The sequence below is a fragment of the Oncorhynchus kisutch genome, unplaced genomic scaffold, assembly GCF_002021735.2.
Source record: "Oncorhynchus kisutch isolate 150728-3 unplaced genomic scaffold, Okis_V2 scaffold3489, whole genome shotgun sequence".
Classification (NCBI taxonomy): domain Eukaryota; kingdom Metazoa; phylum Chordata; class Actinopteri; order Salmoniformes; family Salmonidae; genus Oncorhynchus; species Oncorhynchus kisutch.
The window spans coordinates 1801-145979 of NW_022265434.1; the positions used below are offsets into that span (position 1 = coordinate 1801).

General features: G+C 42.6%; 3 protein-coding genes and 1 long non-coding RNA gene across 4 annotated transcripts in view; all 4 read right to left on the reverse strand.

The window, feature by feature from the left end:
* Positions 1 to 2867: 2867 nt before the first annotated feature.
* LOC109876334 (NACHT, LRR and PYD domains-containing protein 12-like) lies at positions 2868 to 114755 on the reverse strand. Its single transcript, XM_031820556.1, has 12 exons — positions 114631 to 114755; positions 111781 to 111897; positions 110905 to 110989; positions 68508 to 68730; positions 66300 to 68091; positions 65936 to 66109; positions 63420 to 63593; positions 60825 to 60998; positions 57062 to 57235; positions 7693 to 7866; positions 3196 to 3369; positions 2868 to 2985 (listed from the first exon to the last, which is right to left on the reverse strand). Exons 1-12 carry the CDS (start codon positions 114711 to 114713, stop codon positions 2928 to 2930), a joined length of 3402 nt encoding a protein of 1133 aa, XP_031676416.1. The 5' UTR covers positions 114714 to 114755; the 3' UTR covers positions 2868 to 2927.
* LOC116371664 (NLR family CARD domain-containing protein 3-like) lies at positions 8127 to 48382 on the reverse strand. The gene is made up of 6 exons (XM_031820559.1): positions 48271 to 48382; positions 46632 to 47000; positions 11326 to 11442; positions 11075 to 11159; positions 10717 to 10945; positions 8127 to 9922 (listed from the first exon to the last, which is right to left on the reverse strand). Exons 2-6 carry the CDS (start codon positions 46982 to 46984, stop codon positions 8127 to 8129), a joined length of 2580 nt encoding a protein of 859 aa, XP_031676419.1. The 5' UTR covers positions 46985 to 47000; positions 48271 to 48382.
* Positions 97855 to 102378, reverse strand: LOC116371665 (uncharacterized). The gene is made up of 2 exons (XR_004208975.1): positions 102331 to 102378; positions 97855 to 101434 (listed from the first exon to the last, which is right to left on the reverse strand). It is a non-coding gene; the product is annotated as an uncharacterized LOC116371665 (long non-coding RNA).
* Positions 114756 to 135133: 20378 nt separating the features above from the next.
* The window catches only part of LOC116371663 (NLR family CARD domain-containing protein 3-like), a 10638-nt gene continuing 1592 nt past the window's right edge, over positions 135134 to 144179 (reverse strand). The window contains exons 2-9 of the mRNA XM_031820558.1: positions 144065 to 144179; positions 143745 to 143829; positions 143390 to 143615; positions 141213 to 142998; positions 140769 to 140942; positions 136448 to 136621; positions 136255 to 136301; positions 135134 to 135809 (exon numbers count right to left, since the gene is read on the reverse strand). The exon at positions 144065 to 144179 is cut by the window's right edge and continues 2 nt beyond it. Coding sequence (XP_031676418.1) covers positions 135253 to 135809; positions 136255 to 136301; positions 136448 to 136621; positions 140769 to 140942; positions 141213 to 142998; positions 143390 to 143615; positions 143745 to 143829; positions 144065 to 144179 — 3164 coding nt within the window. The 3' untranslated portion in view covers positions 135134 to 135252. The remainder of the gene's footprint in view (positions 135810 to 136254; positions 136302 to 136447; positions 136622 to 140768; positions 140943 to 141212; positions 142999 to 143389; positions 143616 to 143744; positions 143830 to 144064) is intronic.

The following is a 144179-nucleotide window of genomic DNA, read 5'->3' on the forward strand; positions in this document are numbered from 1 at the left end:
GGAGGAGGAGTGTCCTCCTGCACCAGTTGTGGTTGACAAGGGTGCTGGAGGAACTCGTCTGGGAGTCGGGAGGGCAGGCGGAGCACTGCTCGATCACCCCAGGTGAGTAAGCACCAGACTCACCCAGAGCTTCCTGTCGGTCATGTGTATGTGTTGACTTCTTTCCCTGGGTTTTTTCCCTCTCTACAGCATAAGGCGCTAGTCGATTCAGGCGCAGCTGGGAATTTCATGGATCGTGGACTTGCGTTAAGGCTGGGGATTCCCCTTGTGTCATTAGACCTACCTTTCCCCATGCACTCCTTAGATAGCCGACCATTAGGGTCAGGAGTAATTAGGGAGGCTACGGTGCCGTTGGACATGGTAACGCAGGGGGATCATAAGGAGCAGATTAGTCTGTTCCTTATAGATTCACCTGCGTTTCCAGTGGTGTTGGGGGTTCCCTGGTTAGCTCAACACAACCCGGTGATTTCCTGGCGACAGGGGGCTCTTAAGGGGTGGTCAGAGGAGTGTTCAGGTAGGTGTATATGAGTTGCCGTTGGTGCGACTACGGTGGAGAGTCCAGACCAAGTTTCCACCGTGCGCATTCCCTCTGAATATGCTGATTTGGCTATCGCCTTCAGTAAAAAGAGGGCGACCCAATTACCACCTCATCGTCGAGAGGATTGCGCGATAAACCTTCTGGAGAACGCTGCACTTCCTAGGAGTCACGTGTATCCATTGTCCCAGGAGGAGACGGTAGCGATGGAAACATATGTTGCTGAATCGCTGGGACAGGGGTACATTCAGCCCTCCGCATCACCCGTCTCCTCGAGCTTCTTTTTTGTGAAGAAGAAGGATGGAGGTCTGCGTCCGTGCATTGATTATAGAGGTCTAAATTCCATCACAGTGGGGTTTAGTTACCCACTACCTCTCATCGCTACGGTGGTGGAATCATTTCACGGGGCGCGCTTCTTCACAAAACTGGACCTGAGGAGCGCGTATAATCTGGTGCATATCTGGGGAGGAGATGAGTGGAAAACCGCATTTAGTACTACATCTGGTCATTATGAGTACCGCGTCATGCCATACGGGTTGAAGAATGCTCCAGCCGTCTTCCAATCCTTCGTAGATGAGATTCTCCGAGACCTGCTCGGGCAGGGAGTGGTAGTGTACATCGATGACATCTTGATCTATTCTGCCACACGCGCGGCGCATGTGTCTCTGGTGCGTAATGTACTTGGGCGACTGCTGGAGCATGACCTGTATTGCAAGGCGGAGAAATGTGAGTTTTTCAAACAGTCCGTTTCCTTCCTGGGGTATCGTATTTCCACCTCCGGGGTGGTGATGGAGGATGACCGCGTTACATCCGTGCGTAATTGGCCGACTCCGACCACGGTGAAAGAAGTGCAGCGGTTTTTAGGGTTTGCCAATTACTACCGGAGGTTTATCCGGGGTTTTGGTCAGGTGGAGGCTCCCATCACCTCACTGCTGAAGGGAGGACCGGTGCGCTTGCGCTGGTCAGCAGAGGCGGGCAGAGCCTTCAGTCGTTTGAAGGAGCTGTTCACCAATGCGCCCGTGTTGGCGCATCCGGACCCCTCTTTAGCGTTCATAGTGGAGGTGGATGCGTCCAAGGCTGGGGTCGGAGCCGTGCTGTCCCAACGCTCGGGCGTGCCACCCAAGCTCCGCCCGTGTGCTTTCTTTTTGAGACGCCGGGTGGGGGGCCTACAGTACCTCGTGGACTGGGAGGGGTACGGTCCGGAGGAGAGATGCTGGGTTCCGGTGGTGGGAGACATTTTGGACCCTTCTCTCCTGAGAGATTTCCACCGCCTCCACCCGGATCGCCCAGCACCTCGTCCTCCGGGTCGTCCTCGAGGACAGTGGCGGCGCGCTGCGGGGGCCGCGCGTCAGAGGGGGGGTACTGTCACGACTTCTCGGCGGTCGTAGTCACCGTCCTACTAGCCACTACCGATCCCTTTTTCGTTTGTCTGTTGGTTTTGTCTTATTAGGTTCACCTGTGTGTATTTTAGTTTAATTAACGTCCTTATATGTAGTAGGTTGTCCCGGCCTTGTTTTGTGCGGGATTGTTTTTGTATTCATGTCATTTGGTGTAGTACTTGTGTTTTATTCTCCGGTCTATTTTGATCCTGTGTTGGATTATTTCACCCTGTGTGTTGGGTTGACCGTGTTTTTTGTGCACCGGAGAATAAACTGTTCCAATCACTGAAACCTGCTCTCTGCGCCTGATTCCACCCACCTTGATAAAACATGACATATACTGACTGGTTTTCTGATCCACTCACCCAACATTTTTTAAAGGTATCTGTGACCAATAGATATCTGGTTTTCCAGTCATGCGACATCCATAAATGATGGCATTATTTATTTCAGACTGATTTCCTCATATGAACTGTAACTCAGTAAAATCTTTGAAATTGTTGCATGTTGCATGTATATTTTTGTTCAGTATAAAAGTATCTATAACATACAGTGTATCAATCTTTATCAGTGTATAAACCACCACCCCAAAAGGTACTTAGTGAGGGCAAAGGGGCAGGTGCTGGGGAACAGATAGACCTCAATCTGTGCAACTGCCTGCACACACACACACATTTCTAATGTAACACAAACATTCCACACACATACATTAGAAATGTGTGTGTGTGTGTGTGTGTGTGTATGTGTGCCATGTGTGTGTTACATTAGAAATGTGTGTGTGTGTAACACAAACATGCCACACACACACACACACATTTCTAATGGAACACAAACATGCCACCCACATACACAGAAACACACATTGTCAAAGCAACTCTTTGTAAACTTTGGTGTCCCTGATTTCTGCTTCTGTAGAACTACAGATTATATTTAATATGACCAAGTAAGTAATGATGGTGGTCTTTGACTAAACTTGAATTAAGAATTATTCTTAGTCATATTCTTCACAGCAGTCAACACTCACATTTTCTAAGTCCAGGCTTCATTGTGTACTCTCCACCATGTTCCACACTGTAGCGGTAAGCAGAAGAACAGACAGTCATTGAGTGACACACACACACACACACACACACACACACACACACACACACACACACACACACACACACACACACACAGTCTGCATATAACTTTGTCCAAGTGGTTGAAGAATGTTTGTCTTAACTAGCCTGATAACTCAAACATGTCTGATAAGAACATTGACATAAACCCTCTACATACCTGAGTTTCTCCAGTCTACAGTGTGGATCCTCCAGTCTAGCAGAGAGCAGTCTGACTCCTGAGTCTCCTGGGTGATTGTAGCTCAGGTCCAGCTCTCTCAGGTGTGAGGGGTTTGACCTCAGAGCTGAGACCAGGGAAGCACAGCCTTCCTCTGTGACTTGACATCGGGACAGCCTGCAAAGGGTGCTATTCTTTAGTGGTGAAAATACAGTGGCAGTATATTTGATCAACATATTCAGATATATCAGTGTCCTGAAACCTGCCATATATATTCATAAATGAACGTATCATTATTAGATAGAAACATGTATAGTACAAGTATTTAGAAAGACTGACCAGACCAGTTTAAAAAGCAGTATCAGTCAAAAGACAGACAGTGAGGTATCAGATTTAGATTGTATTGAGTATACAGTTCACACCATATCTATTTAGACAGTGAGGTATCAGATTTAGATTGTATTGAGTATACAGTTCACACCATATCTATTTAGACAGTGAGGTATCAGATTTAGATTGTATTGAGTATACAGTCCACACCATATCTATTTAGACAGTGAGGTATCAGATTTAGATTGTATTGAGTATACAGTTCACACCATATCTATTTAGACAGTGAGGTATCAGATTTAGATTGTATTGAGTATACAGTTCACACCATATCTATTTAGACAGTGAGGTATCAGATGTAGATTGTATTGAGTATACAGTTCACACCATATCTATTTAGACAGTGAGGTATCAGATTGTATTGAGTATACAGTTCACACCATATCTATTTAGACAGTGAGGTATCAGATTTAGATTGTATTGAGTATACAGTCCACACCATATCTATTTAGACAGTGAGGTATCAGATGTAGATTGTATTGAGTATACAGTTCACACCATATCTATTTAGACAGTGAGGTATCAGATGTAGATTGTATTGAGTATACAGTTCACACCATATCTATTTAGACAGTGAGGTATCAGATTGTATTGAGTATACAGTTCACACCATATCTAGTTTGACAGTGAGGTATCAGATTTAGATTGTATTGAGTATACAGTTCACACCATATCTATTTAGACAGTGAGGTATCAGATTTAGATTGTATTGAGTATACAGTTCACACCATATCTATTTAGACAGTGAGGTATCAGATTTAGATTGTATTGAGTATACAGTTCACACCATATCTATTTAGACAGTGAGGTATCAGATTTAGATTGTATTGAGTATACAGTCCACACCATATCTATTTAGACAGTGAGGTATCAGATTTAGATTGTATTGAGTATACAGTTCACACCATATCTAGTTTGACAGTGAGGCTAACATTTTCAAAGTTGCTGTACAGTCGTGGCCAAAAGTTTTGAGAATGACACAAATATTAATTTCCACAAAGTTTGCTGCTTCAGTGTCTTTAGATATTTTTGTCAGATGTTACTATGGAATACTGAAGTATAATTACAAGCATTTCATAAGTGTCAAAGGCTTTTATTGACAATTACATGAAGTTGATGCAAAGACTCAATATTTGCAGTGTTGACCCTTGTTTTTCAAGACCTCTGCATCCGCCCTGGCATGCTGTCAATTAACTTCTGGGCCACATCCTGGCCCAGACTGATAGCAGCCCATTCTTGCATAATCAATTCTTGGAGTTTGTCAGAATTTGTGGGTTTTTGTTTGTCCACCCGCCTCTTGAGGATTGACCACAAGTTCTCAATGGGACTAAGGTCTGGGGAATTTCCTGGCCATGGACCCAAAATATCTATGTTTTGTTCCACGAGCCACTTAGTTATCACTTTTGCCTTATGGCAATTTACTCCATCATGCTGGAAAAGGCATTGTTCATCACCAAACTGTTCCTGGATGGTTGGGAGAAGTTGCTCTCGGAGGATGTATTGGTACCATTCTTTATTCATGGCTGTGTTCTTAGGCAAATTTGTGAGTGAGCCCACTCCCTTGGCTGAGAAGCAACCCCACACATAAATGGTCTCAGGATGCTTTACTGTTGACATGACACAGGACTGATGGTAGCACTCACCTTTTTTCCGGATGCCCCAAACAATCGGAAAGGGGATTCATCAGAGAAAATGACTTTACCCCGGTCCTCAGCAGTCCAATCCCTGTATCCCAATCCCTTTTGCAGAATATCAGTCTGTCCCTGATGTTTTTCCTGGAGAGAAGTGGCTTCTTTATTGCCCTTCTTGACACCAGGCCATCCTCCAAAAGTCTTCGCCTCACTGTGTGTGCAGATGCACTCACACCTGCCTGCTGCCATTCCTGAGCATACTATGTACTGGTGGTTCCCCGATCCCGCAGCTGAATCAACTTTAGGAGACGGTCCTGGTGCTTGCTGGACTTTCTTGGGCGCCCTAAAGCCTTCTGCAGAAATGCAGTGGAAATGTTTTTGGGGGGATTCAGTTCATTTGCATGGCAAAGAGGGATTTTGCAGTTAATTGCAATTCATCTGATCACTCTTCATAACATTCTGGAGTATATGCAAATTGCCATCATACATACTGAGGCAGCAGACTTTGTGAAAATGTATATTTGTGTCATTCTCAAAACTTTTGGCCACGACTGTATTTGGTTCCAAACACAAATTTGCATTAACTTGTGTTATGTTTTGCCCAATAGTTTTTTACCTTTATTTACAGTGCCTTGCGAAAGTATTCGGCCCCCTTGAACTTTGCGACCTTTTGCCACATTTCAGGCTTCAAACATAAAGATATAAAACTGTATTTTTTTGTGAAGAATCAACAACAAGTGGGACACAATCATGAAGTGGAACGACATTTATTGGATATTCCAAACTTTTTTAACAAATCAAAAACTGAAAAATTGGGCGTGCAAAATTATTCAGCCCCTTTACTTTCAGTGCAGCAAACTCTCTCCAGAAGTTCAGTGAGGATCTCTGAATGATCCAATGTTGACCTAAATGACTAATGATGATAAATACAATCCACCTGTGTGTAATCAAGTCTCTGTATAAATGCACCTGCACTGTGATAGTCTCAGAGGTCCGTTAAAAGCGCAGAGAGCATCATGAAGAACAAGGAACACACCAGGCAGGTCCGAGATACTGTTGTGAAGAAGTTTGAAGCCGGATTTGGATACAAAAATATTTCCCAATCTTTAAACATCACAAGGAGCACTGTGCGAGCGATAATATTGAAATGGAAGGAGTATCAGACCACTGCAAATCTACCAGACCTGGCCGTCCCTCTAAACTTTCAGCTCATACAAGGAGAAGACTGATCAGAGATGCAGCCAAGAGGCCCATGATCACTCTGGAGGAACTGCAGAGATCTACAGCTGAGGTGGGAGACTCTGTCCATAGGACAAAAATCAGTCGTATATTGCACAAATCTGGCTTTTATGGAAGAGTGGCAAGAAGAAAGCCATTTCTTAAAGATATCCATAAAAAGTGTCGTTTAAAGTTTGCCACAAGCCACCTGGGAGACACACCAAACATGTGTAAGAAGGTGCTCTGCTCAGATGAAACCAAAATTGAACTTTTTGGCAACAATGCAAAACGTTATGTTTGGCGTAAAAGCAACACAGCTCATCACCCTGAACACATCATCCCCACTGTCAAACATGGTGGTGGCAGCATCATGGTTTGGGCCTGCTTTTCTTCAGCAGGGACAGGGAAGATGGTTAAAATTGATGGGAAGATGGATGGAGCCAAATACAGGACCATTCTGGAAGAAAACCTGATGGAGTCTGCAAAAGACCTGAGACTGGGACGGAGATTTGTCTTCCAACAAGACAATGATCCAAAACATAAAGCAAAATCTACAATGGAATGGTTAAAAAAAATAAACATATCCAGGTGTTAGAATGGCCAAGTCAAAGTCCAGACCTGAATCCAATCGAGAATCTGTGGAAAGAACTGAAAACTGCTGTTCACAAATGCTCTCCATCCAACCTCACTGAGCTCAAGCTGTTTTGCAAGGAGGAATGGGAAAACATTTCAGTCTCTCGATGAGCAAAACTGATAGAGACATACCCCAAGCGACTTACAGCTGTAATCGCAGCAAAAGGTGGCGCTACAAAGTATTAACTTAAGGGGGCTGAATAATTTTGCACGCCCAATTTTTCAGTTTTTGATTTGTTAAAAAAGTTTGAAATATCCAATAAATGTCGTTCCACTTCATGATTGTGTCCCACTTGTTGTTGATTCTTCACAAAAAAATACAGTTTTATATCTTTATGTTTGAAGCCTGAAATGTGGCAAAAGGTCGCAAAGTTCAAGGGGGCCGAATACTTTCGCAAGGCACTGTAACTAGGCAAGTGAGTTAAGAACAAATTCTTATTTTCAATGATGGATTACTGTCACCTAATATGAAACATTCCATATCAAATCATAAATGCTGGAGCATAACACCACATTTAAAACAGAAAACACTGTCCAAACACATATGATTTGGACTATGTGTGTCTGGTAAACACATGTGGATCTGGTGAACAGTTATCACTTGTTGACCAACTACAGGAATACTGACCTCAGAGTCTCCAGTTTACAGTGGGGATTCCCCAGTCCAGCAAAGAGCAGCTTCACTCCTGAATCCTTCAGGTCATTGTTAGTCAGATCCAGCTCTCTCAGATGTGAGGGGTTTGACTTCAGAGCTGAGACCAGAGAAGCACAGCTTTTCTCTGTGACTCCACAGCCTGACAGCCTGATAAAGAGATCATCATGATTTCACAAACACACTGTTAATTTAACACCAGGATTGTAGAAGGACAATGGCAGATGCATTTAGTTTATTCTCTCAAACAACATATAGATTCACCTTCCGTCTCCTAGAATTGTATGGTCATATTGTTATACTAATGTGAACATCAATGCACTGATTCAATACGTTTTTCAATAATAAATATTTTCTCTGAACTGTATATTTCTTTCTGATGATTTGCACTTAAATGTTGTTTGATGTACTCACAGAGCAGCTCTGGAGACTTTGACCACTGGCAGCAGCCTCAGAAGACCTTCCTCTGATCTGGAGTATTTCTTCAGGTCAAACACATCCAGCTCCTTTTCTGAAGTCAGCAACACAAAGACCAGAGCTGACCACTGTGCATGTGACAGTTTGGCTTCTGAGAGACTTCCTGAGCTCAGGTAGGTTTGGATCTCCTCCACTAGAGAATGGTCATTCAGTTCATTCAGACAGTGGAACAGATTGATGCACCTCTCTGGAGAAGGATTCTCCCTGATCTTCTCCTTGATGTACTTGACTGTTTCTTCATGGCTCTGTGAACTGCTTCTTGTCTTTGTCAGTAGACCTCGTAAGTGCTTCTGATTGGACTCCAGTGAGAGGCCCAGAAGGAAGCGGAGGAAAAGGTCCAGGTTTCCCGTCTCACTTTGTAAGGCTTTATCCACAGCACTCTTGTAGAAAGTAACTTCAGGCTTGTCTCTGACCAGTGCAAAAATGTTCCTGGACGTTGATTGCTGATTGGCCATTAGATTCTCATTGTTGTTGCTGAATGAGAGGAACACATATACAGCAGCCAGAAACTCCTGAATGCTCAGATGCACGAAGCAGTACACCTTGTCCTGGTACAATCCACATTCCTCTTTAAAGAGCTGTGTGCACAATCCTGAGTACAATGAGGCTTCATTGACATCAATTCCAGCCTCTTTCAGGTCTTCTTCATAGAAAATCAGATTGCCCTTGACAAGCTGCTGAAAAGCCAGTTTTCCCAGTGACAGAATGCTTACTTTATTCCAGTGTGGACCTGTCTCTTCTATCCCAAGATACTTTTCATTCTTCTGTTTGGTGTGAAACACCACAAGGTGTGTGTACATCTCAGTCAGAGTCTTGGGCACCTCTTCTCCCTTATGTTTCAACATGTGTTCAAGGACTGTTGCAGAAATCCAACAAAAGACTGGAATGTGGCACATGATGTGGAGGCTCCTTGATGTCTTTATGTGTGAGATGATTCTGCTGGCCAGGTCCTCATCACTGAATCTCTTCCTGAAGTACTCCTCCTTCTGTGGGTCATTGAACCCTCGTACCTCTGTCACCTGGTCAACACACTCAGGGGGGATCTGATTGGCTGCTGCAGGTCGGGTAGTTATCCAGAGGAGAGCAGAGGGAAGCAGATTTCCCTTGATGAGATTTGTCAGCAGAACATCCACTGAGGTTGACTCTGTGACGTCACAACAGATCTTGTTCTTCTGGAAGTCTAGGGGCAGTCGGCACTCATCCAGACCATCAAAGATGAACAGAACTTTGTATTTGTCGTAGTTGGAGATTCTTGATGCTTTGGTTTCCACTGAGAAGTGATTGAGAAGTTCAATCAAAGTGTGTTTTTCCCCTTTCATCATATTCAGCTCCCGAAAAGGGAATGAAAATACAAACTGGACATCCTGATTTGCTTTTCCTTCAGCCCAGTCCAGAATGAACTTCTGCACAGAGACTGTTTTTCCAATGCCAGCGACTCCCTTTGTCAGCACAGTTCTGATAAGTTTGTCTTGTCCAGTTAAGGGTTTGAAGATGTCGTTACATTTGATTGCAGTCTCTGGTCTTGCTTGTTTCCTGGTTGTTGTCTCAATCTGTCTCAGCTCATGTTCATTATTGACCTCTCCTGTTCCACCCTCTGTGATGTAGAGCTCTGTGTAGATCTTATTGAGAAGTGTTGGGTTTCCTTGTTTAGCGATCCCCTCAAATACACATTGAAACTTCTTCTTTAGATTAGATTTGAGTTCACGTTGGCAAATCACAGCAAGTTCATCTGAATGAAGAAATAACACAGAGGATATTAATGTTGTCTGTTTTAATACTGTAGGACTGTGTTATTAGGTGTACATTATAGGAGGATATTAATATTACATCTGATTGAATGTTATAAAGTGTCAAACAGTTTTCGATTATATTAATGTATTCTCTTAACTCTGTATAAATGTGTACATGTTTTCATAATGCATTACACACTGGAGTGACTGATGATATTGTTATTGGTATTTTTGATGGTATTATTATCTCTCTCTTTCTCTCCTCTCTGTCTCTCCTCTTCTCTCTGTATGTCACGCCCTTACCATAGAGAGCCTTTTTTATTCTCTATTTTGGGTAGGTCGGGGTGTGACTAGAGGGGGTGTTCCTTCTAGGTTGTATATTTCTATGTTGGCCTGGTATGGTTCCCAATAAGAGGCAACCGTTTATCGTTGTCTCTGATTGGGGATCATATTTAGGCAGCCATTTCCCCACTGGTTTAGGTGGGATCTTGTTTCTGTGTAGTTGCTGCTCGTTTATTCTTTGTTTGTTTTTTGTTCGGTTCTCTTATAATAAAAAGATGTCTAACCGATTCCACGCTGCGCTTTGGTCTGAGTCTGATTACAACGACGATCGTGACACTGTATAAATGAATCAACACAACACATCGCTGCTGCTACTTGATGAGGTCACTAGGTGTTGTGTTAAGGCTTCTACAATATAATTGTGTTACACGGCTACTTTAGCTGTACTTTAGCTACAGATTTTAAATATTTGTTATCAAACATCATTCAACATGAGGCAGACAGCTCTTACTTTTCTCCAGTGTGTCAGCAAGCTCCTTCTGGTTCATTTTCCTCAGGACGTGCAGTGTGATCTTCAGAGCCCCCTCTCTGGCACTGCTCTCATGCTTCTCATCTTCAGCATCCACCACTTCCTCATCCTGCTTCTGACTCTCAAAGCCTTGTGGGAGTTCTGGACTAAGAATTGTCTTGAACCTCTTCAGCTCGTTGTTCACAAATGTCATAAAATTCTCTTCAAGCAACTGAAATAAATAAAGTAAATAATTTAAGCAAGAGAAGAAATGCTTTCTCATTAACACATTAATGAATGATTGACAGGTCAACTTTACTTGAGGTAAACAAAAACAAATGTACATAACAGGACCACATACACTGAATATAGAGGTCAGGTCTGGTTGATGACTTAGTGAAGACTGACCACTGAGAATCTCTGACTCTGATCTCTCCTGTTGGTCTCTGTGGACAAAACATCCAAGGAGTGCACACACACACACACACACACACACACACACACACACACAAAATACATTTAAAAAATTAAGAAATGGGAAAATGGGAGAGGAGAAATGACTAGAGACAGTGTTGTTTAACTCACTGACCAGGACCCATGAGTTCTTCTTACCTTTGTTCAGTAGAAAAGTCTCCCTCTCTGAACGCTATAGGTATCTCCATAGACTGGTGACTCTTCATGGACACACAGCTGGGAACAGGGGAGGCTGGTCTCTCCTGCTGGATTGGTCTTCAACACAACAGAGACAAACATTACATCTCTCATCTACTCTGAGCTCAGATGGGGAAACATAATAATAGTTTCATTCCAAAACACAACATTTTTTGGAAATGTATGTAAACGCGATTTTCTTGTTTCAAGCAATTACGAGAGCAACAAAATATTAACAAGGGAAGGACTGGATGAACATGTATCTGCTACCTGTACATATTACAATTCATATACACAGACACAGCAGACAATATTATTAACAACTAACTATGAAGAACAATATACACATGTCACATAACTCATTTTGTGAACACACACCATCCCATAAGTCCAGAAAGATGTTATTGAGTCCAGCTGTTGGATGGGCAGAGATGTTGCTCTCTGTCACTGCTTGAGGGAGACTGAGAATATTGTGTAACCTGCAGAGTCAAGATGGTGGGCAGATGTCCGGCCCCCTAGCAACCTCCCTAGCAACCACCATAGCAACCACCCTAGCAACCACCCTAGCAACCCCCCTAGCAACCCCCCTAGCAACCTTTCAGGGCACATTTTGAGAAGCTGGTTTATCGTTCCCCTAGACTCTCAGGCTCTTGGGGGGTTGGGAGTGGTGCTGATAACAGTTACCACAGGGAATTCGTAACAGAGCTGTTTCCCAAAACCATCGTTATTAATGTTTTACTTGAAAACGCTCTTAATCTAACGCCTGCCTCACACCACTCGTAGAACAGCTCAGTGCTGAGCTGTTGTCACTTTAAACACAGAAGATCTCTGCTAAACATAGATTCACATGGTTTATTCCTCTCTCTGGGACCACCGATAACTTCAGAACAAAGTTGACTACAAATACAAAGTTGCCAAAGATGTCTTTGCAATTGATACAAACAAGCGACGTATAAAATGATGCTTCAAATGAAAACTGAGATGACGGGATTAAAATATAAAACAGTAGGCTACAGACGCTTTTCATTCATATTGAAATACATTTCATGTTCAATCAATTCAGTTTTATTTGCTACTTTTAAACTGCTGTCTGTAATTTGTCTCAATTTATTTCATGATGTTTAGACTGGAAAGAGGTGGAGCTCAACCAGTGTGAGTCGAGGTCCAACCCCAGAATTCTATCTGCATTGAAAAGGAAAATACGCAACCATCGCTCACCATTTACTTTCATCAGAATAACCATACAAAGACAATGGACAAGTTCATGTAGGGCAGGGGTGTCAAACTCATTCCATGGAGGGCCTAGTGTCTGCTGCTTCTTGGTTTTTCCTTTCGATTAAGACCTAGACAACCAGGTGAGGGGAGTTCCTTAGTAATTAGTGACCTTAATTAATCAAACAAGTACAAAGAAGGAGTGAAAACCTGCAGACACTCTGCCCTCTGTGGAGTCTGACACGTGATATAGAGCAGGGGAAGACACTTAGGGAGAAAACTCTCTTCAGCTGGTGGTGCTAATGAGAGAAGGTGTGGTAGACTATACAGGTTGGTCCTCAGGGTGAATAGCTACTGTTGTCAATGTCTCCCCCTAGTGGTCAAATACATAAATGGAACCAGTAAAAGCCACCTGACACCTGACTCAAGTGGATGTTCATATTACCCATAAAAACACAGAAATGGGTGCATAGTTTCTTCCTCCATAATGTTTCACATGGTGAAATCTATTAAAGTTTGGGCCTTTCGGCCGTTTTCGGCAACAGCTCAGAGATGGCACCTACAAAGGTTCTAACGATGAACTGAGCCTCAAGATGATTTTGGAAAACAGGGCCCTGGATAAAAACATCTGCTAAATTAAAAAAATAAATGTTTACATACGTATCTCATATTACTGTACATATATATATATTTTTGTACATTTTATAATATTGATGTCACAAACAAATCATTTGTACAGTTCTTTATTAAAACCAGTACCACAATCAGTACTACTGACTTCTCTGAGAGTGACATTTGACTGGGTAAAACCAGTACCACAATCAGTACTACTGACTTCTCTGAGAGTGACATTTGACTGGGTAAAACCAGTACCACAATCAGTACTACTGACTTCTCTGAGAGTGACATTTGACTGGGTAAAACCAGTACCACAATCAGTACTACTGACTTCTCTGAGAGTGACATTTGACTGGGTAAAACCAGTACCACAATCAGTACTACTGACTTCTCTGAGAGTGACATTTGACTGGGTGAAACCAGTACCACAATCAGTACTACTGACTTCTCTGAGAGTGACATTTGACTAGGTAAAACCAGTACCACAATCAGTACTACTGATTTCTCTGAGAGTGACATTTGACTGGGTAAAACCAGTACCACAATCAGTACTACTGATTTCTCTGAGAGTGACATTTGACTGGGTAAAACCAGTACCACAATCAGTACTACTGACTTCTCTGAGAGTGACATTTGACTGGGTAAAACCAGTACCACAATCAGTACTACTGACTTCTCTGAGAGTGACATTTGACTGGGTAAAACCAGTACCACAATCAGTACTACTGATTTCTCTGAGAGTGACATTTGACTGGGTAAAACCAGTACCACAATCAGTACTACTGATTTCTCTGAGAGTGACATTTGACTGGGTAAAACCAGTACCACAATCAGTACTACTGACTTCTCTGAGAGTGACATTTGACTGGGTAAAACCAGTACCACAATCAGTACTACTGATTTCTCTGAGAGTGACATTTGACTGGGTAAAACCAGTACCACAATCAGTACTACTGACTTCTCTGAGAGTGACATTTGACTGGGTAAAACCAGTACCACAATCAGTACTACTGACTTCTCTGAGAGTGACATTTGACTGGGTAAAACCAGTACCACAATCAGTACTACTGACTTCTCTGAGAGTGACATTTGACTGGGTAAAACCAGTACCACAATCAGTACTACTGATTTCTCTGAGAGTGACATTTGACTGGGTAAAACCAGTACCACAATCAGTACTACTGACTTCTCTGAGAGTGACATTTGACTGGGTAAAACCAGTACCACAATCAGTACTACTGACTTCTCTGAGAGTGACATTTGACTGGGTAAAACCAGTACCACAATCAGTACTACTGACTTCTCTGAGAGTGACATTTGACTGGGTAAAACCAGTACCACAATCAGTACTACTGACTTCTCTGAGAGTGACATTTGACTGGGTAAAACCAGTACCACAATCAGTACTACTGATTTCTCTGAGAGTGACATTTGACTGGGTAAAACCAGTACCACAATCAGTACTACTGACTTCTCTGAGAGTGACATTTGACTGGGTAAAACCAGTACTACTGATTTCTCTGAGAGTGAGGCAGATGTATAGCAGCATTTTGCATACAGAAAAAACCCGTGATGATTTGTCTTTCTTAAATGAAACCATCAAGTGATAGATTTTAATACCCCATTTAATACCCCAAGTGAAAACAGATTTTTTGTCTTTTTTGCTAATTTATTTAAAAAAAAGATTAAATACTTTATTTACATCAGTATTCAGACCATTTGCTATGAACCTCTAAATTGTGTTCAGGTGCATCCTGTTTTCCATTGATCATCCTTAAGATGTTTCTACAACTTGATTAGAGTCCACCTGTGGTAAATTCAATTGATTGGACATGATTTGGAAAGCCACACACCTTTCTATATAAGGTCCCACAGTTCCGAGACAGGATTGTGTTGAGGGTACAAAACCATTTCTGCTGCATTGAAGGTCCCAAAGAACACAGTGGCCTCCATCATTCTTAAATGGAAGAGGTTTGGAACCACCAGGACTCTTGCTAGAAGCATGGTGGTGGCAGCATCATGCTGTGGGGGTGTCAGAGGCAGGGACCCTTTCAGAATAAGGCTGTAACGTACCAAAATGAGGAAAAAGTCAAGGGGTCTGAATACTTTCCGAATGCACTGTCACTGTTCTGTGATTGGTCTGAGGCAGGAGTTAGATTACGAGTGTTTTCAAATGCGATTTTAATAAGGATGAACTTAGCATAACTGGGCCCTGATCAGTTCACATAACATTATAGGCCTACCAGTAGCAGGACAGAGAATGTAGCCAATGCCAGATATTTTTCACAACATTTCCTACAGAGACCATCAGGTCAGTCAGCATGATAAGTGACTACAGCTCAAACCTACTCTGACTATATAATGTCTGACAATTACCTAACTTTATGTGCCCCCTCTTTATTCAGCCAGCTTTATTCTGACTTTAACTAGGCTAGTACTGATAGAGAGATAAGACCTGGGTTCTGTCAGGTGGTCTATATATATACTGGCAGTAGGAGTGGCTAGTACTGATAGAGAGATAAGACCTGGGTTCTGGCAGGTGGTCTATATACATACTGGCAGTAGTAGTGGCTAGTACTGATAGAGAGATAAGACCTGGGTTCTGTCAGGTGGTCTATATATATACTGGCAGTAGGAGTGGCTAGTACTGATAGAGAGATAAGACCTGGGTTCTGTCAGGTGGTCTATATATATACTGGCAGTAGGAGTGGCTAGTACTGATAGAGAGATAAGGCCTGGGTTCTTTCAGGTGGTCTATATACATACTGGCAGTAGGAGTGGCTAGTACTGATAGAGAGATAAGACCTGGGTTCTATCAGGTGGTCTATATATATACTGGCAGTAGGAGTGGCTAGTACTGATAGAGAGATAAGACCTGGGTTCTATCAGGTGGTCTATATATATACTGGCAGTAGGAGTGGCTAGTACTGATAGAGAGATAAGACCTGGGTTCTATCAGGTGGTCTATATATATACTGGCAGTAGGAGTGGCTAGTACTGATAGAGAGATAAGACCTGGGTTCTATCAGGTGGGCCATACTGTATATACACACTGGCAGTAGGAGTGGCTAGTACTGATAGAGAGATAAGACCTGGGTTCTGTCAGGTGGTCTATATACATACTGGCAGTAGGAGTGGCTAGTACTAATAGAGAGATAAGACCTGGGTTCTGTCAGGTGGTCTATATATATACTGGCAGTAGGAGTGGCTAGTACTGATAGAGAGATAAGACCTGGGTTCTGTCAGGTGGTCTATATATATACTGGCCGTAGGAGTGGCTAGCACTGATAGAGAGATAAGACCTGGGTTCTGTCAGGTGGTCTATATACATACTGGCAGTAGGAGTGGCTAGTACTGATAGAGAGATAAGACCTGGGTTCTATCAGGTGGGCCATATTGAATATACATACTGGCAGTAGGAGTGGCTAGTACTGATAGTGAAATAAGACCTGGGTTCAATCAGGTGGTCTATATATATACTGGCAGTAGGAGTGGCTAGTACTGATAGAGAGATAAGACCTGGGTTCAATCAGGTGGTCTATATATATACTGGAAGTAGGAGTGGCTAGTACTGATAGAGAGATAAGACCTGGGTTCTATCAGGTGGGCCATACTGTATATACATACTGGCAATAGGAGTGGCTAGTACTGATAGTGAAATAAGACCTGGGTTCTATCAGGTGGTCTATATATACTGGCAGTAGGAGTGGCTAGTACTGATAGAGAGATAAGACCTGGGTTCTATCAGGTGGTCTATATATATACTGGCAGTAGGAGTGGCTAGTACTGATAGAGAGATAAGACCTGGGTTCTGTCAGGTGGTCTATATATATACTGGCAGTAGGAGTGGCTAGTACTGATAGAGAGATAAGACCTGGGTTCTGTCAGGTGGTCTATATATATACTGGCCGTAGGAGTGGCTAGTACTGATAGAGAGATAAGACCTGGGTTCTGTCAGGTGGTCTATATACATACTGGCAGTAGGAGTTGCTAGTACTGATAGAGAGATAAGACCTGGGTTCTGTCAGGTGGTCTATATACATACTGGCAGTAGGAGTGGCTAGTACTGATAGAGAGATAAGACCTGGGTTCTATCAGGTGAGCCATATTGAATATACATACTGGCAGTAGGAGTGGCTAGTACTGTTAGTGAAATAAGACCTGGGTTCAATCAGGTGGTCTATATATATATACTGGCAGTAGGAGTGGCTAGTACTGATAGAGAGATAAGACCTGGGTTCAATCAGGTGGTCTATATATATACTGGCAGTAGGAGTGGCTAGTACTGATAGAGAGATAAGACCTGGGTTCTATCAGGTGGGCCATACTGTATATACATACTGGCAATGGGAGTGGCTAGTACTGATAGTGAAATAAGACCTGGGTTCTATCAGGTGGTCTATATATATACTGGCAGTAGGAGTGGCTAGTACAGATAGAGAGATAAGACCTGGGTTCTATCAGGTGGTCTATATATATACTGGCAGTAGGAGTGGCTAGTACTGATAGAGAGATAAGACCTGGGTTCTATCAGGTGGTCTATATATATACTGGCAGTAGGAGTGGCTAGTACTGATAGAGAGATAAGACCTGGGTTCTATCAGGTGGTCTATATATATACTGGCAGTAGGAGTGGCTAGTACTGATAGAGAGATAAGACCTGGGTTCTATCAGGTGGTCTATATATATACTGGCAGTAGGAGTGGCTAGTACTGATAGAGAGATAAGACCTGGGTTCTATCAGGTGGGCCATACTGTATATACATACTGGCAATGGGAGTGGCTAGTACTGATAGTGAAATAAGACCTGGGTTCTATCAGGTGGTCTATATATATACTGGCAGTAGGAGTGGCTAGTACAGATAGAGAGATAAGACCTGGGTTCTATCAGGTGGTCTATATATATACTGGCAGTAGGAGTGGCTAGTACTGATAGAGAGATAAGACCTGGGTTCTATCAGGTGGTCTATATATATACTGGCAGTAGGAGTGGCTAGTACTGATAGAGAGATAAGACCTGGGTTCTGTCAGGTGGTCTATATATATACTGGCAGTAGGAGTGGCTAGTACTGATAGAGAGATAAGACCTGGGTTCTATCAGGTGGGCCATACTGTATATACATACTGGCAGTAGGAGTGGCTAGTACTGATAGAGAGATAAGACCTGGGTTCTGTCAGGTGGTCTATATACATACTGGCAGTAGGAGTGGCTAGTACTGATAGAGAGATAAGACCTGGGTTCTATCAGGTGGTCTATATATATACTGGCAGTAGGAGTGGCTAGTACTGATAGAGAGATAAGACCTGGGTTCTGTCAGGTGGTCTATATATATACTGGCAGTAGGAGTGGCTAGTACTGATAGAGAGATAAGGCCTGGGTTCTTTCAGGTGGTCTATATACATACTGGCAGTAGGAGTGGCTAGTACTGATAGAGAGATAAGACCTGGGTTCTATCAGGTGGGCCATACTGTATATACATACTGGCAATGGGAGTGGCTAGTACTGATAGTGAAATAAGACCTGGGTTCTATCAGGTGGGCCATACTGTATATACATACTGGCAATGGGAGTGGCTAGTACTGATAGTGAAATAAGACCTGGGTTCTATCAGGTGGTCTATATATATACTGGCAGTAGGAGTGGCTAGTACAGATAGAGAGATAAGACCTGGGTTCTATCAGGTGATCTATATATATACTGGCAGTAGGAGTGGCTAGTACTGATAGAGAGATAAGACCTGGGTTCTATCAGGTGGTCTATATATATACTGGCAGTAGGAGTGGCTAGTACTGATAGAGAGATAAGACCTGGGTTCTATCAGGTGGTCTATATATATACTGGCAGTAGGAGTGGCTAGTACTGATAGAGAGATAAGACCTGGGTTCTATCAGGTGGTCTATATATATACTGGCAGTAGGAGTGGCTAGTACTGATAGAGAGATAAGACCTGGGTTCTATCAGGTGGTCTATATATATACTGGCAGTAGGAGTGGCTAGTACTGATAGAGAGATAAGACCTGGGTTCTATCAGGTGGTCTATATATATACTGGCAGTAGGAGTGGCTAGTACTGATAGAGAGATAAGACCTGGGTTCTATCAGGTGGTCTATATATATACTGGCAGTAGGAGTGGCTAGTACTGATAGAGAGATAAGACCTGGGTTCTATCAGGTGGGCCATACTGTATATACATACTGGCAGTAGGAGTGGCTAGTACTGATAGAGAGATAAGACCTGGGTTCTGTCAGGTGGTCTATATACATACTGGCAGTAGGAGTGGCTAGTACTGATAGAGAGATAAGACCTGGGTTCTATCAGGTGGTCTATATATATACTGGCAGTAGGAGTGGCTAGTACTGATAGAGAGATAAGACCTGGGTTCTGTCAGGTGGTCTATATATATACTGGCAGTAGGAGTGGCTAGTACTGATAGAGAGATAAGGCCTGGGTTCTTTCAGGTGGTCTATATACATACTGGCAGTAGGAGTGGCTAGTACTGATAGAGAGATAAGACCTGGGTTCTATCAGGTGGGCCATACTGTATATACATACTGGCAATGGGAGTGGCTAGTACTGATAGTGAAATAAGACCTGGGTTCTATCAGGTGGTCTATATATATACTGGCAGTAGGAGTGGCTAGTACAGATAGAGAGATAAGACCTGGGTTCTATCAGGTGATCTATATATATACTGGCAGTAGGAGTGGCTAGTACTGATAGAGAGATAAGACCTGGGTTCTATCAGGTGGTCTATATATATACTGGCAGTAGGAGTGGCTAGTACTGATAGAGAGATAAGACCTGGGTTCTATCAGGTGGTCTATATATATACTGGCAGTAGGAGTGGCTAGTACTGATAGAGAGATAAGACCTGGGTTCTATCAGGTGGTCTATATATATACTGGCAGTAGGAGTGGCTAGTACTGATAGAGAGATAAGACCTGGGTTCTATCAGGTGGTCTATATATATACTGGCAGTAGGAGTGGCTAGTACTGATAGAGAGATAAGACCTGGGTTCTATCAGGTGGGCCATACTGTATATACATACTGGCAATGGGAGTGGCTAGTACTGATAGTGAAATAAGACCTGGGTTCTATCAGGTGGTCTATATATATACTGGCAGTAGGAGTGGCTAGTACAGATAGAGAGATAAGACCTGGGTTCTATCAGGTGGTCTATATATACTGGCAGTAGGAGTGGCTAGTACTGATAGAGAGATAAGACCTGGGTTCTATCAGGTGGTCTATATATATACTGGCAGTAGGAGTGGCTAGTACTGATAGAGAGATAAGACCTGGGTTCTGTCAGGTGGTCTATATATATACTGGCAGTAGGAGTGGCTAGTACTGATAGAGAGATAAGACCTGGGTTCTATCAGGTGGGCCATACTGTATATACATACTGGCAGTAGGAGTGGCTAGTACTGATAGAGAGATAAGACCTGGGTTCTGTCAGGTGGTCTATATACATACTGGCAGTAGGAGTGGCTAGTACTGATAGAGAGATAAGACCTGGGTTCTATCAGGTGGTCTATATATATACTGGCAGTAGGAGTGGCTAGTACTGAAAGAGAGATAAGACCTGGGTTCTGTCAGGTGGTCTATATATATACTGGCAGTAGGAGTGGCTAGTACTGATAGAGAGATAAGGCCTGGGTTCTTTCAGGTGGTCTATATACATACTGGCAGTAGGAGTGGCTAGTACTGATAGAGAGATAAGACCTGGGTTCTATCAGGTGGGCCATACTGTATATACATACTGGCAATGGGAGTGGCTAGTACTGATAGTGAAATAAGACCTGGGTTCTATCAGGTGGGCCATACTGTATATACATACTGGCAATGGGAGTGGCTAGTACTGATAGTGAAATAAGACCTGGGTTCTATCAGGTGGTCTATATATATACTGGCAGTAGGAGTGGCTAGTACAGATAGAGAGATAAGACCTGGGTTCTATCAGGTGATCTATATATATACTGGCAGTAGGAGTGGCTAGTACTGATAGAGAGATAAGACCTGGGTTCTATCAGGTGGTCTATATATATACTGGCAGTAGGAGTGGCTAGTACTGATAGAGAGATAAGACCTGGGTTCTATCAGGTGGTCTATATATATACTGGCAGTAGGAGTGGCTAGTACTGATAGAGAGATAAGACCTGGGTTCTATCAGGTGGTCTATATATATACTGGCAGTAGGAGTGGCTAGTACTGATAGAGAGATAAGACCTGGGTTCTATCAGGTGGTCTATATATATACTGGCAGTAGGAGTGGCTAGTACTGATAGAGAGATAAGACCTGGGTTCTATCAGGTGGTCTATATATATACTGGCAGTAGGAGTGGCTAGTACTGATAGAGAGATTAGACCTGGGTTCTATCAGGTGGTCTATATATATACTGGCAGTAGGAGTGGCTAGTACTGATAGAGAGATAAGACCTGGGTTCTATCAGGTGGGCCATACTGTATATACATACTGGCAGTAGGAGTGGCTAGTACTGATAGAGAGATAAGACCTGGGTTCTGTCAGGTGGTCTATATACATACTGGCAGTAGGAGTGGCTAGTACTGATAGAGAGATAAGACCTGGGTTCTATCAGGTGGTCTATATATATACTGGCAGTAGGAGTGGCTAGTACTGATAGAGAGATAAGACCTGGGTTCTGTCAGGTGGTCTATATATATACTGGCAGTAGGAGTGGCTAATACTGATAGAGAGATAAGGCCTGGGTTCTTTCAGGTGGTCTATATACATACTGGCAGTAGGAGTGGCTAGTACTGATAGAGAGATAAGACCTGGGTTCTATCAGGTGGGCCATACTGTATATACATACTGGCAATGGGAGTGGCTAGTACTGATAGTGAAATAAGACCTGGGTTCTATCAGGTGGTCTATATATATACTGGCAGTAGGAGTGGCTAGTACAGATAGAGAGATAAGACCTGGGTTCTATCAGGTGATCTATATATATACTGGCAGTAGGAGTGGCTAGTACTGATAGAGAGATAAGACCTGGGTTCTATCAGGTGGTCTATATATATACTGGCAGTAGGAGTGGCTAGTACTGATAGAGAGATAAGACCTGGGTTCTATCAGGTGGTCTATATATATACTGGCAGTAGGAGTGGCTAGTACTGATAGAGAGATAAGACCTGGGTTCTATCAGGTGGTCTATATATATACTGGCAGTAGGAGTGGCTAGTACTGATAGAGAGATAAGACCTGGGTTCTATCAGGTGGTCTATATATATACTGGCAGTAGGAGTGGCTAGTACTGATAGAGAGATAAGACCTGGGTTCTATCAGGTGGTCTATATATATACTGGCAGTAGGAGTGGCTAGTACTGATAGAGAGATAAGACCTGGGTTCTATCAGGTGGTCTATATATACTGGCAGTAGGAGTGGCTAGTACTGATAGAGAGATAAGACCTGGGTTCTATCAGGTGGGCCATACTGTATATACATACTGGCAGTAGGAGTGGCTAGTACTGATAGAGAGATAAGACCTGGGTTCTGTCAGGTGGTCTATATACATACTGGCAGTAGGAGTGGCTAGTACTGATAGAGAGATAAGACCTGGGTTCTATCAGGTGGTCTATATATATACTGGCAGTAGGAGTGGCTAGTACTGATAGAGAGATAAGACCTGGGTTCTGTCAGGTGGTCTATATATATACTGGCAGTAGGAGTGGCTAGTACTGATAGAGAGATAAGGCCTGGGTTCTTTCAGGTGGTCTATATACATACTGGCAGTAGGAGTGGCTAGTACTGATAGAGAGATAAGACCTGGGTTCTGTCAGGTGGTCTATATACATACTGGCAGTAGGAGTGGCTAGTACTGATAGAGAGATAAGACCTGGGTTCTATCAGGTGGGCCATACTGTATATACATACTGGCAATGGGAGTGGCTAGTACTGATAGTGAAATAAGACCTGGGTTCTATCAGGTGGTCTATATATATACTGGCAGTAGGAGTGGCTAGTACTGATAGAGAGATAAGACCTGGGTTCTATCAGGTGGTCTATATATATACTGGCAGTAGGAGTGGCTAGTACTGATAGAGAGATAAGACCTGGGTTCTATCAGGTGGTCTATATATATACTGGCAGTAGGAGTGGCTAGTACTGATAGAGAGATAAGACCTGGGTTCTGTCAGGTGGTCTATATATATACTGGCAGTAGGAGTGGCTAGTACTGATAGAGAGATAAGGCCTGGGTTCTTTCAGGTGGTCTATATACATACTGGCAGTAGGAGTGGCTAGTACTGATAGAGAGATAAGACCTGGGTTCTGTCAGGTGGTCTATATACATATTGGCAGTAGGAGTGGCTAGTACTGATAGAGAGATAAGACCTGGGTTCTATCAGGTGGGCCATACTGTATATACATACTGGCAATGGGAGTGGCTAGTACTGATAGTGAAATAAGACCTGGGTTCTATCAGGTGGTCTATATATATACTGGCAGTAGGAGTGGCTAGTACTGATAGAGAGATAAGACCTGGGTTCTATCAGGTGGTCTATATATATACTGGCAGTAGGAGTGGCTAGTACTGATAGAGAGATAAGACCTGGGTTCTATCAGGTGGTCTATATATATACTGGCAGTAGGAGTGGCTAGTACTGATAGAGAGATAAGACCTGGGTTCTATCAGGTGGTCTATATATATACTGGCAGTAGGAGTGGCTAGTACTGATAGAGAGATAAGACCTGGGTTCTATCAGGTGGTCTATATACATACTGGCAGTAGGAGTGGCTAGTACTGATAGAGAGATAAGACCTGGGTTCTATCAGGTGGGCCATACTGTATATACATACTGGCAGTAGGAGTGGCTAGTACTGATAGAGAGATAAGACCTGGGTTCTATCAGGTGGTCTATATATATACTGGCAGTAGGAGTGGCTAGTACTGATAGAGAGATAAGACCTGGGTTCTATCAGGTGGTCTATATATATACTGGCAGTAGGAGTGGCTAGTACTGATAGAGAGATAAGACCTGGGTTCTGTCAGGTGGTCTATATACATACTGGCAGTAGGAGTGGCTAGTACTGATAGAGAGATAAGACCTGGGTTCTATCAGGTGGTCTATATACATACTGGCAGTAGGAGTGGCTAGTACTGATAGAGAGATAAGACCTGGGTTCTATCAGGTGGTCTATATATATACTGGCAGTAGGAGTGGCTAGTACTGATAGAGAGATAAGACCTGGGTTCTATCAGGTGGTCTATATATATACTGGCAGTAGGAGTGGCTAGTACTGATAGAGAGATAAGACCTGGGTTCTATCAGGTGGTCTATATATATACTGGCAGTAGGAGTGGCTAGTACTGATAGAGAGATAAGACCTGGGTTCTATCAGGTGGTCTATATATATACTGGCAGTAGGAGTGGCTAGTACTGATAGAGAGATAAGACCTGGGTTCTATCAGGTGGTCTATATATATACTGGCAGTAGGAGTGGCTAGTACTGATAGAGAGATAAGACCTGGGTTCTATCAGGTGGTCTATATATATACTGGCAGTAGGAGTGGCTAGTACTGATAGAGAGATAAGACCTGGGTTCTATCAGGTGGTCTATATATATACTGGCAGTAGGAGTGGCTAGTACTGATAGAGAGATAAGACCTGGGTTCTATCAGGTGGTCTATATATATACTGGCAGTAGGAGTGGCTAGTACTGATAGAGAGATAAGACCTGGGTTCTATCAGGTGGTCTATATATATACTGGCAGTAGGAGTGGCTAGTACTGATAGAGAGATAAGACCTGGGTTCTATCAGGTGGTCTATATATATACTGGCAGTAGGAGTGGCTAGTACTGATAGAGAGATAAGACCTGGGTTCTATCAGGTGGTCTATATATATACTGGCAGTAGGAGTGGCTAGTACTGATAGAGAGATAAGACCTGGGTTCTATCAGGTGGTCTATATATATACTGGCAGTAGGAGTGGCTAGTACTGATAGAGAGATAAGACCTGGGTTCTATCAGGTGGTCTATATATATACTGGCAGTAGGAGTGGCTAGTACTGATAGAGAGATAAGACCTGGGTTCTATCAGGTGGTCTATATATATACTGGCAGTAGGAGTGGCTAGTACTGATAGAGAGATAAGACCTGGGTTCTATCAGGTGGTCTATATATATACTGGCAGTAGGAGTGGCTAGTACTGATAGAGAGATAAGACCTGGGTTCTATCAGGTGGTCTATATATATACTGGCAGTAGGAGTGGCTAGTACTGATAGAGAGATAAGACCTGGGTTCTATCAGGTGGTCTATATATATACTGGCAGTAGGAGTGGCTAGTACTGATAGAGAGATAAGACCTGGGTTCTATCAGGTGGTCTATATATATACTGGCAGTAGGAGTGGCTAGTACTGATAGAGAGATAAGACCTGGGTTCTATCAGGTGGTCTATATATATACTGGCAGTAGGAGTGGCTAGTACTGATAGAGAGATAAGACCTGGGTTCTATCAGGTGGTCTATATATATACTGGCAGTAGGAGTGGCTAGTACTGATAGAGAGATAAGACCTGGGTTCTATCAGGTGGTCTATATATATACTGGCAGTAGGAGTGGCTAGTACTGATAGAGAGATAAGACCTGGGTTCTATCAGGTGGTCTATATATATACTGGCAGTAGGAGTGGCTAGTACTGATAGAGAGATAAGACCTGGGTTCTATCAGGTGGTCTATATATATACTGGCAGTAGGAGTGGCTAGTACTGATAGAGAGATAAGACCTGGGTTCTATCAGGTGGTCTATATATATACTGGCAGTAGGAGTGGCTAGTACTGATAGAGAGATAAGACCTGGGTTCTATCAGGTGGTCTATATATATACTGGCAGTAGGAGTGGCTAGTACTGATAGAGAGATAAGACCTGGGTTCTATCAGGTGGTCTATATATATACTGGCAGTAGGAGTGGCTAGTACTGATAGAGAGATAAGACCTGGGTTCTATCAGGTGGTCTATATATATACTGGCAGTAGGAGTGGCTAGTACTGATAGAGAGATAAGACCTGGGTTCTATCAGGTGGTCTATATATATACTGGCAGTAGGAGTGGCTAGTACTGATAGAGAGATAAGACCTGGGTTCTATCAGGTGGTCTATATATATACTGGCAGTAGGAGTGGCTAGTACTGATAGAGAGATAAGACCTGGGTTCTATCAGGTGGTCTATATATATACTGGCAGTAGGAGTGGCTAGTACTGATAGAGAGATAAGACCTGGGTTCTATCAGGTGGTCTATATATATACTGGCAGTAGGAGTGGCTAGTACTGATAGAGAGATAAGACCTGGGTTCTATCAGGTGGTCTATATATATACTGGCAGTAGGAGTGGCTAGTACTGATAGAGAGATAAGACCTGGGTTCTATCAGGTGGTCTATATATATACTGGCAGTAGGAGTGGCTAGTACTGATAGAGAGATAAGACCTGGGTTCTATCAGGTGGTCTATATATATACTGGCAGTAGGAGTGGCTAGTACTGATAGAGAGATAAGACCTGGGTTCTGTCAGGTGGTCTATATATATACTGGCAGTAGGAGTGGCTAGTACTGATAGAGAGATAAGACCTGGGTTCTATCAGGTGGTCTATATATATACTGGCAGTAGGAGTGGCTAGTACTGATAGAGAGATAAGACCTGGGTTCTGTCAGGTGGTCTATATATATACTGGCAGTAGGAGTGGCTAGTACTGATAGAGAGATAAGACCTGGGTTCTATCAGGTGGTCTATATACATACTGGCAGTAGGAGTGGCTAGTACTGATAGAGAGATAAGACCTGGGTTCTATCAGGTGGTCTATATATATACTGGCAGTAGGAGTGGCTAGTACTGATAGAGAGATAAGACCTGGGTTCTATCAGGTGGTCTATATATATACTGGCAGTAGGAGTGGCTAGTACTGATAGAGAGATAAGACCTGGGTTCTATCAGGTGGTCTATATATATACTGGCAGTAGGAGTGGCTAGTACTGATAGAGAGATAAGACCTGGGTTCTATCAGGTGGTCTATATATATACTGGCAGTAGGAGTGGCTAGTACTGATAGAGAGATAAGACCTGGGTTCTATCAGGTGGTCTATATATATACTGGCAGTAGGAGTGGCTAGTACTGATAGAGAGATAAGACCTGGGTTCTATCAGGTGGTCTATATATATACTGGCAGTAGGAGTGGCTAGTACTGATAGAGAGATAAGACCTGGGTTCTATCAGGTGGTCTATATATATACTGGCAGTAGGAGTGGCTAGTACTGATAGAGAGATAAGACCTGGGTTCTATCAGGTGGTCTATATATATACTGGCAGTAGGAGTGGCTAGTACTGATAGAGAGATAAGACCTGGGTTCTATCAGGTGGTCTATATATATACTGGCAGTAGGAGTGGCTAGTACTGATAGAGAGATAAGACCTGGGTTCTATCAGGTGGTCTATATATATACTGGCAGTAGGAGTGGCTAGTACTGATAGAGAGATAAGACCTGGGTTCTATCAGGTGGTCTATATATATACTGGCAGTAGGAGTGGCTAGTACTGATAGAGAGATAAGACCTGGGTTCTATCAGGTGGTCTATATATATACTGGCAGTAGGAGTGGCTAGTACTGATAGAGAGATAAGACCTGGGTTCTATCAGGTGGTCTATATATATACTGGCAGTAGGAGTGGCTAGTACTGATAGAGAGATAAGACCTGGGTTCTATCAGGTGGTCTATATATATACTGGCAGTAGGAGTGGCTAGTACTGATAGAGAGATAAGACCTGGGTTCTATCAGGTGGTCTATATATATACTGGCAGTAGGAGTGGCTAGTACTGATAGAGAGATAAGACCTGGGTTCTATCAGGTGGTCTATATATATACTGGCAGTAGGAGTGGCTAGTACTGATAGAGAGATAAGACCTGGGTTCTATCAGGTGGTCTATATATATACTGGCAGTAGGAGTGGCTAGTACTGATAGAGAGATAAGACCTGGGTTCTATCAGGTGGTCTATATATATACTGGCAGTAGGAGTGGCTAGTACTGATAGAGAGATAAGACCTGGGTTCTATCAGGTGGTCTATATATATACTGGCAGTAGGAGTGGCTAGTACTGATAGAGAGATAAGACCTGGGTTCTATCAGGTGGTCTATATATATACTGGCAGTAGGAGTGGCTAGTACTGATAGAGAGATAAGACCTGGGTTCTATCAGGTGGTCTATATATATACTGGCAGTAGGAGTGGCTAGTACTGATAGAGAGATAAGACCTGGGTTCTATCAGGTGGTCTATATATATACTGGCAGTAGGAGTGGCTAGTACTGATAGAGAGATAAGACCTGGGTTCTATCAGGTGGTCTATATATATACTGGCAGTAGGAGTGGCTAGTACTGATAGAGAGATAAGACCTGGGTTCTATCAGGTGGTCTATATATATACTGGCAGTAGGAGTGGCTAGTACTGATAGAGAGATAAGACCTGGGTTCTATCAGGTGGTCTATATATATACTGGCAGTAGGAGTGGCTAGTACTGATAGAGAGATAAGACCTGGGTTCTATCAGGTGGTCTATATATATACTGGCAGTAGGAGTGGCTAGTACTGATAGAGAGATAAGACCTGGGTTCTATCAGGTGGTCTATATATATACTGGCAGTAGGAGTGGCTAGTACTGATAGAGAGATAAGACCTGGGTTCTATCAGGTGGTCTATATATATACTGGCAGTAGGAGTGGCTAGTACTGATAGAGAGATAAGACCTGGGTTCTATCAGGTGGTCTATATATATACTGGCAGTAGGAGTGGCTAGTACTGATAGAGAGATAAGACCTGGGTTCTATCAGGTGGTCTATATATATACTGGCAGTAGGAGTGGCTAGTACTGATAGAGAGATAAGACCTGGGTTCTATCAGGTGGTCTATATATATACTGGCAGTAGGAGTGGCTAGTACTGATAGAGAGATAAGACCTGGGTTCTGTCAGGTGGTCTATATATATACTGGCAGTAGGAGTGGCTAGTACTGATAGAGAGATAAGACCTGGGTTCTATCAGGTGGTCTATATATATACTGGCAGTAGGAGTGGCTAGTACTGATAGAGAGATAAGACCTGGGTTCTATCAGGTGGTCTATATATATACTGGCAGTAGGAGTGGCTAGTACTGATAGAGAGATAAGACCTGGGTTCTATCAGGTGGTCTATATATATACTGGCAGTAGGAGTGGCTAGTACTGATAGAGAGATAAGACCTGGGTTCTATCAGGTGGTCTATATATATACTGGCAGTAGGAGTGGCTAGTACTGATAGAGAGATAAGACCTGGGTTCTATCAGGTGGTCTATATATATACTGGCAGTAGGAGTGGCTAGTACTGATAGAGAGATAAGACCTGGGTTCTATCAGGTGGTCTATATATATACTGGCAGTAGGAGTGGCTAGTACTGATAGAGAGATAAGACCTGGGTTCTATCAGGTGGTCTATATATATACTGGCAGTAGGAGTGGCTAGTACTGATAGAGAGATAAGACCTGGGTTCTATCAGGTGGTCTATATATATACTGGCAGTAGGAGTGGCTAGTACTGATAGAGAGATAAGACCTGGGTTCTATCAGGTGGTCTATATATATACTGGCAGTAGGAGTGGCTAGTACTGATAGAGAGATAAGACCTGGGTTCTATCAGGTGGTCTATATATATACTGGCAGTAGGAGTGGCTAGTACTGATAGAGAGATAAGACCTGGGTTCTATCAGGTGGTCTATATATATACTGGCAGTAGGAGTGGCTAGTACTGATAGAGAGATAAGACCTGGGTTCTATCAGGTGGTCTATATATATACTGGCAGTAGGAGTGGCTAGTACTGATAGAGAGATAAGACCTGGGTTCTATCAGGTGGTCTATATATATACTGGCAGTAGGAGTGGCTAGTACTGATAGAGAGATAAGACCTGGGTTCTATCAGGTGGTCTATATATATACTGGCAGTAGGAGTGGCTAGTACTGATAGAGAGATAAGACCTGGGTTCTATCAGGTGGTCTATATATATACTGGCAGTAGGAGTGGCTAGTACTGATAGAGAGATAAGACCTGGGTTCTATCAGGTGGTCTATATATATACTGGCAGTAGGAGTGGCTAGTACTGATAGAGAGATAAGACCTGGGTTCTATCAGGTGGTCTATATATATACTGGCAGTAGGAGTGGCTAGTACTGATAGAGAGATAAGACCTGGGTTCTATCAGGTGGTCTATATATATACTGGCAGTAGGAGTGGCTAGTACTGATAGAGAGATAAGACCTGGGTTCTATCAGGTGGTCTATATATATACTGGCAGTAGGAGTGGCTAGTACTGATAGAGAGATAAGACCTGGGTTCTATCAGGTGGTCTATATATATACTGGCAGTAGGAGTGGCTAGTACTGATAGAGAGATAAGACCTGGGTTCTATCAGGTGGTCTATATATATACTGGCAGTAGGAGTGGCTAGTACTGATAGAGAGATAAGACCTGGGTTCTATCAGGTGGTCTATATATATACTGGCAGTAGGAGTGGCTAGTACTGATAGAGAGATAAGACCTGGGTTCTGTCAGGTGGTCTATATATATACTGGCAGTAGGAGTGGCTAGTACTGATAGAGAGATAAGACCTGGGTTCTATCAGGTGGTCTATATATATACTGGCAGTAGGAGTGGCTAGTACTGATAGAGAGATAAGACCTGGGTTCTATCAGGTGGTCTATATATATACTGGCAGTAGGAGTGGCTAGTACTGATAGAGAGATAAGACCTGGGTTCTATCAGGTGGTCTATATATATACTGGCAGTAGGAGTGGCTAGTACTGATAGAGAGATAAGACCTGGGTTCTATCAGGTGGTCTATATATATACTGGCAGTAGGAGTGGCTAGTACTGATAGAGAGATAAGACCTGGGTTCTATCAGGTGGTCTATATATATACTGGCAGTAGGAGTGGCTAGTACTGATAGAGAGATAAGACCTGGGTTCTATCAGGTGGTCTATATATATACTGGCAGTAGGAGTGGCTAGTACTGATAGAGAGATAAGACCTGGGTTCTGTCAGGTGGTCTATATATATACTGGCAGTAGGAGTGGCTAGTACTGATAGAGAGATAAGACCTGGGTTCTATCAGGTGGTCTATATATATACTGGCAGTAGGAGTGGCTAGTACTGATAGAGAGATAAGACCTGGGTTCTATCAGGTGGTCTATATATATACTGGCAGTAGGAGTGGCTAGTACTGATAGAGAGATAAGACCTGGGTTCTATCAGGTGGTCTATATATATACTGGCAGTAGGAGTGGCTAGTACTGATAGAGAGATAAGACCTGGGTTCTATCAGGTGGTCTATATATATACTGGCAGTAGGAGTGGCTAGTACTGATAGAGAGATAAGACCTGGGTTCTATCAGGTGGTCTATATATATACTGGCAGTAGGAGTGGCTAGTACTGATAGAGAGATAAGACCTGGGTTCTATCAGGTGGTCTATATATATACTGGCAGTAGGAGTGGCTAGTACTGATAGAGAGATAAGACCTGGGTTCTGTCAGGTGGTCTATATATATACTGGCAGTAGGAGTGGCTAGTACTGATAGAGAGATAAGACCTGGGTTCTATCAGGTGGTCTATATATATACTGGCAGTAGGAGTGGCTAGTACTGATAGAGAGATAAGACCTGGGTTCTATCAGGTGGTCTATATATATACTGGCAGTAGGAGTGGCTAGTACTGATAGAGAGATAAGACCTGGGTTCTATCAGGTGGTCTATATATATACTGGCAGTAGGAGTGGCTAGTACTGATAGAGAGATAAGACCTGGGTTCTATCAGGTGGTCTATATATATACTGGCAGTAGGAGTGGCTAGTACTGATAGAGAGATAAGACCTGGGTTCTATCAGGTGGTCTATATATATACTGGCAGTAGGAGTGGCTAGTACTGATAGAGAGATAAGACCTGGGTTCTATCAGGTGGTCTATATATATACTGGCAGTAGGAGTGGCTAGTACTGATAGAGAGATAAGACCTGGGTTCTATCAGGTGGTCTATATATATACTGGCAGTAGGAGTGGCTAGTACTGATAGAGAGATAAGACCTGGGTTCTATCAGGTGGTCTATATATATACTGGCAGTAGGAGTGGCTAGTACTGATAGAGAGATAAGACCTGGGTTCTATCAGGTGGTCTATATATATACTGGCAGTAGGAGTGGCTAGTACTGATAGAGAGATAAGACCTGGGTTCTATCAGGTGGTCTATATATATACTGGCAGTAGGAGTGGCTAGTACTGATAGAGAGATAAGACCTGGGTTCTATCAGGTGGTCTATATATATACTGGCAGTAGGAGTGGCTAGTACTGATAGAGAGATAAGACCTGGGTTCTATCAGGTGGTCTATATATATACTGGCAGTAGGAGTGGCTAGTACTGATAGAGAGATAAGACCTGGGTTCTATCAGGTGGTCTATATATATACTGGCAGTAGGAGTGGCTAGTACTGATAGAGAGATAAGACCTGGGTTCTATCAGGTGGTCTATATATATACTGGCAGTAGGAGTGGCTAGTACTGATAGAGAGATAAGACCTGGGTTCTATCAGGTGGTCTATATATATACTGGCAGTAGGAGTGGCTAGTACTGATAGAGAGATAAGACCTGGGTTCTATCAGGTGGTCTATATATATACTGGCAGTAGGAGTGGCTAGTACTGATAGAGAGATAAGACCTGGGTTCTATCAGGTGGTCTATATATATACTGGCAGTAGGAGTGGCTAGTACTGATAGAGAGATAAGACCTGGGTTCTATCAGGTGGTCTATATATATACTGGCAGTAGGAGTGGCTAGTACTGATAGAGAGATAAGACCTGGGTTCTATCAGGTGGTCTATATATATACTGGCAGTAGGAGTGGCTAGTACTGATAGAGAGATAAGACCTGGGTTCTGTCAGGTGGTCTATATATATACTGGCAGTAGGAGTGGCTAGTACTGATAGAGAGATAAGACCTGGGTTCTGTCAGGTGGTCTATATATATACTGGCAGTAGGAGTGGCTAGTACTGATAGAGAGATAAGACCTGGGTTCTGTCAGGTGGTCTATATATATACTGGCAGTAGGAGTGGCTAGTACTGATAGAGAGATAAGACCTGGGTTCTGTCAGGTGGTCTATATATATACTGGCAGTAGGAGTGGCTAGTACTGATAGAGAGATAAGACCTGGGTTCTATCAGGTGGTCTATATATATACTGGCAGTAGGAGTGGCTAGTACTGATAGAGAGATAAGACCTGGGTTCTATCAGGTGGTCTATATATATACTGGCAGTAGGAGTGGCTAGTACTGATAGAGAGATAAGACCTGGGTTCTATCAGGTGGTCTATATATATACTGGCAGTAGGAGTGGCTAGTACTGATAGAGAGATAAGACCTGGGTTCTATCAGGTGGTCTATATATATACTGGCAGTAGGAGTGGCTAGTACTGATAGAGAGATAAGACCTGGGTTCTATCAGGTGGTCTATATATACTGGCAGTAGGAGTGGCTAGTACTGATAGAGAGATAAGACCTGGGTTCTATCAGGTGGTCTATATATATACTGGCAGTAGGAGTGGCTAGTACTGATAGAGAGATAAGACCTGGGTTCTATCAGGTGGTCTATATATATACTGGCAGTAGGAGTGGCTAGTACTGATAGAGAGATAAGACCTGGGTTCTGTCAGGTGGTCTATATATATACTGGCAGTAGGAGTGGCTAGTACTGATAGAGAGATAGACCTGGGTTCTGTCAGGTGGTCTATATATATACTGGCAGTAGGAGTGGCTAGTACTGATAGAGAGATAGACCTGGGTTCTGTCAGGTGGTCTATATATATACTGGCAGTAGGAGTGGCTAGTACTGATAGAGAGATAAGACCTGGGTTCTATCAGGTGGTCTATATATATACTGGCAGTAGGAGTGGCTAGTACTGATAGAGAGATAAGACCTGGGTTCTATCAGGTGGTCTATATATATACTGGCAGTAGGAGTGGCTAGTACTGATAGAGAGATAAGACCTGGGTTCTATCAGGTGGTCTATATATATACTGGCAGTAGGAGTGGCTAGTACTGATAGAGAGATAAGACCTGGGTTCTATCAGGTGGTCTATATATATACTGGCAGTAGGAGTGGCTAGTACTGATAGAGAGATAAGACCTGGGTTCTATCAGGTGGTCTATATATATACTGGCAGTAGGAGTGGCTAGTACTGATAGAGAGATAAGACCTGGGTTCTATCAGGTGGTCTATATATATACTGGCAGTAGGAGTGGCTAGTACTGATAGAGAGATAAGACCTGGGTTCTATCAGGTGGTCTATATATATACTGGCAGTAGGAGTGGCTAGTACTGATAGAGAGATAAGACCTGGGTTCTATCAGGTGGTCTATATATATACTGGCAGTAGGAGTGGCTAGTACTGATAGAGAGATAAGACCTGGGTTCTATCAGGAGGTCTATATATATACTGGCAGTAGGAGTGGCTAGTACTGATAGAGAGATAAGACCTGGGTTCTATCAGGTGGTCTATATATATACTGGCAGTAGGAGTGGCTAGTACTGATAGAGAGATAAGACCTGGGTTCTATCAGGTGGTCTATATATATACTGGCAGTAGGAGTGGCTAGTACTGATAGAGAGATAAGACCTGGGTTCTGTCAGGTGGTCTATATATATACTGGCAGTAGGAGTGGCTAGTACTGATATAGAGATAAGACCTGGGTTCTGTCAGGTGGTCTATATATATACTGGCATTAGGAGTGGCTAGTACTGATAGAGAGATAAGACCTGGGTTCTGTCAGGTGGTCTATATATATACTGGCAGTAGGAGTGGCTAGTACTGATAGAGAGATAAGACCTGGGTTCTGTCAGGTGGTCTATATATATACTGGCAGTAGGAGTGGCTAGTACTGATAGAGAGATAAGACCTGGGTTCTATCAGGTGGTCTATATATATACTGGCAGTAGGAGTGGCTAGTACTGATAGAGAGATAAGACCTGGGTTCTATCAGGTGGTCTATATATATACTGGCAGTAGGAGTGGCTAGTACTGATTGAGAGATAAGACCTGGGTTCTATCAGGTGGTCTATATATATACTGGCAGTAGGAGTGGCTAGTACTGATAGAGAGATAAAACCTGGGTTCTATCAGGTGGTCTATATATATACTGGCAGTAGGAGTGGCTAGTACTGATAGAGAGATAAGACATGGGTTCTATCAGGAGGTCTATATATATACTGGCAGTAGGAGTGGCTAGTACTGATAGAGAGATAATACCTGGGTTCTATCAGGTGGTCTATATATATACTGGCTGTAGGAGTGGCTAGTACTGATAGAGAGATAAGACCTGGGTTCTATCAGGTGGTCTATATATATACTGGCAGTAGGAGTGGCTAGTACTGATAGAGAGATAAGACCTGGGTTCTATCAGGTGGTCTATATATATACTGGCAGTAGGAGTGGCTAGTACTGATAGAGAGATAAGACCTGGGTTCTATCAGGTGGTCTATATATATACTGGCAGTAGGAGTGGCTAGTACTGATAGAGAGATAAGACCTGGGTTCTATCAGGTGGTCTATATATATACTGGCAGTAGGAGTGGCTAGTACTGATAGAGAGATAAGACCTGGGTTCTATCAGGTGGTCTATATATATACTGGCAGTAGGAGTGGCTAGTACTGATAGAGAGATAAGACCTGGGTTCTATCAGGTGGTCTATATATATACTGGCAGTAGGAGTGGCTAGTACTGATAGAGAGATAAGACCTGGGTTCTATCAGGTGGTCTATATATATACTGGCAGTAGGAGTGGCTAGTACTGATAGAGAGATAAAACCTGGGTTCTATCAGGTGGTCTATATATATACTGGCAGTAGGAGTGGCTAGTACTGATAGAGAGATAAGACCTGGGTTCTATCAGGAGGTCTATATATATACTGGCAGTAGGAGTGGCTAGTACTGATAGAGAGATAAGACCTGGGTTCTATCAGGTGGTCTATATATATACTGGCAGTAGGAGTGGCTAGTACTGATAGAGAGATAAGACCTGGGTTCTATCAGGTGGTCTATATATATACTGGCAGTAGGAGTGGCTAGTACTGATAGAGAGATAAGACCTGGGTTCTGTCAGGTGGTCTATATATATACTGGCAGTAGGAGTGGCTAGTACTGATATAGAGATAAGACCTGGGTTCTGTCAGGTGGTCTATATATATACTGGCATTAGGAGTGGCTAGTACTGATAGAGAGATAAGACCTGGGTTCTGTCAGGTGGTCTATATATATACTGGCAGTAGGAGTGGCTAGTACTGATAGAGAGATAAGACCTGGGTTCTGTCAGGTGGTCTATATATATACTGGCAGTAGGAGTGGCTAGTACTGATAGAGAGATAAGACCTGGGTTCTATCAGGTGGTCTATATATATACTGGCAGTAGGAGTGGCTAGTACTGATAGAGAGATAAGACCTGGGTTCTATCAGGTGGTCTATATATATACTGGCAGTAGGAGTGGCTAGTACTGATAGAGAGATAAGACCTGGGTTCTATCAGGTGGTCTATATATATACTGGCAGTAGGAGTGGCTAGTACTGATAGAGAGATAAAACCTGGGTTCTATCAGGTGGTCTATATATATACTGGCAGTAGGAGTGGCTAGTACTGATAGAGAGATAAGACATGGGTTCTATCAGGAGGTCTATATATATACTGGCAGTAGGAGTGGCTAGTACTGATAGAGAGATAAGACCTGGGTTCTATCAGGTGGTCTATATATATACTGGTAGTAGGAGTGGCTAGTACTGATAGAGAGATAAGACCTGGGTTCTATCAGGTGGTCTATATATATACTGACAGTAGGAGTGGCTAGTACTGATAGAGAGATAAGACCTGGGTTCTGTCAGGTGGTCTATATATATACTGGCAGTAGGAGTGGCTAGTACTGATAGAGAGATAAGACCTGGGTTCTGTCAGGTGGTCTATATATATATACTGGCAGTAGGAGTGGCTAGTACTGATAGAGAGATTAGACCTGGGTTCTGTCAGGTGGTCTATATATATACTGGCAGTAGGAGTGGCTAGTACTGATAGAGAGATAATACCTGGGTTCTATCAGGTGGTCTATATATATACTGGCAGTAGGAGTGGCTAGTACTGATAGAGAGATAAGACCTGGGTTCTGTCAGGTGGTCTATATATATACTGGCAGTAGGAGTGGCTAGTACTGATAGAGAGATAAGACCTGGGTTCTGTCAGGTGGTCTATATATATACTGGCAGTAGGAGTGGCTAGTACTGATAGAGAGATAAGACCTGGGTTCTGTCAGGTGGTCTATATATATACTGGCAGTAGGAGTGGCTAGTACTGATAGAGAGATAAGACCTGGGTTCTATCAGGTGGTCTATATATATACTGGCAGTAGGAGTGGCTAGTACTGATAGAGAGATAAGACCTGGGTTCTATCAGGTGGTCTATATATATACTGGCAGTAGGAGTGGCTAGTACTGATAGAGAGATAAGACCTGGGTTCTATCAGGTGGTCTATATATATACTGGCAGTAGGAGTGGCTAGTACTGATAGAGAGATAAAACCTGGGTTCTATCAGGTGGTCTATATATATACTGGCAGTAGGAGTGGCTAGTACTGATAGAGAGATAAGACATGGGTTCTATCAGGAGGTCTATATATATACTGGCAGTAGGAGTGGCTAGTACTGATAGAGAGATAAGACCTGGGTTCTATCAGGTGGTCTATATATATACTGGTAGTAGGAGTGGCTAGTACTGATAGAGAGATAAGACCTGGGTTCTATCAGGTGGTCTATATATATACTGACAGTAGGAGTGGCTAGTACTGATAGAGAGATAAGACCTGGGTTCTGTCAGGTGGTCTATATATATACTGGCAGTAGGAGTGGCTAGTACTGATAGAGAGATAAGACCTGGGTTCTGTCAGGTGGTCTATATATATATACTGGCAGTAGGAGTGGCTAGTACTGATAGAGAGATTAGACCTGGGTTCTGTCAGGTGGTCTATATATATACTGGCAGTAGGAGTGGCTAGTACTGATAGAGAGATAATACCTGGGTTCTATCAGGTGGTCTATATATATACTGGCAGTAGGAGTGGCTAGTACTGATAGAGAGATAAGACCTGGGTTCTGTCAGGTGGTCTATATATATACTGGCAGTAGGAGTGGCTAGTACTGATAGAGAGATAAGACCTGGGTTCTGTCAGGTGGTCTATATATATACTGGCAGTAGGAGTGGCTAGTACTGATAGAGAGATTAGACCTGGGTTCTGTCAGGTGGTCTATATATATACTGGCAGTAGGAGTGGCTAGTACTGATAGAGAGATAAGACCTGGGTTCTATCAGGTGGTCTATATATATACTGGCAGTAGGAGTGGCTAGTACTGATAGAGAGATTAGACCTGGGTTCTATCAGGTGGTCTATATATATACTGGCAGTAGGAGTGGCTAGTACTGATAGAGAGATTAGACCTGGGTTCTATCAGGTGGTCTATATATATACTGGCAGTAGGAGTGGCTAGTACTGATAGAGAGATAAGACCTGGGTTCTATCAGGTGGTCTATATACATACTGGCAGTAGGAGTGGCTAGTACTGATAGAGAGATAAGACCTGGGTTATATCAGGTGGTCTATATATATACTGGCAGTAGGAGTGGCTAGTACTGATAGAGAGATAAGACCTGGGTTCTATCAGGTGGTCTATATATACTGGCAGTAGGAGTGGCTATTACTGATAGAGAGATAAGACCTGGGTTCTATCAGGTGGTCTATATACATACTGGCAGTAGGAGTGGCTAGTACTGATAGAGAGATAAGACCTGGGTTCAAAACACACCTCCAGGCTGTATAAGGGCTATTTTACCAAGAAAGGGAGTGATGGAGTGCTGCATCAGATGACCTGGCCTCCACAATCCACTGACCTCAACCCGATTGAGATGGTTTGGGATGAGTCAGACAGCAGAGTGAAGAAAAAGCAGCCAACAAGGGCTCAGCATATGTGGGAACTCCGTCAAGACTGTTGGAAAAGCATTCCAGGTGAAGCTGGTTGAGAGAATGCCTAGAGTGTGCAAAGCTGTCATCAAGGCAAAGGGTGGCTATTTGAAGAATATAAAATATAAAATATATTTTTATTTGTTTAACACTTTTTTGGTTACTACATGATTCCATATGTGTTATTCCATAGTTTTGATGTCTTCACTATTATAGAAAACTATTGTAGAAAAAATTTAAAATAAAGAAAAACTCTTGAATGAGTAGGTGTTCTAAAACTTTGACCGGTAGTGTACATAAAGTATGTAGGTACCCCTTCAAATAAGTGGATTTGGCTATTTCAGCTTCATCCATTGCTGACAGGTGTAGCACACCACCATGCTATCTCCATAGACAAACATTTGCTGTAGAATAGCCTTACTGAAGAGCTCAGTGACTTTCAAATTGGCACCTTCATAGGATGCCACCTTTCTACCAAGTCAGTTCGTCAAATTTGTGCCCTGCTAGAGTTTCCCTGTAAGTGCTGTTATTGAGAAGTGGAAACGTCTAGCAGCAACAATGGCTACACCGCCGAGTGCTGAAATGCATAAAAATGGTCTCTCCTCGGGTGCTAGACTCACTACAGAGTTCAAAACTGACTATGGAAGCAACATCAGCACAATAACTGCTAGTTGGGAGCTTCATGAAATTCCATGGCCGAGCAGCCACACACAAGCCTAAGATCACTATGCGCAATGCCAAGTGTCGGCTGGAGTGGTGTAAAGCTCACCGACATTGGACTCTGGAGCAGTGGAATTGTGTTCTCTTGAGTTATGAATCACACTTCACCATTTGGCTGTCCGTCAGATGAATCTGGGTTTGGCGGCTACCTGCCACAATGCATAGTGTAAAGTTTGGTGGAGGAGGAAAAATGGTCTGCGGTTGTTTTTCACTAAAGGGCAAAGCCCCTTAGTTCCAGTAAAGGGAAATATTAACGCTACAGTATACAATGACATTCTATACAATTCTGTGCTTCCAACTTTGTGGCAGCAGTTTGGAGAAGACTTTTCCTGTTTCAACTTGACAATGCCCCCGTGCACAAAGCGAGGTCCATACATAAATGGTTTGTCGAGATCGGTGTGGAATAACTTGAATGATCTGCACAGAGCCCTGACCTCAACCCCATCGAACATTGTTTGGATCAATTGGAACGCTGACTGTGAGCCAGACCTAATCGCCCAACATCAGTGCCCAACCTCAATAATGCTCTTGTAGCTGAATGGAAGTAAGTCCCCTCAGCAATGTTCCAATATCTAGTGGAAAGCCTTCCCAGAAGAGTGGAGGCTGTTATAGCAACAAAAGGGGGAACAACTCCCTATTAATGCCCATGATTTTAGAATGAGATGACGAGCAGGTGTCCACATACTTTTGGTCATGCAGAGTATGGCTGCATAGCATTTTGTCTAAAGATTAAACCTGAGATTAACTCAGGTTTTGGCCCAGCGGCTAAGGAGTTGGGGCTTTGGCAGGAGTTGGACCTGTGGCTGAAAGGTGGCCAGTTCGAATCCCGGTCCAGCACTGGGAAAAGAATGGGCGGAATTGATCTGACCACTGGAGGGCTGCTGGGTTCACATCCTCAATACAATGTACTGTATTGTATTTTATTGTACTGTATTGTATTGTGCTGTACTGTACTGTATTGTATTGTACTGTATTGTACTGTATTGTACTGTACTGTACTGTACTGTACTGTACTGTATTGTACTGTATTGTACTGTATTGTACTGTACTGTATTGTACTGTAGTGTACTGTACTGTATTGTATTGTACTGTATTGTACTGTATTGTACTGTATTGTACTGTATTGTATTGTACTGTATTGTATTGTATTGTACTGTACTGTACTGTATTGTACTGTACTGTATTGTACTGTAAAGAAGTCAGCCAGAGATGACTTGGATTAACATTCATAAGAGATGCCTCCCTGGCCACCAGTGCATAGGACAATACATTCTAAAATAACTATACTGGTATTCTTTTATCCATTATCTATTTGTTTATTAAATTATATTCTTAGCTAAAAATGTTACTCTTTAATAGTAGTAGCCATAATTCATAAATGGCACCATGCAGGGTTCTATATGGAACCATTTTGGTTCAGTGAAGAAGAACCTCTAGAGTTCTGATCAAAGAACCCTATAAAAGGGATTCTATATAGAACTTTCAGTGATTCCGGATATTAAACAAGATAGAACCCTTTTTGGTTTAAACAGGAGTGAAGAGTGTGTTGATCAAACGGTTCATATTGTCAGAATTCAGCTTGTAACAACAATCAGAACTAGTAAAAACAATAAGGTTATGCATACCAACATACTAGGCAATAATTAACAGAAGGCAAAGTGGTCATGTCATGTGAAAATTATATCAAACATCTTACATTGAAACGAGTCCAGACAGGATAGAGAAGCCCTGGTTTAGCAGACGCTCTTATCCAGAGCGATTTACAGTAAGTGCATTCATCTGAAGAAAGCTAGTTGAGACAACAATATCACAGTCCAAAGCCACTGGAAGTAGGGCTTCTGAGGGTGCTGAAGGATCTGAATTTAAAAACACATTTTTCTTCACAAAAGTAGTGCACTGGACCTTTACCAGTCCTGTATTAGTGGACCCATATAGCCGTTTGTATTAGTGTACCCATATAGCCGTCTGTATTAGTGGACCCATATAGCCGTCTGTATTAGTGGACCCATATAGCCGTCTGTATTAGTGGACCCATATAGCCGTCTGTATTAGTGGACCCATATAGCCGTCTGTATTAGTGGACCCATATAGCCGTCTGTATTAGTGTACCCATATAGCCGTCTGTATTAGTAGACCCATATAGCCGTCTGTATTAGTGTACCCATATAGCCGTCTGTATTAGTGTACCCATATAGCCGTCTGTATTAGTGTACCCATATAGCCGTCTGTATTAGTGTATCCATATAGCCGTCTGTATTAGTGGACCCATATAGCCGTCTGTATTAGTGTACCCATATTTATTTATTTATTTATTTACCTTTATTTAACCAGGTAGGCAAGTTGAGAACAAGTTCTCATTTACAATTGCGACCTGGCCAAGATAAAGCAAAGCAGTTCGACAGATAAAACGACACAGAGTTACACATGGAGTAAAAACAAACATACAGTCAATAATGCAGTATAAACAAGTCTATATACAATGTGAGCAAATGAGGTGAGAAGGGAGGTAAAGGCAAAAAAGGCCATGATGGCAAAGTAAATACAATATAGCAAGTAAAATACTGGAATGGTAGTTTTGCAATGGAAGAATGTGCAAAGTAGAAATAAAAATAATGGGGTGCAAAGGAGCAAAATAAATAAATAAATTAAAATTAAATACAGTTGGGAAAGAGGTAGTTGTTTGGGCTAAATTATAGGTGGGCTATGTACAGGTGCAGTAATCTGTGAGCTGCTCTGACAGTTGGTGCTTAAAGCTAGTGAGGGAGATAAGTGTTTCCAGTTTCAGAGATTTGGAAGGAGAGGCGGCCAAAGAAAGAATTGGTTTTGGGGTGACTAGAGAGATATACCTGCTGGAGCGTGTGCTACAGGTGGGAGATGCTATGGTGACCAGCGAGCTGAGATAAGGGGGGACTTTACCTAGCAGGGTCTTGTAGATGACATGGAGCCAGTGGGTTTGGCGACGAGTATGAAGCGAGGGCCAACCAACGAGAGTGTACAGGTCACAATGGTGGGTAGTATATGGGGCTTTGGTGATAAAACGGATTGCACTGTGATAGACTGCATCCAATTTGTTGAGTAGGGTATTGGAGGCTATTTTGTAAATGACATCGCCAAAGTCGAGGATTGGTAGGATGGTCAGTTTTACAAGGGTATGTTTGGCAGCATGAGTGAAGGATGCTTTGTTGCGAAATAGGAAGCCAATTCTAGATTTAACTTTGGATTGAAGATATTTGATATGGGTCTGGAAGGAGAGTTTACAGTCTAACCAGACACCTAAGTATTTGTAGTTGTCCACGTATTCTAAGTCAGAGCCGTCCAGAGTAGTGATGTTGGACAGGCGGGTAGGTGCAGGTAGCGATCGGTTGAAGAGCATGCATTTAGTTTTACTTGTATTTAAGAGCAATTGGAGGCCACGGAAGGAGAGTTGTATGGCATTGAAGCTTGCCTGGAGGGTTGTTAACACAGTGTCCAAAGAAGGGCCGGAAGTATACAGAATGGTGTCGTCTGCGTAGAGGTGGATCAGGGACTCACCAGCAGCAAGAGCGACCTCATTGATGTATACAGAGAAGAGAGTCGGTCCAAGAATTGAACCCTGTGGCACCCCCATAGAGACTGCCAGAGGTCCGGACAGCAGACCCTCCGATTTGACACACTGAACTCTATCAGAGAAGTAGTTGGTGAACCAGGCGAGGCAATCATTTGAGAAACCAAGGCTGTCGAGTCTGCCGATGAGGATATGGTGATTGACAGAGTCGAAAGCCTTGGCCAGATCAATGAATACGGCTGCACAGTAATGTTTCTTATCGATGGCGGTTAAGATATCGTTTAGGACCTTGAGCGTGGCTGAGGTGCACCCATGACCAGCTCTGAAACCAGATTGCATAGCAGAGAAGGTATGGTGAGATTCGAAATGGTCGGTAATCTGTTTGTTGACTTGGCTTTCGAAGACCTTAGAAAGGCACGGTAGGATAGATATAGGTCTGTAGCAGTTTGGGTCAAGAGTGTCCCCCCCTTTGAAGAGGGGGATGACCGCAGCTGCTTTCCAATCTTTGGGAATCTCAGACGACACGAAAGAGAGGTTGAACAGGCTAGTAATAGGGGTGGCAACAATTTCGGCAGATAATTTTAGAAAGAAAGGGTCCAGATTGTCTAGCCCGGCTGATTTGTAGGGGTCCAGATTTTGCAGCTCTTTCAGAACATCAGCTGAATGGATTTGGGAGAAGGAGAAATGGGGAAGGCTTGGGCGAGTTGCTGTTGGGGGTGCAGTGCTGTTGTCCGGGGTAGGAGTTTCTGCTTTCTGCTTGAAAAAGCTAGCCTTGGCTTTTCTAACTGCCTGTGTATAATGGTTTCTAGCTTCCCTGAACAGCTGCATATCACGGGGGCTGTTCGATGCTAATGCAGAACGCCATAGGATGTTTTTGTGTTGGTTAAGGGCAGTCAGGTCTGGGGAGAACCAAGGGCTATATCTGTTCCTGGTTCTAAATTTCTTGAATGGGGCATGTTTATTTAAGATGGTTAGGAAGGCATTTAAAAAAAATATCCAGGCATCCTCTACTGACGGGATGACATCAATATCCTTCCAGGATACCCCGGCCAGGTCGATTAGAAAGGCCTGCTCGCAGAAGTGTTTCAGGGAGCGTTTTACAGTGATGAGTGGAGGTCTTTTGACCGCTGACCCATTTTGGATGCAGGCAATGAGGCAGTGATCGCTGAGATCTTGGTTGAAGACAGCAGAGGTGTATTTAGAGGGGAAGTTGGTTAGGATGATATCTATGAGGGTGCCCGTGTTTAAGGCTTTGGGGAGGTACCTGGTAGGTTCATTGATAATTTGTGTGAGATTGAGGGCATCAAGTTTAGATTGTAGGATGGCTGGGGTGTTAAGCATGTTCCAGTTTAGGTCGCCTAGCAGCACGAACTCTGAAGATAGATGGGGGGCAATCAGTTCACATATGGTGTCCAGAGCACAGCTGGGGGTGGTCTGGGGGTGGTCTATAGCAGAGGGTGGTCTATAGCAGGCGGCAACGGTGAGAGACTTGTTTTTAGAGAGGTGGATTTTTAAAAGTAGAAGTTCAAATTGTTTGGGTACAGACCTGGATAGTAGGACAGAACTCTGCAGGCTATCTTTGCAGTAGATTGCAACACCGCCCCCTTTGGCAGTTCTATCTTGTCTGAAAATGTTGTAGTTTGGAATTAAAATGTCTGAATTTTTGGTGGTCTTCCTAAGCCAGGATTCAGACACAGCTAGAACATCCGGGTTGGCAGAGTGTGCTAAAGCAGTGAATAGAACAAACTTAGGGAGGAGGCTTCTAATGTTAACATGCAAGAAACCAAGGCTATTACGGTTACAGAAGTCGTCAAAAGAGAGCGCCTGGGGAATAGGAGTGGAGCTAGGCACTGCAGGGCCTGGATTCACCTCTACATCGCCAGAGGAACATAGGAGGAGTAGAATAAGGGTACGGATAAAAGCTATGAGAATTGGTCGTCTAGAACGTCTGGAACATAGAGTAAAAGGAGGTTTCTGGGGGCGATAAAATAGCATCAAGGTATAATGTACAGACAAATGTATGGTAGGATGTGAATACAGTGGAGGTAAACCTAGGTATTGAGTGATGAAGAGAGAGATATTGTCTCTAGAAACATCGTTGAAACCAGGAGATGTCATTGCATGTGTGGGTGGTGGAACTAATAGGTTGGATAAGGTATAGTGAGCAGGACTAGAGGCTCTACAGTGAAATAAGCCAATAAACACTAACCAGAACAGCAATGGACAAGACATATTGACATTAAAGAGAGGCATGCTTAGTCGAGTGATCAAAAGGGTCCGGTGAGTGGAGAGGTTGGTTGGTGATTTAGACAGCTAGCCAGGGCATCGGTAGCAAGCTAGCATAGGATGGAGGTCTGTTGTTAGCCACCTCTTATATAGCCGTCTGTATTAGTGGACCCATATAGCCGTCTGTATTAGTGGACCCATATAGCCGTCTGTATTAGTGGACCCATATAGCCGTCTGTATTAGTGGACCCATATAGCCATCTGTATTAGTGGACCCATATAGCCATCTGTATTAGTGGACCCATATAGCCATCTGTATTAGTAGACCCATATAGCCGTCTGTATTAGTGGACCCATGTAGCCGTCTGTATTAGTGGACCCATATAGCCGTCTGTATTAGTGGACCCATATAGCCATCTGTATTAGTGGACCCATACAGCCATCTGTATTAGTGGACCCATATAGCCATCTGTATTAGTAGACCCATATAGCCGTCTGTATTAGTAGACCCATATAGCCGTTTGTATTAGTAGACCCATATAGCCATCTGTATTAGTGGACCCATATAGCCGTCTGTATTAGTAGACCCATATAGCCATCTGTATTAGTGGACCCATATAGCCGTCTGTATTAGTGGACCCATATAGCCATCTGTATTAGTAGACCCATATAGCCGTCTGTATTAGTAGACCCATATAGCCATCTGTATTAGTGGACCCATATAGCCGTCTGTATTAGTGGACCCATATAGCCATCTGTATTAGTAGACCCATATAGCCGTTTGTAGCGGGCCCCCCAAAAAATTCTGATGGATATAGCGTTTTGGAAATACACTCCTTATAAATTCTTAAACAACATTGTCTTCTTACCTCTTAGATTTGGTGTCATGTTCACCAGAGAGTTTCATTTTAGAGGCAGGAACCCCCTCCACTCTCTTCCCAGAGAGACTCATTTTAGAGGCAGGAACCCACTCCTCTCTCTTCCCAGAGAGATTCATTTTAGAGGCAGGAACCCACTCCTCTCTCTTCCCAGAGAGATTCATTTTAGAGGCAGGAACCCACTCCTCTCTCTTCCCAGAGAGATTCATTTTAGAGGCAGGAACCCCCTCCACTCTCTTCCCAGAGAGATTCATTTTAGAGGCAGGAACCCCCTCCACTCTCTTCCCAGAGAGATTCATTTTAGAGGCAGGAACCCCCTCCACTCTCTTCCCAGAGAGACTCATTATAGAGCTCTGACCCCTAAACAGAGATCCAGCATGTTGGTTGTGGTTAACACAGTGACAACTCATTATTGAAGGTCAATTGTTCTCTTTTATTTATTATCTTTTTGAGAAATAAAACATTTCCTAACAGACACATCCACACCACCGTCAGTGGTGACTGATATGTTTCACCTCTTCTCCATGTAGAGAAACTATTGATAATAATGTCTCACTTTCTCTGTTAATCATTTCACTCATTCTAGTGTGTTGCTTTGTTCAACAGCTATGCTATTATTATACTATTACTACATTTAATTCATAATAACAATGTTAAGAAAAGTATGTTCAGTGGTTTCATACCAAATGACACAAGAAGCAGGAGATCTTGTAATTTTAAAACAACACATGTTTTGATATTTTGAAAGAGCATTCAGAACTATGATGCAGATATACGCATCCTACAATACGATATATGAACAATATGTTTTTAAATTTGATTTGCCTACGCCCAGTTAGCGCCATTTTGTATGATTACACTGTCACGTACCTGTCCCAGGTGAAATGGACTGTTAGATCTGAGTGTCACGTACCTGTCCCAGGTGAAATGGACTGTTAGATCTGAGTGTCACGTACCTGTCCCAGGTGAAATGGACTGTTAGATCTGAGTGTCACGTACCTGTCCCAGGTGAAATGGACTGTTAGATCTGAGTGTCACGTACCTGTCCCAGGTGAAATGGACTGTTAGATCTGAGTGTCACGTACCTGTCCCAGGTGAAATGGACTGTTAGATTTGAGTGTCACGTACCTGTCCCAGGTGAAATGGACTGTTAGATCTGAGTGTCACGTACCTGTCCCAGGTGAAATGGACTGTTAGATCTGAGTGTCACGTACCTGTCCCAGGTGAAATGGACTGTTAGATCTGAGTGTCACGTACCTGTCCCAGGTGAAATGGACTGTTAGATCTGAGTGTCACGTACCTGTCCCAGGTGAAATGGACTGTTAGATCTGAGTGTCACGTACCTGTCCCAGGTGAAATGGACTGTTAGATCTGAGTGTCACGTACCTGTCCCAGGTGAAATGGACTGTTAGATCTGAGTGTCACGTACCTGTCCCAGGTGAAATGGACTATTAGATCTGAGTGTCACGTACCTGTCCCAGGTGAAATGGACTGTTAGATCTGAGTGTCACGTACCTGTCCCAGGTGAAATGGACTGTTAGATCTGAGTGTTTAACTGTCATTCACTATACTAAAATAACACCATTAATGTCCCTACACACTTTACAATAATCCCTGGGAAGAGTCTTACCTTGTAGCCTGAATTCACAACCAGAACATGTCAAATCATTGAGATATTTTCCGTTGTGCTGAGAGAGCACCTTCCTGATGACAAGTGTCTCTGTATCTATGTTCTATGTACAGTTGATCTTTGGATGCAATAATATCTGGTCAAAGTCTAGTGACTCAACGCCATAATATAGCATAAACATAACAGTAGTTTAACCTTTGGCCAGTAAAGACCATGGCATATTATAACATGTAGAATCATTATGATGGATCCAGCTTCAACATATCTCTAACTTTAAACGATACAATGTGGTCCATGCACGGGCCCAATTTGGACATTTTCACTTAGGGGTGTACTCACTTTTGTTGCTAGCAGTTTAGACATTAATGGCTGTGTGTTGAGTTATTTTGAGGGGACAGCTAATTTACACTGTTATACAAGCTGTACACTCACTACTTTACATTGTAGCAAAGTGTCATTTCTTCAGTGTTGTCACATGAAACGATATACTCAAATATTTACAAAAATGTGAGGGGTGTACTCCCTTTTGTGATATACTGTATATCAGAACAAATAGCAGCAGGAATGTATACAGCTAGAGACACAATACTGTTAAAATATATATCAGTATATTATGGAATGCAGTTATTGCAGCTAAATACAATTATAATTAACCACATATGCAATCACTCTCCAACCTCTCCTGGTACCACCCCAACCCACCCTACAACCCCTCCTGGGACCACCCCAACCCACTCTCCAACCCCTCCTGGTACCACCCCAACCCACCCTACAACCCCTCCTGGGACCACCCCAACCCACCCTCCAACCCCTCCTGGGACCACCCCAACCCACCCTCCAACCCCTCCTGGTACCACCCCAAACCCTCCTGGTACCACCCCAACCCACCCTCCAACCCCTCCTGGGACCACCCCAACCCACCCTCCAACCCCTCCTGGGACCACCCCAACCCACCCTCCAACCCCTCCTGGGACCACCTCAACCCACCCTCCAACCCCTCCTGGTACCACCCCAACACACCCTCCAACCCCTCCTGGTACCACCCCAACCCACCCTCCAACCCCTCCTGGTACCACCCCAACACACCCTCCAACCCCTCCTGGTACCACCCCAACACACCCTCCAACCCCTCCTGGTACCACCTCAACCCACCCTCCAACCCCTCCTGGTACCACCCCAACACACCCTCCAACCCCTCCTGGTACCACCCCAACCCACCCTCCAACCCCTCCTGGTACCACCCCAACCCACCCTCCAACCCCTCCTGGTACCACCCCAACACACCCTCCAACCCCTCCTGGTACCACCCCAACCCACCCTCCAACCCCTCCTGGTACCACCTCAACCCACCCTCCAACCCCTCCTGGTACCACCCCAACACACCCTCCAACCCCTCCTGGTACCACCCCAACCCACCCTCCAACCCCTCCTGGTACCACCCCAACCCACCCTCCAACCCCTCCTGGTACCACCCCAACCCACCAAACCTGATCTCTATGAAATGAAATACTAATTCAAGGTACAAAAACTATAATGAATGGTCAATCTGTTGGGTAAAACCCAGTACAGTAGTTATTTTATGGTTTCAGGAGTAGATAACCAGCTGTGTTGTTTGGCTCGTCCCATGGATTCTAGCAGTGGATAGTTGTACATAAATGATGTCTATGAAAGTGCTGATCCAATGAGGTGTGTTTGTATTCATCTTAGTTCCAACATCTCTTTAGGTGCTGTCCAACCTGATAACATTTAACGTATTTGCTGACAGTGGTGAATTATCATTCAGAAATAACAGTTTGGGGGAACAAGGTATGATAATATAGACTACATCTGATAAGACAGAGGATGCCTCTTTCCAAAACATGTCCCCTGGTCACAACCAGTACATATGATTAAAGGAGCCCAAGGCACCATGATTACATAGATCACACAGAGGAGAGGTTATGATTTTAATGAAATGATGTTTTCTAGGTGGAAGGTGTACCCTGTGTATGAGATTAAAATGTATCAGCTGATGATTAGGATTGTTAGATGAACCCACTAAGTTCCTGATGAACTCAACTGGTGAGCCTCTTTAGCAGCTAGTTCCATGGACACACTGATTTCAATGTCCTTCGTCAAGGTCAGATGACTTTCAGTCAACAGTCTCTTGTGTGTCTTCACTCTGTAGCCCACATTCTAGTCTGTCTCTGATGATGTCATTTAGAACACCATTCAACTCAGTGTTCTGTTAGTTTCTTTAATGCAACAGCAAACATTGGTACTGATTCTCCCTCTTCCTGATGTCTCCTGTGGAACCTGAACCTTTCAGCATTAACTAGTGGTTCCTGTGAAAAATGTCCTTTAAGTATCTCTACAATATCCCCATACGTCTTATTACCTGATCTGTCTGACAGTAGCAGGCTGTCTAGTAAATTACATGTCTTTGGCCCCGTTACACTAAAACATGTAGGCACAATGTTGTCCTGATCAATGCCATTTACAAGAACAAAATATTTAAACTGTTCTGTATATGAGCTCCTCTGCTCAATACTTTCATCAAACTGTCTAATGGTTCAACAATTACAACCATTTTTCATTTCTCAATAAGCTCCTGATTGTCACTCACTTCAATATCGTCCTCAACCAGAGCAATATTTGCCTCAGTCCTGTGATCTTTGTCACACCCTTATTTGTTTCCCCTTTCCTTGTGCTTGTCTTCACCCCCCACCAGGTGTCTCCCATCTCCCCCTACTATCCCCTGTGTATTTACACCTGCGTTTTCTGTTGCCAGTTCGACTTGTCCCGTCAAGTCCTACCAGTGTGTTCCTGTGATTCCTGTGCTCTAGTTTTTGTTTTTCCTAGTCTTCCCAGTTCTGACCTTTCTGCCTGTCCTCGTACCTGCCGTCCTGTACCTGCCGTCCTGTACCTGCCTGACTCTGATTTGGATTATGATTATTTGCTTAGCTTACCTTTTGCCTGCCCCTTGTTCTATAATAAAAATAATGAAATCAGTCAATTGAAATGAATAAATTAGGCCCTAATCTACAGATTTCACATGACTGAGAATACATATATGCATCTGTTGTGTCACGCCCTGGTCAAAGTATTTTGTGTTTATCTTTATGTATTTGGTCAGGCCAGGGTGTGGCATGGGGTTTTTGTATTGTGGTGTGTTTTGTCTTGGGGTTTTGGTGTTGGGATTGGGATTGTAGCTTAGTGGGGTATCTAGCTAAGTCTATGGCTGCCTGGAGTGGTTCTCAATCAGAGGCAGGTGTTTATCGTTGTCTCTGATTGGGAACCATATTTAGGCAGCCATATTCTTTGAGTTTGGTGTGGGTGATTGTCCTATGTGTCCTTAGTGTTCTGATGTGCTCTATGTTAGTTTGTACCAGTTTAGGCTGTTTCGGTTTTCATTCCGTTTATTGTTTTGTATTGATTCGTGTTTACTTTATTTTTATTAAACATGAATCTCAATAGCCACGCCGCATTTTGGTCCGACTCTCCTTCACCACTAGAAAACCGTAACAGAATCACCCACCACCAACGGACCAAGCGGCGTGTCAACAGGCAGGAGCCACAGGAGGGGCAACAGAGGCAACAGAGGCAGCAGCAGCAGGAGCAGCAGCAGCTGCAGTGGGAGAGGCTGCACTACCTGGAGAAATGGACATGGGAGGGGGGGGAGGGGGGGGGCTCACAGGGAGTATGGCTATGCCAGGTAGGAGACCTGCGCAAACTCCTTGTGCTTACCGGGGGGCTAGAGAGACCGGGCAGGCACCGTGTTATGCTGTGGAGCGCACGGTGTCCCTAGTGCGGGTGCACAGCCCGGTGCGGTACATTCCAGCTCCGCGTATCGGCCGGGCTGGAGTGGGCATCGAGCCAAGTGCCATGAAGCCGGCTCTACGCATCTGGTCTCCAGTGCGTCTCCTCGGGCCGGCTTACATGGCACCAGCCTTGCGCACGGTGTCCCCGGTTCGCCTGCATAGCCCAGTGCGGGCTATTCCACCTCGCCGCACTGGCAGGGCGACCAGGACCATTCAACCGGGTAAGGTTGGGCAGGCTCGGTGCTTAAGAGCTCCAGTGCGCCTGCACGGCCCGGTCTATCCGTCACCACCTCCACGCACCAGCCCTCCGGTGGCAGCCCCCCGCACCAGGCTGTCTCTCCGGTCCATCCTTATGGGGGCTCCCTCCTCTCCGGCGCTGCCAGAGCCTTTCTCCTCTACAGCGCTGCTGGAGTCTTCCGCCTGTTCAGCGCAGCCAGAGCCTTTCTCCTCTCCTGCGCTGCCGGAGTCTCCCGCCTGTTCAGCACAGCCAGAGCTGCCATCCTGCATGGAGCAGCCAGAGCTGTCAGTCTGCATGGAGCAGCCAGAGATGTCAGTCTGCATGGAGCAGCCAGAGCTGTCAGTCTGCATGGAGCAGCCAGAGCTGTCAGTCTGCATGAAGCAGCCCGAGCTGCCAGTCTGCAAGGAGCTGCCAGTCTGCAAGGAGCTGCCAGTCTGCAAGGAGCTGCCAGTCTGCACGGAGCTGCCAGTCTGCACGGAGCTGCCAGTCTGCAAGGAGCTGTCAGTCTGCAAGGAGCTGCCAGTCTGCACAGAGCTGTCAGCCTACATGGAGCAGCCAGAGCCGCCAGTCAGCCAGACTCTTCCAGATCCACCAGTCAGCCAGACTCTTCCAGATCCGCCAGTCAGCCAGACTCTTCCAGATCCGCCAGTCAGCCAGACTCTTCCAGATCCGCCAGTCAGCCAGACTCTTCCAGATCCGCCAGTCAACCAGACTCTTCCAGATCCGCCAGTCAACCAGACTCTTCCAGATCCGCCAGTCAACCAGACTCTTCCAGATCCGCCAGTCAACCAGACTCTTCCAGATCCGCCAGTCAACCAGACTCTTCCAGATCCGCCAGTCAACCAGACTCTTCCAGATCTGCCAGTCAACCAGACTCTTCCAGATCTGCCAGTCAACCAGACTCTTCCAGATCTGCCAGTCAACCAGACTCTTCCAGATCTGCCAGTCAACCAGACTCTTCCAGATCTGCCAGTCAACCAGACTCTTCCAGATCTGCCAGTCAGCCAAGATCTGCCAGTCAGCCAGGATCTGCCAGTCAGCCAGGATCTGCCAGTCAGCCAGGATCTGCTGAAACCACCAGCCAGCCAGGATCTGGTAGATCTATCTACCTGCCTGAGCTTCCTCTCACTCCTGACCTTCCTCTCACTCCTGACCTTCCTCTCACTCCTGAGCTTCCTCTCACTCTTGAACTTTCTCTCACTCCCGAGCTTCCCCTCAGTCCCGAGCTGCCTCAGTCCCGAGCTGTCCTTCAGTCCCGATCTGCTCCTCAGTCCAGTGGGGTTAAACATGAATCTCAATAGCCACGCCGCATTTTGGTCCGACTCTCCTTCACCACTAGAAAACCGTAACATGTTGGTCACAGATACAGTTAAAGGCTGAACATACTTTAACGCTCGTCGATGTTGGATCGGACCAAGGTGCAGCTTGGAAGGCGTACATCATTTCTTTATTAAACGAACACCAAGAAAACACTAAATACAAACGAACGTAAAGCTCTGTAACGCTAAACAGCAACTATACAAAAACAAGATCCCACAAACTACAGGTGAAAAAAGGCTGCCTAGGTATGATCCCCAATCAGAGACAACGATAGACAGCTGCCTCTGATTGGGAACCACACTCGTAAAAAAAAGAAATAGAAAGCATAGATTCTCCCACCTGAGTCACACCCTGACCTAACCAAACAGAGAATAAATAAGGATCTCTAAGGTCAGGGCGTGACACATACACCTTAGCCAAGTACATTTAAACTCAGTTTTTCACAATTCTTGACATTTAATCCTGGTAAAAATGTCCTGTCTTAGGTCAGTTAGGATCACCGTGTTATTTTAAGAATGTGAAATGTCAGAATAATAGTTGAGAGAATTATTTATTTAAGCTTTTATTTCTTTCATCACATTCCCAGTGGGTAAGAAGTTTATATACACTCAATTAGTATTTGGTAGCATTGCCTTAATTGTTTAACTTGGACAAACGTTTCGGGTAGCTTCCCACAAGCTTCTCACAATAAGTTGGGTGAATTGTGGCCCATTCCTCCTGACAGAGCTGGTGTAACGGAGTCAGGTTTGTTGGACTCCTTGCACACACACGCTTTTTCAGTTCTGCCCACACATTTTCTATAGGATTGAGATCAGGGCTTTGTGATGGTCACTCCAATACCTTGACTTTGTTGTCCTTAAGCCATTTTGTCACAACTTTGGAAGTATGCTTGGGGTCATTGTCCATTTGGAAGACCCATTTGCGACCAAGCTTTAACTTCCTGACTGATGTCTTCAGATGTTGCTTCAATATATCCACTTAATTTTCCTATCTCATGATGTCATCTATTTTGTGAAGTGCACCAGTCCCTCCTGCAGCAAAGCAACCCCCACAACATGAGGCTGCCACCCCCGTGCGTCACGGTTGGGATGGTTCTTCGGCTTGCAAGCGTCACACTTTTTCCTCCAAACATAACGATGGTGATTATAGCCAAGCAGTTCAATTTTTGTTTCATCAGACCAGAGGACATTTTTCCAAAGAGTACGATCTTTGTCCCCATGTGCAGTTGCAAACTGTAGTCTGGCTTTTTTATGGCGGTTCTGGAGCAGTGGCTTCTTCCTTGCTGAGCGGCCTTTCAGGTTGTCGATATATGACTCGTTTTACTGTGGAAATAGATACTTTTGTACCTGTTTCCTCCATCTTCACAAGGTCCTTTGCTGTTGTTCTGGGATTGTTTTGCACTTTTCGCACCAAAATACGTTCATCTCTAGGAGACAGAACGCATCTCCTTCCTGAGCGGTATGACTGCTGCGTGGTCCCATGGTGTTTATACTTGCTTACTATTGTTTGAACAGATGAACGTGGTACCTTCAGGCATTTGGAAATTGCTCCTAAGGATGAACCAGACTTGTGGAGGTCTACAATTTTCTTTCTGAGGTCTTGGCTGATTTCTTTAGATTTTCCCATGATGTCAAGCAAAGAGGCACTGAGTTTGAAGGTAGGCCTTGAAATACATCCACAGGTACACCTCCAAATGACTCAAATCAGAAGCTTCTAAAGCCATGACATCATTTTCTGGAATTTTCCAAGCTTTAAATGCACAGTCAACTAAGTGTATATAAACTTCTGACCCACTGGAATTGTGATACAGAGATTATTTACCTTATAATTCACTGTAAACAATTGTTAAGTTAAGGAAAAATGTGATGCATCAAGTCGGTTAGATGTCCTAACCGACTTGCCAAAACTATAGTTTGTTGACAAGAAATTTGTGGAGTGGTTGAAAAACTAGTTTTAATGACTCCAACCTAAGTGTATGTAAACTTCTGACTTTAACTGTAAATAGGAGCGTGGATCAGAAAACATTCAGTATCTCGAGTGACCACCATTTGCCTCATGCATTGCCACACATCTCCTTCGCATAGACTTGATCAGTATGTTGATTGCGGCCTGTGGAACGGAGTCCCACTCTTCTTCAATGGCTGTGCAAAGTTACTGGATTGTGTGTGTGTGTGTGTGAACAATGTGTGTGTCCAGTGTGCGTGTGTCCAGTGTGTGTGTGTGTCCAGTGTGTGTGTGGTGCATCTGAACCGTTCTCACAGGGCACAGGATCACAGAAAGAGAAAGACACAGAGTTACCATGGTTATTGTTTACAGGAATAAACTGGCCAACCTGGCGTGTGTGTGTGTGTATTTAAATGTCATATTTTGATCAAACATAAAACACATGGTTAGATTGAAACATCATGTTGTGTTTGCCACAGTGACCACCTGACACAGGGACACTGAGGAGTCATCATCCCAAACCATGAATCCTGGATAGAGGGGCTCAGTGAATGTGGTGTGATATGTGTACAGGTGGGTCAGTGTGTCAGAGGAGACTCTGTAGAAGGACAGAGTGCCGGCTGGCCAGTCCAGATACACTCCTACTCTGTGGGAGCTGGAGGAGGGGACGTCTATGAGAGTGAGATTGTCATTGTGGCACGCTCTGTAACTGTTCTCAGAGCAGAACAGACTCCAGGACTTGTCATTGTATCCAATCACACAGTCATTACCCCTTCCTCTCCTGCTGATTCCTTTATATGTCACTCCTATATCAGCTGCTTTCCCACTCCACTCTACCTCCCAGTAACAGAGTCCAGTCAGACCCTCTCTACACAGCACCTGTTCATCATCTTCAAATCTCTCTGGGTGATCAGGATACGGCTGCTCCTCTGTCCTCCATGTCACCTTTCTGTTCTCCTCAGACAGAGAGAGGTGTATGTTTATTGTGTTTGGGTCCATTGTGAGATCACAGGTATCTGATGGATGAAACCAGACACACACACACACACACACACACACACACACACACACACACACACACACACACACACACACACACACACACACACACACACTGTTAAAGCAACTCTTTTTAACTTTGGTGTCCCTGATTTCTGCATCTGTAGAACTAACGCTCATATTTAATAATATGACCAAGTAAATAATGATGTTGGTCTTTGACTTTGACTTAACTTGAATTAAGACTTATTCTTAGTCATATTCTTCACAGCAGCCAACACTCACATTTTCTAAGCCCAGGTTTCATTGTGTACTCTCCACCATGTTCCACACTGTAGCGGTAAGTAGAGGAACAGACAGTCATTGAGTGACACACACACACACACACACACTCATAACTTTGTCCAAGTGGTGTTCAGAATGTTTGTCTTGACTAGACTGATAACTCAAACATTTCTGATATGAACAGTGACATAAATCCTCTACATACCTGAGTTTCTCCAGTCTGCAGCGTGGATCCTCCAGTCCAGCAGAGAGAATTCTGACTCCTGAGTCTCCTGGGTGATTGTAGCTCAGGTCCAGCTCTCTCAGGTGTGAGGGGTTTGACCTCAGAGCTGAGACCAGAGAAGCACAGCCTTCCTCTGTGACTAGACAGCCTGACAACCTGCAAAGAGTAAACAATTTAAAAAAACCACACTGCTATTCTTTGGTGGAGAAAATAGTTGCAGTATATTTTTCCAACATATTCAGATACATCAGTGTCCTGAAACCTGACATATCTATTCATAAATGGAAGTATCATTATTAACAATGACAAATTATCAAAGTACTGCTTGTAGATACTAACAGTACAAATATTTGAGTACGTTGACCAGACCATTTTAAAAAGCAGTATCAGTCAAAAGACAGTCAGTGAGGTATCAGATTTCGATAGTATTGAGTATTTTGTCCACACCATATCTATGTTGACAGTGAAGCTAACATTTTCAATTTAGTTCTATAATCCAGCATTTTGGATTTGAGATAATATGTTTCTTATGAGGTGGCAGTATATAATGTCACCATTTATTTGAGAGTATTTTCATTCATATTGTCACACCCTGACCATAGAGAGCCTTTGGTTCTCTATGGTGTAGTAGGTCAGGGCGTGACTAGGGGGTGTTCTAGTTCTATATTTCTATGTTGGTGTTTTTTATGGTTCCCAATTAGAGGCAGCTGGTAATCGTTGCAGATCATATTTAGGTAGCCATTTTTCCCACCTGTGTTTGTGGGATATTGTTTTGTGTTTGTGCATGTGCACCACTACTTTCACGTTTCGTTGTTGGTTTATTGTTTTAGTTTAAAGTTTCACCGTAATAAAGATGTGGAACTTCAATCACAGTCTCAGTCCATCTCTCCTCACGATCGTATGTTTCACAGTTTTGAAATGAAAGCACTTTTTGTACAGTTGAAGTCGTAAGTTTATGTACACTTAAGTTGGAGTCATTAAAACTCGTTTTTCAACCACTCCACACACATTTCTTGTTAACAAACTATAGTTTAGGCAAGTTGGTTAGGACATCTACTTTGTGCACGACACAAGTCATTTTTCCAACAATTGTTTACAGACAGATTATTTCACTTATAATTCACTGTATCACAATTCCAGTGGGTCAAAAGTTTACATACACTAAGTTGACTTTAAACAGCTTGGAAAATTCAAGAAAATGATGTCATGGCTTTAGAAGCTTCTGATAGGCTAATTGACATCATTTGAGTCAACTGGAGGTGTACCTGTGAATGTATTTCAAGGCCTACCTTCAAACTCAGAGCCTCTTTGCTTGACATCATGGAAAAATCTAAAGAAATCAGGAAAGACCTCAGGAAAAAAAACAATTGTAGACTGCCACAAGTCTGGTTCATCATTGGGAACAATTTCCAAACGCCTGAAGGTACCACATTCATCTGTACAAACAATAGTAGTCAGGAAGTTAAAGCTTGGTCGCAAATGGGTCTTCCAAATGGACAATGACCCCAAGCATACTTCCAAAGTTGTAGCGAATTGACTTAAGGACAACAAAGTCAAGGTACTGGAGAGGCCTACAAACCTGTCTCAGTTACACCAGCTCTGTCAAGAAGAATGGGCCAAAATTCACCCAACTTATTGTGGGAAGCTTGCGGAAGGCTACCCGAAACATTTGACCCAAGTTAAACTATTTAAAGGCAATGCTACCAAATACTAATCGAGTGTATGTAAACTTCTGACCCACTGGGAATGTGATGAAAGAAATAAAAGCTGCAATAAATCATCTTCTCTACTATTTTTCTTACATTTCACATTCTTAAAATAAAGTTAACTGACCTAAGACAGGGAATCTTTTACCAGGATTAAATGTCAGGAATTGTGAAAAACTTAATTTAAACGTATTTGGCTAACATGCTGACCAGACCGGACACGTCGCGTGCGCGAGCTTCGCAAAAACATGTCAAAATCCATGTTATCGGTTGTCGCAGTAATACTATGAAATTGTAGATGCCAATCACCATATAAATTCAAAGATGAACTAGACTGGAAGGAGAGATGACTAGAAACGATTCGGTTGGCAGTTTTATGAGTGGATTAATTGTCGGAGTAGAGGACCTTGTGCATTTCAAGTAAAATAACATCTCAATGTTTATATCCCAGGACAAACTAGCAAGCAACAGCAAGCTAGCTAAATAGGACAAATTAGCTGGCAAGTGTAAGATAACTTGCCATAGCTGTTTAATGCTTTTCGACCTGTCCTGCATCTCCCGTCTAGCTAAATTGCCATACATGTTTAATGCTTTTCGACCTGTCCCCAAATTAATGTCATTGGTTCAGAGTTTGTTTCGATATTTTAACCAGCGTGTCGTGATCACGTTTGGTGTGGGGGGACAAAATAAATGTATGAATGATAGCACACGATGGCGCACGCACGCAGCCGGTTTGGGTTCCGTGTAAGGTGTATGTAAACTTCCGACTTCAACTGTATGTACAGGAGTCCCCACATTTGAAGAAGTCAAGTATTCTGACGAATTTACTCAGTATATTAAAGTAGTCAAAAGTTTAGAATTTGGTCCCATAATCCTTACCCACAAGCAATACATCAAACTTGATTTGATTGTGTTGTTGATTATGTTTCGCCCAATAGTAACTGAAAGGTGGATGACGACTGGATCAATCTTCTGTCTAAGTGAGAAGATAACATTGTCACGAAGGTGGTGCCACTCCTTGTTCAGGCGGCGTTCGGCAGTCTTCGTCACAGGCTTTCTAGCTGCCACCGATCTACGTATCTTTTTCCATTTGTTATGTCTTGATTGTACACACCTGGTTCCCATTACATTATTATTATTTCCCTATTTAACCCTCTGGTTCTCATTATGTTTTGTGCGTGATTGTTCCTGGTTTTGTGTTAGTCTTTTGTCTTAGGGTTTGTTATCCCTGCGTGCATTTATTGGCTGATTAGTTTTTCAGAGTAAAGTACGTTATGTGACTCAGTTCTGTGTCCTGCGCCTGAATCCATCCTCACCTCTGCACAACTGGCAAACATGTTTATCTAAACACTGCTAAATTAATTCTCATGACGTCATGATTAAGGAAAATCATGAATGAATCATGAAAAATGATGAGTGAGAAAGTTACAGAGGCTACAAAAAAACATGCTAACCTCTCACCATTACCAATAACAGAGGGGGTATGATCTTTGTGCCTCTGACCCTTTCTCATTCATCATCATTCACGATTCATTCATGATTATTCATAATGGTAGCATAAACATGAATGTAGAAGTGTTCAGAAACATCTTCTATTCTCACTGACAATACAAGTGAAGTGACTCCAAAATGACAGGACATTATTCACCATTCTGTTTCTATTGGGAAAAACATAATCCAAAACACAACTAAAACAAACTGCAAATGCATTCAACAAGTTTGTAGAGTCACATACTTGATGTAATCACTGCAGGCAAAGACTGTGTCTAAAAACTAAACGTTTTACTAAATTAATTCATCCAAATAATTCAGACTTTTTCAAATGGGAGAACTACATGCATAAAGCATATTTATTTTTAAACGATAAGACAGATACGAATACCATCAAATAAAAGGTGGCATTCTGTACTGTCGCCTAATATGAAAAGTTCTATCTCAAATCCAAAATGTCCAAACTTATATGGTGTGGACGACTGTATGTGTGCCTGGTGGATCTGGCAAACAGTTATCACTTGTTGACCAACTACAGGAACACTGACCTCAGAGTCTCCAGTTTACAGTGGGGATTCCCCAGTCCATCAGAGAGCAGCTTCACTCCTGAATCCTTCAGGTCATTGTTACTCAGGTCCAGTTCTCTCAGTTGTGACCGGTTTGACCTCAGAGCTGAGACCAGAGAAGCACAGCCTTCCTCTGTGACTCGACAGTGTGACAGCCTGCAGAGAGTAAAATCATTTTAAAATCACACTGCTATTTTTCAGCTGTGAAAAAAAGAGTGGCACTATATAATGTCGCCTTTCATTTGAGAGTAAATGTATACATAAGTCTTTCACGTTTCGAAATGAAGGCACTTTATGTATCTAGTCGCCCCATTTGAAGAAGTCATATACTGACCAATTATAGTGTATTAAAGTAGTCATAAGTTTAGTATTTGGTCCCAAAACCTGTTGTTTGCATTTGAAGTTTGTTCTGGTTGTGTTTTGGGTTATGTTTTTCACAATAGTAACTGAATGGTGGATGATGACTGGATTAATCTTCTGTCTGAGTGAGTAGATAACATGTTTCTCATGTATCCTGATGATGCCATGATTAAGAAAAATGATGAGTGAGACAGTTACAGAGGCTACAAAAAACATGCTAATCTCTCACCATTTCCAATAACAGAGGGGGTAAGATCTTTGTTCCTCTGACCCTTTCTCATTCATCAGTCACGACTCATGCATAATTATTTATAATCATGGTAGTATCCACATATATGTAGAAGTGTTCAGAAACATCATCTATTCTTCCTTACAATACAAGTGAAGTGACTCCAAAATGACAGGACATTATTCACCGTTCTGTTACTATTGGGAAAAACATAATCCAAAACACAACCAAAACAAACAGCAAATGTATTCAACAAGTTTGCAGAGTCACATAATTGATGCAATCACTGCAGGCAAAGAATATGGGAGCAATTACTAAACTTATGACTGCTTTAAAGCTAGGCCCCTTTTTCTACATTCCACATGAATTACGTGCCCAAAGTAAACTGCCTGTAGCTCAGGCCCTGAAAACAGAATATGCATATAATTGGCACCGTTGGAAAAAAAACACTTTGAAGTTTGTAGCAATGTTAAAATGTTGGAGAATATAACACAATAGATATGGTAGGAGAAAATCTAAAGAAAAAAACAACCAGAATTGTTTTGTTGTTGAGAAAGACCATCCTCTTAGAAATACAAGAGAAAGGTCATACTGTAAAATATCTCCCTGGATGCAATTCCTATGGCTTCCACATGGTGTCAGCAGTCTATGTTCAAGGTGTCAGACTTGTAACTTAAAAAAAAAAAAAAAGTTTTTGTAAGTGGACAATGTCCTGGAAATCCGTGTTTCTGCACACCATTATGAAGTTGAGCACCTTTCCCAAAATAAATATTATAGTTTGATTAAGTTTTAGGGTGTCTGAGGAGTCAATTGAAATGTATTTTGACTTGTTGACACAGAGTTTAGGGGTAGATTCTCAGATTTCTTTCTCTGCAAGTTGAACGAGTGGATTACACAAATCAATGGTGCCAACTAAACAAACTTTTTGAGATATAAAAATGATTTTATCTAACAAAACAGCACTATATGTTATGGCTGGGACCCTATGGATGACAAATCAGAGCAAGATTTTTAAAAAGTAAGTTAATATTTAATCTTTATATGTGAATGTATGAAACCTGTGCCGGTGGAAAAATATTTTGATGTTGGGCGCCGTCCTCAAACAATCGCATGGCATGTTTTCACCTGTAATAGCTACTCTAAATCGGACAGTGCACTTAGATCAACAATAATTTAAGCTTCCAGCAGATATAAGACACTTATATGTACGTAAATGTTTAAAATCCATAATATTTATTAGAATGTATTTGAATTATTTCACCGGAAGTTGTCCCGCTAGTGGGACACCGATCTTTATTAACCTCTTTAGGATCGGACCCTTTTAAAAAAAATGTTTTATCCTAAAATGACGTACCCAAATCTAACTGCCTGTAGCTCAGGACCTGAAGTCAGTATATGCATATTCTTGATACCATTTGAAAGAAACACATTGAAGTTTGTGGAATTGTGAAATGAATGTAGGAGAATATAACACATTAGAGCTGGTAAAAGAGAATACAAAGAAAAAAACATGTGTTTTTTCATCAGCTTTGAAATGCAAGAGAAAGGCCACAATGTATTATTCCAGCTTAGGCGCAATTTAGATGTTTGTCACTAGATGGCAGCAGTGTATGTGCAAAGTTTTGGACTGATCCAATGAACCATTGTATTTCAGTTCAAAATGTTGGATCAAAACTACACAAATGTGATTAACAGATTTTTGATTACAATATAAGTGAATTAGACCAAATAATTAGGACGTCTAAAAATGGGAGAACTAGATAATGAAGTGCTTTCATTTCTAAATGGTGAAACAGATATGTATGAACACCCTAAACACCTAATATGAAACATTCTATCTCAAATCCAAAATGCTGGAGCATAGCACCACATTTAAAACTGTAAGCTTCACTGTCCAAACACATATGATGTGGACTATGTGTTCCTGGTAAACACACATAGATCTGGTGAACAGTTGTCACTTGCTGACCAACTACAAGAATACTGACCTCAGAGTCTTCAGTTTACAGTGAGGATTATCCAGTCCATCAGATAGTCGCTTCACTCCTGAATCCTTCAAGTCATTGTTAGTCAGATCCAGTTCTTCCAAATGTGAGGGGTTTGATTTCAGAGCTGAGACCAGAGAAGCACAGCCTTCCTCTGTGACTTGACAGCCTGACAGCCTGCAAAGAGTCAAATATTATTAAAATCACACTGCTATTCTTTGGTGGTGAAAATAGCGGCAGTGTATTTTTTCAAAATAATTTATTTTCAGATATATCAGTGTCCTGAAACCTGCCATATCTATTCATAAATAAATGAATATATCACTATTAGAAATGATACAATTATTGCTTGTAGAGAGAAAAATATGAAGTACAAATAATGAGTAGACTGACCAGACCGGTTTAAAAAGCAATATCAGTCAAAAGACAGACAGTGAGGTATCAGAAAAAGATTGTATTGAATATACAGTCCACACCATATCTATTTTGACATTGAAGTTAACATTTTAAATGTGTCTCTGTACTCCAGCATTTTGTATTTGAGATCAAATGTTTCATATGAGGTGACAGTATATAATGTCACCTTGAATATGAGAGTATTTTCATACATACCTCTTTCACCACTTAGAAATGAAGCACTTTATGTACAGTGGGGAGAACAAGTATTTGATACACTGCCGATTTTGCAGGTTTTCCTACTTACAAAGCATGTAGAGGTCTGTCATTTTTATCATAGGTACACTTCAACTGTGAGAGAATCTAAAACCAATATCCAGAAAATCACATTGTATGATTTTTAAGTCATTAATTTGCATTTTTTTTTTATTTGCAAGTATTTGATACATCAGAAAAGCAGAACTTAATATTTGGTACAGAAACCTTTGTTTGCAATTACAGAGATCATACGTTTCCTGTAGTTCTTGAACAGGTTTGCACACACTGCAGCAGGGATTTTGGCCCACTCCTCCATACAGACCTTCTCCAGATCCTTCAGGTTTCGGGGCTGTCGCTGGGCAATACGGACTTTCAGCTCCCTCCAAATATTTTCTATTGGGTTCAGGTCTGGAGACTGGCTAGGCCACTCCAGGACCTTGATATGCTTCTTACTCCTTAGTTGCCCTGGCTGTGTGTTTCGGGTCGTTGTCATGCTGGAAGACCCAGCCATGACCCATCTTCAATGCTCTTACTGAGGGAAGGAGGTTGTTGGCCAAGATCTCGCGATACATGGCCCCATCCATTCTCCCCTCAATACGGTGCAGTCTTCCTGTCCCCTTTGCAGAAAAGCATCCCCAAAGAATGATGTTTCCACCTCCACGCTTCACGGTTGGGATGGTGTCCTTGGGGTTGTACTCATCCTTCTTCTTGCTCCAAACACGGCGAGTGGAGTTTAGACCAAAAAGCTCTATTTTTTGTCTCATCAGACCACATGACCTTCTCCCATTCCTCCTCTGGATCATCCAGATGGTCATTGGCAAACTTCAGATGGGCCTGGACATGTGCTGGCTTCAGCATGGGGACCTTGCGTGCGCTGCAGGATTTTAATCCATGGCGGCGTAGTGTGTTGCTAATGGTTTTCTTTGAGACTGTGGTCCCAGCTCTCTTCAGGTCATTGACCAGGTCCTGCCGTGTAGTTCTGGGCTGATCCCTCACCTTCCTCATGATCATTGATGCCCCACGAGGTGAGATCTTGCATGGAGCCCCAGACCGAGGATGATTGACCGTCATCTTGAACTTCCATTTTCTAATAATTGTGCAAACTGTTGTTGCCTTCTCACCAAGCTGCTTGCCTATTGTCTTGTAGCCCATCCCAGCCTTGTGCAGGTCTACAATTTTATCCCCGATGTCCTTACACAGCTCTCTGGTCTTGGTCATTGTGGAGAGGTTGGAGTCTGTTTGATTGAGTGTGTGGACAGGTGTCTTTTATAAAGGTAACGAGTTCAAACAGGTGCAGTTTGATTCCGTCTCTCACAGTTGAAGTGTACATATGATAAAAATTACAGACCTCAACATGCTTTGTAAGTAGGAAAACCTGCAAAATCGTCAGTGTATCAAATACTTGTTCTCCCCACTGTATCTAGTCCCCAAGTCTTAAGTATTCTGACGTATCCACTTATGGTTTATTATTAAAAGTTTAGTATTTTGTCCAAAACTCGTTGGTTGCATTTGCAGTTGGTTTTGGTTGTGTTTTGGATTATGTTTTGCCCGACTGAATGGTGGATTATTGGAGTAATTGTATTTCGAAGTGAGCAGATAACATGTTTCTAAACACAATTAAGTTAATCCTGATGATGCCATGATTAAGAAAAATCATGAATGAATCATGAATAATAATGAGTGAGATAGTAACAGAGCTTACAAAAACACATGCTAACCTCTCACCATTACCCTCATATCAAAGGTGACATTCAGTACTGTTGCCTAATGTAAAACATTATATGGTGTGGACAATGTGTGCCTGATAAACACATGTGGATCTGGTGAACAGTTATCACATGTAAACCAACTACAGGAACACTGACCTCAGAGTCTCCAGTTTACAGTGGGGATTCCCCAGTCCAGTAGAGAGCAGCTTCACTCCTGAATCCTTCAGGTCATTGTTACTCAGATCCAGCTCTCTCAGGTGTGAGGGGTTTGACTTCAGAGCTGAGACCAGAGAAGCACAGCCTTCCTCTGTGACTCCACAGCCTGACAGTCTGACAAATAGATCATCATGATTTCACAAACGGACTGTTCATTTAGAAAGACAACGGTAGATACATTTGGTTTATTCTCTCAAACAACATAGATTCATCTTCTGTCTCCTTGAATTGTATGGTCATATTGTTATACTAATGTATAACTCTTCCTGATGATTAGTACTCAAATGTCATTGTATGTACTCACAGAGCCATTTTGGAGACTTTGACCACTGGTAGCAGCCTCAGAAGACCTTCCTCTGATCTGGAGTATTTCTTCAGGTCAAACACATCCAGCTCCTTTTCTGAAGTCAGCAACACAAAGACCAGAGCTGACCACTGTGCAGGTGAGAGTTCTTCACCAGAGACACTTCCTGATCTTAGGTATCTTTGGATCTCCTCCACTAGAGAATGGTCATTCAGTTCATTCAGACAGTGGAACAGATTGATGCACCTCTCTGGAGAGGGGTTCTCCCTGATCTTCTCCTTAATGTACTTAACTATTTCTTCATGGCTCTGTGAGCTGCTTCCTGTCTTTGTCAGTAGACCTTGTAAGTGCTTCTGATTGGACTCCAGTGAGAGGCCCAGAAGGAAGCGAAGGAAAAGGTCCAGGTTTCCCGTCTCACTTTGTAAGGCTTTATCCACAGCACTCTTGTAGAGAGTAACTTCAGGCTTGTGTCTGATCCTCAAAGGAAGGTCCCTGGATGTTGATCGTGGTTTGGCCATTAGATTCTCATTGTTGTTGCTGAATGAGATGAACACATATACAGCAGCCAGAAACTCCTGAATGCTCAGATGCACGAAGCAGTACACCTTGTCCTGGTACAGCCCACATTCCTCTTTAAAGATCTGTGTGCACAATCCTGAGTACACTGAGGCTTCATTGACATCAATGCCAGCCTCTTTCAGGTCTTCTTCATAGAAAATCAGATTGCCATTCACAAGCTGTTGAAAAGCCAGTTTTCCCAGTGACAGAATGCTCTCTTTATTCCAGTGTGGACCTGTCTCTTCTTTCCCAAGATACTTTTCGTTCTTCTTTATAGTATGAAACTCCACAAGGTGTGTGTACATCTCAGTCAGAGTCTTGGGCATCTCTTCTCTCTTATGTTTCAGCATGTGTTCAAGCACTATTGCAGATATCCAACAGAAGACTGGAATGTGGCACATGATGTGGAGGCTCCTTGATGTCTTTATGTGTGAGATGATTCTGCTGGCCAGGTCCTCATCACTGAATCTCTTCCTGAAGTACTCCTCCTTCTGTGGGTCATTGAACCCTCGTACCTCTGTCACCTGGTCAACACACCCTGAAGGGATCTTATTGGCTGCTGCAGGTCGGGTAGTTATCCAGAGGAGAGCAGAGGGAAGCAGATTTCCCTTGATGAGATTTGTCAGCAGAACATCCACTGAGGTTGACTCTGTGACGTCACAACAGATCTTGTTCTTCTGGAAGTCTAGGGGCAGTCGGCACTCATCCAGACCATCAAAGATGAACAGAACTTTGTATTTGTCGTAGTTGGAGATTCTTGATTCTTTGGTTTCCATTGAGAAGTGGTTGAGAAGTTCAATCAAAGTGTGTTTTTTCTCTTTCATCATATTCAGCTCCCGAAAAGGGAATGAAAATACAAACTGGACATCCTGATTTGCTTTTCCTTCAGCCCAGTCCAGAATGAACTTCTGCACAGAGACTGTTTTTCCAATGCCAGCGACTCCCTTTGTCAGCACAGTTCTGATAAGTTTGTCTTGTCCAGTTAAGGGTTTGAAGATGTCGTTACATTTGATTGCAGTCTCTGGTCTTGCTTGTTTCCTGGTTGTTGTCTCAATCTGTCTCAGCTCATGTTCATTATTGACCTCTCCTGTTCCACCCTCTGTGATGTAGAGCTCTGTGTAGATCTTATTGAGAAGTGTTGGGTTTCCTTGTTTAGCGATCCCCTCAAATACACATTGAAACTTCTTCTTTAGATTAGATTTGAGTTCACTTTGGCAAATCACAGCAAGCTCACCTGAATTAAGAAATAACACAGAGGATATTAATATTATGTCTGTTTTAATGCCTAAAGCATCGTAGGATTGTGTTAGAAAGTTGTACATTATAATACGTTATTCTTTTAACTGACTGTATAAATGTGTAAATGTTTTCATATTGCTTTACACACTGGTGTGATTGATATTATTATTGGTATAGTTGATGGTATTATTAATGTTGTCTCTGTCTCTCTCTCTCTCTTCGTTTCTCCTCTTCTTCCTGTCTAAATTCATCACCAAAACACATCCCTCCTTTTACTTGATTTGGTCACTAGGTGTTGTGTTAAGGCTGCTACAATATCATTGAGTTACACGGCACTTTAGCTGTACTTTAGCTACAGATCTTAAATGTTTGTTATAAAACAGCATTCAACATGAGGCAGACAGCTCTTACTTTTCTCCAGTGTGTCAGCAAGCTCCTTCTGGTTCATTTTCCTCAGGACGTGCAGTGTGATCTTCAGAGCCCCCTCTCTGGCACTGCTCTCCTGCTTCTCATCTTCAGCATCCACCACTTCCTGCTTCTGACTCTCAAAGCCTTGTGGGAGTTCTGGACTAAGAATCCTCTTGAACATCTTCAGCTCGTTCTTCATAAATGTCATAATATTCTCTTCAAGCAACTGAAATAAATAAAGTAAATAATTTAAGCAAGAGAAGAAATACTTTCTAATGAACACATTAATAAATTATTGACAGATCAACTTTACTTGAGGTAAACAAAAACAAATGTACATAACAGGACCACATACACTGAATATGGAGGCCAGGTCTGTTTGATGACTCTGGGAAGACTGACCACTGAGAATGTCTGACTCTGATCTCTCCTGTTGGTTTCTGTGGACAAAAAATGAGATTACATCCACTCATCCAGGGAGTGCACACACACACACACACACACACACAGGGAGGGAATGTTGTGTTTGTTTAATATTGTTTTAGGACTTTGGATACATTTCTGCCCTGCTAGACCTTCCCCGGTCAACTGTAAGTGCTGTTATTGTGAAGTGGAAATGTCTAGGAGCATCAACGGCTCAGATGCGAGGCACTATGCATTGGGGCAGGTAGCGTTCAGGTAGCGTTCAGGTAGCGTTCAGGTCGCGTTCAGGTAGCGTTCAGGTAGCGTTCAGGTCGCGTTCAGGTAGCGTTCAGGTAGCGTTCAGGTCGCGTTCAGGTCGCGTTCAGGTAGCGTTCTCCGGTAATCCGCCAAACCCAGATTTATCCCTCGGAATGCCAGAATGTGAAGCGGGATTCATCACTCCAGAGAATGCGTTTCCACTACTCCAGTACAATATTACACTGGTCTTTGTGGTTCAATCTGTGCTTGAAATTCAGTGCTCGTCTGAGGGACCTTACAGATAATTGTACGTGTGGGATACAGATATGAGGTAGTCATTCCAAAATCATGACACTGTTATTGCACACAGAGTGAGTCCGTGCAACATTTTTACTCCTGAACTTATTTAGGCTTTTCATAATAAAGGGGTTGAATACTCTTTGACTCAAGACATTTCAGCTTTTAATTTTTTTTTCAATAGTATGTGGTATTGTGTTCAGGCCAATGCCCCCCCCCCCCCAAAAAAGTTTAAGTTTAATGAATTTTAAATACAGGCTTTAACACAACAAAATGTGGAAAAAGGTCAAGGGGTGTGAATAATTTCTGAAGGCACTGTATATATAGCTACCTAATATTGAAACTAATCTTCGCTAAGCCTCTGACTGGATTCCTTTTTTCCTAAATTGTCATGGTTCCTCCTGTCACAAGAGGGCGGCAGAGACTATCCTGTCCAATTGACTCATTATGATTTCCCTGTTAAAAGAGGTGTGTTTTCTGTTGTCCTTTGCAGAAGCTTGAATTGTTTGCCAATTGTTTTTGTCTCTTGAGTGAGTTTTCGAGACTTAGTGTTAATTTTTTTCCCCATGTTACTGTGATCCTTCAGTTACCGTTTCTCAGTCAAGTATTATTTTATCCTTAACCACTGATTCCTGGTCGGGTCTCTTCTCTGCACCTGGGTCCAACCTCACCATGTCACAGCAAGCTTCTGCCTCCAACATGGACCCAGCAGAGATCACCCAGATCAGGAATGTTGTAACCCACCAAGGAGCACTACTGGGACGGCAGCAAGAACAACTCTTCCAAATATCAGAGACCCTCTGAGCCCTTACCGAATTCCTCCTACCACAGTCTAACCCCAGCCCAGGAGGAGCCGATGCCCAAGTCTCATCGCCCAGTGCTCCAGGCGTTGTCGTAGTTCATCCAGGGAACCTGCACTGGGAACCCAAGATCAGAGCGGTATGACGGCCACCTGGGAGGACGCAAGGGGTTTTTCACCAGATTCAAGCCTTCGTGGACTCTGGGTCCGCGGATAATTTCATTGATCAAGACTTCACCAGTGAATTACAAATCCCTTGCGTGAAATGTCCCTCTGCAGATTCAAGCCCTCGATGGATGCCCCATTTGCTCCATATCAGACCAAGCTCATTCTTCTGCAGGTTGGGGTGAACCACAGAGACTCTTAGTTTTCTTTTGATCACTCACTGCTCCTCTCTACTGTATATAGCCTCTCTACTGTATATAGCCTCTCTACTGTATATAGCCTCTCTACTGTATGTAGCCTCTCTACTGTATATAGCCTCTCTACTGTATATAGCCTCTCTACTGTATGTAGCCTCTCTACTGTATATAGCCTCTCTACTGTATATAGCCTCTCTACTCTATATAGCCTCTCTACTGTATATAGCCTCACTACTGTTATTGCCTCGCTACTCTATATAGCCTCTACTGTATATAGCCTCGCTATTGTATATAGCCTCTCTACTGTATATAGACTCGCTACTGTATACAGCCTCTCTACTGTTATTGCCTCACTACTGTATATAGCCTCTACTGTATATAGCCTCTCTACTGTATATAGCCTCTCTACTGTATATAGCCTCACTACTGGTATTGCCTGGCTACTGTATATAGCCTCTCTACTGTATATAGCCTCTCTATTGTATATAGCCTCACTACTGTTATTGCCTCGCTACTGTATATAGCATCGCTACTGTTATTTCTTCGCTACTGTATATAGCCTCACTACTGTTATTGCCTCGCTACTGTATATAGCATCGCTACTGTATATAGCCTCACTACTGTTATTGCCTCGCTACTGTATATAGCATCGTTACTGTATATAGCCTCACTACTGTATATAGCCTCGCTACTGTATATAGCCCCTCTACTGTTATAGCCTCGCTACTGTATATAGCCTCTCTACTGTATATAGCCTCGCTACTGTATATAGCCTCTCTACTGTATGTAGCCTCTCTACTGTATATAGCCTCTCTACTGTATATAGCCTCTCTACTCTATATAGCCTCTCTACTGTATATAGCCTCACTACTGTTATTGCCTCGCTACTCTATATAGCCTCTACTGTATATAGCCTCGCTATTGTATATAGCCTCTCTACTCTATATAGCCTCTCTACTGTATACAGCCTCATTACTGTTATTGCCTCGCTACTGTATATAGCCTCTCTACTGTATATAGACTCGCTACTGTATACAGCCTCTCTACTGTTATTGCCTCACTACTGTATATAGCCTCTACTGTATATAGCCTCTCTACTGTATATAGCCTCTCTACTGTATATAGCCTCACTACTGGTATTGCCTGGCTACTGTATATAGCCTCTCTACTGTATATAGCCTCTCTATTGTATATAGCCTCACTACTGTTATTGCCTCGCTACTGTATATAGCATCGCTACTGTTATTTCTTCGCCACTGTATATAGCCTCACTACTGTTATTGCCTCGCTACTGTATATAGCATCGCTACTGTATATAGCCTCACTACTGTTATTGCCTCGCTACTGTATATAGCATCGTTACTGTATATAGCCTCACTACTGTATATAGCCTCGCTATTGTATATAGCCTCGCTACTGTATGCAGCCTCGCTACTGTATATAGCCTCTCTACTGTATATAGCCTCGCTACTGTATATAGCCTCTCTACTGTATGTAGCCTCTCTACTGTATATAGCCTCTCTACTGTATATAGCCTCTCTACTGTATATAGCCTCTCTACTGTATATAGCCTCACTACTGTTATTGCCTCGCTACTGTATATAGCATCGCTACTGTATATAGCCTCACTACTGTTATTGCCTCGCTACTGTATATAGCATCGTTACTGTATATAGCCTCACTACTGTATATAGCCTCACTACTGTTATTTCTTCGCTACTGTATATAGCCTCACTACTGTTATTGCCTCGCTACTGTATATAGCATCGCTACTGTATATAGCCTCACTACTGTTATTGCCTCGCTACTGTATATAGCATCGTTACTGTATATAGCCTCACTACTGTATATAGCCTCGCTACTGTATATAGCCCCTCTACTGTTATAGCCTCGCTACTGTATATAGCCTCTCTACTGTATATAGCCTCGCTACTGTATATAGCCTCTCTACTGTATGTAGCCTCTCTACTGTATATAGCCTCTCTACTGTATATAGCCTCTCTACTCTATATAGCCTCTCTACTGTATATAGCCTCACTACTGTTATTGCCTCGCTACTCTATATAGCCTCTACTGTATATAGCCTCGCTATTGTATATAGCCTCTCTACTCTATATAGCCTCTCTACTGTATACAGCCTCATTACTGTTATTGCCTCGCTACTGTATATAGCCTCTCTACTGTATATAGACTCGCTACTGTATACAGCCTCTCTACTGTTATTGCCTCACTACTGTATATAGCCTCTACTGTATATAGCCTCTCTACTGTATATAGCCTCTCTACTGTATATAGCCTCACTACTGGTATTGCCTGGCTACTGTATATAGCCTCTCTACTGTATATAGCCTCTCTATTGTATATAGCCTCACTACTGTTATTGCCTCGCTACTGTATATAGCATCGCTACTGTTATTTCTTCGCCACTGTATATAGCCTCACTACTGTTATTGCCTCGCTACTGTATATAGCATCGCTACTGTATATAGCCTCACTACTGTTATTGCCTCGCTACTGTATATAGCATCGTTACTGTATATAGCCTCACTACTGTATATAGCCTCGCTATTGTATATAGCCTCGCTACTGTATGCAGCCTCGCTACTGTATATAGCCTCTCTACTGTATATAGCCTCGCTACTGTATATAGCCTCTCTACTGTATGTAGCCTCTCTACTGTATATAGCCTCTCTACTGTATATAGCCTCTCTACTGTATATAGCCTCTCTACTGTATATAGCCTCACTACTGTTATTGCCTCGCTACTCTATATAGCCTCTACTGTATATAGCCTCGCTATTGTATATAGCCTCTCTACTCTATATAGCCTCTCTACTGTATACAGCCTCATTACTGTTATTGCCTCGCTACTGTATATAGCCTCACTACTGGTATTGCCTCGCTACTGTATATAGCCTCTCTACTGTATATAGCCTCTCTACTGTATATAGCCTCTCTACTGTATATAGCCTCTCTACTGTATATATCCTCTCTACTGTATATAGCCTCTCTACTGTATATAGACTCTCTACTGTATATAGCCTCTCTACTGTATATAGCCTCTCTACTGTTATTTTCACAGTCTTTTTACTGTTCTTTTTATTTTTTATTTCCTTACTTATCTATTGTTTACCTAATACCTATTTTTTAACTTAAAAATTACACTGTTGGTTAGGGCTTGTAATTAATTATTTCACTGTAAGGCTGTTAGGTCTACAGCTGTTGTATTCAGCATGTCACTGTTAGGTCTACACCTGTTGTATTCAGCATGTCACTGTTAGGTCTACACCTGTTGTATTCAGCTTGTCACTGTTAGGTCTACACCTGTTGTATTCAGCATGTCACTGTTAGGTCTACACCTGTTGTATTCAGCATGTCACTGTTAGGTCTACACCTGTTGTATTCAGCATGTCACTGTTAGGTCTACAGCTGTTGTATTCAGCATGTCACTGTTAGGTCTACACCTGTTGTATTCAGCTTGTCACTGTTAGGTCTACACCTGTTGTATTCAGCTTGTCACTAAGGTCTACACCTGTTGTATTCAGCATGTCACTGTTAGGTCTACACCTGTTGTATTCAGCATGTCACTGTTAGGTCTACAGCTGTTGTATTCAGCATGTCACTGTTAGGTCTACACCTGTTGTATTCAGCTTGTCACTGTTAGGTCTACACCTGTTGTATTCAGCTTGTCACTAAGGTCTACACCTGTTGTATTCAGCATGTCACTGTTAGGTCTACACCTGTTGTATTCAGCATGTCACTGTTAGGTCTACAGCTGTTGTATTCAGCATGTCACTGTTAGGTCTACACCTGTTGTATTCAGCTTGTCACTAAGGTCTACACCTGTTGTATTCAGCATGTCACTGTTAGGTCTACACCTGTTGTATTCAGCATGTCACTGTTAGGTCTACACCTGTTGTATTCAGCATGTCACTGTTAGGTCTACACCTGTTGTATTCAGCATGTCACTGTTAGGTCTACACCTGTTGTATTCAGCATGTCACTGTTAGGTCTACACCTGTTGTATTCAGCATGTCACTGTTAGGTCTACACCTGTTGTATTCAGCATGTCACTGTTATGTCTACACCTGTTGTATTCAGCATGTCACTGTTAGGTCTACACCTGTTGTATTCAGCATGTCACTGTTAGGTCTACACCTGTTGTATTCAGCATGTCACTGTTAGGTCTACACCTGTTGTATTCAGCATGTCACTGTTATGTCTACACCTGTTGTATTCAGCATGTCACTGTTAGGTCTACACCTGTTGTATTCAGCATGTCACTGTTAGGTCTACACCTGTTGTATTCAGCATGTCACTGTTAGGTCTACACCTGTTGTATTCAGCATGTCACTGTTAGGTCTACACCTGTTGTATTCAGCATGTCACTGTTAGGTCTACACCTGTTGTATTCAGCATGTCACTAAGGTCTACACCTGTTGTATTCAGCATGTCACTAAGGTCTACACCTGTTGTATTCAGCATGTCACTAAGGTCTACACCTGTTGTATTCAGCATGTCACTAAGGTCTACACCTGTTGTATTCAGCATGTCACTAAGGTCTACACCTGTTGTATTCGGCGCACGTGACAAATAAACTTTGATTTGAACATGTATTTGTGTTTGTTGTCTCTTCTCCATGGTAACTGTCAATAATAATAATAATAATCTAATGAGTCACTGTTTGTCATTCACTTACACACACAGACACACCCAGGGAGGGAATGTTGTGTATGTTTAATATTGTTTTAGGACTATGAAAATTGAAAAATGATCAGTCTATGGATTATGAACCCCCCCCCCCCCCCAAAAAAAATGGGAAAATGGGAGAGGATAAATGACTAGAGACAGTGTTGTTTAACTCACTGACCATCACCCATGAGTTTTTCTTACCTTTGTTCAGTAGAAAAATATATAGGATGATCCATAGACTTGTCACTCTTCATGGACACACAGCTGGGTACAGGGGAGGCTGGTCTCTCCTGCTTGATTGGGCTTCAACATAACAGAGACAAACATTACATCTCTCATCTACTCTGAGTGCAGATGAGGAAACATAAGAAGAGGTTATTTCCACAACGCTATATATTAGTTTTCAGAAATGTTGGTAAATTAGCTTTTATACCTTAAAGATTGGTGTGTTTTAAAAAAAAATTATCATGGCATGGGGTTGTTCAATGACAGACATGTATCACTTGATGGTTTTATTTCAGAAAGACAAATAATCATGTTTTTTATATGCTATATATCCACCCCACGCAGTCAAATGTTATGAATTTGTGTTTGTATTTGTATATACTATGGTTCCCCATTAGCTGCTGCCAATGCAGCAGCTACTCGTCCTGTGTGCCCTCAGGACCCTACTCTACCACTACCACATGTCTGTCACACACTGATCTGTTTCACCTGTCTTTGTGCTTGTCTCCGCCCCACTCCAGGTGTCGCCCATCTTCCTCATTATCCCCAGTGTATTTATACCTGTGTTCTCTGTCTGTTGCCAGTTCGTCTTGTCTTGTCAAGCTTACCAGCGTGTTTTTCTGTGCTCCTGTTTTCCTAGTCTCTGTTTTTCTAGCCCTCCCCGTTCTGCCTGCCTTGACCTCAAGCCTGCCTGCCCCCACTGTACCTGTCGGACTCGTCCCTGATAATTAATTAACTTCTGCCTGTCCCCGACCTGCCCATTGGCTGTCCCTTGTATTTCAATAAATATCATAGACTGTAACCATCTGCCTCCTGTGTCTGCATCTGGGTCTCGCCCTGTGTCGTCTAAAGGAGTTAATCCATGTGTATGTGTGTGTATAGTCCATATGTTATCGTGTGTGTGTGTATAGTCCATATGTTATCGTGTGTGTGTGTGTATGTGTGTATAGTCCATATGTTATCGTGTGTGTGTGTATAGTCCATATGTTATCGTGTGTGTGTGTATAGTCCATATGTTATCGTGTGTGTGTGTATAGTCCATATGTTATCGTGTGTGTGTGTATAGTCCATATGTTATCGTGTGTGTGTGTATAGTCCATATGTTATCGTGTGTGTGTGTATAGTCCATATGTTATCGTGTGTGTGTGTATAGTCCATATGTTATCGTGTGTGTGTGTATAGTCCATATGTTATCGTGTGTGTGTGTATAGTCCATATGTTATCGTGTGTGTGTGTATAGTCCATATGTTATCGTGTGTGTGTGTATAGTCCATATGTTATCGTGTGTGTGTGTATAGTCCATATGTTATCGTGTGTGTGTGTATAGTCCATATGTTATCGTGTGTGTGTGTATAGTCCATATGTTATCGTGTGTGTGTGTATAGTCCATATGTTATCGTGTGTGTGTGTATAGTCCATATGTTATCGTGTGTGTGTGTATAGTCCATATGTTATCGTGTGTGTGTGTATAGTCCATATGTTATCGTGTGTGTGTGTATAGTCCATATGTTATCGTGTGTGTGTGTATAGTCCATATGTTATCGTGTGTGTGTGTGTATAGTCCATATGTTATCGTGTGTGTGTGTATAGTCCATATGTTATCGTGTGTGTGTGTGTATAGTCCATATGTTATCGTGTGTGTGTGTATAGTCCATATGTTATCGTGTGTGTGTGTATAGTCCATATGTTATCGTGTGTGTGTGTATAGTCCATATGTTATCGTGTGTGTGTGTATAGTCCATATGTTATCGTGTGTGTGTGTGTATAGTCCATATGTTATCGTGTGTGTGTGTATAGTCCATATGTTATCGTGTGTGTGTGTATAGTCCATATGTTATCGTGTGTGTGTGTATAGTCCATATGTTATCGTGTGTGTGTGTGTATAGTCCATATGTTATCGTGTGTGTGTGTGTATAGTCCATATGTTATCGTGTGTGTGTGTATAGTCCATATGTTATCGTGTGTGTGTGTGTATAGTCCATATGTTATCGTGTGTGTGTGTATAGTCCATATGTTATCGTGTGTGTGTGTATAGTCCATATGTTATCGTGTGTGTGTGTGTGTGTGTGTGTATAGTCCATATGTTATCGTGTGTGTGTGTATAGTCCATATGTTATCGTGTGTGTGTGTATAGTCCATATGTTATCGTGTGTGTGTGTATAGTCCATATGTTATCGTGTGTGTGTGTATAGTCCATATGTTATCGTGTGTGTGTGTATAGTCCATATGTTATCGTGTGTGTGTGTATAGTCCATATGTTATCGTGTGTGTGTGTGTGTGTGTGTGTCTGTGCCTATGTTTGTGTTGCTTCACAGTCCCTGCTGTTCCATAAGGTGTTTTTTATCTGTTTTTTTTCATCTAATTGTACTGCTTGCCTCAGTTACCTGATGTGGAATAGAGTTCCATGTATCCAAGGCTCTATGTAGTACTGTGCGCTTCCCATAGTCTGTTCTGGACTTGGGGACTGTGAAGAGACCTCTGTGGCATGTCTTGTGGGGTATGCATGGGTTACCAAGCTGTGTGCCAGTAGTTTAGACAGACAGCTAGGCGCTTTCAACATGTCAATACCTCTAATAATTACAAGTAGTGGTGAAGTTAATCTCTCCTCCACTTTCAGCCAGGAGAGATTGACATGCCTAATATTAATATTAGCTCTCTGTGTACATCCAAGGGCCAGCCGTGCTGCCCTGTTCTGAGCCAATTGCAATTTTCCTAAATCCTTTTTTATGGCACCTGACCACACGACTGAACAGTAGTCGAGGTGCGACAAAACTAGGGCCTGTAGGACCTGCCTTGTTGATAGGGTTGTTGAGAACGCAGAACATCGCTTTATTATGGACAGACTTCTCCCCCTCTTCGCTATTACTGTATCGATATGTTTTGACCATGACAGTTTATAATCCAGGGTTACTCCAAGCAGTTTATCTCAATTTGCTCAATTTCCACATTATTTATTACAAGATTTTGTTGAATGTTTTGTCCCAAATACAATGCTTTTAGTTTTAGAAATATTTAGGGCTAACTTTTTCCTTGGCACCCACTCTGAAACTAACTGCAGCTCTTTGTTAAATGTTGCAGTGATTTCAGTTGCTGTAGTAGCTGATGTGTCATCCTCGTACATATACACTCTGGTTTTGCTTAGTCAGTGGCATGTCATTAGTCAAATTTGAAAAAAGCAAGTGGCTTTAACAGCTACGCTGGGGAATTTCTGATTCTACCTGGATTATACCAAGATGGCGTAGCATTAAGTCGTCCTGTCCTGTCGTGTCCCTGTATTTATCGTTTCTTTTTCGTTTTTTACATATTTTTACATATTTTCTCCACATATCTCTTTGAAAACATTTTGCTAAACCCTAAGCTTCCAAATACTCTCCTGCAACCCGACTCACCCAATGTAGCTATTTTTCCTAAATTCCTAAAGTATTTATATTTACTTCGGGACCCCTCAACTGAAGCTAGCCAGCTAACCAGCGGGTATGCTAGCGGTCTTCAGCTAACAGGTCATCAGCTAACCTGTAGTTCGGAAAGCTCTCGCCTGTTCGTACAACGCGACTCTAACCAGAGCATAACGGACCTATTTATTTTTCATCCCCGGATTCATCCCCGGATTCCCACCGCAAACAGAACATCTTTCAGCTGGATTTTTCAGCAACTAGCTATCTAGCTAAACCGCAACCCCGGATTACTCCTGGCTAGCGTTTCCACCCACTTAGCTTGAAGCTAGCCCGGCCGTAGCACCTGTGCTACCACCGTAGCATACTCCTGAGCTACAATACCCGGGCCCACGACCGGTCTATCGATGTCATCGCATGAAGAGGAATAAACAGACTCACCCCATCGCGACGTCCCCCAAAGGCTAACTCTCTAGCCCTCACTATCTCCCTGCTTGCTAATTCGGCCTGCTAACTGCTAGCTTGTCCAGCTCCGGTCCGCTAACTGCTACCTTGTCTAGCCCGGGCCTACAAACTGTTAGCTTGTTAGCACAGGCCTGCTAACCGCCTGAATCGCCGCGTCCCAAACGCTCACCGGACCCATATTTACTTTCTCTCTTTTGACTTTTAATTTGTTTATACCTTCCGGAAACCTGCCTCACCCAATGTGATACGGAATCGCTATTATTTTTTTATTTTTAGAACACACTCAAGAACCTCCAGAAGCTAACCAGCTAACTAGCTACAAGCTATTTAGTCATTGTTAGTTTTTTTTTTACCTGGATAACACTCGCCAGTCCAGCTTCCCTGCCCCATCCACCGCTGCCCCCTGGACACTGATCTCTTGGCTACATAGCTGATGCACGCTGGACTGTCCATTAATCACGGTACTCCATTCTGCTTGTTTGTTTTATCTGTTGGCCCCGTTGCCTAGTCTACGCCATTTTACCTGCTGTTGTTGTGCTAGCTGATTAGCTGTTGTCTCACCTACTGTTTAGCTAGCTTTCCCAATTCAACACCTGTGATTACTGCATGCCTCGCTGTATGTTTCTCTCAAATGTCAATATGCCTTGTATACTGTTGTTCAGGTTAGTTATCATTGTTTTAGTTCACAATGGAGCCCCTAGTTCCACTCTTCATGCCCCTGATAACTCCTTTGTCCCACCTCCCACACATGCGGTGACCTCACCCATTACTACCAGCATGTCCAGAGATACAACCTCTCTCATCATCACCCAGTGCCTGGGCTTACCTCCGCTGTACCCGCACCCCACCATACCCCTGTCTGCGCATTATGCCCTGAATATATTCTACCATGCCCAGAAACCTGCTCCTCTTATTCTCTGTCCCCAACGCTCTAGGCGACCAGTTTTGATAGCCTTTAGCCGCACCCTCATACTACTCCTTCTCTGTTCCGCGGGTGATGTGGAGGTAAACCCAGGCCCTGCATGTCCCCAGGCACCCTCATTTGTTGACTTCTGTGATCGAAAAAGCCTTGGTTTCATGCATGTCAACATCAGAAGCCTCCTCCCTAAGTTTGTTTTACTCACTGCTTTAGCACACTCTGCTAACCCGGATGTCCTTGCTCCTGGCTCAGGAAGGCCACCAAAAATTCAGAGATTTCCATACCCAACTATAACATCTTCCGTCAAGATAGAACTGCCAAAGGGGGAGGAGTTGCAGTTTACTGCAGAGATAGCCTGCAAAGTAATGTCATACTTTCCAGGTCCATACCCAAACAGTTCGAACTACTAATTTTGAAAATTACTCTCTCCAGAAATAAGTCTCTCAAGGTTGCCGCCTCCTACCGACCCCCCTCAGCTCCCAGCTGTGCCCTGGACACCATTTGTGAATTGATCGCCCCCCATCTAGCTTCAGAGTTTGTTCTGTTAGGTGACCTAAACTGGGATATGCTTAACACCCCGCCAGTCCTACAATCTAAGCTAGATGCCCTCAATCTCACACAAATCATCAAGGAACCCACCAGGTACAACCCTAACTCTGTAAACAAGGGCACCCTCATAGACGTCATCCTGACCAACTGGCCCTCCAAATACCCCTCCGCTGTCTTCAACCAGGATCTCAGCGATCACTGCCTCATTGCCTGTATCCGCTACGGAGCCGCAGTCAAACGACCACCCCTCATCACTGTCAAACGCTCCCTAAAACACTTCTGTGAGCAGGCCTTTCTAATCGACCTGGCCCGGGTATCCTGGAAGGACATTGACCTCATCCCGTCAGTTAAGGATGCCTGGTCATTCTTTAAAAGCAACTTCCTCACCATTTTACATAAGCAAATCCGTTCAAAAAATGCAGAACTAAGAACAGATACAGCCCTTGGTTCACCCCAGACCTGACGGCCCTCGACCAGCACAAAAACATCCTGTGGCGGACTGCAATAGCATCGAATAGTCCCCGTGATATGCAACTGTTCAGGGAAGTCCGGAACCAATACACGCAGTCAGTCAGGAAAGCTAAGGCCAGCTTCTTCAGGCAGAAGTTTGCATCCTGTAGCTCCAACTCCAAAAAGTTCTGGGACACCGTGAAGTCCATGGAGAACAAGAGCACCTCCTCCCAGCTGCCCACTGCACTGAGGCTAGGTAACACGGTCACCACTGATAAATCCATGATTATCGAAAACTTCAATAAGCATTTCTCAACGGCTGGCCATGCCTTCCGCCTGGCTACTTCAACCTCGGCCAACAGCTCCGCCCCCCCCGCAGCTCCTCGCCCAAGCCTCTCCAGGTTCTCCTTTAACCAAATCCAGATAGCAGATGTTCTGAAAGAGCTGCAAAACCTGGACCCGTACAAATCAGCTGGGCTTGACAATCTGGACCCTCTATTTCTGAAACTATCTGCCACCATTGTCGCAACCCCCTATTACCAGCCTGTTCAACCTCTCTTTCATCTCGTCTGAGATCCCCAAGGATTGGAAAGCTGCCGCAGTCATCCCCCTCTTCAAAGGGGGAGACACCCTGGACCCAAACTGTTACAGACCTATATCCATCCTGCCCTGCCTATCTAAGGTCTTCGAAAGCCAAGTCAACAAACAGGTCACTGACCATCTCAAATCCCACCGTACCTTCTCCGCTGTGCAATCTGGTTTCCGAGCCGGTCATGGGTGCACCTCAGCCACACTCAAGGTACTCAACGATATCATAACCGCCATCGATAAAAGACAGTACTGTGCAGCCGTCTTTATCGACCTTGCCAAGGCCTTCGACTCTGTCAATCACCATATTCTTATCGGCAGACTCAGGAGCCTCGGTTTTTCGGATGACTGCCTTGCCTGGTTCACCAATTACTTTGCAGACAGAGTTCAGTGCGTCAAATCGGAGGGCATGCTGTCTGGTCCTCTGGCAGTCTCTATGGGGGTGCCACAGGGTTAAATTCTCGGGCCGACTCTTTTCTCTGTGTATATCAATGATGTTGCTCTTGCTGCGGGCGATTCCCTGATCCACCTCTACGCAGACGACACCATTCTATATACTTTCGGCCCGTCTTTGGACACTGTGCTATCTAACCTCCAAACAAGCTTCAATGCTATACAACACTCCTTCCGTGGCCTCCAACTGCTCTTAAACGCTAGTAAAACCAAATGCATGCTTTTCAACCGGTCGCTGCCTGCACCCGCATGCCCGACTAGCATCACCACCCTGGATGGTTCTGACCTAGAATATGTGGACGTCTATAAGTACCTAGGTGTCTGGCTAGACTGCAAACTCTCCTTCCAGACTCATATCAAACATCTCCAATCGAAAATCAAATCAAGAGTCAGCTTTCTATTCCGCAACAAAGCCTCCTTCACTCACGCCGCCAAGCTTACCCTAGTAAAACTGACTATCCTACCGATCCTCGACTTCGGCGATGTCATCTACAAAATGGCTTCCAACACTCTACTCAGCAAACTGGATGCAGTTTATCACAGTGCCATCCGTTTTGTCACTAAAGCACCTTATACCACCCACCACTGCGACTTGTATGCCCTAGTCGGCTGGCCCTCGCTACATATTCGTCGCCAGACCCACTGGCTCCAGGTCATCTACAAGTCCATGCTAGGTAAAGCTCCGCCTTATCTCAGCTCACTGGTCACGATGGCAACACCCATCCGTAGCACGCGCTCCAGCAGGTGTATCTCACTGATCATCCCTAAAGCCAACACCTCATTTGGCCGCCTTTCGTTCCAGTACTCTGCTGCCTGTGACTGGAACGAATTGCAAAAATCGCTGAAGTTGGAGACTTTTATCTCCCTCACCAACTTCAAACATCAGCTATCTGAGCAGCTAACCGATCGCTGCAGCTGTACATAGTCTATTGGTAAATAGCCCACCCTTTTTCACCTACCTCATCCCCATACTGTTTTTATTTATTTACTTTTCTGCTCTTTTGCACACCAATATCTCTACCTGTACATGACCATCTGATCATTCATCACTCCAGTGTTAATCTGCAAAATTGTAATTATTTGCCTACCTCCTCATGCCTTTTGCACACATTGTATATAGACTCCCCCTTTGTTTTCTACTGTGTTATTGACTTGTTAATTGTTTACTCCATGTGTAACTCTTTGTTATCTGCTCACACTGCTATGCTTTATCTTGGCCAGGTCGCAGTTGCAAATGAGAACTTGTTCTCAACTAGCCTACCTGGTTAAATAAAGGTTAAATAAAAAAATAAAAAAATATATATATATTTGAGAGGCGTCCATTAAAGAACACCCTCTGTGTTCTGTTAGACAAGTAACCCTTTATCCACATTATAGCAGGGGGTGTAAAGCCATAACACATATGTTTTTCCAGCAGCAGACTATGATCGATAATGTCAAAAGCCACACTGAAGTCTAACAAGACAGCCCCACAATAATTTTCTCATCAATTTCTCTCAGCCAATCATCAGTCATTTGTGTAAGTGCTGTGCTTGTTGAGTGTACTTCCCTATAAGCATGCTGAAAGTCTGTTGTCAATTTGTTTATTGTGAAATAGCATTGTATCTGGTCAAACTGCAATTTTTTCCAGAAGTTTACTTAGGTTTGGTAACAGGCTGATTGGTTGGTTATTTGAGCCAGTAAAGGGAGCTTTACTATTCTTGGGTAGCGGAATGACTTAACCTTCCCTCCAGGCCTGAGGACACATGCTCTCTAGTAGGCTTAAATTGAAGATGTGGCAAATAGGAGAGGCAATATCATCTACTATTATCCTGTCATTTTCTAACCAGATTGTCAGACCCCGGTGGCTTGTCATTGTTGATAGACAATAATTTATTCACTTCTTCCACACTGATTTTATGGAATTCTAAAGTACAATTCTTGTCTGTCATAATTTGGTCCGATATACTTGGATGTGTCGTGTCAGTGTTTGTTGCTGATATGTCATCCCTTAGTTCTCTTATCTTGCCAATGAAAAAGTCATTAAAGTAGTTGGCAAAATCTGTGGGGTTTATGATGAATGAGCCATCTGATTCAATGAATGATGGAGCCAATTTGGGGGTTTCCCCCCCTAAATGTCATTTAGTGCCCACAAGCTTTTTACAATCATTCTTTATATAAATTATTGTTTTATTTTGTTTCGTCACGATTTCTTAATTTGATGTACGTTTTCAAATCAGTTGGGCTGCCAGACTAATTTGCCATACCATTTGCCTCATCCCTCTCAACCCTCTCATCCCTCTCATCCCTCTGAACCATACAATTTTTCAAATCCTCAACAATCCAAGGGGATTTAACAGATTTTACAGTCATTTTCTTAATGGGGGCATGCTTATTAGTAATTGGAATAAGCAATTTCATAAATGTGTCAAGTGCAGCATCTGGTTGCTGCTCATTACACACCACAGACCAACAAATGTTCTTTACATCAACATATGAATCACTACAAAATGTATTGTATTCACTATATTAGGACCAGCCTTTGGAACTGTGGTTTTCCTAGATATGGCTATTATATTGTAATCACTACATCCTATGGATTTAGACACTACTTTAAAGCAAATATCAGCAGTGTTAGTAAAGATGTGATCAATACATGTTGATGATTTGATTCCTGTGCTGTTTGTAACGACCCTGGTAGGTTGACTGATAACCAGGTTGCAGGCACTGCAACTACATTTTTAATAAAGAACCGTATAAATTATACATTTGTGACATCAATATTGATTTGATACAGTAGTATGAGATCTGTATGTAAAACATTTGACATTTTAGCAAACTTAAGTTGATCACAGATTGATTGTCTGGGGCCCAGTTAACCTCCCCTTTCATGTAAAAAAAAAGTCATGACCATCATGCTTTTAGGGAAAGAGGATCCTTTTTAAAATGTATTAAACTGCACATTTGACCAATTCTAGTCCCCTTACATAGGGGGTCCGGGGTCCTCCCCAGGAATTGTTTTATGTAGATGGTTGAGAAGCTCTACTCCAAAATGAATGAAAATAAAATGATGCGGTCACCACTTAAAATATCATTTCCATCTCCCGAAATGAGTCCAATAACATATTGCTAAAAAAGTATGTTAAACGATTGCATCATATTGTACCATTTAACCTGTATAGATGGTATATTATCAGACGTTAAATGATTTGATCATATTGTACCATATAACCTGTATAGATGGTATATTATCAGATATTAAATGATTTGATCATATTCTACCACCTGTATAGATGGTATATTATCAGATATTAAATGATTTTATCATATTGTACCACCTGTATAGATGGTATATTATCAGATATTAAATGATTGTATCATATTGTACCATATAACCTGTATAGATGGTATATTATCAGATGTTAAATGATTTTATCATATTGTACCACGAAAAATCCAAACAGTATCCCTAAAGTTCGTAGAAACATATCAATCGATTTTTATAATCAATCATTGGGTTCTTTTTAGCCTAAATAATCGATAATATTTCAACCGGACAATAACGTCAATATAAAAGGTAAACAAGAAAGGCACGCTCTCGGTCGTGTGCATGAAAAAGCTCTGTGACACTGTCGGGTCCAGTCATTCAGACTGGTCTTACTCCCTCATTTTTCAGATTACAAGTCTGAATGAAAAAGGAAACCTTACACTGCTCTTGATAGTATCACTGATATTTAATAAGCTTACGTATCGGCCTCACAGCCTTCGTCAGAGCTTTTGTGAATTTTTTTAAATATACACCCCGTCGCTATCGGCTCCAGACTGGGGATAGTCGCTGGAGGCTCCGGACTGGGGACCGTCGTTGGAGGCTCTGGACTGGGGACCGTCGTTGGAGGCTCTGGACTGGGGACCGTCATGGGAATCTTCGCTGGATGCTCCTTTCCTTGGATCGTCACTGCAGGCTTCGGGCCATGGATCATCACTGGAGGCTTCGGGCCATGGATCATCACTGGAGGCTTCGGGCCATGGATCATCACTGCAGGCTTCGGGCCATGGATCATCACTGGAGGCTTCGGGCCATGGATCATCACTGGAGGCTTCGGGCCATGGATCATCACTGGAGGCTTCGGGCCATGGATCATCACTGGAGGCTTCGGGCCATGGATCATCACTGGAGGCTTCGGGCCATGGATCATCCCTAGAGGCTTCGTACGTGGAGCCGGAACAAGTCTCACCGGACTGAGGAGACGTACTGGAAGCCTGCTGCGAGGAGCTGCCACAAGGCTTACCAGACTGGGGAGACATAATGGAGGCCTGGTACGTGGAGCCGGAACAGGTCTCACCGAACTGAGGAGATGTACTGGATGCCTGGTGCGTGGAGTTGCCACAGGGCTTACCAGGCTGGGGAGACATAATGGAGGCCTGGTACATGGAGTCGGAAATGGTCACACCGGACTGGGGAGATGCACTGGAAGCCTGGTGCGGGGAGCAGGCACCGGATACACTGGGCCATGGAGGCGCACGGGAGGTCTCGAGCGTAGAGCTAGATGCATCCTGGCTGGATGCTTACTTCCGCCCGGCACATGCGGGGCGCTGACACAGAGCGCATCACTGCATAACACGGTGCCTGACTGGTCACATGCTCCCCACGGTAAGCATGGGGAGTTGGCTCAGGTCTGACCCCTGACTCCACCAATCTCCCCGTGTGCCCTTCCCCCATTTCTTTTGGGGAGCTGCCTCTATAGCTTCCTTCCTTGCCGTGACTCCTGGTCTTGCCGCCGTTCCTCCCTCGCTGCTTCCGCCTGTTTCCACGGCAGGCTCTCATGTCCTGCCACTACCTCCTCCCATGTCCATGATGTCCTCCACTCCGGGGCACGCTGCTTGGTCCGTTGGTGGTGGGATCTTCTGTAACGTTTGTTGTGTTGTTAATGTTTTTTTTGCTGGTTCACATTTAAATAAAGTATGATGAACCCAAATCATGCTGCACCTTGGTCTACCCTTAATGACCAACGTTACAGATAGCCCGGTTAGACAATGTGCGGGAGCACTGGTTGGTCGGGCCAATTGAGATAGTATGTACATGAATGTATAGTTAAATGAGACTATGCATATATGATAAACAGAGAGTAGCAGCAGCGAAAAGAGAGGGGTTGCGGGGGGTGGGGGTGGGGGCTCACAATGCAAATACTCAGGGTAGCCATTTCGAATCAAATCAAATGTATTTGTCACATACACATGGTTAGCAGATGTTAATGCACAACGAAGAGCTGCTGGCAAAACGCACGAAAGTGCTGTTTGAATGAATGTTTACGTGCCTTCTTCTGCCTGCCACCGCTCAGTCAGATACTTAGATACTTGTATGCTTGAATGCTCAGTCAGATTATATGCAATTCAGGACACGTTAGATAATATCTAGTTATATCATCAACCATGTGTAGTTAACTAGTGATTATGATTGTTTTTTATAAGATAAGTTTAATGCTAGCTAGCAACTTACCTTGGCTTACTGCATTCGTGTAACAGGCAGTCTCCTTGTGGAGTGCAACGAGAGAGAGGCAGGTCGTTATTGCGTTGGACTAGTTAACTGTTTGGTTGCAAGATTGAATCCCCCGAGCTGACAAGGTGAAAATCTGTCGTTCTGCCCCTGAACAGGCAGTTAACCCACTGTTCCTAGGCCGTCATTGAAAATAAGAATGTGTTCTTAACTGACTTGCCTGGTTAAATAAAGGTATACCAAAAAAAATATTTAAAAAATCGTCAAATTGGCGCCCAAAAATACAGATTTCCGATTGTTATGAAAAATTGAAATCGGCCCTAATTAATCGGCCATTCCAATGAATCGGTCGACCTCTAGTGTGTAAGTACAGTCACTGTGGTGACAACGTCCTCGATGCACTTATTGATAAAGCCAGTGACTGATGTGGTGTACTCCTCAATGCCATCGGAAGAATCCTGGAACATGTTACAGTCTGTGAAAGCAAAACAGTCCTGTAGTTTAGCATCTGCTTCATCTGATCACTTTTTTTATAGACCGAGTCACTGGTGCTTCCTGCTTTAATTTTTGCTTGTAAGCAGGAATCAGGAGGATAGAGTTGTGGTCCGATTTACCAAATGGAGGGCGAGGGAGAGCTTTGTACGCGTCTCTGTTCTGTGGAGAACAGGTGATCTAGAATTTTTTTCCCTCTGGTTGCACATTTAACATGTTGATGGAAATTTGATAGAACTGATTTAAGTTTCCCTGCATTAAAGTCTCCGGCCACTAGGAGCGCCACCTCTGGGTGAGTGGTTTCCTGTTAGCTTATTTCCTTATACAGCTGACTGAGTGCGGTCTTAGTGCCAGCATCTGTCTGTGGTGGTAAATAAACAGCCATGAAAAGTATAGCTGAAAACTCTCTAGGCAAGTAGTGTGGCCTGCAATTTATCACAATATATTCTACTTCAGGTTGAGCAAAATCTAGAGACTTCCTTAGATTTGGTGCACCAGATGTTGTTTACAAATATGTACACCAGCACACTGTTTTTACGTGGTCCATCTAGATGGATTTAGTGACCTACAGTTTTTTTTACATGGACAGTCATTTCTCTAGATTTAGCGACCAATAGTTTTTACAAGTGTAGCTTTTAATAGTGTAAAGACAGGTTAGTTATATATTTTCCTGTCCCCTCTCTTTTGGGGTTTTCTAGCGATTGTAGGCTATTTTCAAATATTGAGATAGTGAAAAGCATCTAAAATAGGCCTTAGTCTGACAGCCGCAAATCAACAATCAGCTATTTGATATACTGAGAGCACTGGCCAAATTGTGGCTTCCAGTCTGCTTGTCAGAATACATATATATATATTTCCCTCTATATGGCTCTCGTAACTTTAATGTGCATGGAGAGGAACAATTCTCTTGCCTAGAACACACAACAACAAGCTGACTAGGTAAATACAGTAGGTAAACTGTTTTGCTATGGGGTTTTCCAATTTTGTTTTAATAAATTACATTACAAGAATAGTAGCAGTGGAAAGTTCCATCCTGAGTGATTAAGTAGAGACTTTGAATGACTTTGCCAGCAGCTACAGTAGACTAGACAGCGCTGTCTGAGTGGAGAGCAGCAGGTGGTGCTCATTATAGAACGCTGCAGGTGGTGCTCATTATAGAACGCTGCAGGTGGTGCTCATTATAGAACGCTGCAGGTGGTGCTCATTATAGAACGCTGCAGGTGGTGCTCATTATAGAACGCTGCAGGTGGTGCTCATTATAGAACGCTGCAGGTGGTGCTCATTATAGAACGCTGCAGGTGGTGCGCATTATAGAACGCTGCAGGTGGTGCTCATTATAGAACGCTGCAGGTGGTGCGCATTATAGAATGCTGCAGGTGGTGCTCATTATAGAACGCTGCAGGCGGTGCTCATTATAGAACGCTGCAGGTGGTGCTCATTATAGAATGCATTCATCTGAAAATCGAACTGTCAGTAAACAATCCTGCATGTCAGTTCAGTACAAACAGCCCACTGAGATTTCTATTGCTGATCTACGCTGATTTCAAAAACAACCTCTCCAGAGTCCATATGACGGATAACTTTCACCCCTGCATTTTAGTTATTTAGCAGATGCTCTTATCCAGGGCCCAGTTTCCCAAAAGCATCTTGAGGCTAAGTTCACCTTTAGAACATTCTTTGAGCTGTTTCCCACAACCAGTTATTTTTGTTGCACTTGAAAACGCTTGTAATCTAACTCCTGCCTCATATCACTTGTTGAACAGCTAAGTGCATCATTAGATTATTTTTTGCCCTCCCGCATCACTTTATGCACAGAAGATCTCTACTAAACATAGAATCACATGGTTTAACCATCTCTCTGTGACGCTGATGACTTCAGAACAAAGTTGACTACAAACACAAAGTTGAGAATGTCTTTGCAATTGACACAAACAAGTAGGAGTGTGCCGATCTCGTCATACTCTTATTCTTAATAATATCCATTTTATTTCACTTGATTCTCGTAATCACATTTACTTGTGATCGGAAAACCTGGAAGTGACCTTTAAATGCTGGTTAAGCCTATACCTCATATGTCCTATCACTCAGAGCTCATCTCAGATCGCATCGTCATGTTCCATCAGTCATTCACAGACATTGTTTAAAGGTAAACGACCCAGACAGATGAAAATGCAGCGTTCCATTTCTGTTGATCCTATCAGTATTGACACATAGCAGCCGTTCTCTCTGCTTGGTGTTTAGGGAAACGCCTGTTACTTCTTTTTAAAAACACTCCTAAGTCTAAATTCCATCGCTATCGTGAAACCGGCCCCATAGCGACCTTCAGTACAGTTACCATGTCTTAATTTGATAATCCTGTTGTTGCAGGAATTTTCCTGCACTACAGGAAATACAAACTTGTAGTGTATTCGAGTTTTAAAAAGGCTTCTAAAGTATGTCATTTCCACTTTGAAATGTCAGACTTCATTTGCCCTAATGAAAAATGTATCAACCATACAAAAAATGAAATTAATTATAATCCACATAATAATTCACATTTCCTGTTGCTGCAGGATTATTTCCCTAGTGTGAAAAACTGGGTCAAATTAAGATATGGCATCTGTAAATGCATTAATGTTATAATAGCTAGGTGAGACAACCACATACTACAGTCAATATACACAATGCAAACATTAAATTCCAGCTAATCAATGGAAATTTAGTTTAGCAAAAAAATATATGTTTATACACATCTAAAATCTGGGGAAAAGTACTATTGAAGATACCATAAGCAATCATTTATGATGGGAAAACAAATGTTGTGGATATAGCGTTTTGGAAATAAACTTTCATTAATTCTTAAACAATATTGTCATCTCACCTCTTAGCTTTGGTGTCATGTTCCCCAGAGAGACTCATTTTAGAGACAGGACCCCCCTCCTCTTTCTCCCCAGAGAGACTCATTTCAGAGCACTGACCCCTAAACAGAGATCCAACATGTAGGTTGTGGTTAACACAGTGACAATTAATTACTGACCGTCAATTGTTCTCTTTTATTCATTATCTAAAAAACTAACAAAGAGTCACTAACAACAACCAAAATGAAACAGGTAGTTTCAAGAAGGGTTCTGAAACACACTCATGGTGTTGTCCCCTAGAGACGGGAAACCAATGCTTTTTGATCCCCTTTGGGGCTTTCCCCAAATTGTTCCAGGAAATGGTTCATTACTTGTAGCATTTAAGACCGCTAGTCAGGAATAAATATGAACATGTTTGATGTTTATACAGACTTGTTTTCCCATTACATCCATCCAAATGTAACAGGGCAATGAATAGGTGACTTGTTTTCCCATTACATCCATCCAAATGTAACAGGGCAATGAATAGGTGACTTGTTTTCCCATTACATCCATCCAAATGTAACAGGGCAATGAATAGGTGACTTGTTTTCCCATTACATCCATCCAAATGTAACAGGGCAATGAATAGGTGACATGTTTTCCCATTACATCCATCCAAATGTAACAGGGCAATGAATAGGTGACTTGTTTTCCCATTACATCCATCCAAATGTAACAGGGCAATGAATAGGTGACTTGTTTTCCCATTACATCCATCCAAATGTAACAGGGCAATGAATAGGTGACTTGTTTTCCCATTACATCCATCCAAATGTAACAGGGCAATGAATAGGTGTGAGTGTTAATATACAACATTTAGTTTGATACATATACTTTGCTCATTTCAAAGCTGTCACGATGTGCGCAACTGGTTGAAGGTAAGTCAGGTGCAGGAGAGCAGAGAGCAGGAGAGCAGAGATGGGTGATAACAGGTGCACTTTATTCATTTATTAAAGGCAGCTAGAAGGCTGAACCCAAAAGACAACACTAAATCAACTGATATTATCCTAAAATCCTTTCCCTCATTATTGTGTTGCTTTGCTCAACGGACATGGGGGTAACCTATGATACTATGGTATTAATATTGTGGCAGAAAGAGGTGCAGGGCAGTGAATACAGTCGCTGGTGAAAATGACAACCACCCTACACATCGCAGCCACTTGGTGGGACTTGTGTCACTCTGTATATTATTATGGGTGAGGCCTGAGATGGAATGTGAAGCTAACTGAAGCTGGCTAACTTTAGAAAACCAGTATATCTAGCTTGCATCATAGTACACCACTCAGGTCACGATCAGGTTTCAGCATCAACCAGGCATCAACAACCGAGTCCTAGGCCACTACCTGGGTCGTATTCATTAGTTTACACCGCAGCCACAAGTTTTGCAACGTTGCATAAACAGCGTAAAAAGAGTTAACAGTAGATTAGAAAGAGAAAATGTTTGTTTGTTGTTTGTTGTGTTTTAAGCCTGTTTTGAGAAGACAAGCCTGTAGGCATTTGATACATTAGATCCCCCGCATCTAATTTACATCTAATACCATTTTAAGGAGAGTAGGCCTATTATAACACTCTGTCAACATACTATATGAATACACATAACAATATTATCAACTATATGAATACCCATAACAATACCATCACCTATATGAATACACATAACAATACCATCACCTATATGAATACACATAACAATATCATCACCTATATGAATACACATAACAATATCATCACCTATGTGAATACACATTACAATCATCGTCTTACCTTTTATCTCTGTCTCAACAGAAGCAGTCTGAAATGATCATTACTTTTGTTTACTCAACCCACTTACATATCAGGTTCTGCCTCTCTCTCTCTCTCTCTCTCTCTCTCTCTCTCTCTCTCTCTCTCTCTCTCTCTCTCTCTCTCTCTCCCTACCTCTCTCTCTCCCTCCCAACCTCTCTCTCTCTCCTCCCTCCCAACCTCTCTCTCTCTCTCCCTCCCAACCTCTCTCTCTCTCTCTCTCCCTCCCAACCTCTCTCTCTCTCTCCCTACCTCTCTCTCTCTCTCTCTCCCTCCCAACCTCTCTCTCTCTCTCTCTCTCTCTCTCTCTCTCCCTACCTCTCTCTCTCCCTCCCAACCTCTCTCTCTCTCTCCCTCCCAACCTCTCTCTCTCTCTCCCTCCCAACCTCTCTCTCTCCCTCCCAACCTCTCTCTCTCTCTCCCTACCTCTCTCTCTCTCTCTCTCCCTCCCAACCTCTCTCTCTCTCTCTCTCTCTCTCTCTCTCTGTCTCTCAACCTCTCTCCCAACCTCTCTCTCTCTCTCACTCCCTACCTCTCTCTCTCTCCCTCCCTCTCTCTCTCTCTCTCTCTCTCTCTCCCTCCCAACCTCTCTCTCTCTCTCTCTCTCCCTCTCAACCTCTCTCTCTCTCTCCCTCCCAACCTCTCTCTCTCTCTCCCTACCTCTCTCTCTCCCTCCCAACCTCTCTCTCTCTCTCTCTCTCCCTCCCAACCTCTCTCTCTCTCTCTCCCTCCCAACCTCTCTCTCTCTCTCTCTCTCCCTCCCAACCTCTCTCTCTCTCTCTCCCTCCCAACCTCTCTCTCTCTCTCTCTCTCTCTCTCTCTCTCAAACACACACACTCACACACATATGCATACACAGCCAACCAATGGGAAAAAATACCAAATTAAGTAAATTAAACAGACATGTACAGAAACATCTCCTTGACTCAAAAGTTCTAAGAAATATTATATTTTAGTGCCAACTGGTATTGTATTCTAATGACATCATCATGATATGTCAATGGAACTTTCATTTGAGGCATTAGAATGTACGCAAGAGACATGATTGTGTAAAATCTATGGCAATGTAGACCAGCATAAAGTACAACAACAGATCTATGGCAATGTGGACCAGCATAAAGTACAACAACAGATCTATGTCAATGTAGACCAGCATAAAGTACAACAACAGATCTATGTCAATGTAGACCAGCATAAAGTACAACAACAGATCTATGTCAATGTAGAACAGCATAAAGTACAACAACAGATCTATGTCAATGTGGACCAGCATAAAGTACAAGAACAGATCTATTTCAATGTAGACCAGCATAAAGTACAACAGCAGATCTATGTCAATGTGGACCAGCATAAAGTACAACAACAGATCTATGTCAATGTAGACCAGCATAAAGTACAACAACAGATCTATGTCAATGTGGACCAGCATAAAGTACAACAACAGATCTATGTCAATGTAGACCAGCATAAAGTACAACAACAGATCTATGTCAATGTAGACCAGCATAAAGTACAACAACAGATCTATGTCAATGTAGAACAGCATAAAGTACAACAACAGATCTATGTCAATGTGGACCAGCATAAAGTACAAGAACAGATCTATGTCAATGTAGACCAGCATAAAGTACAACAGCAGATCTATGTCAATGTGGACCAGCATAAAGTACAACAACAGATCTATGTCAATGTAGACCAGCATAAAGTACAACAACAGATCTATGGCAATGTGGACCAGCATAAAGTACAACAACAGATCTATGTCAATGTAGACCAGCATAAAGTACAACAACAGATCTATGTCAATGTAGACCAGCATAAAGTACAACAACAGATCTATGTCAATGTAGACCAGCATAAAGTACAACAACAGATCTATGTCAATGTAGACCAGCATAAAGTACAACAACAGATCTATGTCAATGTAGACCAGCATAAAGTACAACAACAGATCTATGTAAATGTAGACCAGCATAAAGTACAACAACAGATCTATGTCAATGTGGACCAGCATAAAGTACAACAACAGATCTATGTCAATATGGACCAGCATAAAGTACAACAACAGATCTATGTCAATTTGGACCAGCATAAAGTACAACAACAGATCTATGTCAATGTGGACCAGCATAAAGTGCCAGAACAGATGGACACCCTCGAATTCAGTAAATTCTCAATGACTTTATCGCCAAGACCTTGCATCCCTTCCTTGAGTACAACAACAAATCCATGATAGAGTTGACTTATGTAATCATGCCATATAGTGGGCTAGTCATTACAAATCAGTAAGGACAGACGTGGTAACGACAACTTGTGGTAACGACAATCTTTTGAATTTCTGATTATGTTTAATTAATGTTTTACATCTTTCAAATCTGCTATTAAATATTTATTCAACTGTAATTGAGTCAAAGTATAGATACCTTAATAACAGAAAATGACTAAAGTAAAAGTGAAAGTCAGCCAGTAAAATACTACTTGAGTAAAAGTCTAGAAGTATTTAGTGCCAAATATACTTAAGTATCAAAGTTGAAATCAAAATAATTTCAAATTCCTTATATTAAGCAAAGCAGACGGCACAACATTATGGAGTAAAATGTATTATGTATTGTCTTAAGGAATGTCGTGAAGTAAAAGTAAAAGTAATCAAAAAATATATGGTAAATAGTGAAGTACAGATACCCCCAAAAATGACTTAAGTAGTACTATAAAGTATTTATCCTTAAGTACTTTACACCAGCATGTAGAAGGACAGAGAAGCTCAGTTCTGGTGACTTTTCAAAAAGGACATTCTACTGCAAAATGAATGGAGATACAAGGATGCTAAACGCCATCTAAAACATAGCTTCCTCCTCCAGAAATGAGCCCAATAACATCAGGGTAATAATGATGTTTAAATTATTTGAACATTTTGCACCATGCATATAGCCTGTATTGATGGTTGTCGTGGAAATGTCCTCTATTTACCAAAACATGAGAGCAAACCACAACACAAGTCAGAGTTAGTTATCACAAAGTCCATCTTTAATTATATGAGCTCCATCGCAACCCTGTGACTCACAGATCAATTCAGTGTCTATAAGTGAATTCTCTGAGAGTCCCTTACACATTGCAACTGAGATCCTTTATAGCAAAGACACACATAGCCAGACAGCATTGGCATATAATTTATCGTTCTTTTTTTTCAAACTCAGAACCATAAACCAATCCTCCATATCGACAGGCATATATCAAATCCATCCTATCTTGACAAGATCACAGAGACACACTGACTGGCACACACACACGCTTGACCTCTCCCCTCTCTCCGGCCCAAGCAACTTAGTCTTGACATAGAACAGATGCTGCAACCCCGCCACAGTATTATACAAACACATTCTGATGAGAAGTAACTTACAAACATATGATGAATATAAAACATCTTACCTATGTTACCAACCAATTCTGATTATTCCCCAACATGGTCTATTACCAGATGTACTCTTAGCAATAAGCATGATCACCTGTAGTCCAACTGATGGAGCATAGTGACTAGAAATACACAGGCTGAAGCATGGGGTTTGTATCTGTATCTTCCCCATTGAACACAACATCCTGATTGTTATTATTATTCAGTATCGTTTTTTGTTGTAGTTTTTGTTTCTATTACAAAGTATATAATCGCCCTTTTAAGATGCCATTGCCCCTTTAAGAGCTCTGTTGAAAATCTGCCTAAATCACGCTAGAAACTTTGGTTGTAACTGCATTTGTAAAACGATGCCACAACGCAATTGAAGGATTATAGAGATAAACGTGTTCGCAATGGAAAGCTTCGATCCCCACTCTTTTTCTTAACTAAGTCCAAAAACTGCTTTCAAAAGTGTTTCCTCCGTGATTACATGAAGAATTGTTTTGGGTTGACTGCTTGCATACTGACCTACAAAGGCAAAGAGCAGTAACAAGTAACAGTCAAACTGAAGATAAAAATGGCTTTAAGGTTGTACTGCTGTCCAGCCAAACATGTTGTGAATGATAATGTACTGCAGTCCAGCCAAACATGTTGTGAGTGATAATGCACTGCTGTCCTGCCAAACATGTTGTGAGTGATAATGCACTGCTGTCCAGCCAAACATGTTGTAAGTGATAATGCACTGCTGTCCAGCCAAACATGTTGTAAGTGACAATGCACTGCTGTCCAGCCAAACATGTTGTAAGTGATAATGTACTGCTGTCCAGCCAAACATGTTGTGAGTGATAATGCACTGCTGTCCAGCCAAACATGTTGTGAGTGATAATGCACTGCTGTCCAGCCAAACATGTTGTGAGCGATAATGCACTGCTGTCCAGCCAAACATGTTGTGAGTGATAATGCACTGCTGTCCAGCCAAACATGTTGTGGGTGATAATGCACTGCTGTCCAGCCAAACATGTTTGAAGTGATAATGTACTGCTGTCCAGCCAAACATGTTGTGAGTGATAATGCACTGCTGTCCAGCCAAACATGTTGTAAGTGATAATGTACTGCTGTCCAGCTCACTGACATTTCCTTCTAGAATCGCACCTTGAGCATTTTTTCCCAAAAGTTAATCTTCACAATTGAATAAATGTCCTTTCCTTTCTATATTCCTCCCGTTTTAATCCCGTTTTCCCGCTCTGACGTCCTTTTCAAGTCCTTTTCTGCCGTCCATGACGATGTTAACTCTTTCTTAGCTAGCTCCACTATGCCCTTGCCTCGGCTAGTAGTACACTGTGCTAACATTCACCTAACCTGTAGGACAGAAAATGACATTTTAACCAGTTGTAAAAAACAACTTCTTCCAGATAGAATAGTTCCTTTAGATTCAAACGTACTTGTCACATAACAATTCAATAATGATGAGACAGGAGACAGGAATCAGTTCAACCATTTATCTGGAACATGATCATCTCAACACATACAAACCCCCATGATGCTCTGCAGCACAACCCCAATATACAACAAATACATACATAAATAAGTCAATGGACACGAAACAAACTCATAGAGGAATTGAAATGTTCAGTTCTAGAAAGTAGAGCTATGGGATAGTCAGAAAGGTCAGTATGTTTGATACCTGGTTACAGAGGTGACATAACAAGCATAAGGTCCATTATAACACAGTGAAGTAGGACCATGGGATAGAGTCAGAAAGGTCAGTATGTTTGATAGCTGGTTACAGAGGTGACATAACAAGCATAAGGTCCATTATAACACAGTGAAGTAGGACCATGGGATAGAGTCAGAAAGGTCAGTATGTTTGATAGCTGGTTACAGAGGTGACATAACAAGCATAAGGTCCATTATAACACAGTGAAGTAGGACCATGGGATAGAGTCAGAAAGGTCAGTATGTTTGATAGCTGGTTACAGAGGTGACATAACAAGCATAAGGTCCATTATAACACAGTGAAGTAGGACCATGGGATAGAGTCAGAAAGGTCAGTATGTTTGATAGCTGGTTACAGAGGTGACATAACAAGCATAAGGTCCATTATAACACAGTGAAGTAGAGGTGGGAGCTAAAAGCAGACATGGACAGTGAGATGGTGTGAGGAGGTCAGGGGTCAAACACTAGATCAGGACATGGTCGAAATGGCAGGGCTGGAAATAGAGACAGAGACACATTCTGATTATGGCTCAGACCTGACCTGAGACACCCAAACAGAAGATGCCATAGCAAAGTCCTGACCTGAGACACCCAAACAGAAGATGCCATAGCAAAGTCCTGACCTGAGACACCCAAACAGAAGATGCCATAGCAAAGTCCTGACCTGAGACACCCAAACAGAAGATGCCATAGCAAAGTCCTGACCTGAGACACCCAAACAGAAGATGCCATAGCAAAGTCCTGACCTGAGACACCCAAACAGAAGATGCCATAGCAAAGTCCTGACCTGAGACACCCAAACAGAAGATGCCATAGCAAAGTCCTGACCTGAGACACCCAAACAGAAGATGGCATAGCAAAGTCCTGACCTGAGACACCCAAACAGAAGATGCCATAGCAAAGTCCTGACCTGAGACACCCAAACAGAAGATGCCATAGCAAAGTCCTGACCTGAGACACCCAAACAGAAGATGCCATAGCAAAGTCCTGACCTGAGACACCCAAACAGAAGATGCCATAGCAAAGTCCTGACCTGAGACACCCAAACAGAAGATGCCATAGCAAAGTCCTGTCCAGTAGGCTATATGGAATTTCCTTTCATCAAAATCCAGAACATTGACATGAGGCATCTGTCAATAAAAAGTGCCTTTATATCTTTAGTGAAAGTATGGAATTCCTTCGTGTTACTAACATCATAAACATAAAACCTTTTAAACTGCTCATTTGTATTATACCGATCTAAAAATCTCAACGCAACAGGCAACACTTTCAAAGATTTTACTGAGTTACATTCAATTGAAAATAAATTCATTAGGCCTTAATCTACGAATTTAACATGACTGGGAATACAGACATGCATCTATTGGTCACAGATACCTTAGTATAAAAGTAGGATTGTGGATCAGAAAACCAGTCAGTATCTGGTGTGATCATCATTTGCCTCATGCATTGCGACACATCTCCATTACATTGAGTTGATCAGGCTGTTGATTGTGGCCTGTGGAACGCTGTCCCACTCCTCTTCAATGGCTGTGCAAAGTTGCTGGATATTGTCAGGACCTGGAACACGCTGTCGTACACGTCTGTCCAGAGCATCCCAAACATGCTCAACGGCTGACATATCTGGTGAGTTCTCAGGCCATGGAAAATATATTTTCTTTTTTCAGCTTCCAGGAATTGTGTATAGATCCTTGCGACATCGATCGGGCTGTGCATTATCATGCTGACACATGAGGTGATGGAGGCGGAGGAATGATACGATAATGGGTTCTCATCATGGTATCTCTGTGCATATAAATTGCGATTGATAAAATGCACTTGTGTTCATTGTCCGTAGCTTATGATTACCCATATCATAACCTCACTGCTACCATGGGGCACTCTGTTCACAACGTTTACATCAGCAAACCGCTCGCCCACATGACACCAGCTTCTTGATATGCCACAGTGGTCAGGTGGATGGATTATCTTGGCAAATGAGAAATGCTCACTAACAGGGATGTAAAACATAGCAGCTTTTTGTGTGTATGGAACATTTCTGGGATCTTTTATTTCAGCTCATGAAACATGGGACCAACACTTTACATGTTGACTTTATATTTTTGTTCAGTGTATTTACAGGAATAAACTGGCCCAAACTGGTGTGTGTGTGTATTCAGTGTATGTGTGTGTGTGTCCAAGGTGTGTGTGTCAAGTGTGTGTGTGTCCAGTGTGTGTGTGCTTCCAGTGTGTGTGTGTGTGTGTGTGTCCAGTGTGCGTGTCCAGTGTGTTTGTGTCCAGTGTGTGTGTCCAGTGAGTGTGTGTCCCAGTGTGTTTGCGTGTGTGTGTGTCCAGTTTGTGTTTGTATCCATTGTGTGTGTATCAAGTGCATGGGTGTCCAGTGTGTGTCCAATGTGTTTGCGTGTGTCCAGTGTGTGTATTTCCGTGTGTGTCCAGTATGTGTGTGTGTGTGTGTCCAGTGTGTGTGTGTGTGTCCGGTGTGTGTCCAGTGTGTGTGTTCTAATGTGTGTGTGTCCAGTGTGTGTGTGTGTGCATCCAGTATGTGTGTGTGTCCAGTGTGTGTCCAGTGTATGTGTCCGTCCAGTGTGTTTCCAGTGTGTGTCCAGTGTGTGTCCTAATGTGTGTCCAGTGTGTGTCCAGTGTGTTTCGTGTGTGTGTCCAGTGTGTGTGTGTCCAGTATGTGTATGTGTGTCTGTAAAGTGTGTGTCCAGTGTGTGTGTGTGTGTGTTTTTGTGTCAGTGTCCAGTGTGTGTGTGTGTCCAGTGTGTGTGACACAGTTATTTATATTCTTATTTTATATTTTATTAAAATATTGTGTTGTGTTTGATTAGGGACACTGAAGAGTCATCATAAACCCAAAACCCTGGATAGAGGGGCTCAGTGAATGTGGTGTAGAATGTGTTCAGGTGGGTCAGTGTGTCAGAGGAGACTCTGTAGAAGGACAAAGTGCCGGCTGGCCAGTCCAGATACACTCCTACTCTGTGGGAGCTGGAGGGGGGGACGTCTATGAGAGTGGTATTACAATTGTGCCTGGCAGTGTAACTGTTGTCAGAGCAGAACAGACTCCAGGACTTGTCATTCCATCCAAGTCCACAGTCCTTACCCCCTCCGCTCCTGTTGATTCCTTTATATGTCACTCCTATAACCGGCCATCCCCCACTCCACTCTACCTCCCAGTAACAGCGCCCAGTCAGACGCTCTCTACACAGCACCTGTCTACAGACCTCAAATCTCTCTGGGTGGTCAGGATACGGCTGCTTCTTTCTCCCACATGTCACCTTTCTGTTCTCCTCAGACAGAGAGAGGAGTCTGTTTACTGTGTTTGGGTCCAGTGTGAGATCACAGACATCTGATGGATGAAACCAGACACAATATTAGAAATCATCATCATTCACATTAGAATGTTTTTGGTACCCCTTTTTCTCTCCAATTTCGTGGTATAAATTGTTTAGTAGCTACTATCTTGTCTCATCGCTACAACTCGAAGGACGAAGGTTGAAGGTCATGCGTCCTCCGATACACAACCCAACCAAACCGCACTGCTTCTTAACACAGCGCGCATCCAACCCGGAAGCCAGCCGCAACAATGTGTCGGAGGAAACACTGTGCACTTGGCAACCTAGGTTAGCGCGCACTGCGCCCAGTCCGCCACAGGAGTCGCTGGTGTGCGATGAGACAAGGATATCCCTACCGGCCAAACCCTCCCTAACCCGGAAGACACTAGGCCAATTGTGCGTCGCCCCACGGACCTCCCGGTCGCGGCCGGTTACGGCAGAGCCTGGGCGCGAACCCAGAGTCTCTGATGGCACAGTGGTTAAGGGCTCTGTACTGCAGCACCAGCTGTGCCACCTGGGAGGCCACATTAGAATGTTAACTCACCTTTCACTAATTCATTTAATGTAGATGTTTCTAGGTATCAAAAGGAGATGTTAAGGTAACTTGAGACTTTTGATTGATCAACTGTTATACTGTATGGTAATATAAAACACACTTATGCCCATTTAATCACACACACACACACACACCAGGATGCATGCATGAACACTCACACATTTCTAATGTAACACAAACACGCCACACAGATAGTCCAAGCAACTCTTTGTAAACTTTGGTGTCCCTGATTTCTGCTTCTGTAGAACTACAGCTGATATTTAATATGTCCAAGTAATTCATGATGGTGGTCTTTCACTTATCTTGAATTAAGACTTATTCTTAGTCAAATTCTTCACAGCAGTCAACACTTACATTTTCTAAGCCCAGGTTTCATTGCGTACTCTCCACCATGATCCACACTGTAGCGGTAAGCAGAAGAACATACAGTCATTGAGGGATACACGTGAACTCTCTCTCACTCACTCACTCTCTCACTCACACACTTTGTCCAAGTGGTGGTAAGAATGTTTGTTTTAACTAGCCTGTTAAATCAAACGTGTCTGATATGAACATTGACATAAATCCTCTACACACTTGAGTTTCTCCAGTCTGCAGTGTGGATCCTCCAGTCTAGTAGAGAGCAGTCTGACTCCTGAGTCTCCTGGGTGATTGTAGCTCAGGTCCAGCTCTCTCAGGTGTGAGGGGTTTGACCTCAGAGCTGAGACCAGAGAAACACAGCCTTCCTCTGTGACTAGACAGCCTGACAGCCTGCAAAGATGAAAATCATATCATATTACTAATCCCCCTATTTGAAGAAGTGATGTTTTCTGACCAATTCACTTCATGTATTAAAGTAGTCAAACGTTTAGTATTTAAACCCGTTGGTTGATTTTGCAGTTTGGTTGTGTTTGGGGTTGTGTTTGGGGTTGTGTTTGGGGTTGTGTTTGGGGTTGTGTTTGAGGTTGTGTTTGGGGTTGTGTTTGGGGTTGTGTTTGAGGTTGTGTTTGGGGTTGTGTTTGGGGTTGTGTTTGAGGTTGTGTTTGGGGTTGTGTTTGAGGTTGTGTTTGGGGTTTTGTTTGGGGTTGTGTTTGAGGTTGTGTTTGGGGTTGTGTTTGGGGTTGTGTTTGAGGTTGTGTTTGGGGTTGTGTTTGAGGTTGTGTTTGGGGTTGTGTTTGGGGTTGTGTTTGGGGTTGTGTTTGGGGTTGTGTTTGGGGTTGTGTTTGAGGTTGTGTTTGAGGTTGTGTTTGGGGTTGTGTTTGAGGTTGTGTTTTGCCCAATAGTAACTGAATGGTGGATGGTGACTGGATTAATCTTCTGTTTAAGTGAGTAGATAAAATGTTTCTAAACACTACTAAATGAATCATGATGATTCCCTGATTAAGGAAAATCATGAATCAGTCATGAGAAATGATGAATCAGAAAGTGACAGAGGCTACAACAAAACATGCCAACCTCTCACCATTACCATTTGGGGTGGCAGGGTAGCCTAGTGGTTAGAGCGTTGGACTAGTAACGGAAAGATTGCAAGTTTGAATCCCCGAGCTGACAAGGTACAAATCTGCCGTTCTGCCCGTGAACAGGCAGTTAACCCACTGTTCCTAGGCCGTCATTAAAAATAAGAATTTGTTCTTAACTGACTTACCTAGTAAAATAAATAAATTACCAATAACAGAGGGGGTATGATCTTTGTGCCTCAGTAACTTTCTCATTCATCATCATTCACAATTCATTCATAATCATGGTAGCATCCACATCAATGTAGAAGTGTTCAGAAACATCATCTACTCTTACTGACAATACAAGTGAAGTGACTCCAAAATGACACCATTTAGTTTCCATTTGAAAAACATAATCCACAACACAACCAAAGCAAACCACAAATGCATTCAACAAGTGTGTAGAGTCACAAGGTTGATGTGATCACTGTGGGTCCAAATGATTCCATTTTTCAAATGGGAAACTAGACACAAAGTGTTTTCATTTCTAAACAGTAACACAGATCGAATGTATGAAATATCCTCAAATAAAAGGTGACATTATATACTGTTGCCTAAGATGAACCATTTGATCTCAAATCCAAAATGCTGGAGCATTTTACAAACATATATGCTGTGGACTATGTGTGCTTGGTAAACACATCTGGATCTGGTGAACAGTTCTCACTTTTATTTGACTCGGCAAATCAGTTAAGAACCAACTCTTATTTACAACGACGGCCTACCAAAAGGCCTCCTGCGGGGACGAGGGCTGGGATTAAATTATTATTGTTTTTTAAATTAAAAACAATATATATATATATATATATATGACAAACATACATCAGGAAAAGGGAGACACCGCAACACTGGGGCTGAGAAATAGGCAGTTTCAAATGGGTATGTTTTTTAGCCAAAAAAACAAATACTGCCCCCTACACGCAAAAGGTTAACAAGACAAGTCAGTTATTAAGAACAAAATCTTATTTATATTGACGGCCTACTAAAAGGCAAAAGGCCTCCTGTGGGGACGGGGGCTGGGATTAACTATAAATATAGATATAGATATAGGACAAAACACACATCATGACAAGAGAGACACTGCAACACTACATAAAGAGAGACCTAAGACAACAATATAGCAAGGCAGCAACACATGACAACACAGCATGGTAGCAACACAACATGGCAGCAGCACAACATGGTAAAAACATTATTGGTCTAGATTTAACTTTAGCCTGCAGCTTTGATATGTGCTGAGAGGACAGTTTACTGTCTAGCCATACTCCCAAGTACTTGTATGATGTGACTACCTCAAGCTCTAAATCCTCAGAGGTAGTAATTACACCTGTGGGGTGAGGGGCATTCTTCTTACCAAACCACATGAGGTGTTCAGGAGGTGTTCAGAACAACGTTATGGACAGAGAAAGCTTGTTAAACACTAAGAAAGCATTGTTGTAGAGCGTTTCACACAAAATCTGGTGAGGGGCCAGCTGAGTATAAGACTGTATATAGAGCATATACATGGATGAGAGAGCTTCCTACTGCCTGAGCTATGTTGTTGATGTAAATTGAGAAGAGCGTGGGGTCTAGGATCAAGCCTCTTTCTGACTTTATACACTGCACTCTGAGAGATGTAGTTAGCAAACCAGGCCAAAGACCCCTCAGAGACACCAATACTCCTTAGACGGCCCTCAAGAATGGAATGGTCTACCTTATCAAAAGCTTTGGCCAAGACAATAAAAATAGCATCACAACATTGCTATTAATCAAGGGCAATGGTGACATCATTGAGGACCTTTAAGGAAGGTTGTAATAACAAATCCATAACCTGAGTAGAAACTAGATTGCATTCCAGAGAGAATACTATAGACATCAAGAAAGCCAGTAAGTTGATTATTGACAAGTTAGGATCAGCTTGATCTCCCCCTCTTGTTGACCAACTACAGGAATACTGACCTCAGAGTCTCCAGTTTACAGTGGGGATTCCCCAGTCCAGCAGAGAGCAGCTCCACTCCTGAATCCTTCAGGTCATTGTTACTCAGATCCAGCTCTCTCAGGTGTGAGGGGTTTGACCTCAGAGCTGAGACCAGAGAAGCACAGCCTTCCTCTGTGACTAGACAGCCTGACAGCCTGCAAAGAGTCAAATCATATTAAAAACACACTGCTATTCTTTGGTGTTGAAAATAGTGGCAGCATATTTTTTCAACACATTCACATATCAGTGTCCTGAAACCTGCCATATCTATTCAGAAATGAATGTATCATTATTATAAATGATCATAATATTGCTTGAAGAGAGACAAATGTGTAGTTCACTGTCAAAGGAATTTAACAATTCCTATATATATATTCATTAACCAATTCAATTTAAATCACTCTGTCTGTTTCTAAGAATTTGTAAGATCGTCATTTGCCATAAAATAGACAGAGACCAGTCTATCAAAATTAGCCAATAGCATTTATTCTCGAGAGCGCTGCTCATAGAACCATGTACAACAGCTTATATATCACATATGACGTCATAGGTTATAAAATGTATCTCCTCCTCTCGACCAGGACAAAGCAGGTTCAAAAGTTAATTCCAACTCACTAGCGCACATACCTGACACACACTATATCTGGATTAACTCCTGAAGTCTCACCAGAGTTTATTACCACTTAGCAGACAGTTCCAGATAAGGAAAACCTGGAGGGGCTCTCGCTGTCTTATTTGATCGCCACAGAGTTATAGCTGAGTCGGTTCAAACATAGGTTAATGACCCTCTTTGCTTACTTTAGACACACACACATACATTCCTCCCTACACAATGGTTATCATTTCCAATTACCCCTTATCCATGCTACATAACCTCTTTCTTAGGAACTAAAATTATTAATCAGATACTGTAAAACAGGGTAGAGTTTAATTAGTTATAGTTCTATTTAAATGTAAATATTGTTTAGTCATTATTCATAAAATTCCTAACATTCACATATTTGAGTAGACTGACCAGACCAGTTTAAAAAGCAGTATCAGTTAAAAGACAGACAGTGAGGTATCAGATTTAGATTGGTGTGGACTGTATACTCAGTACATATCTATTTTGACAGTGAAGATAACATTTTAAATGTGGATCTGTACTCCAACATTTTGGATTTGAGGTCTAATGTTTCACATGAGGTGACAGTATATAGTGTCACCTTTCATTTGAGGGTATTTTCATACATATCTGTTTCACCGTTTAGAAATGAAAGCCCTTATGTATCTAATCCCCCTATTTGGAGAAGCCATAAGTATTCTGACCAATTCACTTATAGTGTATTCAAGTAGTCAAAATAATTGTATTTGGTCCCATATTCTTTCTTTCTTCAATGACTACATCAAGCCTGTGACTTGAGAAAGATCATGAATGAATCATTAATAATAACGAGTGAGAGAGTTACAGAGGCTACAACAAAACATACTAACCTCTCACCATTAACCTCTAATTAAAAGGTGACATCCTGTACTGTCGTCTAATGTGAAACATTTGATCTCAAATCCAAAATGCTGGAGTATAACACCAAATTTAAAACTGTAAACTTCAATGTAAACACACATATGATTTGGACTATGTGTCTGGTAAACACATGTGGATCTGGTGAACAGTTATCATTTGTTGACCAACTACAGGAATACTGACCTCAGAGTCTCCAGTCTACAGTGGGGATTCCCCAGTCCATCAGAGAGCAGCTTCACTCCTGAATCCTTCAGGTCATTGTTACTCAGATCCAGCTCTCTCGGGTGTGAGGGATTTGCCTTCAGAGCTGAGACCAGAGAAGCACAGCCTTCCTCTGTGACTTGACAGCCTGACAGCCTGCAAAGAGTCAAATCATATTTAAACCACACTGCTATTATTTGGTAGTGAAAATAGTGGCAGTATATATTTTTCAACATATTCAGATACATCAGTGTCCTAAAACCTGCCATATCTATTCATAATTGAATGAATGTATCATTATTAGAAATGATCATATGGCTTGAAGAGAGAGAAATGTATTGTACAAATATCTGAGTAGACTGACCAGACCTTCACCTCTGATGTTAGCTTTAAAAAATAAAATTTTAGTACTTCTTCAAATGGGAGAACTAGGTCCATGAAGTGCTTTCATTTCTAAAAGCTAAAACATATTTTTATGAGTACCTTAAAAACAAAGGTGACATTCTGTACTGCCGCCTAATATGAAACATAATATCTCAAATCCTAAATGCTGGAGCATAGAGACACATTTAAAACTCTAAACTTCACTGTCCAAACAGATATTGTGTGGAATATGTGTGTCTGGTAAACACATAGTGGATCTGGTGAACAGTTGTCACTTGTTGACCAACTACAGGAACACTGACCTCAGAGTCTCCAGTTTACAGTGGGGATTCCCAAGTCCATCAGAGAGAAGCTTCACTCCTGAATCCTTCAGGTCATTGTTACTCAGATCCAGCTCTCTCAGGTGTGAGGGGTTTGACCTCAGAGCAGAGACCAGAGAAGCACAGCCTTCCTCTGTGACTCCACAGCCTGACAGCCTGAGAAAGAGATCATCATGATTTCACAAACACACTGTTCATTTAAAACCAGTAGTGTAGAAGGACAATGACAGATCCATTTGGTTTATTCTACCAAACAACATATAGATTTACCTTCCGTCTCCCTGAATTGTATTGTCGTATTGTTATACAATTTGAACACCAATGCATTGATTCAATATATTTTTGGGAAGAAAGTGAACATTTCTTCCTGATGATTAGTACTTAAATGTATTTGTATTTACTCACAGAGCAGATCTGGAGGCTTTGACCACTGGCAGCAGCCTCAGAAGACCTTCCTCTGATCTGGAGTATTTCTTCAGGTCAAACACATCCAGCTCCTTTTCTGAAGTCAGCAACACAAAGACCAGAGCTGACCACTGTGCAGGTAAGAGTTCATCACTGGAGACACTTCCTGAGCTCAGGTACCTTTGGATCTCCTCCACTAGAGAATGGTCATTCAGTTCATTCAGACAGTGGAACAGATTGATGCACCTCTCTGGAGAGGGATTCTCACTGATCTTCTCCTTGATGTAATTGACTGTTTCTTCATGGCTCTGTGAACTGCTTCCTGTCTTTGTCAGTAGACCTCGTAAGTGCTTCTGATTGGACTCCATTGAGAGGCCCAGAAGGAAGCGGAGGAAAAGGTCCAGGTTTCCCGTCTCACTTTGTAAGGCTTTATCCACAGCACTCTTGTAGACAGTAACTTCAGGCTTCAGTAGACAATCGTTGCTGAACGTTGATTGAGGTTCGGCCATTAGATTCTCATTGTTGTTGCTGAATGAGAGGAACACATATACAGCAGCCAGAAACTCCTGAATGCTCAGATGCACGAAGCAGTACACCTTGTCCTGGTACAGCCCACATTCCTCTTTAAAGATCTGTGTGCACAATCCTGAGTACACTGAGGCTTCATTGACATCAATGCCAGCCTCTTTCAGGTCTTCTTCATAGAAAATCAGATTGCCCTTCACAAGCTGTTGAAAAGCCAGTTTTCCCAGTGACAGAATGCTTTCTTTATTCCAGTCTGGACCTGTCTCTTCTTTCCCAAGATACTTTTCATTCTTCTGTTTAGTATGAAACACCACAAGGTGTGTGTACATCTCAGTCAGAGTCTTGGGCACCTCTTCTCTCTTATGTTTCAGCATGTCTTCAAGGACTGTTGCAGAAATCCAACAGAAGACTGGAATGTGGCACATGATGTGGAGGCTCCTTGATGTCTTTATGTGTGAGATGATTCTGCTGGCCAGGTCCTCATCACTGAATCTTCTCCTGAAGTACTCCACCTTCTGTGGGTCATTGAACCCTCGTACCTCTGTCACCTGGTCAACACACTCAGGGGGGATCTGATTGGCTGCTGCAGGTCGGGTAGTTATCCAGAGGAGAGCAGAGGGAAGCAGGTTTCCCTTGATGAGATTTGTCAGCAGAACATCCACTGAGGTTGACTTGGTGACGTCACAACAGATCTCGTTGTTCTGGAAGTCTAGGGGCAGTCGGCACTCATCCAGACCATCAAAGATGAACAGAACTTTGTTCTTGTCGTGGTTGGAGATTCTTGATTCTTTGATTTCCATTGAGAAGTGATTGAGAAGTTCAATCAAAGTGTGTTTTTTCTCTTTCATCATATTCAGCTCCCGAAAAGGGAATGAAAATACAAATTGGACATCCTGATTTGCTTTTCCTTCAGCCCAGTCCAGAATGAACTTCTGCACAGAGACTGTTTTTCCAATGCCAGCAACTCCCTTTGTCAGCACAGTTCTGATAAGTTTGTCTTGTCCAGTTAAGGGTTTGAAGATGTCATTACATTTGATTGCAGTCTCTGGTCTTGCTTGTTTCCTGATTGTTGTCTCAATCTGTCTCAGCTCATGTTCATTATTGACCTCTCCTGTTCCACCCTCTGTGATGTAGAGCTCTGTGTAGATCTTATTGAGAAGTGTTGGGTTTCCTTGTTTAGCGATCCCCTCAAATACACATTGAAACTTCTTCTTTAGATTAGATTTGAGTTCACGTTGGCAAATCACAGCAAGTTCATCTGAATGAAGAAATAACACAGATGATATTAATGTTACGTCTGTTTTAATACTGTAGGACTGTGTTATAAGGTGTACATTATAGGAGGATATTAATGTTACGTCTGTTTTAATACTGTAGGACTGTTATAAGGTGTACATTATAGGAGGATATTAATGTTACGTCTGTTTTAATACTGTAGGACTGTGTTATAAGGTGTACATTATAAAACATTATTCTCTTAACTGCCCGTATAAATGTGTAAATGATTTCATAATGCATTACACACTGGAGTGACTGATTATATTATTATTATTCATATTGCAGACAGTATCATTAATGTTGTCTATCTATCACTGTCTTTCTCTCTCTCTCTCCTCTGTCTCTCCTGTCTAAATTAATCAACACATCCCTGCTGGTACTGTACTTGATGAGGTCACTAGGTGTTGTGTTAAGGCTTCTACAATATAATTGAGTTACATGGCTACAATAGCTGTACTTTAGTTTCAGCTTTTAAATGTTTGTTGTAAAACAGCATTCAACATGAGGCAGACAGCTCTTACTTTTCTCCAGTGTGTCAGCAAGCTCCTTCTGGTTCATTTTCCTCAGGATGTGCAGTGTGATCTTCAGAGCCCCCTCTCTGGCACTGCTCTCCTGCTTCTCATCTTCAGCATCCACTTCCTCATCCTGCTTCTGACTCTCAAAGCCTTGTGGGAGTTCTGGACTAAGAATCCTCTTGTACCTCTTCAGCTCGTTGTTCACAAATGTCATAAAATTCTCTTCAAGCAACTGAAATAAATTAAGTAAATAATTTAAGCAAGAGAAGAAATACTTTCTCATTAACACATTAATGAATGATTGACAGATCAACTTTACTGGAGGTAAACAAAAACAATTGTACATAACAGGACCACATACACTGAATATGGAGGCCAGGTCTGTTTGATGACTCTGGGAAGACTGACCACTGAGAATCTCTGACTCTGTTATCTCCTGTTCGGTTCTGTGGACAAAACATGAGATTACATTTCCTCAACCAGGGAGGGCACACACACACACACACACACACACACACACACACACACACACACACACACACACACACACACACACACACACACACACACACACACACACACACACACACACACACACACACACACACACACACACACAGGGAGGGAGGGAATGTCGTGTTTGTTTAAGATTGCTTTAGGACTATGAAAATGGGAAAAAGCTTATTGATTTTGAAAACAACAAGAATAAATGGGAATATGGGAGAAATGACTGTGTTTAACTCACTGACCATGAGAGACAGTGTTGTTTAACTCACCGACCATGAGAGACAGTGTTGTTTAACTCACCGACCATGAGAGACAGTGTTGTTTAACTCACCGACCATGAGAGACAGTGTTGTTTAACTCACCGACCATGAGAGACAGTGTTGTTTAACTCACCGACCATGAGAGACAGTGTTGTTTAACTCACCGACCATGAGAGACAGTGTTGTTTAACTCACCGACCATGAGAGACAGTGTTGTTTAACTCACCGACCATGAGAGACAGTGTTGTTTAACTCACCGACCATGAGAGACAGTGTTGTTTAACTCACCGACCATGAGAGACAGTGTTGTTTAACTCACCGACCATGAGAGACAGTGTTGTTTAACTCACCGACCATGAGAGACAGTGTTGTTTAACTCACCGACCATGAGAGACAGTGTTGTTTAACTCACCGACCATGAGAGACAGTGTTGTTTAACTCACCGACCAGGACCCGTGAGTTCTTCTTACCTTTGTTCAGTAGAATAATCTCCCTCTCTGAAGTCTATAAATTTATCCATAGACTTGTCACTCTTCATGGACACACAGCTGGGTACAGGAGAGGTTGGTCTCTCCTGCTTGATTGGACTTCAACACAACAGAGACAAACATTACATCTCTCATCTACTCTGACCTCAGAGGGGGAAACATAATAATAGTTTCATTCCAAATCGCTATATATCCATTTTCAGAAAAGTTGGTAAATTAGATGTTATTGTTTAAAGAAATTATAAAAGTGATAGATATGTTTTTTACTAGCTAATCATGACATGCGATTGTTTAATGACAGCCATGTGTTTGTTTTAAATCAAGACAAATAATCATGTTTTATTGCAAAATGTCATATGTCTGCCTCACTTTCAGAGAAATAGTACTGCTCGGTTTTATACAGTCAAATGTTACTGACTGGCTAGATTCAGTCTTATGTAGCAACATTATAAATGGTGTTCGTTTTACATTGGATTAAAGTAGAAACTCAGAGCTAGAAAATGTTATCAGACACTACAGTTGAGGAACAATGGGAAAGTAATTCTGCTTTGGAAGATGATAAACTTGAAACCTCACTTTTCAGAAAATGATCCTTGAATGTTTTGGTACACCTACTGGAGAGCTCTTCTTTGTCTACAGTGGTGTCACCCATCTAAATAAACATTTATATATAATGAACTAAATGTATGGTGTTTTTGGTTTATGACAGTTTCATTGTTTTATGTTATACATGGTTATTTCATGCTTGTAAGTGGTAAAATGAATTAGACAATTTAACATTTTGCAATTCTGGGTAACTCCTACTTTAGTAAGGAATTACCAATTATTCAGTACTACTGCAGTTGCAAAATAATTCCAATAGATAGTAGCATAAGACCATGAATGACATTTCAGAAGATTAGTGTAGTTCTCTCCCTGGCTACACCACCACTCCCCCTCACAAGAAAACTTCTGCGGGGGCTGTGTCCTGTCCCTTTCCATACTGCTAATGCAAGAGGACTTCTGCGGGGGCTATGTCCTGTCCCTTTTCATACTGCTAATGCAAGAGGACTTCTGCGGGGGCTATGTCCTGTCCCTTTCCATACTGCTAATGCAAGAGGACTTCTGCGGGGGCTATGTCCTGTCCCTTTCCATACTGCTAATGCAAGAGAACTTCTGCGGGGGCTATGTCCTGTCCCTTTCCATACTGCTAATGCAAGAGGACTTCTGCGGGGGCTATGTTCTGTCCCTTTCCATACTGCTAATGATAGAAAACTTCTACGGGGGCTATGTCCTGTCCCTTTCCATACTGCTAATGCAAGAGGACTTCTGCGGGGGCTATGTCCTGTCCCTTTCATACTGCTAATGCAAGAGGACTTCTGCGGGGGCTATGTCCTGTCCCTTTCCATACTGCTAATGCAAGAGGACTTCTGCGGGGGGGGGCTATGTTCTGTCCCTTTCCATACTGCTAATGCAAGAGAACTTCTGCGGGGGGGGCTATGTTCTGTCCCTTTCCATACTGCTAATGCAAGAGGACTTCTGTGGGGGCTATGTTCTGTCCCTTTCCATACTGCTAATGCAAGAGAACTTCTGCGGGGGCTATGTCCTGTCCCTTTCCATACTGCTAATGCAAGAGGACTTCTGCGGGGGCTATGTCCTGTCCCTTTCCATACTGCTAATGCAAGAAAACTTCTGTGGGGGCTGTGTCCTGTCCCTTTCCATACTGCTAATGCAAGAGAACTTCTGCGGGGGGGGCTATGTTCTGTCCCTTTCCATACTGCTAATGCAAGAGGACTTCTGCGGGGGCTATGTTCTATCTTTTTTCTTCACGCAAATGACAGAGATCTGGGCCTGTTCCCGGAAAAGCAGTATATCCTTCTCATCGGATTCATTAAAGGAAAAAGCTTCTTGCAGTTCGTGGTGAGTAATGCACTTTGTACATCGTGCTGTTCCGTACAATTGACCTTTTTTTAGCCCCCCAAAAAACCTAATACTTCCAGGTCAACTGTAATATGGATACCCTTGTAAAGCACACTTTCTCCTCTTTCCAGCCAAATCAATACTATCAAACCATTACCATGTCAATCAATGCTTGAATAGAAACGTTGTTCAACATCCCAGATTTTGATGCCAACACAGTCGCTACAGTCACACTAGTTTCCATTGCAGCCTCGTTTGAATTTGAGGTAACACAAATTTGTACAGAATGGGGTTAGTCAACAGTAGCTTACCTAGCTGTACCGACTAACTTGACTAGCTAGCAGGTTGTTCGTCTGTCACCACAAAATGAAACAAGGATAGCGAGTGAAAAGGATCTGGCTACACTCATACTGTCCCTGACCGTAAAGAAAAAAGCAAATTGAACAATAAACTTTGGTGTCTCAACACTGTAACGAATTCCGTTATTCCCCTATTGCCTAATAATTATATTAGGCAATAAATAAGAGTAGGAAAAATTATTGTGTCATGCAAAAATTATATAGATGTGTGTGTATGCTGGCAAAGATGTGTGTGTGTGTGTGTGTGTGTGTGTGTGTGTGTCTGCTGGCAAAGATGTGTGTGTGTATGCTGGTAAAGATGTGTGTGTGTGTGTGTGCTGTTGAGACAACCACATATAACAGTCAAATATACAGGATACAAACATTTCATTCCAGCAATATAGTGTTTTGCAAAACAAAAATTCATCCACAAATCAATGAATTAAAATCTTAGAACATCAATATTTTACAGACACATGAAGGTTCCCCATAAGCAATCGTTTCTGATGAAAAATAACATGCAATTTTGTTGTTGTTGATATAAGGTTTTAGAAATAAACTCTTTATAAGTTCTTAAACAACATTGTCATCTCACCTCTTAGCTTTGGTGTCATGTTCTCCAGAGAGACTCATTTTAGAGACAGGGACCCCCTCCTCTTTCTCCCCAGAGAGACTCATTTTAGAGACAGGGACCCCCTCCTCTTTCTCCCCAGAGAGACTCATTTTAGAGACAGGACCCCCCTCCTCTTTCTCCCCAGAGAGACTCATTTCAGAGCACTGACCCCTAAACAGAGATCCAACATGTTGGTTGTGGTTAACACAGTGACAAATAATTATTGAAGTTAAATTATTCTCTTTCATTCATTATCTCTCAGAAATAAAACATTTCCTAACAGACACATCCAAACAGTCAGGTGATTTAATGCATCACATGAACATGTAGTGGTGACTGGTATGTTTCACCTCTTCTCCATGTAGAGAAACTATTGATAATAATGTCTCACTTTCTCTGTTAATCATTTCACTCATTCTAGTGTGTTGCTTTGTTCAACAGCTATGCTATTATTATACTATTACTACATTTAATTCATAATAACAATGTTAAGAGAAGTATGTTCAGTGGTTTCATACCAAATGACACAATAAGCAGGAGCTCACTGTAATTATGAAAACAACATGTTCTGATATTCTGTCAGATGAGTTAGAACTATGACACATTAAAAATTTTACAAATTGTAAAATAACCAGATATACGAATCCTATAATACGATATACAAACAATATGTTTCTGATTTTTATCGTCAACACCCAGTCAGCGCCATTTTGTATGATTGAACTGTCACGTAGCTGTCGCAGGTGAAATGGACGGTTAGATCTGATTGTTTTAATTTCATTCACTAGTAAAATAACGACATACACTTAATGTCTCTACACACTTCACAATAATCCCTGGGAAGAGTCTTACCTTGTTTCCTGAATTCACAACCAGAACTCAAGTCATTGAGATATTTTCCGTTGCGCTGAGAGAGCACCTTCCTGATGACAAGTGTCTCTGTATCTATGTTCTATGTACAGTTGAACTTTGGATGCAATAATATCTGGTCAAAGTCTAGTGACACAACACCATAATATATCATAAACATAACAATAGTTTAACCTTTGGCCTGGAAAGGCCATGGCATATTATAACATGTAGAATCATTATGATGAATCCAGGTTCATACTATAACATGTAGAATCATTATGATGATCCAGGTTCATACTATAACATGTAGAATCATTATGATGATCCAGGTTCATACTATAACATATAGAATCATTATGATGATCCAGGTTCATATTATAACATGTAGAATCATTATGATGATCCAGGTTCATACTATAACATGTAGAATCATTATGATGATCCAGGTTCATACTATAACATGTAGAATCATTATGATGATCCAGGTTCATACTATAACATGTAGAATCATTATGATGATCCAGGTTCATACTATAACATGTAGAATCATTATGATGATCCAGGTTCATACTATAACATGTAGAATCATTATGATGATCCAGGTTCATACTATAACATGTAGAATCATTATGATGATCCAGGTTCATACTATAACATGTAGAATCATTATGATGATCCAGGTTCATACTATAAATGTAGAATCATTATGATGATCCAGGTTCATACTATAACATGTCGAATCATTATGATGGATCCAGTTTCAACATCTCTAATTTTTCTCTAATTTTGAAGTATACAGTTGGGTCCCAAATTATTGACAGCCTTGATAAAGAGTAGCAATAATGACTGTATAAAAGACATGATTCAAAGACTGAAATATATTGCATGCTCAAACAAAATGGGACAATTAAATGATTTTAAACTAATACAATTGCTCAGAGAAAGAGATTTTGTTTAAGAAAGTAATACTTATTTTCTCAAAAAGGTAGGGGTCAAAAATTACTCCCCTTCAACACCTCACCTTTTCCCCCCATTTATTTAACTAGGCAAGTCAGTTAACTGTTCTAGGAACAGGGTTAACTGGTCTAGGAACAGGGGGTTAACTGGTCTAGGAACAGTGGGTTAACTGGTCTAGGAACAGGGGGTTAACTGGTCTAGGAACAGTGGGTTAACTGGTCTAGGAACAGTGGGTTAACTGGTCTAGGAACAGTGGGTTAACTGGTCTAGGAACAGTGGGTTAACTGGTCTAGGAACAGTGGGTTAATTGGTCTAGGAACAGTGGGTTAACTGGTCTAGGAACAGTGGGTTAACTGGTCTAGGAACAGTGGGTTAACTGGTCTAGGAACAGGGGGTTAACTGGTCTAGGAACAGGGGGTTAACTGGTCTAGGAACAGTGGGTTAACTGGTCTAGGAACAGTGGGTTAACTGGTCTAGGAACAGTGGGTTAACTGGTCTAGGAACAGGGGGTTAACTGGTCTAGGAACAGGGGGTTAACTGGTCTAGGAACAGTGGGTTAACTGGTCTAGGAACAGGGGGTTAACTGGTCTAGGAACAGGGGGTTAACTGGTCTAACTGGTTAAATGCCTTGTTCAGGGACAGAACGACAGGTTCTTTCCTTGTCAGCTCAGGGATTCGATCTTGCAACCTTTCGGTTACTGGCCCAACGCTCTAACCACTAGGCTACCTGCCGCCCCTACACTCTAACAACTAGGCTACCTGCCGCCCCTACACTCTAACCACTAGGCTACCTGCCGCCCCTACACTCTAACAACTAGGCTACCTGCCGCCCCTACACTCTAACCACTAGGCTGCCTGCCGCCCCTACACTCTAACCACTAGGCTACCTGCCGCCCCTACACTCTAACCACTAGGCTACCTGCAGCCCCTACACTCTAACCACTAGGCTACCTGCCGCCCCTACACTCTAACCACTAGGCTACCTGCCTGCCCCTACACTCTAACCACTAGGCTACCTGCTGTCCCACCACTCTAACCACTAGACTACCTGCTGCCCCTACACTCTAACCACTAGGCTGCCTGCCGCCCCTACACTCTAACCACTAGGCTGCCTGCCGCCCCTACACTCTAACAACTAGGCTACCTGCCGCCCCTACACTCTAACCACTAGGCTACCTGCCGCCCCTACACTCTAACAACTAGGCTACCTGCCGCCCCTACACTCTAACCACTAGGCTGCCTGCCGCCCCTACACTCTAACCACTAGGCTGCCTGCCGCCCCTACACTCTAACCACTAGGCTACCTGCCGCCCCTACACTCTAACCACTAGGCTACCTGCCGCCCCTACACTCTAACCACTAGGCTACCTGCCTCCACCTTGCATGGATAACAGCACTAAGACTTTTTCTTAAATGTTTTATGAGTCGGAGAACACATTGGGGGGGATCTTAGACCATTCCTCCATACAGAATCCTCCCAGATGGCCAACTACAGGAAGGTAACATACAGATAAACACACAATAATGAAACAAAGCTCCCTAATTGACGGGAGGCTTGAATCTTAGTCATTTACACACCGGCCTTTTACTACTATCCCAACTTCAACGTTCTACCAACATCATTCATAAATAATCCCTGGTAGGATCCTTACTACTATCCCAACTTCAACATCCTACCAACATCATTCATTAATAATCCCTGGTAGGATCCTTACTACTAACCCAACTTCAACATCCTACCAACATCATACATTAATAATCACTGGTAAGATCCTTACTACTATCCCAACTTCAACATCCTACCAACATCATTCATTAATAATCACTGGTAGGATCCTTACTACTATCCCAACTTCAACATCCTACCAACATCATTCATTAATAATCACTGGTAGGATCCTTACTACTATCCCAACTTCAACATCCTACCAACATCATTCATTAATAATCACTGGTAGGATCCTTACTACTATCCCAACTTCAACATCCTACCAACATCATTCATTAATAATCACTGGTAGGATCCTTGCCTTGCAGCCTGAATTCAAAACCAGAACTTGTGAAATCAGTGAGATGTTCCTATGTGCTGAGAGAGGAACCTTGGGAAAGGTTTATTCACCTCACTAATGTCAAGTGCCTTTGTGTCATTTGGTTACTGATTGACTCAGGATACCATTACATCTGTTAAAGTCTAGTGTCATTGACCCAAGGTAAGCATCATCAGAAAACCAGTTTAACCTATTTATGAGAAAATCCATGGGTTTACAATATAATCGCTGTGTAGCTACCGCTTTCCTGCAGTCAGATGACCTAGTGGCCTCATGAGTGGAGGGCTAACATTTTTCATAATTAATAAACAGAATTTATTTTTTTTTATCAGAAAATACAATGTTTGGTTTTGTTATATTTCAGTCTTCTGTGATGTATATAAAGTATAGTATTGGGATGTAAATCAAATTGGAGTATATTTCAACTCTATATCTGACAAGGTAATCATTTTAAGCCCATAACCATGTGGGTCTTCTTCTGTTCAAGCCCATAACCATGTGGGACTTCTTCTGTTCAAGCCCATAACCATGTGGGTCTTCTTCTGTTCAAGCCCATAACCATGTGGGTCTTCTTCTGTTCAAGCCCATAACCATGTGGGTCTTCTTCTGTTCAAGCCCATAACCATGTGGGTCTTCTTCTGTTTAAACCCATAACCATGTGGGTCTTCTTCTGTTCAAGCCCATAACCATGTGGGTCTTCTTCTGTTCAAGCCCATAACCATGTGGGTCTTCTTCTGTTCAAGCCCATAACCATGTGGGTCTTCTTCTGTTCAAGCCCATAACCATGTGGGTCTTCTTCTGTTAAAGCCCATAACCATGTGGGTGTTCTTCTGTTCAAGCCCATAACCATGTGGGTCTTCTTCTGTTAAAGCCCATAACCATGTGGGTCTTCTTCTGTTCAAGTCCATAACCATGTGGGTCTTCTTCTGTTCAAGCCCATCACCATGTGTGTGAGGTGTATACTTTTGTTTCAAAGTAGATTTGTTTCAGATTACCCAGAAACACTCTGTGTGGCGCTGATTTAGCCCACTGCAGTACAAGGTTAATCATTAAAACAATACGGTATGAACAACTAGCAGTCGCCAGGACCAGAGACTCAAGTCTGAGGATCCATTCCAAATGGCACCTTATTCCCTTCATAGTGCACTACCTTTGACTAGGGCCCGTAGGGCTGTGTGGTGCATTAAGTGGAATAGGATGCCATCTGAGGAGGCAGACTAAATGTTATCAAGTCCTCTCTCTCTCTCTCTCTCTCTCTCTCTGCCTGTGATGTCACAATGATGCTGTCAAGCTTCATTCCAAAATACACCTGAACCCCACAGCACATCCTCTCATGACAGACTCAATAGACTCCTGAACACCACAGCACATCCTCTCATGACAGACTCAATAGACTCCTGAACACCACAGCACATCCTCTCATGACAGACTCAATAGACTCCTGAACCCCACAGCACATCCTCTCACGACATACTCAATAGACTCCTGAACACCACAGCACATCCTCTCACGACAGACTCAATAGACTCCTGAACACCACAGCACATCCTCTCACGACAGACTCAATAGACTCCTGAACACCACAGCACATCCTCTCACGACAGACTCAATAGACTCCTGAACCCCACAGCACAACCTCTCATGACAGACTCAATAGACTCCTGAACCCCACAGCACATCCTCTCACGACAGACTCAATAGACTCCTGAACACCACAGCACATCCTCTCACGACAGACTCAATAGACTCCTGAACACCACAGCACATCCTCTCACGACAGACTCAATAGACTCCTGAACACCACAGCACATCCTCTCACGACAGACTCAATAGACTCCTGAACACCACAGCACATCCTCTCATGACAGACTTAATAGACTCCTGAACAGCACAGCACAGCACATCCTCTCATGACAGACTCAATAGACTCCTGAACACCACAGCACATCCTCTCACGACAGACTCAATAGACTCCTGAACACCACAGCACATCCTCTCACGACAGACTCAATAGACTCCTGAACACCACAGCACATCCTCTCATGACAGACTTAATAGACTCATGAACACCACAGCACATCCTCTCATGACAGACTCAATAGACTCCTGAACCCCACAGCACATCCTCTCACAACAGACTCAATAGACTCCTGAACACCACAGCACATCCTCTCACGACAGACTCAATAGACTCCTGAACACCACAGCACATCCTCTCACGACAGACTCAATAGACTCCTGAACACCACAGCACATCCTCTCATGACAGACTTAATAGACTCCTGAACACCACAGCACATCCTCTCATGACAGACTCAATAGACTCCTGAACACCACAGCACATCCTCTCACGACAGACTCAATAGACTCCTGAACACCACAGCACATCCTCTCACGACAGACTCAATAGACTCCTGAACACCACAGCACATCCTCTCATGACAGACTTAATAGACTCATGAACACCACAGCACATCCTCTCATGACAGACTCAATAGACTCCTGAACCCCACAGCACATCCTCTCACAACAGACTCAATAGACTCCTGAACACCACAGCACATCCTCTCACGACAGACTCAATAGACTCCTGAACACCACAGCACATCCTCTCATGACAGACTTAATAGACTCATGAACACCACAGCACATCCTCTCATGACAGACTCAATAGACTCCTGAACACCACAGCACATCCTCTCATGACAGACGTAATAGACTCATGAACACCACAGCACATCCTCTCATGACAGACTCAATAGACTCCTGAACACAGGACAAACTAACAGAACTGTGTTTTAGTCACCCTCTAGTGGAAGGTGGTGATAATGTCTCTGCATTCTCCCTCTGGTGTGTGTGTGTGTGTGTGTGTGTGTGTGTGTGTGTGTGTGTGTGTGTGTGTGTGTGTGTGTGTGTGTGTGTGTGTGTGTGTGTGTGTGTGTGTAGGCCTGCCAGGCTGTTAGGTTAATGGACTATAGAAACCTACTGAGAACCTGCCATACAGAGGGAGCTACAAATGAATATGATTCAAATGTTTCAGTAACAAAAGAAGGAAAAAGCATTAAACCGTGTTAAACACACATCCATGTATGTTGTTCTCTCTCTGTTTACAGGACTAGAAATAGGGTTCAATCCGGCCAATACAGACAGAGAATTCATTATATATCCTTAAACTATATATCCTTAGTGTCCTGGCCTTAGTTATCTGTGTTTTCTATTATATATCCTCACAATATATATCCTTAGTGTCCTGGCCTTAGTTATCTGTGTTTTCTATTATATATCCTCACACTATATATTCTTAGTGCCCTGGCCTTAGTTATCTGTGTTTTCTATTATATATCCTCAAACTATATATCCTTAGTGTCACGCCCTGGCTTTAGTTATCTGTGTTTTCTATTATATATCCTCAAACTATATATCCTTAGTGCCCTGGCCTTAGTTATCTGTGTTTTCTATTATATATCCTCAAACTATATATCCTTAGTGTCCTGGCCTTAGTTATCTGTGTTTTCTATTATATATCCTCACACTATATATCCTTAGTGTCCTGGCCTTAGTTATCTGTGTTTTCTATTATATATCCTCAAACTATATATCCTTAGTGTCCTGGCCTTAGTTATCTGTGTTTTCTATTATATATCCTCAAACTATATATCCTTAGTGCCCTGGCCTTAGTTATCTGTGTTTTCTATTATATATCCTCAAACTATATATCCTTAGTGCCCTGGCCTTAGTTATCTGTGTTTTCTATTATATATCCTCAAACTATATATCCTTAGTGCCCTGGCCTTAGTTATCTGTGTTTTCTATTATATATCCTTAAACTATATATCCTTAGTGCCCTGGCCTTAGTTATCTGTGTTTTCTATTATATATCCTCACACTATATATCCTTAGTGCCCTGGCCTTAGTTATCTGTGTTTTCTATTATATATCCTCAAACTATATATCCTTAGTGCCCTGGCCTTAGTTATCTGTGTTTTCTATTATATATCCTCAAACTATATATCCTTAGTGCCCTGGCCTTAGTTATCTGTGTTTTCTATTATATATCCTCAAACTATATATCCTTAGTGCCCTGGCCTTAGTTATCTGTGTTTTCTATTATATATCCTCAAACTATATATCCTTAGTGTCCTGGCCTTAGTTATCTGTGTTTTCTATTATATATCCTCACACTATATATCCTTAGTGCCCTGGCCTTAGTTATCTGTGTTTTCTATTATATATCCTCACACTATATATCCTTAGTGTCCTGGCCTTAGTTATCTGTGTTTTCTATTATATATCCTCACACTATATATCCTTAGTGCCCTGGCCTTAGTTATCTGTGTTTTCTATTATATATCCTCAAACTATATATCCTTAGTGCCCTGGCCTTAGTTATCTGTGTTTTCTATTATATATCCTCAAACTATATATCCTTAGTGCCCTGGCCTTAGTTATCTGTGTTTTCTATTATATATCCTCAACTATATATCCTTAGTGTCCTGGCCTTAGTTATCTGTGTTTTCTATTATATATCCTCAAACTATATATCCTTAGTGCCCTGGCCTTAGTTATCTGTGTTTTCTATTATATATCCTCAAACTATATATCCTTAGTGCCCTGGCCTTAGTTATCTGTGTTTTCTATTATATATCCTCACACTATATATCCTTAGTGCCCTGGCCTTAGTTATCTGTGTTTTCTATTATATATCCTCAAACTATATATCCTTAGTGTCCTGGCCTTAGTTATCTGTGTTTTCTATTATATATCCTCAAACTATATATCCTTAGTGCCCTGGCCTTAGTTATCTGTGTTTTCTATTATATATCCTCAAACTATATATCCTTAGTGTCCTGGCCTTAGTTATCTGTGTTTTCTATTATATATCCTCAAACTATATATCCTTAGTGCCCTGGCCTTAGTTATCTGTGTTTTCTATTATATATCCTCACACTATATATCCTTAGTGTCCTGGCCTTAGTTATCTGTGTTTTCTATTATATATCCTCACACTATATATCCTTAGTGTCCTGGCCTTAGTTATCTGTGTTTTCTATTATATATCCTCAAACTATATATCCTTAGTGTCCTGGCCTTAGTTATCTGTGTTTTCTATTATATATCCTCAAACTATATATCCTTAGTGCCCTGGCCTTAGTTATCTGTGTTTTCTATTATATATCCTCAAACTATATATCCTTAGTGTCCTGGCCTTAGTTATCTGTGTTTTCTATTATATATCCTCAAACTATATATCCTTAGTGCCCTGGCCTTAGTTATCTGTGTTTTCTATTATATATCCTCACACTATATATCCTTAGTGTCCTGGCCTTAGTTATCTGTGTTTTCTATTATATATCCTCAAACTATATATCCTTAGTGTCCTGGCCTTAGTTATCTGTGTTTTCTATTATATATCCTCACACTATATATCCTTAGTGTCCTGGCCTTAGTTATCTGTGTTTTCTATTATATATCCTCAAACTATATATCCTTAGTGTCCTGGCCTTAGTTATCTGTGTTTTCTATTATATATCCTCAAACTATATATCCTTAGTGCCCTGGCCTTAGTTATCTGTGTTTTCTATTATATATCCTCACACTATATATCCTTAGTGTCCTGGCCTTAGTTATCTGTGTTTTCTATTATATATCCTCAAACTATATATCCTTAGTGTCCTGGCCTTAGTTATCTGTGTTTTCTATTATATATCCTCACACTATATATCCTTAGTGTCCTGGCCTTAGTTATCTGTGTTTTCTATTATATATCCTCAAACTATATATCCTTAGTGCCCTGGCCTTAGTTATCTGTGTTTTCTATTATATATCCTCACACTATATATCCTTAGTGTCCTGGCCTTAGTTATCTGTGTTTTCTATTATATATCCTCACACTATATATCCTTAGTGTCCTGGCCTTAGTTATCTGTGTTTTCTATTATATATCCTCACACTATATATCCTTAGTGTCCTGGCCTTAGTTATCTGTGTTTTCTATTATATATCCTCAAACTATATATCCTTAGTGTCCTGGCCTTAGTTATCTGTGTTTTCTATTATATATCCTCAAACTATATATCCTTAGTGTCCTGGCCTTAGTTATCTGTGTTTTCTATTATATATCCTCAAACTATATATCCTTAGTGTCCTGGCCTTAGTTATCTGTGTTTTCTTTATTATTTTGGTTAGGCCAGGGTGTGACATGGGGGATTTATGTGTTTTGTCTTATCTAGGGGTTTTGTAGATTTATGGGGTTGTGTTTAGTAGAGTATTCTAGGTAAGTCTATGGTTGCCTGGAGTGGTTCTCAATCAGAGGCAGGTGTTTATCGTTGTCTCTGATTGGGAACCATATTTAGGCAGCCATTTTCTTTAGGTATCTTGTGGGTGATTGTTTCCTATCTCTGTGTTCTCTGCACCAGTTAGGACTGTTTCGGTTTTGTCACGGTTTCTTATGTTGTATTTGTATCGTGTTTTCGTCTTTATTTAAGATGCTTAACAATAACCACGCTGCATTTTGGTCCTCCTCTCCTTCCCTTGAAGAAAACCGTTACACTTAGACTCAAATATATCCTTAGACTCAGATCCATCCACATGCTGGCTAAACCTAACCCCATCTTTAAACCAACCTAACCCCATCTCTAACCCAACCTAACCCCATCTCTAACCCAACCTAACCCCATCTCTAACCCAACCTAACCCCATCTCTAACCCAACCTAACCCCATCTTTAACCCAACCTAACCCCATCTCTAACCCAACCTAACCCCATCTCTAACCCAACCTAACCCCATCTCTAACCCAACCTAACCCCATCTCTAACCCAACCTAACCCCATCTCTAACCCCATCTTTAACCCAACCTAACCCCATCTTTAACCCAACCTAACCCCATCTCTAACCCAACCTAACCCCATCTCTAACCCAACCTAACCCCATCTCTAACCCAACCTAACCCCATCTCTAACCCAACCTAACCCCATCTCTAACCCAACCTAACCCCATCTCTAACCCAACCTAACCCCATCTCTAACACCACCTAACCCCCATCTCTAACCCAACCTAACCCCCATCTCTAACCCAACCTAACCCCATCTCTAACCCCATCTCTAACCCAACCTAACCCCATCTCTAACCCCATCTCTAACCCAACCTAACCCCATCTCTAACCCAACCTAACCCCATCTCTAACCCCATCTCTAACCCAACCTAACCCCATATCTAACCCAACCTAACCCCATCTCTAACCCAACCTAACCCCATATCTAACCTAACCCCATATCTAACCCAACCTAACCCCATCTTTAACCCAACCTAACCCCATCTCTAACCCAACCTAACCCCATCTTTAACCCAACCTAACCCCATCTCTAACCCAACCTAACCCCATCTCTAACCCAACTTAACCCCATCTTTAACCCAACCTAACCCCATCTTTAACCCAACCTAAACCCAACCTAACCCCATCTTTAACCCAACCTAACCCCATCTTTAACCCAACCTAACCCCATCTCTAACCCAACCTAACCCCATCTCTAACCCAACCTAACCCCATCTTTAACCCAACCTAACCCCATCTCTAACCCAACCTAACCCCATCTTTAACCCAACCTAACCCCATCTCTAACCCAACCTAACCCAATCTTTAACCCAACCTAACCCCATCTTTAACCCAACCTAAACCCAACCTAACCCCATCTTTAACCCAACCTAACCCCATCTTTAACCCAACCTAAACCCAACCTAACCCCATCTTTAACCCAACCTAACCCCATCTTTAACCCAACCTAACTCCAGCTACAAGCAGCAGCACTGTGGCAAGGACTTATGCCAAGTTGTTTGGATGAATAGTTATCTGCATATTCTTTTTGACACACAAATACACTCCAATCTACTACAACGCTCATATTCAATGTGATAAAAACAGCTTGTTCCTTGCTTTTTATTTCTTGAAACCACTTTTCAGACCTTGTTTTTCCTTTACCACATTTAGATGTACCCCTTGACTTCTGTTGAAACATTTAGTGTTTGTGTGTTTATCTTCTTGACAAGTTTCCTGCAGAAATGTATCCAGGTGAGTATCTGAAGTTACATTTTAACAGGAATGTTTACAGGTTTGGTGCCAGGAACAAATAAATAAAATCAGATTTTACTGGTCACCTACACATGGTTAGCAGATGAGCAAGAGGACAAGTACATTAGAGTGTCTAGTTCCTCTGTCCAGTGTCTGTGTTCTTTTACCCATCTTAATCTTTTTTTATTGGCCAGTCTGAGATATTGCTTTTTCTTTGCAACTCTGCCTCGAAGGCCACCATCCCAGAGTCGCCTCTTCACTGTTGACGTTGAGACTGGTGTTTTGCGGGTATTATTTAATGAAGCTGCCAGTTGTGGACTTGTGAGGGTGTTTCTCAAACAAGACACACTAATGTACTTGTACTCTTGCTCAATTGTGCACCGGGGCCTCCCACTCCTCTTTCTATTCTGGTTAGAGCCAATTTGCGCTGTTCTGTGAAGGGAGTAGTACATAGCATTGTACGAGATCTTCAGTTTCTTGGCAGTTTCTCGCATAGAATAGCCTTCATTTCTCTGAACAAGAATAGGCTGACGAGTTTTAGAATAAAGATCTTTGTTTCTGGCCATTTTGAGCCTCTAATCGAACCCACAAATGATGATGCTCCAGATACTCATCTAGTCTAAAGAAGGCCATTTTATTGCATCTTTAATCAGGACAATAGTTTTTAGATGTGCTAACATAATTGCAAAAGGGTTTTATAAGGAACAATTAGCCTTTTAAAATTATAAACTTGGATTAGTTAACACAGCATGCCATTGGAACACAGGAGTGATGGTTGCTGATAATGGGACTCTGTACTCCTATGTAGATTTTCCATTAAAAAAACCTGCCGTTTCCAGCTACAATAATCATTTACAACATTAACAATGTCGACACAGTATTTCTGATCAATTTGATGTTCATTTTAATGGTCAAAAAATTGCTTTTCTTTCAAAAACATTTCTAAGTGACCCCAAACTCTTGAACGGAAGTGTATATCAGAACAAATAGCAGCAGGAATGTATACAGCTAGAGACACAATACTGTTAAAATATATATCAGTATATTATGGAATGCAGTTATTGCAGCTACAGTGCCTTGCGAAAGTATTCGGCCCCCTTGAACTTTGCAACCTTTTGCCACATTTCAGGCTTCAAACATAAAGATATAAAACTGTATTTTTTTGTGAAGGATCAACAACAAGTGGGACACAATCATGAAGTGGAACGACATTTATTGGATATTTCAAACTTTTTTAACAAATCAAAAACTGAAAAATTGGGCGTGCAAAATTATTCAGCCCCCTTAAGTTAATACTTTGTAGCGCCACCTTTTGCTGCGATTACAGCTGTAAGTCGCTTGGGGTATGTCTCTATCAGTTTGGCACATCGAGAGACTGAATTTTTTTCCCATTCCTCCTTGCAAAACAGCTCGAGCTCAGTGAGGTTGGATGGAGAGCATTTGTGAACAGCAGTTTTCAGTTCTTTCCACAGATTCTCGATTGGATTCAGGTCTGGACTTTGACTTGGCCATTCTAACACCTGGATATGTTTATTTTTGAACCATTCCATTGTAGATTTTGCTTTATGTTTTGGATCATTGTCTTGTTGGAAGACAAATCTCCGTCCCTGTCTCATGTCTTTTGCAGACTCCATCAGGTTTTCTTCCAGAATGGTCCTGTATTTGGCTCCATCCATCTTCCCATCAATTTTAACCATCTTCCCTGTCCCTGCTGAAGAAAAGCAGGCCCAAACCATGATGCTGCCACCACCATGTTTGACAGTGGTGATGGTGTGTTCAGGGTGATGAGCTGTGTTGCTTTTACGCCAAACATAACGTTTTGCATTGTTGCCAAAAAGTTCAATTTTGGTTTCATCTGACCAGAGCACCTTCTTCCACATGTTTGGTGTGTCTCCCAGGTGGCTTGTGGCAAACTTTAAACAACACTTTTTATGGATATCTTTAAGAAATGGCTTTCTTCTTGCCACTCTTCCATAAAGGCCAGATTTGTGCAATATACGACTGATTGTTGTCCTATGGACAGAGTCTCCCACCTCAGCTGTAGATCTCTGCAGTTCATCCAGAGTGATCATGGGCCTCTTGGCTGCATCTCTGATCAGTCTTCTCCTTGTATGAGCTGAAAGTTTAGAGGAACGGCCAGGTCTTGGTAGACTTGCAGTGGTCTGATACTCCTTCCATTTCAATATTATCGCTTGCACAGTGCTCCTTGGGATGTTTAAAGCTTGGGAAATCTTTTTGTATCCAAATCCGGCTTTAAACTTCTTCACAACAGTATCTCGGACCTGCCTGGTGTGTTCCTTGTTCTTCATGATGCTCTCTGCGCTTTAAACGGACCTCTGAGACTATCACAGTGCAGGTGCATTTATACGGAGACTTGATTACACACAGGTGGATTGTATTTATCATCATTAGTCATTTAGGTCAACATTGGATCATTCAGAGATCCTCACTGAACTTCTGGAGAGAGTTTGCTGCACTGAAAGTAAAGGGGCTGAATAATTTTGCATGCCCAATTTTTCAGTTTTTGATTTGTTAAAAAAGTTTGAAATATCCAATAAATGTCGTTCCACTTCATGATTGTGTCCCACTTGTTGTTGATTCTTCACAAAAAAATACAGTTTTATATCTTTATGTTTGAAGCCTGAAATGTGGCAAAAGGTCGCAAAGTTCAAGGGGGCCGAATACTTTCGCAAGGCACTGTAAATACAATTATAATAAACCACATATGCAATCACTCATGTGATCTGCATCAACACACCCTCCAACCCCTCCTGGGACCATCCCCCAACACACCCTCCAACCCCTCCTGGAACCATCCCCCAACACACCCTCCAACCCCTCCTTGGACCACCCCAATCCAACCCCCAACCCCTCCTGGACACACTGATTTCAATGTCCTTTGTCAAGGTCAGATGACTTTCAGTCAACAGTCTCTTGTGTGTCTTCACTCTGTAGCCCACATACTAGTCTGTCTCTGATGATGTCATTTAGAACACCATTCAACTCAGTGTTCTGATAGTTTCTTTAATGCAACAGCAAACATTGGTACTGATTCTCCCTCTTCCTGATGTCTCCTGTGGAACCTGAACCTTTCAGCATTAACTAGTGGTTCCTGTGAAAAATGTCCTTTAAGTATCTCCACAATATCCCCATACGTCTTATTACCTGATCTGTCTGGCTGTAGCAGGCTGTCTAGTAAATTACATGTCTTTGGCCCCGTTACACTAAAACATGTAGGCACAATGTTGTCCTGATCAATGCCATTTACAAGAACAAAATATTTAAACTGTTCTGTATATAAGCTCCTCTGCTCAATACTTTCATCAAACTGTCTAATGGTTCCAACAATTACAACCATTTTTCATTTCTCAGGAAGTTCCTGATTGTCACTCACTTCAATATTGTCCTCAACCAGGGCAATATTTTCCTCGGTCACGTGATCTTCATTCACTTCACTCACTGACGTTTGCTCCTAAGTGCGTTCATTTATCAGTTTTAATTAAAAGGTTTGTCTTTATTTTTTTACACCTTTATTTAACCAGGCAGTTTTAAGAACAAATTCTTATTTTCAATGATGGCCTACTAGTCCAACGCTCTAACCACTAGGCTACGCTGCCACCCAGATGACGGCCTACTAGTCCAACGCTCTAACCACTAGGCTACGCTGCCACCCAGATGACGGCCTACTAGTCCAACGCTCTAACCACTAGGCTACGCTGCCACCCAAATGATGGCCTACTAGTCCAACGCTCTAACCACTAGGCTACGCTGCCACCCAGATGACGGCCTACTAGTCCAACGCTCTAACCACTAGGCTACGCTGCCACCCAGATGACGGCCTACTAGTCCAACGCTCTAACCACTAGGCTACGCTGCCACCCAGATGACGGCCTACTAGTCCAACGCTCTAACCACTAGGCTACGCTGCCACCCAAATGATGGCCTACTAGTCCAACGCTCTAACCACTAGGCTACGCTGCCACCCAAATGATGGCCTACTAGTCCAACGCTCTAACCACTAGGCTACGCTGCCACCCAGATGACGGCCTACTAGTCCAACGCTCTAACCACTAGGCTACGCTGCCACCCAGATGACGGCCTACTAGTCCAACGCTCTAACCACTAGGCTACGCTGCCACCCAGATGACGGCCTACTAGTCCAACGCTCTAACCACTAGGCTACGCTGCCACCCAAATGATGGCCTACTAGTCCAACGCTCTAACCACTAGGCTACGCTGCCACCCAAATGATGGCCTACTAGTCCAACGCTCTAACCACTAGGCTACGCTGCCACCCAAATGATGGCCTACTAGTCCAACGCTCTAACCACTAGGCTACGCTGCCACCCAGATGATGGCCTACTAGTCCAACGCTCTAACCACTAGGCTACGCTGCCACCCAGATGATGGCCTACTAGTCCAACGCTCTAACCACTAGGCTACGCTGCCACCCAGATGACGGCCTACTAGTCCAACGCTCTAACCACTAGGCTACGCTGCCACCCAAATGATGGCCTACTAGTCCAACGCTCTAACCACTAGGCTACGCTGCCACCCAAATGATGGCCTACTAGTCCAACGCTCTAACCACTAGGCTACGCTGCCACCCAAATGATGGACTACTAGTCCAACGCTCTAACCACTAGGCTACGCTGCCACCCAAATGATGGCCTACTAGTCCAACGCTCTAACCACTAGGCTACGCTGCCACCCAAATGATGGCCTACTAGTCCAACGCTCTAACCACTAGGCTACGCTGCCACCCAGATGACGGCCTACTAGTCCAACGCTCTAACCACTAGGCTACGCTGCCACCCAGATGATGGCCTACTAGTCCAACGCTCTAACCACTAGGCTACGCTGCCACCCAAATGACGGCCTACTAGTCCAACGCTCTAACCACTAGGCTACGCAGCCACCCAGATGATGGCCTACTAGTCCAACGCTCTAACCACTAGGCTACGCTGCCACCCAAATGATGGCCTACTAGTCCAACGCTCTAACCACTAGGCTACGCTGCCACCCAGATGATGGCCTACTAGTCCAACGCTCTAACCACTAGGCTACGCTGCCACCCAGATGATGGCCTACTAGTCCAACGCTCTAACCACTAGGCTACGCTGCCACCCAGATGATGGCCTACTAGTCCAACGCTCTAACCACTAGGCTACGCTGCCACCCAGATGATGGCCTACTAGTCCAACGCTCTAACCACTAGGCTACGCTGCCACCCAAATGATGGCCTACTAGTCCAACGCTCTAACCACTAGGCTACGCTGCCACCCAGATGATGGCCTACTAGTCCAACGCTCTAACCACTAGGCTACGCTGCCACCCAAATGATGGCCTACTAGTCCAACGCTCTAACCACTAGGCTACGCTGCCACCCAGATGACGGCCTACTAGTCCAACGCTCTAACCACTAGGCTACGCTGCCACCCAGATGATGGCCTACTAGTCCAACGCTCTAACCACTAGGCTACGCTGCCACCCAGATGACGGCCTACTAGTCCAACGCTCTAACCACTAGGCTACGCTGCCACCCAAATGATGGCCTACTAGTCCAACGCTCTAACCACTAGGCTACGCTGCCACCCAAATGATGGCCTACTAGTCCAACGCTCTAACCACTAGGCTACGCTGCCACCCAATATACAACAAATACATACATAAATAAGTCAATGGACACGAAACAAACTCATAGAGGAATTGAAATGTTCAGTTCTAGAAAGTAGAGCCATGGGATAGTCAGAAAGGTCAGTATGTTTGATACCTGATTACAGAGGTGACATAACAAGCATAAGGTCCATTATAACACAGTGAAGTAGGACCATGGGATAGAGTCAGAAAGGTCAGTATGTTTGATACCTGGTTACAGAGGTGACATAACAAGCATAAGGTCCATTATAACACAGTGAAGTAGGACCATGGGATAGTCAGAAAGGTCAGTATGTTTGATACCTGGTTACAGAGGTGACATAACAAGCATAAGGTCCATTATAACACAGTGAAGTAGGACCATGGGATAGAGTCAGAAAGGTCAGTATGTTTGATAGCTGGTTACAGAGGTGACATAACAAGCATAAGATCCATTATAACACAGTGAAGTAGAGGTGGGAGCTAAAAGCAGACATGGACAGTGAGACGGTATGAGGAGGTCAGGGGTCAAACACTAGATCAGGACATGTAGAAATGGCAGGGCTGGAAATAGACATAGACACATTCTGATTATGGCTCAGACCTGACCTGAGACACCCAAACAGAAGATGCCATAGCAAAGTCCTGACCTGAGACACCCAAACAGAAGATACCATAACAAAGTGGGTCTAGGGTTTCTGGGATAATGGTGTTGATGTGAGACATGACCAGCCTTTCATAGCACTTCATGGCTACAGACGTGAGTGTTACGGGTCGGTAGTCATTTTGGCAGGTTACCTTAGCGTTCTTGGGCACAGGGACTATGGTGGTCTGCTTAAAACATGTTGGTATTACAGACTCAGACAGGGAGAGGTTGAAAATGTCAGTGAAGACACTTGCCAGTTGATCAACACATGCTCACAGTACACATCCTGGTAATCCTTCTGGCTCTGCAGCCTTGTGAATGTTGACCTGTTTAAAGGTCTTTCTCACATCGGCCGCGGAGAGCGTGATCACACAGTCTTCTGGAACAGCTGGTTCTCTCATGCATGTTTCAGTGTTCTTTGCCTCGAAGCGAGCATAGGAGTAGTTTAGCTCATCTGGTAGGCTCGTGTCACTGGGCAGCTCTCGGCTGTGCTTCCCTTTGTAGTCTGTAATGGTTTGCAAGCCCTGCCACATCACAGGGATCTGGGCCTGTTCCCGAGAGAGCAGTATATTGTTTGCGTCGGGCTCGTCAGACTCGTTAAAGGAAAAAAAGGATTCTGCCAGTCCGTAGTAAGTAATTGCAGACCTGATGTCCAGAAGTTATTTTTTGGTCATAAGAGACGGTAGCAGCAACATTATGTACAAAATAAGTAAATAAATAAGTTACAAACAATGCAAATAAACAAACAAATAACACAATCGGTTGGAACATAAAACGCCTTCTTCCCCGGGGACGTTTATGTATGAGTGTGTGTGTCCAGTGCGTGTGTGTGTCCAGTGCGTGTGTGTGTCCAGTGTGTGTGTGTGTCCAGTGTGTGTGTCCAGTGCGTGTGTGTGTCCAGTGTGTGTGTTTGTCCAGTGTGTGTGTTTGTCCAGTGTGTGTGTCCAGTATGTGTATGTGTGTCCAGTGCGTGTGTGTGTCCAGTGCGTGTGTGTGTCCAGTGCGTGTGTGTGTCCAGTGTGTGTGTCCAGTGCGTGTGTGTGTCCAGTGCGTGTGTGTGTCCAGTGTGTGTGTGTGTCCAGTGTGTGTGTCCAGTGCGTGTGTGTGTCCAGTGCGTGTGTGTGTCCAGTGTGTGTGTGTGTCCAGTGTGTGTGTCCAGTGCGTGTGTGTGTCCAGTGCGTGTGTGTGTCCAGTGTGTGTGTTTGTCCAGTGTGTGTGTCCAGTATGTGTATGTGTGTCCAGTGCGTGTGTGTGTCTGTTGCGTATGTGTGTCCAGTGCGTGTGTTTGTCCAGTGTGTGTGTCCAGTGCGTGTGTGTGTCTGTTGCGTATGTGTGTCCAGTGCGTGTGTGTGTCCAGTGCGTGTGTGTGTCCAGTGTGTGTGTCCAGTATGTGTATGTGTGTCCAGTGCGTGTGTGTGTCTGTTGCGTGTGTGTGTCCAGTGTGTGTGTTTGTCCAGTGTGTGTGTCCAGTGCGTGTGTGTGTCCAGTGCGTGTGTGTGTCCAGTGCGTGTGTTTGTCCAGTGTGTGTGTCCAGTGCGTGTGTGTGTCCAGTGCGTGTGTGTGTCCAGTGTGTGTGTTTGTCCAGTGTGTGTGTCCAGTATGTGTATGTGTGTCCAGTGCGTGTGTGTGTCTGTTGCGTATGTGTGTCCAGTGCGTGTGTTTGTCCAGTGTGTGTGTCTGTTGCGTATGTGTGTCCAGTGCGTGTGTGTGTCCAGTGCGTGTGTGTGTCCAGTGTGTGTGTTTGTCCAGTGTGTGTGTCCAGTATGTGTATGTGTGTCCAGTGCGTGTGTGTGTCTGTTGCGTATGTGTGTCCAGTGCGTGTGTTTGTCGTGTGTGTGTGTCCAGTGCGTGTGTGTGTCCAGTGCGTGTGTGTGTCCAGTGCGTGTGTTTGTCCAGTGTGTGTGTCCAGTGCGTGTGTGTGTCCAGTGCGTGTGTGTGTCCAGTGTGTGTGTTTGTCCAGTGTGTGTGTCCAGTATGTGTATGTGTGTCCAGTGCGTGTGTGTGTCTGTTGCGTATGTGTGTCCAGTGCGTGTGTTTGTCCAGTGTGTGTGTCCAGTGCGTGTGTGTGTCTGTTGCGTATGTGTGTCCAGTGCGTGTGTGTGTCCAGTGCGTGTGTGTGTCCAGTGTGTGTGTTTGTCCAGTGTGTGTGTCCAGTATGTGTATGTGTGTCCAGTGCGTGTGTGTGTCTGTTGCGTATGTGTGTCCTGTGTGTGTGTTTGTGTGTGTGTGTACCGTGTGTGTGTTCTCACAGGGCGCAGGATCACAGAAAGAGACGGACACAGAGTTACCATGGTTATTATTTCCAGGAATAAACTGGTCCAAACTGGTGTGTGTGTTCCTCCATGTATTTAAATGTCATATTGTGATCAAATATAAAACACATGATTAGAGTGAAACATCATGTTGTGTTTGACACAGTGACCACTTGACAAAGGGACACTGAGGAGGTAACATCATAAACCCTAAACCCTGGATAGAGGGGCTCGGTGAATGTGGTGTGGAATGTGTACAGGTGGGTCAGTGTGTCAGAGGAGACTCTGTAGAAGGACAGAGTGCCAGCTGGCCAGTCCAGATACACTCCTACTCTGTGGGAGCTGGAGGAAGGGACGTCTATGGTAGTGTGATTATTATTGTGACAGGCCTTGTAACTGCAGTCAGAGCAGACCAGACTCCAGGACTTGTCATTGTATCCAATCCCACAGTCAATGCCCCCTCCTCTCCTTTTGATTCCTTTATATGTCACTCCCATAACAGCCCCTCCCCCACTCCTCTCTACCTCCCAGTAACAGCGCCCAGTCAGACCCTCACTACACAGCACCTGTTCACAGTCCTCAAATCTATCTGGGTGACCAGGATACCGCCTCTCCTGTCTCCTACATGTCACCTTTCTGTTCTCCTCAGACAGAGAGAGGAGTCTGTTTACTGTGTTTGGGTCCAGTGTGAGATCACAGGCATCTGATGGATGAAACCAGACACAATATTAGGAGTCATCATCATTCACATTAGAATGTTAACTCACTTTTCACTAATTACACATACATTTAATGTAGATGTGTCTAGGTATCAACAGGAGAAGTTAAGGTAATTTGAGACTTGTTGAATGATCATATGTTATACTGTATGGTAATGTAAAAAAACACTTATTGACAAAAATGACACACATACACTCACACCCTGAACACACACACATATGTAACACGAACATGCCACTCACCTACACAGACACACACATTGTCAAAGCAACTCTTTCTAAACATTGGTGTCCCTGATTTCTGCTTCTGTAGAACTACAGATTATATTTAGTATGACCAAGTAAGTAATGATGGTGGTCTTTGACTTTGACTTAACTTGAATTTAAGACTTTTTCTTAATCATATTCTTCACAGCAGTTAACACTCACATTTTCTAAGGCCAGGTTTCATTGCGTTCTCTCCACCATGTTCCACACTGTAGTGGTAAGCAGAAGAACAGACAGTCATTGAGGGTTACACACAACACACACAGTCAGCATATAATTTGGTAAGAATGTTTGTCTTAACAGGCCTGATATCAAATATGCCTGATATGAACATTGACATAAACCCTCTACATACTTGAGTTTCTCCAGTCTGCAGTGTGGATCCTCCAGTCCAGCAGAGAGCAGTCTGACTCCTGAGTCTCCTGGGTGATTGTAGCTCAGGTCCAGCTCTCTCAGATGTGAGGGGTTTGACCTCAGAGCTGAGACCAGAGAAGCACAGCCTTCCTCTGTGACTAGACAGCCTGACAGCCTGCAAAGAGATCATCATCATTTCACAAACACACTGTTAACTGACCAGACCATTTAAAAAGAAGTATCAGTCAAAAGACAGACAGTGAGGTATCATATTTAGATTGTATTGAGTATTCAGTCCACACCAAACAAAATCAAATCAAAATCAAATCCAACTTTATTTGTCACATGCGCCGAATACAACAAGTGTAGACCTTGCCGTGAAATGCTTACTTACAAGCCCTTAACCAACAGTGTAGACCTCACAGTGAAAAGCTTACTTACAAGCCCTTAACCAACAGTGTAGATCTCACAGTGAAAAGCTTACTTACAAGCCCTTAACCAACAGTGTAGACCTCACAGTGAAAAGCTTACTTACAAGCCCTTAACCAACAGTGTAGACCTCACAGTGAAAAGCTTACTTACAAGCCCTTAACCAACAGTGTAGACCTCACAGTGAAAAGCTTACTTACAAGCCCTTAACCAACAGTGTAGACCTCACAGTGAAAAGCTTACTTACAAGCCCTTAACCAACAGTGTAGACCTCACAGTGAAAAGCTTACTTACAAGCCCTTAACCAACAGTGTAGACCTCACAGTGAAAAGCTTACTTACAAGCCCTTAACCAACAGTGTAGACCTCACAGTGAAAAGCGTACTTACAAGCCCTTAACCAACAGTGTAGACCTCACAGTGAAATGCTTACTTACAAGCCCTTAACCAACAGTGCAGTTCAAGAAGAGTTAAGAACATATTTACCAAATAAACTAAAGTAAAAAACAAAATAAAAATAATAAAAAGTAACACAATAACATAACAATAATGATGTTATATACAGGGGGTAGCAGTACTGAGTCAGAGTGCGGGGTTACAGGTTAGTTGAAGTAATGTTTACATGTAGGGAGGGGTGAAGTGACTATGCAAAGATATTTAACAGCAAGTATCAGCAGTGTACAACCAAATGGATGGGGAGAGTGGGCGTCTATGTAATGGTCCGGTGGCCAATTGATTAATTGTTCAACAGTCTTATGCTTGGGGGTAGAAGCTATTAAGGAGCCTTTTGGTCCCAGACTACGGTACCACTTGCCGTGCGGTAGCAGAGAAAACAGTCTATGATGAGGGTGACTTGAGTCTCTGACAATTTTAGGGGCTTTCCTCTGACACCGCCTATTATATAGGTCCTGGGTGGCAGGAAGCTTGGCCCCAGTGATGTACTGGGCCATACGCACTACCCTCTGTAGAGCCTTGTGGTCAGATGCCGAGCAGTTGCCATAGCAGGCGGTGATGCAACCGGTAAGGATGCTCTTGATGATGCAACTGTAGATGTTTTTGAGGATAGGGGGACCCATGCCAAATCTTTTTAGTCTCCTGAGGGGGAAAGTTTGGTAATTTGGTAAAACTGATTTAATTTTGCCTGCATTAAAGTTGAGCAATACCTCGAGACTTCTTTAATATTAGACATCACGCACCAGTTGTTATTGACGGAAAGACACACACCCCCACCCCTCGTCTTACCAGACGTAGCTTCTCTGTTCTGCCGGTGCATTAAAAATCCCACCAGCTCGATATTATCCGTGTCGTCGTTCAGCTACGACTCGGTGAAACATTAGATATTACAGTTCTTAATGTCCTGTCGGTAGGATAATCGTAATCGTGGTTCATCAATTTTATTTTCCAATGATTGCATGCTAGCAAGTAGAATGGATGGCAGTGGGAGTTTAATCGCTCGCCTACGGATTCTCAGAAGGCAGCTCAATTTGCGTCCTCTTTTCCTCCATCTTTTCTTCATGCAAATTATGGGGATTTGGGCCTGTTCCCGGGAGAGCAGTATATCCTACTCGTTAATGGAAAAAGCTTCCTCCAGTAGTGAGGAATCGCAGTTCTTATGTCCAGAAGTTATTTTTCGGTCATAAGAGACGGTAGCAGCAACATTATGTACAAAATAAGTAAAATAATATATGTGACAAACAATGCTAAAAAACTAACAAAATAACACAATTGATTAGGAAGTAAGACGTCAGCCATCCTCTTCGGCGCCATCTTAGGACAGTGAAGCTAACATTTAAATGTGGTTCTAAACTATATCATTTTCAATTTTAGATAAAATGTTTCATATAAGGTAACAGTATATAATGTCACCTTTTATTTGAGGGTATTTTCATACACATCCATTTCACCATTTAGAAAAATAAACACACTTTATGTATCTAGTCCCCCTATTTGAAAAAGTCAAAGTATTCTGACCAATTCACGTATTGTGTATTAAAATTGTCTTAAAGGTTTAGTGCAATGAATACATCAAGCTTGTGAGTTCCATGATTAAGAAAAATCATGAATGAATCATTAATAATAACGAGTGAGATGCTACAACAAAACATTCTAACCTCTCACCATTAACCTCTAATTAAAGGTTACATTCTGTACTGTCTGTCACCTAATATGAAACATTTGATCTCAATCCAAAATGCTGGAGCATAGCTCCAAATTTAAAACTGTAAACTTCACTGTCCAAACACATATGATGTGGACTATGTGTACCTGGTAAACACGTGGATCTGGTGAACAGTTATCACTTGTTGACCAACTACAGTGTCGTGTCTTTGGCTATGCCGGATTGTGATATGACATGCTATTTTATAAAATCCTTTCTTTGTAATGAATATTACCTGATTAAGCTAATCATGTAAATGTAATTAACTAGAAAGTCGGGGCACCACAAAATAATATTTATAAAGCAGTTATCTTCCGAATAAACTCTTAAAGACCAAGTCATATTTTACATCAATAGCAGTCAATATTAATCGTCACCTTAATTCAGTCTCATCTGAAAGTTTTGAATTCTTGGTTATCTTCACAAACCCTGGCTAACAAGTTGAATCAGCAATACAAAATTGGGTTTAATTATTTATTTACTAAATACCTAAGTAATCACACAGAATTACACATACACAGAATGAATCATACCTTGATTACAAATTATGTCATAAAGGAAAATGTCCCTTGCGGACAAAACAGATATGACAGCTGGTTACACAAAAGAAAAGGGGCTGGGTTCGAGTGAAAGAACAGGAAGATTGAGGAATAAAGGGCGAAGCGATGTCTCTATTGTAAATATGGTATCTCATGCATTCTAAATTACCGCCCATTTGGAAAAGGAAAATGCAATAAATATTTACTCTGAGCTGCGCTTCGGTAGGTTGGTGGTAGATGGAAGGCCGTGTTGCCCAACCGAGTTCTATTGAAGAATGTCTCTGCTGGTAAATTGGATATGTTGTAGTAATGTCGTTGTGTGGTAGACGGGATACTCTGTCTGTTCTTTCCTAGCCCACTTTTGCAGCTGCTGTTGCTAACTCAACGGCTAGGAGGTATCACTTCTGTAGTGAATAAGAGTTCATACCATACGCAACCAAATCTCACGCTCAGGTTGGCTTCATTCTGTAGTTATTATCTGAACCATTCTGACATCGGATCGTCATCCTAATGTACCCGGAACAGCTATTATCTGAACCATTCTGACATCAGACCATCATCCTAATGTACCCAGAACAGTTATTATCTGAACCCTTCTGACATCGGATCTTCATCCTAATGTACCCAGAACAGTTATTATCTGAACCATTCTGACATCGGATCTTCATCCTAATGTACCCGGAACAGGAGGTTACATTTTCGTCAAGACTTTATATAGTGGAGGGAGAAGGGTGTGTTTTCATAGTACAGCCCATGTCTCTTCACAGGGTCACTGATTGAGCAGAGCCCTAACCTTATGAAAGCCCAAATCTCTCATTTGGAAGCTAAAATTACATTTAATCTTTTCACCAATAATGTTATATTCAAACATTTAAATTGAACAACAATTCCATGTGAATCCGATAACTACAATGCTCAGACTAGAGTTTATGTCATCCTATCATTGATGAGAATATCTCAGATGACAACCGAACTGACATCATATTCATTAATTACCCACGCATATGTTCAACTGGTCGGATTACCAGAATATGGTTCATTTCCTCCCACCTTCTGATGTTCCCAGAAACTCTATGTTAACCAAGGGGTTTTTAAATGTTACATCAGTAGGGTAGAGAGAGGAAAAGGGGGGGAAGAGGTATTTATGACAGTCATAAACCTACCCCCAGGCCAACGTCATGACAACAGGAATACTGACCTCAGAGTCTCCAGTTTACAGTGGGGATTCCCCAGTCCATCAGAGAGCAGCTTCACTCCTGAATCCTTCAGGTCATTGTTACTCAGGTCCAGCTCTCTCAGGTGTGAGGGGTTTGACCTCAGAGCAGAGACCAGAGAAGCACAGCCTTTGTCCGTGACTCCACAGCCTGACAGCCTGACAAAGAGATCATCATGATTTCACAAACACACTGTTCATTTAACACCAGGATTGTAGAAGGACAACTGCAGATGCATTTGGCTCATTCTCTCAAACAACATATACAGTAGATTAATCTTCCGTCTCCTACAATTGTATGGTTATTTTATTATATTAATGTGAACAGCAATGTACTGATTCAATATGTTATTCAATAATGCATATTTTTCTCTAAACTGAATATTTCTTCCTGATGATTAGTTCTTATATATCATTGTATTTACTCACAGAGCAGCTCTGGAGGCGTTGACCACTGGCAGCAGCCTCAGAAGACCTTCCTCTGATCTGGAGTATTTCTTCAGGTCAAACACATCCAGCTCCTTTTCTGAAGACAGCAACACAAAGACCAGAGCTGACCACTGTGAAGGTGAGAGTTTGGCTTCTGAGAGACTTCCTGAGCTCAGGTAGCTTTGGATCTCCTCCACTAAAGAATGGTCATTCAGTTCATTCAGACAGTGGAACAGATTGATGCACCTCTCTGGAGAGGGATTCTCCCTGATCTTCTCCTTGATGTACTTGACTGTTTTTTCATGGCTCTGTGAGCTGCTTCTTGTCTTTGTCAGTAGACCTCGTAAGTGCTTCTGATTGGACTCCAGTGAGAGGCCCAGAAGGAAGCGGAGGAAAAGGTCCAGGTTTCCCGTCTCACTTTGTAAGGCTTCATCCACAGCACTCTTGTAGACGGTGACTTTAATTTTCTGTCTGATCCTCACATAAAAGTTCCTGGACGTTGATTGAGGTTCGGCCATTAGATTCTCATTGTTGTTGATGAATGAGAGGAACACATATACAGCAGCCAGAAACTCCTGAATGCTCAGATGCACGAAGCAGTACACCTTGTCCTGGTACAGCCCACATTCCTCTTTAAAGAGCTGTGTGCACAATCCTGAGTACACTGAGGCTTCATTGACATCAATGCCAGCCTCTTTCAGGTCTTCTTCATAGAAAATCAGATTGCCATTCACAAGCTGTTGAAAAGCCAGTTTTCCCAGTGACAGAATGCTCTCTTTATTCCAGTGTGGACCTTCTTTCCCAAGATACTTTTCGTTCTTCTTTATTGTATGAAACACCACAAGGTGTGTGTACATCTCAGTCAGAGTCTTGGGCATCTCTTCTCTCTTATGTTTCAGTATGTGTTCAAGCACTTTTGCAGATATCCAACAGAAGACTGGAATGTGGCACATGATGTGGAGGCTCCTTGATGTCTTTATGTGTGAGATGATTCTGCTGGCCAGGTCCTCATCACTGAATCTCTTCCTGAAGTACTCCTCCTTCTGTGGGTCATTGAACCCTCGTACCTCTGTCACCTGGTCAACACACTCTGAAGGAATCTTATTGGCTGCTGCAGGTCGGGTAGTTATCCAGAGGAGAGCAGAGGGAAGCAGATTTCCCTTGATGAGATTTGTCAGCAGAACATCCACTGAGGTTGACTTTGTGACGTCACAACAGATCTTGTTGTTCTGGAAGTCTAGGGGCAGTCGGCACTCATCCAGACCATCAAAGATGAACAGAACTTTGTACTTGTCGTATTTGGAGATCCTTGATTCTTTGGTTTCCATTGAGAAGTGGTTGAGAAGTTCAATCAAAGTGTGTTTTTTCTCTTTCATCAAATTCAGCTCCCGAAAAGGGAATGAAAATACAAATTGGACATCCTGATTTGCTTTTCCTTCAGCCCAGTCCAGAATGAACTTCTGCACAGAGACTGTTTTTCCAATGCCAGCGACTCCCTTTGTCAACACAGTTCTGATAAGTTTGTCTTGTCCAGTTAAGGGTTTGAAGATGTCATTACATTTGATTGCAGTCTCTGGTCTTGCTTGTTTCCTGGTTGTTGTCTCAATCTGTCTCAGCTCATGTTCATTATTGACCTCTCCTGTTCCACCCTCTGTGATGTAGAGCTCTGTGTAGATCTTATTGAGAAGTGTTGGGTTTCCTTGTTTAGCGATCCCCTCAAATACACACTGAAATTTCTCCTTTAGATGAGATTTGAGTTCACGTTGGCAAATCACAGCAAGCTCATCTGAATGAAGAAATAACACAGAGGATATTAATATTACATCTGATTGAATGCCTACAGTATTGTAGGACTGTGTTATAATGTTTACATTGTAATAATGTATTCTCTTACTGTAAGTGTCTGTATAAATGTGTAAGGTTTTCATTATACATTACACACTGGTGTGACTGATTATATTATTATTGGTATTATTGATGGTATTATTAATTCTCTCTTGTCTAAATGAATCACCACAACACATCCCTGCTGGTACTGTACTTGATGAGGTCACTAGGTGTTGTGTTAAGTCTGGTACAATGTCATTGAGTTACACGGCTACTTTAGCTGTACTTTAGCTACAGCTTTTAAATGTTTGTTGTAAAACAGCATTCATCATGAGGCAGACAGCTCTTACTTTTCTCCAGTGTGTCAGCAAGCTCCTTCTGGTTCATTTTCCTCAGGATGTGCAGTGTGATCTTCAGAGCCCCCTCTCTGGCACTGCTCTCCTGCTTCTCATCTTCAGCATCCACTTCCTTATCCTTCTTCTGACTCTCAAAGCCTTGTGGGAGTTCTGGACTAAGAATCCTCTTGAACCTATTCAGCTCGTTGTTCACAAATGTCATAAAATTCTCTTCAAGCAACTGAAATAAATTAAGTAAATAATTTAAGCAAGAGAAGAAATACTTTCTCATGAACACATTAATGAATGATTGACAGATCAACTTTACTTGAGGTAAACAAAAACAAATGTACATAACAGGACCACATACACTGAATATGGAGGCCAGGTCTGTTTGATGACTCTGGGAAGACTGACCACTGAGAATCTCTGACTCTGATCTCTCCTGTTGGTTTCTGTGGACAAACATCCAAGGAGTGCACACACACACACACACACACACACATACACACACACACACACACACACACACACACACACAGGGAGGGAATGTTGTGTTTGTTTAATATTGTTTCAGGACTTTGAAAATGGAAAAAAGGATTAGCCTATGGATTATTAAAACAACAAACATAAATTGAAAAATGGGAGAAATAACTAGAGACAGTGTTGTTTAACACCATGACCTCTTACCTTTGTCCAGTAGAAAAGTCTCCCTCTCTAAACATTATAGGTACACCCATAGACCGGTCACTCTTCATGGACAGACCGCTGGGTACAGGGGAGGCTGGTCTCTCCTGATTGATTG

Excerpts from the sequence above, each read along its gene's own strand:
- LOC116371664 (XM_031820559.1), bottom strand. The coding sequence starts at position 46,984 with ATGAGTCTCTCTGGGAAGAGAGTGGAGGGGGTTCCTGCCTCTAAAATG. Across the intron at positions 11,160-11,325 it reads GACTTTTCTACTGAACAAAG|AGACCAACAGGAGAGATCAG; the intron begins GTAAGAAGAACT and ends TTTTGTCCACAG. Across the intron at positions 10,946-11,074 it reads ACCTGACCTCTATATTCAGT|TTGCTTGAAGAGAATTTTAT; the intron begins GTATGTGGTCCT and ends TATTTATTTCAG.
- LOC109876334 (XM_031820556.1), bottom strand. The coding sequence starts at position 114,713 with ATGAGTCTCTCTGGGGAGAAAGAGGAGGGGGTCCCTGTCTCTAAAATG. Across the intron at positions 68,731-110,904 it reads ACCTGGCCTCCATATTCAGT|TTGCTTGAAGAGAATATTAT; the intron begins GTATGTGGTCCT and ends TATTTATTTCAG. Across the intron at positions 63,594-65,935 it reads TGTAAACTGGAGACTCTGAG|GCTGTCAGGCTGTCAAGTCA; the intron begins GTCAGTGTTCCT and ends GACTCTTTGCAG.